We start from the raw sequence: 143299 nt of genomic DNA, 5'->3' as shown, positions 1-143299 counted from the left end.
AGGGAGGCAGGCAGTTAGCCAGGTAGGTCACTGATACTGGAGGTGAGCAGAGCCCAGTGTCAGACAAGCCTGGGTCAGGGGCCGCCTTGTGATTTGCTCAGTGCATGACCTTGGGCAAGTCACTTGACATTTCTGAGCCTCAGTTTCTCCTCTGGACGACGAGAACCATCTTGACCTACCCCAAAAACCCATTTGATGATGACTAAATAAAAACAAAATCCAAGAAAGCAAGTTTCGTGTTCTGAGGACATCCTGTAAGCCAGGGTACCTGCCACTTTACCATCTATATGGAATATGGTGCACTCCATGCTTACGGCTGACTGCTTTGTATTTATTCCTTATCTCCTTTAATCTTCAAGGCGGGGAATCTTACCCCATTTCTCAGGCAAGGAAACGGGGGCTCAGAGCAGCTAAGTATCTTGCCCAAAACCTCACAGTAGAAAGTAGCATCGTTGGGATTCAAACTTCCTGCCTTCGAATCCAGAATCCAAACAGCTTTCTCTTACGTGAGCTGCTTCTCCTGAAATGAGGTGGGAGGGCCCATCCTCCCTATCTTCCTGCCTGCCCTCCCCTAACCCTAGTAATGATTAACATCCAGATACATGCATGCATCATTTCCCTTGCTCCTCACGGCAGCCTCCAAAGCAGGCAGGAGGTACCTCGGAGCAAGAAGACAGGCCTTGCAGGAATGTGTGCACGTTAATGAGGTAATACCCATAAAGAGTCAGCTCTGCCTGGACCATGACAGGCTCTCAAGGACTGGCAGCCCCAGCGCCATAATGATTTGATGATGATGATTTTATACCTCGCACGCACGGTGCCTTCCACACAAGAGCTGCTTGAAAAGGCGTGGTTAGCAGCCGTAGTGAAACCATCCCCACTTTCCAGGTGCAGTAACTGAACTCAGTGTCAGTGAGTCCCCAGGCCATACATCCAGTGATGGGTGGCATCGGGATGTCTTTATTATGGGCTTCAGCCCCAAACCCATGACCAGTCCACTGTGCTCGGGGCGCCCAGGGCTTTGTAAAGGCCACGGCTGATCAGGGCTGACATGGGAGGGAGAGAGGAGAGACCCAAACACGGCGCTGCCTGGATGCTACAGAATGAACTGTGTCCCCCCCTCCCCAAGTCCATATGTGGGAAGCACTGCCCACCACCAACCCCCCCCAGTGGAGGTGGGACCTTCAGGAGGCGACTAGGTCCAGATGAGGTCATGAGGATGGGACCTTCGTGATGGGATTAGTGCCATATAAGAAGAGACACTGAATCCATGGGCACACTGATCTCGGGCTTCCAGCCTCCCGAACCGTGAGGAAGAAATATCTGCTGTTTAAGCCATCCCCCGAATCTGGTATTTTGTTATGCCCACCCGAGCAGACTGAGATGTGGGGCCATCAACAGACAACTCATGCACTCTGGACAGGACACCGGGTCCTCGGCACCAGTGAGGGGTAGGGATGGGACAGAGTGATGACAGTCTTCACCCTCAGGGGCCTTGCAGGGGAGGCTGGAGACCTACAGCCATTGGGCAGCTACAGACCCACAGAGACGGTGGTCACAGGGAAGAGAGAGGGTGGGAGAGGAGGGAGAGGTGGTCTGGGGGGCTACACGCTGGGAGTATCTTCAGAAAAGAAAGAACAAGGAGAGCGGTTGAATTTGCCAGGCCAGATCAAGCTAGCAAGAATTCACGTTCATTTCTTCAACACTATGTGCCGCCAGGTCTTGCTAGGCGCTGGGGCTCAGAGATGAAGGCGCACTGACAAGAGGAATCCACACCAGGGGAGCCGTATTTAAGTAAGGCAGTGAGAGCTTCACCAGAGGTCTGCCTGGCCCTCGAGAAGAGGAGGTAGCTTTTCAGATGCCACTTCAGGGATGTTTAGGGTCCGTAGTGTGCTGGGCAGGGAATTGAGAGATGAGTGGTTTCCTGGGAGCTACTGCACCTGCATTTGACCTCAGTTCATAACTTTACCTGCTGGGATAAATCAACAAGGAGGAAACCAGAGTCCAGAGAGCTCCAGTGACTTGCTCAAGATCACAGGACTTGCTGGGGGCTGAAATGGGACCCAAACCCAGGTCTCTGTATCCTGAGTACAGTGCTTTTCCCACTACACCAAGGCACTTAGGTCGGGGATGCAAAACACAAAGTGCTAGCTAAATAAAATCTGGAGTTAACACCAGGTGCCTGGAAATGGGCACCAGGCTGATCCTACATGGCTGGCCTTCCCACAGTGCCCTGGGGCCCCAAATTTCCAGCAGGCAGGACCTGTGCCCCGCTGCATCTACAGGGTGTCAGGGACACTGGCCCCAAAAGGAAAGGAAGAAGGTGCAGGCAGACCATGTCAAGGTGAGCTGAGTGATTCCTGTAAGGGTAGTAACCTCCAGCTTCTGCCTTCCTGGGAGCTGGTGGGGTCTGCTGAAAGATGATGGTGAGATTCAGGGGACCACCTGCATGAAGTCAAGGCCGAGGTGGGTGGGATGCATCAGGACCCACAGGCCTCCTTACTTGCTTAACCAGCTCAGCCAGCTCCGTCTGCCTTGACAGCAATGGGGCTTCTTAAATGCCAAGAGTGAAATATTGGTGAGTATTTAGAAAAACCCTTACAAAAACAGGAGAAGACTCCTAACCTGAGTCTTCTGATTATGAGATCAACTCTCAGGGAAGGCTGGGTGACTCAATGTCTCCTAACTGGTCCCTGTCTTTCCCACTCTATTCCCTCCATTCTGTTCTATGCTCTGAAACCAGAGTGATCCTAAGGTACAATCTAACCATGTCCCTCCCCTGCTCGAAACCCATCAATGCTTCCTTACTGTCCTGGGGATAAAATCTGCGGGCTTTGCTGACAGATAAGACCCTTCCTCATTTCCTCCTGCAGGCCTTTCCAGGAACCTCCAGTCTTGCATGTTCTACGCTCCTCCCAGACAGTTCGCGCGTGCCAAGCCCCATCCTGTGCCTGCCGTCCCGTATCCTATCATCCCGCCTCCACCACGCATCCATCCCATGTGTGGTAGGTTGCACTCATGGCCACCACTCTGACGAGGTGGAGGACATTATTCCACTAAAGAGGTAGAATACCTTTACCTGCCTCTTGACCTTGGATTAGGACATACGAGTTGCTTTGGCCCATGGAACTTCAGTGGGAAGGTCATAACTAAAGATTGGAAAAGTGCTTCTGTGCTCGAGCTTACCGTCTCATGCTTTTCCTGTCACTGTGAGAGACCATACCTGTTGGCCCTGGGAGCAAGAGAGAAGATTCATGGGGCAGAGCTGCCTAATCAGGCCCAGCCTCCATCAGCAGACCCCCAGGCAACAAGAGGAAAAAGCCCAGATCAGGAGAGCCACCCAGGCAAGCCCCGCTGAGATCAGCCAGCCCTCAGCCAACTCACAGAAACATGGACTAAGTTAAGTAGTAATTGTTACATGCCGCTGAATAGCTAATGGATATATCATTTTAGCCTGAATCATTTCTAGCCATTTATCAGGCCTCAGCTGAGGTCAGGTCATTTCTTCTCAGGAGTCTGACTTGGGTCCCGTCACCACGTCCACAGTTCTGGGTGAGGTGCTCCCTCGCTAGGCTCCCCAAGCACCCCACATTCTGGCTGCACGTGAACACCCTGGGTTCTAACTTCTGTTTCATTCTCCGTCTCCCTCACAGGACTCTGAGTTTCTTCTGGTCAGAGATTGTGTGTTATTCACAACTTGTGACAAAGAGGGATTCAATGACTATTTATTAGAAGAAAAAATGTAAAGCTGACCTTTTCCGAGGGGTGGAAGCAAGGAAGACCCCTCACTTTGCCACCCGAGCCCACAGCCACCATGGAAAATGCCCAGAGTGGGAGGAAGACTTACGTGAGTTCTCTATACCACCTTATGGCCGCTTGCACACACGTGTGACTACTCAAACCCACACATACCCGGGCTGCACGGTCCCACCCGCCTGCTTGCTTGGTGACGAAACGCTTTTTGAACCACTTTGCTCCATCTTTCTGCAATATCCTCCAGCAAATCAAGCATCCCCTTCTTGGGATGTTTTCAATCTGTTTTATGTTGATTTTAATTAAAGAATCCGAAACTGAACAAACAGTTCCTAGCAGGTGGCCATACAAGTGTGAAATAAGCAAACTGTTTTATCTGCCACAAACTCTGCTAGTAAATTTCTTCAAATTAATCCCAGCCTCCGAGAGTCTGCTGATTCCAAGGAGAAAGCTAAGCAATCCCAGCCTCCAAATATTTGCTTTTGTTACAGCTCCTGGAGCCAATGACTGGTAGTGTCCACCTTTGTTCTACCCTCATTTACTTTGTCTCCCAGGCCCATCTCTGGTGCTCTTTTGGCCCAAACCATATGCCCAGAACAAGGCTCATGTGCCCACACCACCTGAGCTCCATGGCCAGAACTCCAACAGGGTGGTCAGATGCTCCGGGGAGAGCCCCCAGCCCTTTCTCTTCAGAGCACCACCACCAACCAGCCATCCGCTCTCTCCCTCTGCCAGTGCTCTCACCTGAGCTTGGTCCATCTCACCAAAGCTCACCCATTCCCAGGGAAGAACAGACCTGGGGGCGAAAGACAAGCCTTGCTTTCCTCTCCACAGTACAGCCCAGAAATGAAAGGAGCCCTGGGAAAATGATACCACCCAGTCCCAGCAAGGGTGTGAATAAACAGGAATCTCCTCCACCACTGACAGAAGTGCGCCTTAGCACAGGCTGTCTGGAGACCAGTTTGTCTACACCTAACCAAAGCTTTAGAATTTCTCTTACTTTTGGATCCAAAAATGTAGGACTCTATCCAAAAAAAATAGTCATTATTGTATTGTAGTAAACATTTATCTCAGAGCCATTTATAACAGCAAACACTGAGAATGCTCAACGGTAAGGGATTGGTTAAATAAGCCATACAAAATATTGCAAAGTAATATTTAATATATAGAAAATAATCTTGTGATTTAAGTGGAAAAAGCAAGTTATAAGGCTATATGCCCAGCATGAATTCATTCCTTTTAGTTTTGGGTTTTTTTTAAAGATTTTATTTATTTATTTGACAGAGAGAGAGAGTGAGAGAGCACAAGCAGGGGGAGCAACAGAGGGAGCGGAGAAGGAGGCCCCCAGCAAGCAGGGAGCCCGAGGCGGGACTCCATCCCAGGATCCTGAGATCATGACCTGAGCCGAAGGCAGACACTTAACGACTGAGCCACCCAGGCGCCCCTCCTTTTAGTTTTTTATATATGTATATAATATACCCCATAAGTAGTATAAATATATTGTATATATATTATTCAAGGTGTGTAATATATGTGGGTGTGCGCACAGAAGAAAGAAAGGCTGGAAGGCTATAAACTAAAAACAATAGTTGTCTAAGTATCAGTAATATAAGTGCTAGCTCTCTTTTGTTTCATTTTTTATAATCAGTATTTTGTCAATTTTCTAATTTTGAGAACCCTGGCTGGACTCTGAAAATCGGGCTGTGACCAGTGTGGTGACACTGACACTAACTTACTATTAGCCGTCTCCTGGCCTAACTTCAAGCCGGCTCTGGAGTCATTAACATCACGCTGTGTAGATTTCCTGATCTGCATACAACATGGAAGAGAAACCGGGCACCCCGATTCCGCCCCACAGGTCTACAGGGAGCCCTGCCCTGCACTTGGGAAGGGAAGACACGGACTCAGCAGAACTGTAGGACGTGTTACCTGCTCTTCCTGGTCACACCAGCCACAGAGCCAGAACTCCCCACGCTGAAGAGACAGTGTCTAGATGCTGGGCACCAGTCTATCATCCACTTACCCCAAAGGCATAGCACTAGAGTAATAGCCTGCATTTCTGCCCCACTGGACCTGCAGGGCCGTCCAGAGAAGACAGTGGTATTTCTGGCCCTCCCCAGGAAGGATGTAACATGAGCTCAAGTACAAAGTCCTGGGTTGGTCAGGGACCGCCAGGTCCCGCCCGGCACCACCCCCTCTGCCAGGCTGGCCATTCCCCCGGGGCCATCACCCGGGGCCTGCACCACTCCCCTCCACCTCCTCTAGGGCCAGCACCTCGCTCAAGCTGTGACATGCCACACCTGCATGGCAGCAGGCCGCAAAGGGGGAAAACAAAATCTCCGCCTTTGTTAAGGTGACTCTAGCTGCGTACAGATAAGCCCCTAGATCTCATTGACTGAACACAATAAAAGTTTATCTCTTGCTCACAGTACAGCCCAGTGGGGAGTCGGCTCCAGGCGGTCATTCATAAACAGAGTCTCCTTTCACCTTGTGGCTCCACCCTCCTCTAGGACCCCAGAGTCCTCTCCGTTCTGTGGTAAAGGGAAGAAGAGGACAACGACTGCACAAGGGAGGTTCTAAAGGGCCATGGCTGGAAGTGCTCATCACTTGTGCTCACAAGTCATTAGCCCGGGAATGAAAGGAGCCACATCTAACCGCAGGGGAGGCCGGGTGGGCCAGCGTGTGTGGCCCCGGGAGGAGCGGCTGAGGACTGGTGAGCAACAGCAGACTCTGCCCCGCCCCTGTCCCCACTTCCTGAGTGACCCTCCTGGGGGCATCCCAGCAGCGCAGCCTCACACCCCAGTGCTGTACGGAGTTTCTCGAGAAGCGGCTCTTTCTCACCGTCCTCTATTTCCCCCCGGGACCCAGATACACATCCTGGTGGCAGTGAGTAGCCAAGAACACAGGGGGCTCTCAAAACCTTGTTGAGGACCAAACAGAATGTACCCCTTAGTCTGTCACAATCCAAATACTTACAAATCCTAGAGGTCTCAAAGACCACAAATTTGCCAGAAACAATGACTTTGCTGCCATCTTTCTCACTTAGCCTTTCTGTAGTATTGGGCTCCACTGGCACCTTCTACAGTTCTCTCTTGGCTGCATCACCTGTGCTCCCCAGGTTGTCTCTCTGCCTCTCCGACTTCACCTCTGCCTGCTGCCAGGACTCATTCCCTTACTTCTCAAAGGATAGTGTTCCCAGGCGGCAACTTCCGCGCCCTCTTCCTTCCTTCTCCTCTTCCCCGGCTCCTTTCCTGGCCCCTTCCCGGCTCCTTCCCCGGCTCCTTTCCTGGCTCCTTTCCAGCTCCTTCCCAACACCCCCTCAGGCACTCCTTTCACAAACCCATGTTTCTGGCCAGACCTCTCTCCTAAAATCTGGACTTGCATTTCTCACTGCCTGCTGGCCACATGTGCCTACATGTCCTGACTTGCCATGTCCAAAGCTGGGCTCACTGTCAATCTTCCTGAAGTGTTGCATCCTCCCTCTCCTGGTTGATAAGCCCACCGTCCACCCTGGCACCCAGGGAAAATCCTGCAAGTCCCCCCAGCGTCCAGCTGTCTGGCCCCACAGCCAGGTGGCAACAGCCCTACCGTGTCTAGCTCCTGGTGCTTCTGGGCACTGTTTTCTTCAGGACCTCGAACTCCACCTCTAGACCACCCAAGAGACTCCTGCCTGGTCTCCCTCCTGCCAGTCTTCCCCCTCCAATCCATCCTCCTCAAAGAAGCCAAAGGGGTCTCTCTAAAAACAAGTTTTACCATGCCACGCCTTCCGAACATGCACGGTGTGGGGCCCTGGGGGTAAGACCAAATTCCTTAGTCCTGCGGAAATGCCCGCCACCATCTGGACACCCTCTGCCCTCTCTACTCCCACTCACCTCCATCTACTCCTCCCCATCCTCCTCGGGCAGCCTCTACCACAGCCTCTCTGCCTGCCACACCCAACACCTTCTCAGGCCCAAGCCCCATGCCTGCATTCACACACCCTTGATGTCTGTGTGTGTCTCCTTTCCACCTGGAAAATTCCACATGTCTTCCCTGAGCAGGATTCCCCCCACACACACCCTAATAAAACAAAGGCAAGTGCTCCCACCCGGGGGTCCCCCAGTCATTTTTCTACCTTGCAGACACTCTCACTACACTGTTGAATACTCCTTTGTTTCTGGTCTAGCTCCCCCACTGGGCGGGGAGCTCCTGAGGGCCAAGCACAGGGGCTGGCACTTGGAAGGGCACGTGAGGTTTCTGGAAGGAATTAAGTCCCTCTCCCTCTCCTCCTCAGGCCAGGGTGCAGCCGGGAGACACGCATGTACTGGAAGGCACTAGAAGGCTAGGTGCCCTCCCAGGCCCACTTCTGCAATGGGGCCTGGAGGAACCTGGCCAACACCTTTCTCCACTCCTCTGCCGAAGCCGCCTTGGCCATAACCTTGAAGGCACAAAACCAGCAAGGACCCTCTCTGCAGCAGCAGGCCCTGCATGCTGATGAGGCAGCTGAGGGGCAGCAGGGGCAGGAGGCCTACACTCCCTTCCTCCTCCTGGGAGGAGACAGTGAGAAGGGGATGGCAACAAACAGAAGAAATCCTTCCCCTTCATCTCCTGATCCGAGCCCTCTCTCAGAACCGCTTATCAGCATCCTGCAATGATGCCCGCGCCACCAGCTTGCAGGAATATCACTCCTGTGTGTGGCGGCAGCCTGAACTTGGAAGCCAGACTCACTGCCCACCGCCGTGTCACCGGGTTGCCTTCCCAGCCCAGGGTGTCCAGGGCCTGCACCCGGCCAGGGGGCTACAGGGCATGCCCCCTTCCTAACCTGGGGCTCAGGGTCCACCAGGGTGAACCCACAAGAGCCACACAGGTACAGAGCATCACCGTCCACCTGGGCCCCAGGTATGGGCACACACCTCCCACAGGTATAGGCGACAAGTACAGGCAGATATGCACCCGTCGTGGAGCAAACGCCATCATCTTCAGCTCACTCTCCTCCTCACCCCCACCATCCAATCAAGAAGCACAGCCTGGGCGCTCGCCACCCTCCTCGCACAGAGCTAGGTCCCCGGGAAACAGAGTGCAGCCCCAGGGCAGGGCAGCAAGGACCACAGGGGAAGAAACTGGGGGAGAGGGGCAGAAAGCCAGTCTGGGTACCCTGGTGCCATTTTCTGAGAAGAGTGAGGAGGTTATTAAGGGGAGAGGAAGTGGGGGGGTGGCTGCTGTGGGAACTACAACAGAGTGGGGACACTCCCTCACCCGGAGCATCCTGCTTCTCAAAGGCAGGGCTGGGTGAGATGCCCTCCGGCCTGGCGTGCCCAGCCTTTGAGCCCAAGCAAGTGGCCTAAGCTCTGTATATTTACTACTTCCGCTGTGGCCTCCCCACCGTCATTTCTGCACATGGCAGCCAGAATGGTCTTCTAGAATCTGATCTTACCGCTCTCTGTACAATGGCTTCCTAGCACGGTCTGGACAAAGTCAGAAGCCCTTAGCACGATCTACAAGTTCCTACGCGACCTGGCCACTGCCCACCTCTTAGCCCTCCTGACACTATAATAGAGATTCATATTCACTTGTGTGTCTCCCCACGTGAAAGCAAGCTCACTGCAGGCCAGGACCCCGCTGCTCCGCGGCTGCATCCACAGTGCAAGAGTAACACCCGCCACGTGGTAGACGCGGGATGCACGTTTCCCGACCGAGGACCTACATGCCTGGACACTTGGCTCAGGGGTTCTTAATCAGAGACCTGTGGATCACTAGGATGGTCCATGAAAGGGTTTCCGGAAGTCCTTGAACTCCTGGAAATTCAATATGAAACAAGTTCATATACATATAAACACTTTTCTGGGGAGAGGATCTGTGCCTGCCATCAGATAGATAGGAGGGTAAGAATCCAAGGAGCTCGAAGGAGAAGGATGGGGACACCCAGGAACATTCTGTGTGGTCCCAGCCCCAGACGTGAGGGTCAAGTGCAGCCCACGGAAACCTGCAAGGCAGGTGCATTAAGCACTCAAGAACATGCACACACAGGCTCAAGACTTGAGTGCAAAGGCCTTCCCAGGGAGGGGAGCAGAGCAGACCCCTGGGGATAAGTGGACAACAGTCCTTCAGTGCAGATTCTCATCCTTCCTGGCCCTAAGGACAGGGAAGGGGGAGAGACTGGGCGGCCGAAGCAGTGGGGAGGTCTCAGAAAACGGGAGAGAGGCCAGATGGCCTATTTTGTAGCCTGACCCTTGCAAACATGTCCAAGGCCAGCAGCACAGGGGAAGGACCTTGCCAGCCTCACACAATACAGCAGCACAGTGAGGAGCAGAAACTTTGAGGGCCCACAGACTTGGACCCATTGCCTGGCTCTGCCACTCATTGCCTGTGTTACCCCAGGCAAGGGACTTAATCTCTTGAGTCACAGTTTTCTCATCCATAACAGGGAGGTAAAATAGAATCCTCTTTACAGGGTTGTTTTGAAAATTAAATGCAATTATATTTTGTAAACACTTCGCCAGTGTCTGGCATGAGTAAGAACCAAAATAAATACAGAGAAACTTCAGTCCAGAGGTGTTAGGTGTGAAGACCCCAGGGCTCTGTTCACACTCTCTCCCATCCACCATTATGGCCACTTTCTCATCTGTGCACCTCAGACCAGATGAAACAACCACAATGACACCCAAGGATACTACAGGAATCTACACAGAGGGTCTGGCAGAGGTGGGGGGTGTGAAAGCTTGCTACACTAGGGATCCCTTAGGTGTGGTAAGGTGCCTAAGTTGGGTTCCTGCTCTCTTAAGATACTTTGAGTCCTCAAGAGGGACACCCCAGCCCCAGCTCAAGGATCAGAGTTGGGCAGGGGGACTAAGAAACGGTTTGAGAACTTTCATTTGTTAAGTATTTATTATGCATTGAATTCAAGGGATATATGATTCTCTCCATTTTTTAGGTAAAGAAACTGAGGATCAGAATGATTAAAAAGAGCCTAGGACATTGTAGTAGGCAGTATAATATCCCCCATACCCGATACATCATCATGTTAATCTCAGAACCTGCCCATATGTTACCTTACATGGCAAAAGCTACTTTACACATTTGATTAAGTTAAGGATCTTGAGATGGGGAGGTCATTCTGGATTATTTGGGTGGACCCAATGCAATCACAAGAATCTTTAAAAGTAGAATAGGCAAGCAGAAGAGGTCGGAATGATGCAATATGAGAAGGATTCAACTTTCCTTTGCTGCCTTTGAAAGTGCAAGAAGGGGCCACAAGCCAAAGAACATGGGTGGCCTCTAGAAGCTTGACAATGCAAGGCAATAGGTCTTATGCAGATCTTACAGAAAGGAACACAACCCTGTGGACTCTTTGATTTTATTTAGCACAGTGAGACTTGTGTCAGAATTCTGACCTACACAACTGTAAGAAAATAAATTTGTGTTATGTGAGCTGCTAAATTAGTAGTAATTTGTTATAGCATCCAGAGTTCCAGAAGTGGTTCACTAGAGCCTTAAACCCCTCTTGGCAGCTTGGACAATGATCACAACATTTTAGAAGCTGAACAGCTGAGAGAGACAAGACAAGTGATGACTGAGTTAGTGGACCCAGGAATGTCGAATCCCTAGCTAGCAATAGGAAAAGCTGAGAATCAACCCAATTTACACTGCAAAAATCCACAAAAGCCTCAGGTACCAACAGCACCAGATACCTCTGGAACTAGAGCAGGGTGGGAAGGATCTAAAATAAGAAAAATTAGACAAAAGCTGTTTTGAGAAGTGCCTAGCCATGAGGCCATGAGCACATTCCCTTAAACCTCACTGAGACAAGTTTCCTCATCCACAAATCTATAAAATGGGGATGGTTGTCTGTCTCACACTGTTGTTTTGAAAAGGAATTAAATCAAATGGAAAGAATTGTCCACACTCATTGACACCACTTCTTCTTCTACCATTCTCTCTAGAACTCACTCCAACCAAGCTTTTGTCCCCACAGCACCAAGAGACATCTCTCATCCAGGTCACCAGTGCTTTTTCATTGCTGGGTCCAATGGCTAGTTCTCTGTCCTCATCTTATTCTTCAGACTCTTTGTTAGAAGTGACCACTCACTCTTCTCTGAAACCTCTTCTTTGCTTGCTTCAGGGATGCCACTCTCTCCTGGTTGTCCTTCACCTTCCTAGGTCACTCCTTCTCAGTCTCCTTTTCTGATTTTTCCCTCCTTAATCCATGCTGCTGGGAAACGGCCCTTCCCCCACCTGGCAGGGGCAAAAGACTGGAGGTTTACTCTCTAGAAAGAGTAGAACAGAGGTCTCTGAACTAGGTGTCAACCAGCACAATTGAGAGGGTACGTACCAGACCATAAACAATGGAAATCACAATTGTATAATACTAAATACGGGATCCTAAGATCATCCACTTGGTTCTAGAAGGCTGGCAATCAGACCTTTATCCTTCAGGCAGGAGTTTGATAGGGACTGTATGAGGAATATGACCAGCCCAAGAGGAAAGACCTAAGACACTGGCATTATTCAATAAACATCCCATAGAAGTTGACATGTGTCACCCTCAGGCTCAAAGTTTCCAATCACCTCTTTCATCTGCTACTCAACTCATTAGCTGAAAGTCAAGGATTCTCAGATATTTGAGGGGGGTAAAGTCTCTAATACAAAAGAGAGAAGCCAAATCAAACAGAGAAAAGGTAACTAGGAGGAAAGAAACTATCCAGAGGAAGAAAACTTTTAAAAGAAAAAGTATCATTAATATTCTCAGGATAAAAGAAGATACTGCATCCACACAATAAGAATAGGATAATATAAGAAAAGAACATTGTAAGAACAAAAATGAAATTTTTGACATCTCTAATAACAAAAATGAAAAACCCAATAGAAAAGGTGGAAGATAAATCTAAGGAAATATCCCAGAAAGTAGAGCAAAATGAATAGAAAATAGGAGAGAGAAAAAAAAAAGAAAATTAGAACACCAGTTTAGGAGATTCAACATCAAATTACAAGAGATCAAGAAAAAAAGAAATCTTTGATAAAATAGTTCATGAAACTTTCCCAAAACCAAAGGGCATGAATTTCCAGATTGAAAGGGTATACCATGTGCCAAAGCACAATTGATGAAAGTAAATGCATGCTAAGACACATCATTGTGAAATTGCAGAACACTAAAACAAGAGAGAAAACTCAAAAAGAAAAAAAAAAAGGAGAGGTCAAAATCAATGTATCAGAAATTGGAATGGTCCTAGACTTCTCAACAGCAATACTAAATTGAAGAAGGCAAGGGAGCATTGTGTTTATCATTCTGAAAAAAAAAACAGTTTACAAATTAGAATTCTGTATCAGTCAGGATGGGTTTGATTATGCTGCAGTAGCAGACAACTCCAAAATCTTAGATGCTACCTGTGCATCTCAGTTCAGCAGGTACCTCAGCTCTTAGATTCTCCACCCATTTCCATGGTAGAAAAGGGAACATGACAAATTAGTGAGCAGCTCTTTAAAAAATTCTATCAGGAAGTGACACACATCACTTCTGCTCACATTTCCTTAGCCATAGTTAGTTACAAGAACTTGCCTAAATTCAAAGAGTGAAAGAAGTACAAACTTACCTTGCACCCAGAGAGACCCAGATATATATAATCACCAATCCATCCTTTAGTCACTAAATATGTGTCTCACTCTCCTCACCACGCAATATACACATCCTCTCCCCAAAGGCAACAATCCAAAAGTTCCACTTCAAAGTTTAATATCCCTGGACGATGTGTCATAATGTCTCCATTATGTCTCCTCTTAATCTGGAGACATATAAAGTAAAAATATGTTTTCTGCTCCACACACTCAATCTACAGTGGTGGAACAGAGATAAGATAACCACAAGAGCCAGTCCCATTCAGAAAGAAAAAGAATGAAAATAGACAAAAGACAATGGTCCATAGCAATTCTGAATGCTTGGAAGACATTTTGAGAGTCTCATTCCCGAAAAGGGATGTTGTTAGATTAGGCTCTCATTATGCTCCCTGGGAGTAGCTCCTTTGCCATTATACTCCATTGATCTTGGCTCTTTTCCCTAGGAAATTCTTTCTTTTCCATTATTCTCCTTGGCCATATCTGAAGTAAATGTAGTGGGATATGCTCTCCTCATTGAGGGCTGAGCCCCTTTATCAGATCACTTGCTACTGATAGATAGGGTCATTTTACGTTCTTGAATAATCTTTCTCAATCCAGACTGATGGTTCTTTTGGCAATACAACTCTCTCAATATCTTATCTCCTTACCTATTTGATTCTGTCAGTAACAGAATCCAGCCCACATTTCTTTTAGAGACATAGTTCCCACAGTTATGTCTGATTTCTCATGTCCATATCTTCTCTCTTCTTCTAAAGATCAGTGTACCTTGGGCCTATCAGGATTATATGAGAGAGCAACAGTCTTGGTTTCTTTTCCTTCCTTTAAACATTTGTCTTATGAAAAGAATAACTAGGTACCACAACCACAAAGGATCTTTATCTGAAGCATCTTCACTTAGTCAGTTTTTAACAGTAGGAGTGAAAGTCATACCCTTATTCTGACCCATGCCACAAGAATAAATTTTAAGTGGCCTTTGTCACTCACTTGTTCTTAATTTTATCTCCTACTATTCGGACTCCAAAATTAAGTGGCTCTTCCAAATATTTCAAGGCTCTGAATTTTGGGAAACTCTCTATTCACTTTTATTTGTGCTTGCATATTGGCCAATTCTTTTGTGAGCATACTCTTTCTTACAATTTTGCCAAACATCATCAATAATAACCAAATATGCTAACATACTGCTTCCCCATATTTTCATCTTAAGTTTAAATTTCTTTAAAAATATGATCTGACTCCCAGACTATTTTATTAAATATTTCCCACTGCATAATGTAAATTGCCATCTTCACAACCACTAATAAAGTTTTCTTACAGCTCACTAAACAGCCCTAGGCCAGGCCCCCTATTACAGCCTTTTTGTTTTACTAGTACTCCATTTCTAGGAATCTATCTTGATCTCAGTCAGGATGAGCTAGATTATGATGTGACAACAAACAACCCCTAAATTTCAATGGCTTAAAACAATAAAAGTTCTATTTCTTGCTCATCTGCCTGGTGGGAAAACATATCTCCTAAGTCATTCTCACTCAGGGACCCAGGCTGAGAGAACCTGCAGTATCTCATATGTGTCAGTCAGAGTAGCAGAGAAAAACCATGGTGAATTACACACTTTCTCTTAGAGTGCTCTGTCCAAGGAATACCTTCTACATCTAATCACATTTTGTTGTCTAAAGCAAATCACATCACAATGCTAACATCCAGAAGATGAAAGTATACAATTCTACCTTGTGCCTAGAAAAGAGAGAACTAGAAATATTGGTGAATGACATTAAAGACCACCATAAATTCTATACCCAGACAAACTATTATCTGGTATGAAGTAGAATAATTAGAATTGTCAATTTTCCAAAGTCTCAAAAGTTTATCTCTGTTCTATATTTTTTCATAAGGCTACTGAGAATGTCTTCCACCAAAATAAGAGAATAAGCAAAGAAAGGGGAAGGCATAGACAGAAGCCAAAGGCATTTCCTGGATGGATGTGAGAAGAGATCCTAGAATGACAATTGTTCACAACACATAGAAAATAATCAGTATAGACTGAAGTACTATGAATTAACAGATAGTAATGTTCTTACCATAGGTTTGCATTTGCACTTTGAATCTGATGAAACTACTTGAAGATGTACTTAATCAAAACAAGGAAGAAAAAGCAAGATAGAAAAAGACACTAGAGAGGTACCTGGGTAGCTCAGTCAGTTAAGTGTCTGCCTTCAGCTCAGGTCATGATCTCGGGGTCCTGGGATCGAGCCCAGCGTTGGGCTTCCTGCTCAGTGGGGAGTCTGCTTCTTCCTCTCCCTCTGCCCCTCCCACCAACTGTTCTCTCTCTTTCTCTCTCAAATAAATAAATAAAATCTTAAAAAAAAAAAAAAGACACAAGATTTAGAAACAAGGAATCCAGCTCAGGAGAGAGGCAAGGGAAACTAAGAATGGCAGCAATGGAAAAACCCAGGATAAAAGGGATGCAGTAATCCTTGAAAGTGATCAGCCCAGGAAGAAAAAAATGTAGGTCTTCAGAAGGGATGTCTCTATTAAAAAAAAAAAAAAACAGATGGAATTAATAGATTGCCTGATGACACTGTGGCTATTAGGAGGTATAGGAAGAGTTGCCAATGAATACACATAAAACTAAGCAAATTAAAAATAAAGACAATTATTAACTTCAGGGGAAATGAGAAGGAAGAAAATAAAGTATACTATATAATATAATATTTAATTATAACGCATGATATTTGTAATATTCAATTATGAATATTTGCATGCATATAACAGTATAACTATTAAATATTGGTATATTTTTAAATGATAATATAGCTACATTGGGCAGTTAAGATAACTAAATCCTTACTTACAATAAATAGAAATCAATGGATGTTCAAAAGTGATGAATTAAAAGATATCTTTCGTATTAGAATTTACTTGTTATTTAGAGTAATGGAGATTTGTATATATACTAGAAGAAAGAGTTAAAACAAAGATAATGCCTCTGGGGAAGGAGACTGGGGAGAATGGAGAGAGCTGAGAAAGGAAACCACTGTGTTTTATTATAAGCTTTTTGGTATTATTTGACTATGTGCATACATTACCTTCAAGAAAATAAAAATTAAAGCAAAAAAAAAAAAGAAAAGAAAAGAAAAGAAACTTCCCAGGTATTCTGATGCTCAGTCAAAGTTAGGAACCACTAAGACAGCACACTGTCCCATCCACTATTGAAAACTCTGCAACAATCTGTGCTAAGTAGTTGTCCAACTCTGACTTGAATATCTCCATGATATAGATAGCTCACCACCTGAAACTGTCCATCATCTTCTTTATAGCCCAAATTCTTATGATATATCAATCATGGATATTGCATGGTAAAAGTACAGAGATATCGTGAGACTGTACTTGCCCAATCCATTTCCAGGGAGGTAAGTAGTTGGAGAGGCAATGAATGTCTCTCAATCCTTCAGCACTGAGTGGCTATCGAAGAGGGAGGCTTTTCACTGTGCTAGAACCCACTGCCCTGGCAATCACTTGGAAGAGATTTGCTGCTCAGAATGGAAGGCAGGGTTTAGAAGCTCTAGGAATTTTACATTTAGGTCTCATCCTCTGGCTTTGATTGATGGCACAGCTTATGCCATCTCGAAGACTCCCAGAAGTTGAGGTGGTGAGATGCCTCAGAAGACAGGAAGCTGGGCAAAAAAAGCCTTATAAATTATACCAGCTTTTGGGTCCAGAAAGTAGCTATTTATCTCAAGATGCAAGACCTATCTTTAAAGCATGATTTCCCGGGGCAGGGCTGGGTGGCTGGGTGGCTCAGTCATTAAGCATCTGCCTTCGGCTCAGGTCATGATCCCAGGACCCTGGGATCAAGCCCCACATCAGGCTCCCTGCTCAGTGGGAAGCCTGCTTCTCCCTCTCCCACTCCCCCTGCTTGTGTTCCCTCACTTGCTGTGTCTCTCTCTATTAAATAAATAAAAAAATCTTTAAAGCATGATTTCCTTTATCTTATACCCAGCAGCTCACTCTATCCGCTGGCTCTCTGTTGGAAGATCCTTGTGAGAGGGAGAGTAGTACAGGAATTAAAAGCACTGGCTTTCAATAGTACAGATAAAATTAATTATATTTTAAAAACTCAATCCAGAAAAAGACAGAAAAGTAGGAACAAATAACAGATATTAAAAACAAAACAAATAGGAAAGAGATAGATTTAAAACCAATCCTGTTGATAATTATATTAAATGTTAATAGTCTATACACCCAAATTAAAAGACAGAGATCATCAAACTAAATTAAAAATCAAGACCCAACACTTAAAGCATAAAAATGCAGCTAGATTAAAAGAAAAATGATGGAAATAGGTATACCATGTAAACTCTATTCAAAAGAAAGCTGAAGATGACTCTATTAATATCAAAGTAGTTTTCAGGGGCGCCTGGGTGGCTCAGATGGTTAAGCGTCTGCCTTCGGCCCAGGTCATGATCCCAGGGTCCTGGGATCAAGCCCCACATCGGGCTCCTGGCTCAGCGGGGAGCTTGCTTCTCCCTCTCCCTCTGCCTTTCTCCCTGCTCATGTTCTCTCTCTGTCTCTCTCTCTCTCTCTCTCTCTCTGTGTGTGTCTCTTTGTCTCAAATGAATAAATAAAATCTTTAAAAAAAAAATACATTTCAAAGTAGTTTTCAGAACAAGGGATATTACCAGAATAAAGAGGGACATTTCATAATGATAAAGAGGTGAATTACCCAGAGAACATAACAATCCTCAATATGTGTGCAGCTAATAACAGAACATCAAAATATATGAAACAGAAACTAATAGATCAATGTAATTCACCATATTAAAAAACTAAAAAAAAAAAAGCAATAGATGATCATCCCAATAGATGCAGAAAAGTCATTTGCCAAAATTTAACACCTATTTGTAATTTTTTTAAACCCTCCATAAATTAGGAATACAAGAAAACTTCCTTAATCCAATAAAGGGCACCTTAAACCCCTGCAGCTAACATCATACTTAGTAGTGAAAGATTGAATGATTTCCCATTAAAATCAGGAACAAAGCAAGGATGTTAGCTCGCAACACTTCTGTTCAACATCACACAGGCAGTCCTAGCCAGTGCAATGAGACAATAAAAAGGAATAAAAGGCACTCAGATTTGAAATGAATGGTAAAACTGTCTTTATCATACAGCAAGATCGTCTCTGTAGAAAAACTTGAAAGAATCTACTAGAACTAATAAATGAGATTAACAAAGACACAATAGAAGGCCAATATATTTTTTAAACAATTGTATTTCTATATTAGCAACAAACAACTGGAAAGTGAAACTGAAAAATAGTATAAAAAACAATCCTCAGAGATAAATTTAACAAAATATGTGTAAGACTTATACACTGAAAACTGTGACATTGCTGAGAGAAATAATGTGAGCCCAAATAAACAGAAAGATGCAAGACTCCATCGATCAGAATATTCAATACTGTTAAGATGTTAATTGTCCCCAAAATGATCTATAGATTCTCAATGCATACCTAACCAAAAGACCAGTAGGCTTTTTTAAGAAACTGCTTATCCAATTCTAACAGAAATGAAAAAGATCTAGAATAGAGAGGGGAAAAAGTTGGAGTACTTATACTACTTGATTTCAAGACCTACTACAAAGTTACAGTAATCAATCATGTCAGTGTGGTATTGAGGTAAGGATTGACATATAGATCAGTGGAACAGAAGAGTCCAGAAATATACCCTACATATGGTCAACTGATTTTGACAAAGGTACCAAGGCAATTCAGTGGGAAAAGGAAAAGTTTTTTTCAATGAATTATGCTAGACAATTGGATATTGAGGTGGGAGGATGGGGAGAAAGGGCAAGAGCAGGGAAGGAGGAAAAAAAAGAAGGAACAAACTAAGGAAGGAAGGACCTCAACATATATCTTATACCATATTAAAAAGCTAATTTGAGGAGCACCTGGGTGGCTCAGTCAGTTAAGCGTCTGCCCTTGGCTGGTCATGATCTCAGGGTCCTGGGATCAAGCCCCACATCGGGGCTCCCTGCTCAGTGGGGAGTCTGCTTGTCCCTCTCCCTCTGCTCCTCCCCCTGCTTGTGCTCTCTCTCTCTCTCAAATAAATAAAATCTTTTTTTAAAAAAAGTTAATTTGAAATGAATCATAGACCTAAATATAGAGCTTTGTAAAATTCTAGAAGAAAACAGAGGAAAAATCATTTCTACCTTGGGTTAGGCAAATAGTTCTTAGGACACAAAATCTATATAGTAGAGCTCAAGGCTAACTTTAAATTTTGAGCAAGGCATGTTTTAGGCAAATTAAAAGAAGTGATCTTTATACAGCTGAGTCCAACTATGTTCAGTCCCTCCATCCTCTCTCCTGGAACACCTTCCCTCTTCCCCGATCCAAATCCTTAGTATAACCAACTCTTAATTGTTGTCCTGTCTCAGCTCACTGCCACTTGCTCCAGGAAGACTTTCCTCACACCCTAAACTGGATCCAGTGCTTCTCCTTTGACTCTCATCACTACCTGGACTTAGCACTTAGCCCTCTCTATTGTAACGGCCTATAACGCCCTCTAGATTGGGAGCCCCATGAGACACTGGGATGATGTGCGAATTGCTCATTCTTATTCCCAGTGCCTGGCAGAGGGTGGATGGCCAGTATATTTTACTGGATGAGCAATTGTGTGAACACATCCTTTTTTTTTTTTTTTTTTTTCAATTTTTTTGTTGTACTTGATCTTAGCCAAAAGGCCAAGAAGTGATTCAATTTTTTTGGTTGTAGTAAAATACTCACAGTACAAAATTTAACCATCTTAACCATTTTTAAGTGTACAGTTCAGTAGTACTAAATACATTCATAATGTTGTTCAACCATAATCACCATCCATCTCCATAACTCTTTTTATCTTGTAAAACTGAAACTCTAATACCCATTAAACACACACGCTCCATTTCTCCAGTTTCCATATGAATTTTATTTCTGCAAAAAAATCATTGGGACTTTGATAGAGGTTGCATTGGATCTGTAGGTCACTTTGGGTAGTATCGACATTTTAACAATATTAATCCATGAACATGGGATGTGTTTCCATTTATCTATACCTTCTTTAATTTTTCAGCAGTGTTTTGTAGTTTTCATTGTACAAGTCTTTCACTTCCTTGGTTAAGTCTCCCTGGCAACCACCATTCTACTGTCTCTATGATTTTGACAACTCTAAGTATTTCATATAAGTGAAATTATAAGGTATTTGACTTTGGGTGACTGGCTTCTGGCAGTCTGGCATAGTGTCTCCAAAGTTCATCCATATTGTAGCACATCACAGAATTTCCTTCCTTTTTAAAGCTGAATAATATTCCATGTGTGTGTATATACCACATTTTGGTAATCCATTCATCTGTTGATGGACACATGGGTTGCTTCCATGTTTTAGCTACTGTAAACAATGCTGCTATGAACACAGGTATACAAAATATCTCTTCCAAAAACTATAATTCAGGGGTCATTTCTACAGTTTGTTACTAGACAAGTTTCTCTGAATGTGTAGAGTACCCAAAACCATGAGGAGGAGGCAGGGAAAAAATCTCTTTCAGACCCTGCTTTCAATTCTTTTGGGTGTATACCCAGAGGTGGAATTGCTGGATCATATGGTAATCCTATTTTTTATTTTTTGAGAAAGTGCTATACTCTTTTCCACAGGCAATGGCTATATAGTTTCACATTCCCACCAACAGTGCATAAGAGCCCCAATTTCTCTGCATCCTGTTATATTGTTTTCTTTTTTTTTTTTTTCTGTTTCTCTTTTTTATTTTTTTATAGTAGCCATCCTAATGGGTGTGAGGTGGTGTCTCATTGTAGTTTTGATTTGATTTTCCCTTGATGATTAGTGCAACTGAGCATCTTTTCATGGGCTTATTGGTCATTTATATATCTTCCCTGGAGAAATGTCTATTCAAGTCCTTCACCTAATTTTGAATCAGGTTCTTTGTTGTTGAGTTTTAGGAATTTTCTAGATATTCTAGATAGTAATCCTTTATCAGATGTATGATTTGCAAAATTTTTCTCCCATTCTGTGGGCTGCCTTTTTACTCTGTTGATGGTGTCTTTTGGTGCACAAATTTTTAATTTTCATGAATTCCAATTGTCTATTTTTCATCACCTGTCCCTTTGGTGTCATATTCAAGACATCATTGCCAAATCCAGAGTCATGAAGCATTTGTCCTATGTTTCCTTCCACCAGTTTTATTGTTTTAGGTCTTATACTTAGGTCTGATGCATTTTGACTTAATTTTTGTATATGGCACTATGTAAACGTTCAACTTCATTATTTTGCCTGTGGATATCTGGCACCATTTGTTGAAAGACTGTCTTTTCCCCCATTGAATGGTCTTGGCACCCTTAACAAAAATCATTTGACCATATATTCAAGAGTTTATTTCTGGGCTCTATTTTAGTCCACTGGTTTATATGTCTATCTTTAGGCCACACTGTTTTGATAATGTAGCTTACACTGTAGCTTTGTAGTAACTTCTGAAATCAGGAAATGTGAGTCCTCCAGTTTTGTTCTTCTTTTTGAATATTCTTTTAACTATTAAGGGTCACTTGAGTTTCCATATGAATTTTATTTCTGCAAAAAAATCATTGGGACTTTGATAGAGGTTGCATTGAATCTGTAGGTCACTTTGGGTAGTATCGACATTTTAACAGTATTAATCCATGAACATGGGATGTGTTTCCATTTATCTATACCTTCTTTAATTTTTCAGCAGTGTTTTAGAGTTTTCATTGTACAAGTCTTTCGCTTCCTTGGTTAAGTATTTTATTCTTTTTGATGCTATTGTAAATGGAATTGTTTTTGTGGTTTCCTTTTCAGTATTGTTCATTGTTAGTGGATAGAAACACAATTTTTTTCTAAGTAGACTCCACGCCCAACATGGGGCTTTAACTCATGACCCTGAGATGAAGAGTTGCATGCTCCACCGAATCAGCTAGCTAGGCACCCCCAGTTTATTTTTGCATGTTGAGTTTGTATTCTGCTACTTTGCTAAATTCATTTATTATTTTTAGCAGTTTTTTTGTGGAATCCTTAGGGTTTTCTGCAAATAAGATCATATAATCTGCAAACAGAAGTAATTTTACTTATTTTCCACTTTGGATGGCATTTATTCTTTTTCTTACCTAATTGCTCTGGTTAGAATTTCCAATACTATGCCGAACAGCAGTATTGAAAGCAGGTATTCTTGTATTGTTTCCAATCATAGAGGAAAGGCTTTTAGTCTTTCACCATTGAGTATAATGCTTACTGTAGTTTTTTCATGTATGGTTTTTATTATGTTGAACTAGTTTCCTTCTATTCCTAGTGTGTTTTAGTGTTTTATCATAAGAGGGTGTTAAATTTTGTCAAATACCTTTTCTGCATCAATTGAAATAATCATGTGGGTTTTTCTCCTTCATTCTGTTAATGTGCTTTATTACATGGATTGATTTTTGTATGTTGAGCCATCCTTGCATTCCAGGAATAAGTCCCACTTGGCCATGATGAATAATCATTTTAATATGCTGCTGAATTTGATTTGTTTGCATTTTATTGAGGATTTTTACATTGACATTCATAAAGGATAACCTGTAGTTTCTGGCTTTCTCTGGCTTTGGTATCAGGATAATGCTGGGCTCATAGAATGAGTTAGAAAGTGTTCCTTCCTCTTCAGTTTTTTAGAAAAGTTTGAGAAGGATTGGTATTAGTTCTTCTTTAAATGTTTGGTAGAATGCACAGGGAAGCCATTGAGTACAAGGCTTTTCTTTGTCAGGAAATTTTTATTACTGCTTCAATCTCCTCACTAGTTATAGGTGTATTTATATTTTCTATTTCTTTGTGATTTAGTCTTGGTAGGCTTTGTGCTTCTAGGACTTTTTCCATTTCATCTAGGTTATCCAATGTTGGTGTGCATCTTTGATAGTACCCTCTGGTAATCCCCACCTTCATTTCTAATTGTAAGAATTTGAGTCTTCTCTCTTTTTTCTTAGTCCACCTAGCTAAAAGTTTGTCAGTTTTGTTGATTTTTTCAAAGAACCAACTTTTGGGTTCATTGATTTTTTCTATTGTTTTTCTCTTCTCTATTTTGTTTACTTCTGCTCTAATTTTTATTATTTCTTTCCTTCTGCACTTTGGATTTAGTTTGTTCTTCTTTTTCTAGCTTCTTAAGTTGTAAAGTTAGGTTGTTGATTTGAGATCTTATTTTTTTAATGTAAGCATTTATAGCTATAAATTTCCCCCTTAGAATTCTTTTTGCTGTGTTCCATAAGTTTGAGTGCATTGCCTTTTTATGCATTCATCACTAGGTATTTTCTAATTTCCCTTTTGATTTTTTCTTTGATTCACTGGATGTTTAAAACTTTATTTAATTTCCACAATTTTATAAAATTTCCAGTTTTTCATCTGTTATTGATTCTAACTTCATCTCATTGTGGTCAGAGAAGATACTTTGTATATCTGTCTTTTAAAATCTTTTGAGACTTAATTTATGGTCTAACAAATCACCTATCCTGGAAAATGTCCCATGTGCACTTGAGAAGAATGTGTATGTTGTCATTGGGTAAAGTACACGGTATTTGTCTATTAAAGATAGGGGTTCATTGCGTTAAGCCCTCTGTTTCCTTACTTATCTTCTGTCTGTTAATGTGAGTAGGGTGTTGAAGTCTCCAATTATTCTTGTGTAACTGTTTCTCACTTCAATTCTGTCAGTTTTCTTCATATACGTTGATGGTCTGTCATTAGGTGAGTAAATGTTTATAATTGTTATATTTTCTTACTGTATTAAAATTTTTATTAATATATAATGTCCTTGTCTCTTGTATCCTCTTTTGATTTAAAGTCCATTTTGTCTGAAAATAGTATAGCCACTCCTGCTCTCTTTTGGTTATTATTTGCATAGAATATCATTTTCCATCCTTTCATTTTCAAGCTATTTGTGTCTTTGGATGTAAAATGAGTCTCTTATAGACAGACAGCATATAATTGGATCATGTGTTTTTATCCATTCTGCAAAAGCCTCTGTCTTTAAGTTGGTGAGTTTAATCAACTCATAGTTAAAGTAACTACTGATATGGAGGGACTTTCTTCTGTCATTTTGCTATTTGTTTTCTATATGCTTTATAGCTTTTTTTTTTTTTTTTTTTTTTTTTGGTCCTTCACTTCCTGTACTACTGTCTTCTTTTGTGTTTAGTTGATTTTTTGTAATGAAATGTTTAAGTTCCTTTCTTATTTCCTTTTGTGTATATTCTATAGCTATTTTCTTTGTGGCTATCCTAGGGATTATATTTAACATCCTAAAGTTGTAACACTCTAATTTGAATTTATACCAGCATAACTTCAATAACAACAAAAACTCTGCTCCTGTGCAGCTCTTTCCCCACCCCTTTCAGTTGCAGGTGTTCTCAGCTGTATCTTTATATATTGTGTGCCCCAAAATACAAACTCATGATTCTTTTAAATACATTAGTCTCTTAAATCAGATAGAAAACAAAAAGTGCAGTTATAAGCCATTGTTAAAATAATACTAGCTTTTATAACTGTCAATGTATTTACATCTATTGAGATTTTTATTTCTCTATATGGCTTTGAGTCACTGGCTACTGTCCTTTCATTTCACCTTGCAAGACTCCCTTGAGCATTTCTTGCAGTGCAGGTCTAGTGGTCATGCACTCCCTCAACTTTTATTCATCTGTAATTTCTTAATTTCTCCCTCAGTTTTGAAGGACAGTTTTATCAGATACAGGGTTCTTGGTTAACAGGTGTTTTTCCTTTAGTACTTTAAATATATCAGCCTACTGCCTCTGGCCTCCAAAATTTCTGATGAGAAATCTGCCTATAATCTGATTAAGGATCCCTTGTATGTAGCAATTTGCTTCTTTCTTGCTGCTTTTAAGATTCTCTCTTTGTCTTTTCAAAGTTTGCTTATAATGTATCTCAGTGTGGGTCTCTCTGAGTTCGTCTTACTTGGAATTCATTGATCTTCTTGGATGTTTATATTCATGCCTTTCATCAAATTTGGAAAGTTCTCAACCATCGTTTCTCGAAATATTTTCTGTGCCCCTTTCTCTCTCTCCTCTCCTGGGATTCCCACAATGCATATGGTGATCTGCTTGATGATGTCCCAAAGATCCCTTAAACTGTTCACTTTTTTTCAATCTTTTTTCTTTCTGTTCCTCAGACTCAATAATATCCATTGTCCTATCTTCAAGTTCACTGATTCTCTCTTCTGCCTGTTCAAATCTGCCTTTCATTCCCTCTGGTGAATTTTTTTCATTTTAATTATGTAATTTTCAGCTCCATAATTTTCTTTTGGTTTCCTTTTAGGTTTTTTATCTCTTTATTGATATTTCCATTTTGTTCATACATCATTTTCTTCACTTGATCCAAATTTCCTTTAGCTCTTTGAGATCTTGAAGACAATTACTTGAAAGTATTTGTTTAGTATATCTGCCATTAAGTCTTTTTTAGGGACAGTTTTTGTTGATTTATTTTTCCCTTTAAGTGGGCCATACTTTCCTGTTTCTTTGTATGCCTTGTGATTTCTTGTTGTTATTGAATACTGGACATTTGAAACAAATAATGTAGCAAATCTGGAAATCAGATTCTTGTCCTTCCCTGAGTTTGCTAGGCTTTTGTTATTGTTTGTTTGTTTGTTTGTTTTAATTGTTGTAGTCTGTCTCTGTGCTGAGGATCAGCCTCAGATGTAAACTTAATGTCTTCTTGGGTCTTTTTTGTGAGTTTGTCTGGCGTTGTATGGTCATTTTCTAATTTTCCCTGTATATGAAGTTGTCCTTGAATGTCATAGTTTATAATGTCTGTCTCCCAAAAAGGGAAAAAAGAAAAAAATGAAGGGTGGAAGGGAAGTGTCCTGGCTCTTTAAATGCCCTCGAAGTCACTTTAGCCATAGTGAGTGTGGCTTGTAACAATTGAAGGTGTAACAACAATAATTGCTGCCTCTTTGTCTGCACCTCTGTGATCAGAAGCAGCAATTAGCAATTAGAACAGAGATCCCTAATATTTGGATAACTGGGTCCCTTTAGCCCACCCCAGCTCCAGCAAGCTGCATGCAAGCTGCTCCAGGAACATATGCACATCTGCCTCCCAAGGGGCTGAAGGGTGGGGGACAGAACAGGGAGCCACTACTGTGTTAAGAGCTGAAATTGACCAAAATTAACCACAATTTACTTCCCAAGTCTTCTCCTGGAAGTTTCCAGCCTTCAGTAGACTCTAGAATTCCAAAGTAGTTAGATCACACAGATTCTGCCAGTGCAATGATTTTCTAAGTAGGGAGACAGATTCCTGATGCTTCCTACTCTGCCATCTTCACAGAATCCTCTCTACATCCATTACTTTTTATTACCATCAGGACCCCCCCTGAGAGGCAAACAGGGCAGAATTACTATTTTCTTTTGCAGATGATGAACCAAGGCCCACAGAGGTTAGGTGATTTTCCCACGGTGACATTGCTGGCAAAGGCTATCCTGACTCTTCATCAGGTGCTCTTTTTCCTGGTACCATGCACTGCTTCTCCACTGTGGCACCCCAAGCTGCCCTCCCCAGTGATATAAGGGTGCTGGGTTAAACACCCACCTTCCATCTCTCACTCTCTCACCTTTCAATCTCCTTGTCTCACTCACTCTGGTATCCTACTCCTTAACCAGGATGCCTGGTGGTGTAATGGGTAAGAAAAGACACAATGGGTTTGAATCAAACTTACTGGCTCTGTGATCTTGAGCAAAGTACTTAACCTCACTGAGCCTCAGGTTCCTCAACCCTCAGGTGGGGATCCCTCAGAGGGTCATTATAAGGACTCAGCACAGTGCCTAGCACCTATCAGTTGGTTATCTGCTTTTACTATTTCTCTAATACGTGGTATCTTCGTGTCTCTCTTCCTCACTGCCTTTCTTTTCCTCCCCTGTTGGTCTGTCTAACTCCCAGACAAGCTGCAGTCCCCTTCAACAAACTGGACCTGGCCTGAGAGGTGCAGATGGGGCTGGGGCTGAGACTTCCATCTGTATTTTGCTCTGGACCAGGAAGAGAACTTGTTCCAGGAGAGGAACCACAATAAACCCAAAGATCCACACATATGAACATCTCCCTCACATGTCCCAGGCAAGGCCTTGGAAGAAAGGCCTGGGATATTGTGTGTGTTGTGAGGGATGGGAGGAGAGGCTGAGGCTGGGAGGTGGGGAGGACCCTGGAAAGGCCTCGGGTGAAGTACACAGGAGGTCCCAGTCCTGGATGAGAAGAAAACAGATGGGATGGGCATGGGCAGCACCCAGGCACCAAAGGGCACCACCCTTAGGGAGCAGTAGAGGGCAAAAGTCAGCCCCTCTGGCCATTGCCCAGTGGTCACTCACCCCATAGCTGGCACTTATAGAAGGACCTGTTGTGCTAGGCTGATACCAGAGTGGAAGGCACAGGGGCTCCCACTTGTGCCTGGCTCTAGGCCTTCTATAGGTGGGCGGATTTGGGGCCCCTGGAGAGGCTGCATTAATGGGAAGGCATCAGGGCCTCAGTATCCTGGGGAGTAGGAGAAACTAAGACTATCTCAGCAGACCTAGGTTTGGGTGAATGCACAGCCACCTACTGGTCACATGACTTAGAAATCATACAACTGCTCCCTCTAATGTAAAACATAATAACAATATATACCCCACTGGGTTGCTGTGGAAATTAAATTTGCAGATAATAGGTAAAAAGGCACTTAGCAAACTATAAGGTGTTCTCGGATGTTCGGTGTTCTTATTGGCACAGGCTGGGCAGCCAAGCTCCCACAGCTACCTCTGGCCTCTACCTCCCTGCCCCCACTGTCGCAGAGGACCCATTATCAGTGGTGACACCAGGAAGACAGGCATACTCCAACACAATCTGGCAACATAGTCCAGCTGAGCCCCTAATCAACTTGCTATGTGATATTATGCTATTTCACCTGTGGGCCTCAGTTGTGGGTTTGTTTGTTTTTATACCAAGGGGGTTGGGCCAAAGTGTTAAATTTTCAGGAGTTTTGTGAACCCAGTGACTTCATGTGGGTAGCTGAAAATCAGCCATGGTGGGAGTATTTACACCACAGAAATCAGCAAACACTACAAATCAGGGTACCACTGTTTGGGCAGACATTCCAGAATCTCCTCCTTCCAGTGGCTGGCCAGGAATGGAGCAGCTGACCCAAACAGATCGCCTGGCATGCTCAGCATCTGGCTGCTTCCCAAGGATTCACCCCTCATAAATATGGATGCACACCTGGCCAGCAGCAGGTCTGCACCCCACACATACACCCCTACCCACTGCCTGGTCAATCCCTGGTCACAGACAGGGGAGGGAGGCAGGAAGGCAACTGGTGTACTTGTCATTTACAGGAACAAGGCCCTGGACCCTGCCTGGCCTGAATATTACATGAGGCCCAGTATTCCTTCTCTTCCCCCTCTGCCTAACTCACGTGAAGGCAGGACGGGAGATTGCCAGGCCTCCAGCATCCCACCTGCTTTGCAACCGAAAGGCACCACCATACAGACCCCTTTCCCCTCTTGTGTCCTCCTGTGAGGACCCCCACCCCGTGCAAGAGCTCTGCTCAGGGAGTGTCACCCACTTAGATTGCAGTGTGCCTGGTGCCCCCTGGAGCTGGGCCACACACACTTTGTCCCCTTCCCTCCGGCCACACCCACACACCCCAGGACCAGGAAGGCAGACCAGTCCCCGGGGAAGGGGGCACAAGGCAGGGATATGTGTGGAGGGCTGCTCAGGGATGGGAGCTAAGCCTGGTCTCTGCCTCCCAACTCTGTCCTCTTCCAGTGTTTTTGGTTTGTTGCTCTTGCTGCTGTTTTGTGACTCAAGCAATCACACTCTCTCACTCCCTGTGATTGACTTGGCATCACCTAAAAATGCTACGTAAAATCCCAGCCCCCAGTACCTTGGAAGATGACGTCTATTTGGAGATAAGGTCTTTACAAAGGTAACTGAGTTAAAGTGAGATCATTAGAGCGAGCCCTAATTCCATGTGTTTGGTGTCCTTGTAAAAGGGGGTAATTTGAACACATGTATTGAGGGAAGATGATGTGAAGGCACAGGGGAAAGATGGCCATCTATAGGCCAAGGAGAGAAGCCTGGGACGGAGACTTCCCGCGCAGGAAGTCCCGCCAACGTCTGGGTCTTGGACTTCAGGCCTCCAGAATCATGAGGCAGTACATTTCTGTCATTTAAGCCCCTCTAGTCTATGGCACTTCGCTATGGCGGCCCTCTCTCTGAAAGAGAAGAAACAAAAAATGCTTGTGGAGCCCCACACTGGGCATAGAGCTTACTTAAAAAAGAAGAAAGGAAGGAAGGAAGGAAGGGAGGGAGGGAGGGAAAGGAACCTGCTTATGGGTATCTGGGTTTCACTCTTTCCAAGCACGTTCACTCTCACCGTGGCCTCTGATCAGATGACCCTTTTGTCACTCATCCCATCTGACAGATGACAAAAATGAGGCCCAGAGGCAGGGGGCTTACCAAAAAGCCCACACAGGGCTAATCATCAGCCAGGACTAGAATCAAGTCCTCCCTGCTAACAACGAGAGGACTTTCCTCCATCGAGCCAAACTTCTCTTCCTAAATCTGTACAGAACTCCGTGAGGCCATGGGGTTGGGGCTAGGGACACCTCCCTTCACCAGAGGAGACCTTTCTGGCGGTGGCCCTCCACTCCGCATGAACTGTGGAATCTCCAGAGCACCTTTTCATCAGCCTGATGCCTGGGCCACGCCCCAGACCAAGTGAACGGGAACCTCTGGGGATGGGGCTCGGGTAAGTAGCCTCTTCAGCAAACTGCTGTGATTTCTGATGCGCAGCTGGGGTGCAGAAGTCTGAGCTAGAGGGTCATGGCGGGTCTGTGCCAGCAACCTGTGATGTGGCAAGGGGGATGGGAGCCTAAGTGCCCCCCCACCACCATCCCAGAGGGGCCCTGGGGCGCCCAGCAGGTAATCACACCTCTGGAAATATGAGGTATAAATGAAGGTGCAAATTGGCGCTCACTCATTCGGAGGAAGGCCTCGGAAATGTCAGGGTTAAGGGGAAGTTTTTCTAGTTCTTTTACTTTATTGCATTGGGGGTGGGAGGGAAGGAGTTCTTTAAAATATTAATGGAAGGAAAAATAGTGTCTTTGCTTTAAATTTGGGCCTATGCTCTCCCACGTAAATCAAATGTAACTGTTTACCATAGGAAAACAGAGCAGCAGCCCTGGAGCACTTACTCTACGCTGGGCAGTGCTTGGCAACCCTCACAGTGTCTATTCTTACAATAACCCCGTGACGGAGGTATTACAGTCCCCATTTTACAGATGGGGTGTTATTCAACCTGTCCGAGGTCACCCAGCAATCAGGTGGTGGGGCCAGGATTCCAACCAAGGAGTCTGCCGCCAAAGCCCGTGACGTTGACCAGCAACTGTGTGGTCTCCTACAAAGACTCTTTAACATTCATAACACTTTTTTTGTAAAAGGCACTAAAATAAGTATCATAGATACTAAAATGTTTACACAAAATGCTTTTTTTCCCACTTCTTCAAAATTTCCAGAGATTCTTCTTCCCTAAGTAGGGAAGAAGAGCTCAGGCACTAGGAGGCGCTAACCCAGAGAGGCAGCAGAACAGGCACCTGCATTCCCAGCACACGGAACCCCAGCCCGACCCAACATTGGCACCCCCACGCCATCTCCCATCCCTGCCTGGGCTCTCTGCTCCAGGAACGAGGGAAACGTGGGCTGGGACTGCCCCCTAGTGGCCGTAAAGTTAACTGCAACCGACGCATCCACACCCACCCAGGCCGGGTGCAGAGCCCTGAGCTCCCAGGGAAGGAGGAACCTCCCCAAGAGGGGCACTCCCACTATGGTTGCACCAGGCCCCTAAGACTTTACTCAGGTACTGACACTGTGACCCCAAAAGGCCAAACCAAGCCAGACTCCCGCTCACCCTTTTCACCCTCTTCTGCCTCCCATCCCTCCCTGGCTGATGGGGCATTAGAAGTCAGGAGGAAGGCTGCCCTGGGGCAGTGACGGAGCCCTGAGTGAAGGTCCACAGCCCTCCCTCCAACCCTGCCCACTCATGCACTCCCTTTGGGAAGCCTTCCCTGAACCCCCCTCCTCTGCAGCCCCCTCAGCCGTGCTCTCCCCCACCTTCACCTGCAGCAGTGAATACCAGGGGTACCTCTCCATGGACCCAGAATACTTTTCAAGACCACCAGTCTGTCCCCTTCCCCAGGCATCCCCCCAGTAGACTGGGAGTCCCCCCCAGGGCCACAGCCTAGGCATGGGAGCCTGCTAAGTTGGCTACCCCAAGTCCACCTGAGCACTCAGCCCAGGGGCATGGGGGGGGCGGTCAGAGCAACACCGCCCTTGGCAAGGCTCCCTCCCTCCCTTCCCACCCTTCTTCACAGTCCAGTGTGCCCTGAAGGGCCAGGCCTTTGGCCCCAGGGGGGAGAAGGGAAGGCTCCCAGGAAGCTGGAGAAGGAGCAGACACTGCAGTCTGTGGGGGAAGGGCTTGCTCTCAAATGAGAGCTGCCATGGTCCCCATTGACCTTCTCTCTGCACTGAAATGGTGGAGGACTGCGCCTCAAAGAGGGGGCGACAGTCCCCTCACCTTCGCCTTCAGCTCTGAGTAGTGGGGGGAAGTCAGAGCCAGCCAGGCCCCCTCAAGCCCATGTCAAGGCAGCAGGAGCCTGCCTCAGAAGCAGGCTGATGCCCAGGGTGGGGGCCTCCCTGGCCAGCCAAGGGCACCTCGGAGTCACACACACACACACACACACACACACCCCGCTCCCACCCACCCCAAGGCCTGAGTGCATTAGCAGCCTTCAGGCTGTCAGGAGCAATTCCAAATGCCCCATTTATATTCCTAAGCAGAGGACTTGTTAATATGGAGCCTGCCTCCGGGGGAATGGGAAGGCGCTGGGTGAAAGATGACAAATCACGCCCGATGGCCAGGCTGAGAGCACTAATATTCACTTACATCTCATTCATCAGGGCCACTGTCTCTCCAGGCCTTGCCAGCCACTGGGTCTCAGCCATCCCAGGGGCCAGAGGGGTCAGCTCTAGAGGCGCTGGGCTCCATGAAGCTCTGGGACTGTTGGGGGGTGGCAGAACAGTCTGTCCTGCCAGCAGGCCCGGAGAGGGCCCAGCAACAAAGGGGAATGGGGAGCACCCCACCCCCAGCCCACAAAGTGGACATGGGTGAGGCCCAAACCAGAACACTCCTTGGGACAAAACTTCTGCCTCTGGTACTGGCGAGAAAACCAAAGGCTCAGGATGCCACCAGGTTCTTCTCAGGCTGCACCCAGCCTCTGCCTGGGGAATGATGGCCAGTCAGGCCATTGGGCCAGAAAGGGGCCAGGATGGCTCCTGCCCAGGATGGGGTGGGAGCTCTCCACACATACTCACACACACACGCACAGACACACATCACAGCAGGGCAAGGCCTGGCCAGATACTGCCGTGGAGCGGGCTCTGCGCCCAGTCCCAGGCAGGTTGGGTGTGCAGTGTGAGTAATGGCGGGCGCGGGATGCACCCGAATCCTGATAAGGGAGAATAATAACTTGTCAAAGATATATATGATATGTGTTTGCTTTCCCGACGGAATATCTATGGGGCTAATTCATCAAGCCAGCAGGCTGGCTGGAGACCCAAGAAGGGAAGAGAAAAGGGGCACGTGACAGGGCAGGCCCCACATCGGCTGGGGTGGGGGGGGGAGCGTAGGCCTCTCGGGCTGGGCCCATGCCAGGGTCCTGGAAAGCCCTGAAACTGGTCCAGTCCACTGGGGTCCCCCAGACCCCTCACACAGATCTCCAGGTGCATTTTTGGGTCTGTCATCCACAGGCGATGTCCCACTTACTTGGGAAGCCCACTGTTCTCTCGTGTGCTCCTTCTCTCTTCCCTTTCTTTCTTTCTTTCTTCCTGCTGGGAAGACTGTGTAAACCTTCTGATTTGAGAAGTTGGAAGATGATCAGAAAATCTCTCCTCTTTTGGAGATGAGAAGATAAACAGAATCTGCTCTCCTGGGAGAACAAAGCGAAGAGCTGAAGCTAAGAGGGTGGGTCCTACCTGGGTCCTGGGTTCTACCCTGCGTTCCTCTCTCCTCCCACCCCCTCTCTGTCCCACACGGCCCGGCCGGCCGAAGGAGGGAAAGGGAAAGAAAACAAAAGGGCCCATTCCCCTTAACCAGGTCATTTCAGGGACGCTGAGGCCACAAAACCCACCTGGAAACCCATGGCACTACCTCAGGGGGCCCCACCTCCTCACCAGGAAAGAAGTCTTTCATCTGTCTATGCCTGCACGATCACCAGGGGATTAGAGCTTCCTTCCTCCTCTCTCTTTGTCAGAGTAATTTAAAAAATTGAATTAGCGTGCATCATCCCAGGCCTTCCCCAGGGGCTCTCTGGAGGCCTGCATGTCCCTCCGCACCTGCATTCTGAGCCAGCCTGGGTGCAGGCAAGGACCAGTCTCCAGAAGGGGAACCCCAAAATTCAAAGTCTTGAAGGAAGGGTCCCTAGTGTTGCCCTCCCCGAGGACGGCTCACACACAGACCCTGCCGCCCTCACGCATCATCTGTCCCTCATGGGGCATCTTCCCTGGCTCACTGTCACCCGGGTCTGCTTTCCACCACTTCCCGCGGATGTCAACTCCCTCAGCTGGTGGTTCCAGGCTGATGTTCACCCTCTACCTCTGCTCATTCATTCAACAAAGGCTAAAGCCTCAACTGTATGCCAGGCTGCTGCTTGGCACTTGGGACACATCAGTGAGCAAAACAGATGACGAGCCCTGCGGAGCTGACTTGGTTAAAATATTGAAATACTCCACTCCAGTTGGTGAACATTTACCAACACCCCAAGCTTCCCTCCCCTACCTCCCCGAGACCCACCAACCAGGAAGTTAACTTCTGGCACAGCGCAGGGGCCCTCAGGTCCCCGGCCAGCTCCCAGCCTGGTGTCCATCCTGCTTAGTGAGAACTGGTGCCACGTTGTTGTTAAATATTACGACTCTCACCTCCGATAGTACATCCGTGGCCCATCCTGTGGACATTCAGTGAGAGCTTCTCTGTGCAAGACGGGGTTCCTCCCTTCCTCCCTCCCTCCCTCCCTCCTTCCTTCCTTCTCTCATTCCTTCCCTCACTCCCTCTCTTCCTCCCCTCACTCCCTCTCTTCCTCCCTGCCTACCTACTTGTTTGAGGCCTAAGGGCTCCCTCCCAGTACCATTACCCTCTCCTGGCCCTCAGCTCTGGGCACAGGTCTGAGAAGCCTCCCACCAGTGCTCACAGCCCCCCTCCCTCCCACCCAGGGCCATCTCGGCAGTGGCTGGCATCTTCTGGATCCTGAGGGCCAAGAAATATGGAGACCAGGCTCCCCCTCCTCCTCCCCATTTCTCCCTAATGGACAGTGATAGCCTATTCCCCTCTCCAATCCTCTGCCCTCCTCCCCAATCTCCCCTACCCTACACTGCCCCGTCCACGGAGGGCAGGCCCGGGGCTTGAGAACACGGTCCTGTCCCCCTCCCAGGGCATATGCAAGGGGAGAAGAAAAGGGGGGCCGTGCCCCCTGCCAAGTGCAACCTGAAGCTGGAGAGCAATTAATTTGGCATTTTCAAACAAGGGCGGAGGGAGTGGGAGCCACAGGACTGAGTCAGCACATCGGAGAGACGGGTGCCAAGCGGCTGGCTCAGCTCGTTAGCAGGACAGGGCTGAGCCAAAGAGAAACAAGGTCAGAGGGGGGGGGGAGCCCCCAGATGGTGATGGGGGGCCCAAGTCAGAAAGATGGCTGCAGGCCCCTCCTCATTCCCTACCTTACAGCCAGCCTGGATATTACCCTGGCTGCCAAGGCCACCAGACCAGCCTTCATGCTCCCATTCCCCCCACCTCCTGGCAGCGCACCAATCAGCAAACATTCTCCACGTTCTGTAAGTGCAACTGGGAGGCAAGGTGACAGACGCTCCCCACCCCAAAGGCCACACCCCCCTACACACAGGTACACACACAGGAGTTGGCCTCCCAGGAAGACACCACCAAGGCCTGGGGCCTAAGCAGCAGCAAGGGGCTGGAAAGGATGGAGGAGCAGGGCTCTGGTGGCCTGGCAGACTTCATGGAGGAGGTGGTCTTTTGAGTAGCTACATTTAAAACAAGGTCTGCCTACTCTGCCTTTTTCCAAAAAAGAAAAAAAATCCACTGAATCCAGCCATCTGCTAAGCACTTTGCCAGGTGCTGGAGGCATTACCCACATCGCCTGGGATCCTTACACCAGCCTGGAAGATTCCTCTCGACTAGGAGGAAGCAGAGGCCCGGGGCTTACAGGACTCACCCTTGCCATACACAGGTACTAACACTGTACCCATTTTAGAAATGAAGAAACTGAGGATCAGAGAGACCCAAAGTCACACAGGTGGTAAATACAAGAGCCAGGACTCAGACCCTGAAGTAGATGTTTCCAATACTCATGCCCTCTGCCTCTAAAAGTAGTGATGGTGAAACTCTGACACCACCAGGCTGGCTACCTCCAAAGATCTTCACCAATTACCAAATTCAAAAATACCAGTGACATTGAATTTGCCCCCCAAAGGCATTCATTCAATGCTGATGACCCTCCTATGTGTTCAGTGGTGGGCATCAGCGCCTTTCCCTCGAGTGGTCATGGGATGGGCACTGCCTTGCCTGGGGTATGTGGCCCCTGAATGGAGCCCTTCCAGGGCTGGATTCCGGGCACCAGACCGTTGGGGGAAACCACTTGCATTTGAACTTGCTGCCCCCCCTAAGGCAGCCTGCAGTTCCTGGCCTGCCCGCAGAACTCATCTGCCCAACAGGTCCTGTGCTCCAAGAACAATCAAGCGCAGGTAACTCTGCTTCCAGGGGGGCTCTCTGATGAGTCATCACCCGGGCGTTCCCCAGGGAGGTGTGTTGATGCCACATGTTTGCACACCAAGACACCTCACACACTTCATCAGTGGGAGACCCCAACTCCACCAAGACAAAGCAGCATGGTTTCCTAAGAAAAATGCCCAGCAGGTGAAGGCCAGAGACGCACCAGTCATTGCACCTGGAAGGAAGGGGCAAATGATTCTACTTGAAAGTCCCTCTGTGATTACCCATCCACCCCTGACTTTAGAAAGAAGGACACCCGAGCCCTGTCAGAGAAGGATGGAGACTTGTCCCACCTCCAAAGAGATGGAGCCAGGATGTGGACTCAGCTTCTCTGGTCCCAAATCCAGGCCTCCTTCCCTTCTGATCATGTGCCCAGAGTTACAGGGAAGAGGTCAGTGGAGATGCTGGAGACAGGATGGGGTGAGGCCAGGCCTCGTGGCCCCTAGGCCCCTGGGGTGCTTCCACACACACCCATTCTGGCAGCTGGCTGGCATGGGGCTTATCGGGATGTGTCTGGGGCCTCAAGGTCTTCATGTGAAGGAAGAGTCCTTCCTCCCAGCCTGGCCAATGTAGAAGCAAGCAGGGAGGCACCCAGACTGTCTCAAAGGGACCCACGGTCTTGAGCATCAGGGTCACCAAATAGTCACCAGCACCCAGGATGGGGGGACTGGCAACAGTACCGGGTATCTTCCCCATCCCTCTCCCCTGCCCGTGCCCCCACCTGGACCTGTGGCCTTCCTCCCCAGCCCACACCGGGCGAGTTTTCCCTTTCAGTGTTGAAAGAAACCTTCCAATAATGAAGCCATACCCTCCTTCAAGTCTTGCGCACTCCAGCCACGTGGGATCGTGCTCTTCCCCAGCTACCTCGCACCCTCGCCAGCACGGAGCCGTCCCTTTCTCCTTCCCTGTCTCAGCCACCTGAAATCCGTCCCACCTTTTAAGACCCAGTTCAAAACTCGCCCCCTCCACTGCCTCCGCTGGGAGTCTCTGCCCACCCCGGAGCCTCTCCCTGTCCATGGCCCCTCCAGGGCACTCACAATGTTTCATCATGTGCTGCAGTGACATCTGTCCGCGATTTCTCTCCCTAGCACAGTACCTGGCACAACGAGAGCCCAAAACTCATTCTTAACTGAAGGAGTAAGTCCAATGTACCCATCACGTTACAGATGAAGCAACTGCACCCAGGAGAAGTTGAGCGGCTTCCTCAAGGTCACACAGCTGGTGAGTACTGGAGGCAGCTCCAGAACCCATAAAAAAGGTGAGCCCCACCCTGTCCTCGTTCCCTGACCCATACTGCCTCTTCCCACCCGAATCAGGCCAGGGGCACAAGCTCGGGAGGGGTGATTCTGTTATCACCATCCAGAGCACTCAGACAGACGAGCACAAGAGATCTACGCAGGGCAAAGAGGGCCAGTCACCTCTCTGAGTCTCCACCACCTGGATTAAGACATACGGTGTTAGTGCCCCGGTCCCCCTCCCCCCACCGCGACCCTCCCCCATTAACCAGGGGAGTTAACCACTCTCCCAACACTTGTATTAATCATCCTCTTGCTTTGCTTTATGGTTGTGCCACTTTTATGCATCTCTGTAATGATGTACTGCCCTTTGCTTACACAGCTAGGTTTGTGCTTGGTACTCAGTTTTTCAAAACTAAATAGGATCTGTGATTTCTTCAATGCTTAACACTGTTATGTTCAAGTTTTCCCAATGCAGTGAACTCTGAGCAGATGCCTATTATAAAACCAGGCCACAAAAGCATGTACAGAGTTCTCCCATCAGATAACACCAGCTCTCTCCTAAAAGCCACTTTATTTTAGGCACTGAATTAATGGTGTACAAATGACATGCACAGTAATGTGGAATTAGCATATGTCTTGATTTTTTTTTTCCCAGGAAAGGATTTTATATGTGTGTGAAAAAGTCAACGGCTCAGGCCCTTGTCTAACGGGGCCGTTTTGATCCCAGCTGTCGGACAGCGGGGACCTGCCCTCGTGTTTACAGGCAGAGAAGAAGCCCCGGGAGGGCGTGAGGAGAAGCAGATTTGGAGGGTTCCCCAGCCCCCTCCTCTCTCCCCTAGGGCCCGCCCTCACCACGGTGGCTTTGGCCCACAGCTGCCCTAGCCCAGGGACCCAGTGGCAGACAGAAACAGACCTACTTTGGTTTCCATGGCAACTGCAGGCATCGGGAGGCCAACCGAGTGAGCAGCAGCCAACGAGGCAGCTGTTTGAAGGGTGTTGATCTCTCTGCGGACCAGCAAGGCAGACCCACCAGGGGCCAGAGGCGGCAAGCAAGCCGGGACGAACCACGGGAGCTGGGCATACAGAGTCGCGGGGAACTGTCCGCCCAGCTTGCACATTTGTGGGTGCGCATACATGCCCCCGCGCTCACCCACGCCCCTCCTCTCCCCACCCACCCAGGCAGAGGCGCGTGCCGAGAAATGCACATCTATGCTCCACTGTGAACACAGAGACCCATGCTCACAAACTCAGACACGTGTTCACATCAAATGCACTCCAGTTTCACATCTCGAACCATTTTCACACTCAAAAATGCACAAATATACAAGATGTACGCCCAGAAGCATCCACATTCACCCCAACACGCATCCTCGACACACACACCGTGTGCGCAAGCACTGCACACACCCTCTCACCTAGATACCCACGCAGACCCACATTTGCAGGGAGACATGCATGCTCATACTCACCTGTGTACTCACGGGGACACCCGGCACGCCTACACACAGACACGGATCGGAACATCCGAAAACTAAAACTCAGACGCTGTGGAGCCCAAGCTTTCCGAGACGACTCAGAAATGGGACGTGAGCACCATGAAATCCCAGAAACAACCCTCCCAGCTTGCTGCCTCATAAACAGCGCCCACCACTGAGAAAGGCCTTTAATATTCTCTGTTTATTTACTCTGAGCAGTTCTTTTTTGTGTCCTCCATAAATGCCCAAAGGACAGAAATCTAACAATCCTGTGTCGTTCAGACTTGAAATAAAAATTTTGATGATAGACTCACAGAGATGCACACTCCTTTAAGACATTTGTACGTGTCCCACTCCATAAGGAGGCTGCCCGTCCCTGGGCATGCTTGGGTACATTCGCTGCCCAGCTGCCCCCAAAAGGCAGAAGAGGCCTGCTGGAGGGACAAATTCACAGAGCATGGAGGAACTTGAGGCATTAGCTCCTGACCTGCTGGGAACACCTGACAACCGCAGCCTCCATCTACCTAGACCCTTGAGAGTCAGAGGACAGTAAAGTCCTGGAGGGCCAGGCGGGCGGGGGCAGGGGGAGGATTTTGTTGAGAATTTCTTGAAACACATTTGAAGATTCATGACATGATTTCAACATTGCCCTATTGATCACTTAATCAATGTGCAGAAATTGGAAGATGTATGTACATGTGTATATTCTTATTCTAATAATAACAGTTAATACTGGGCACAAAAAGGGGGGCGGAGCAAGATGGCGGAGGAGTAGGAGACCTGGATTTCGTCTCCTCTCAGGAATTCAGCTGGATAGGGATCAAACCATTCTGAACACCTACAAACTCAACAGGAGATCGAAGAAAAGAATAGCAACAACTCTCTGAACAGAAAAGCGACCACTTTCTGGAAGGTAGGACGTGCGGAGAAGTGAATCCGAGGCGATATTCGGGAGGATAGACGGCGGGGGAGGGCCTCCATCGGCCGCTTCTGGCAAGTGATAGAGCCCACGAGCACAAAATCGGAACTTTTAGAAGTCGGCTCCGCTGAGGGACGTCACTCTGGTGGCGAAGTGGGGGGTGGAACCCTCGCGGGACAGTGTGGTCTCAGGACCCTCGGGGTCACAGAAAGACCGGGGGTGCCTGAGTGCGGCAGAGCTCCCAGGTATCGGAGCAGGGAAGCCGGCTGCAGAGACGGAGCCCAGGCGCGGGCTCTCAGCTCGGGGTTGCCATAAACCGTGATCCGCGGCACAGTCGGGCCACTGCTCCTCCAGCAGGGACCCAACAAGCGGCAGATCCGGGGAGACTCACCTTCTTCCCCCGGGAGGAGAGGTGTGGGAGCGCACCGCGGGGATCTGCTGGGTTTGGAGACTCCACCCGGGGTCGGGTGCCAGATAGAAAGGCGCGGTCACAGGCCGGGTGAGCGCGGAGTGCGGCCGGAGACCGGGGAGACGGGAGTGACTGACGGCTTTTCTCTGGGGGCTCGCTGAGGAGGGGGACCCCGAGTTCTCGGCTCCGCCAGGGCGGAGACTGGGAGGCCGCCATTTTCACTCTCCGCCTCCAAAGCTGTACGGAAAGCTTGCAGGGAACAAAAGCTCCGGAGAGCAAACCCGAGCAGATTACTTAGCCCGGACCGGCAAGGGCGGGGCAATTTTGCCTCCGGCAGAGACATTTGGGAACCACGGCAACAGGCCCCTCCCCCAGAAGATCAGCGAGAACAGCCAGCCAAGACCAAGTTTACCGATCAGTGAGAACGGCAGAACTCCAGCGCTAGGGGAATACTGCACATAGAATCCATGGCTTTTTTACCATGATTCTTTAGTCTTTCAAAGTTAATTATTTTTTTTAACTGTCTTTTTTTCTTTTTTCTTTTTTCTTTTTTTTTGAATTTTTCTTTTTCCCTTTTTCAACCAACATCTTATCAATCCCTTTTTTAAAAAAAAAAACATTTTTATTTTTCATTTTTAAAGTCATATTCTATCCCTTCATAGTAGTTACCCGTATTTTTGGCATATATATATAAGTTGTTCTCTCTTTAAAATCTTGAGATAGTTTCGGGCGCCTGGGTGGCTCAGTTGGTTAAGCAACTGCCTTCGGCTCAGGTCATGATCCTGGAGTCCCTGGATCGAGTCCCGCATCGGGCTCCCTGCTCGGCAGGGAGTCTGCTTCTCCCTCTGACCCTCCCCCCTCTCATGTGCTTGCTCTCTCTCATTCTCTCTCTCTCAAATAAATAAATAAAAAATCTTTAAAAAAAAATAAAATCTTGAGATAGTTTCTTCTAACAGATCAAAATATACTCTAAATCTCTAGTGTATGGTTTTTTTCTACTCCCCTGCCTGATCACATTCTCTCCCTTTTTTCTTTCTTTTTTTTTTAATCCTCTTCTTTCTTTTTTTCAAACAACTTATCAAATCCTTTTTTAAAATTTTTTATAATTTCCATCTTTACAGTCATATTCCATCCCTTCATCATATCAACCCTTATTTTTGTACATATATAAGTTTTTCTTTCTTTAAAATTTTGGGAGGGACTTTCTTTTAACAGACCAAAATACACCCAAAATCTAGTGTGTGGCACTGATCTATAAACCAGCCTGATCATATTTGATCACATTCTGTTTTTGTTTTGTTTTGTTTTGTTCTGCTTTTGTTTGTTTTTATCTTTATCTTTTTCTTTTTTCTTTTTTTCTTTCTTTTTCTTTTTTCTCTCTTTCCCTTTCTTTTCCCACTGCTTCAGGTCTTTTCTGATTTGTTTAGAATATATTTTCTGGGGACATTGTTACCCTGCTAGCATTTTGTTCTCTCATTAATCTATTCTCCTCTGCACAAAATGACAAGACGGAAAAAATCACCTCAACAAAAAGAACAAGAGGTAGTACCGACTGCCAGGGACCTACTCAATACGGACATTAGTACGATGTCGGATCTAGGGTTCAGAATCATCGCTTTAAAGATACCAGCTGGGCTTGAAAAAAGCATGGAAGTTATTAGAGAAACCCTTTCTGGAGAAGTAAAAGAACTAAAATCTAACCAAGTAGAAATCAAAAAGGCTATTAATGAGGTGCAATCAAATATGGGGGCCCTAACTGCTAGGATAAATGAGGCAGAAGAAAGAATCACTGAGATAGAAGACCAAATGATGGAAAATAAAGAAGCTGAGAAAAAGATAAACAACTACTGGATCACGAGGGCAGAATTCAAGAGATAAACGATACCATAAGACGAAACAACATTAGAATAATTGGGATCCCAGAAGAAGAAGAAAGAGAGAGAGGGGCAGAAGGTATAATGGAGCAAATTATAGCAGAGAACTTCCCTAATTTGGGGAAGGAAACAGGCATCAAAATCCAGGAAGCACAGAGAACCCCTCTCAAAATCAATAAAAATAGGTCAACACCCCGACATCTAATAGTAAAACTTACGAGTCTCAGAGACAAAGAGAAAATCCTGAAAGCAGCTCGGGAGAAGATATGTAACCTACAATGGTAGAAACATTAGATTGGCAACAGACTATCCACAGAGACCTGGCAGGCCAGAAAGGACTGGCAGGATATCTTCAGAGCAATAAATGAAAAAAATATGCAGCCAAGAATACTATATCCAGCTAGGCTGTCATTGAAAATTGAAGGAGAGATAAAAAGCTTCCAGGACAAACAAAAACTAAAGGAATTTGCAAACACGAAACCAGCCCTACAAGAAATATTGAAAGGGGTCCTCTAAGCAAAGAGAGAGCCTAAAAGCAACATAGACCAGAAAGGAACACAAACAATATACAGTAACAGTCACTTTACAGGCAATACAATGGCACTAAATTCCTATCTTTCAACAGTTACCCTGAATGTAAATGGGCTAAATGCCCCAATCAAAAGACACAGGCTATCAGATTGGATTAAAAAACAAGACCCATCGATATGCTGTCTGCAAGAGACTCATTTTAGAACCAAAGAAACCCCCAGATTGAAAGTGAGGGGGTGGAAAACCATTTACCATGCTAATGGACACCAAAAGAAAGCGGGGGTGGCAATCCTTATATCAGACAAATTAGATTTTAAACCAAAGACTGTAATAAGAGATGAGGAAGGACACTATATCATACTTAAAGGGTCTATCCAGCAAGAAGATCTAACAATTGTAAATATCTATGCCCCTAACATGGGAGCAGCCAATTATATAAGGCAATTAATAACAAAAGCAAAGAAACACATTGACAACAATACAATAATAGTGGGGGACTTTAACACCCCCCTCACTGAAATGGACCGATCGTCTAAGCAAAAGATCAACAAGGAAATAAAGACTTTAAATGACACACTGGACCAAATGGACTTCACAGACATATTCAGAACATTCCATCCCAAAGCAACGGAATACACATTCTTCTCTAGTGCCCATGGAACATTCTCCAGAATAGATCACATCCTAGGTCATAAATCAGGTCTCAGCCGGTACCAGAAGACTGGGATCATCCCCTGCATATTTTCAGACCACAATGCTTTGAAACTAGAACTCAATCACAAGAGGAAAGTCGGAAAGAACTCAAATACATGGAGGCTAAAGAGCATCCTACTGAAGAATGAATGGGTCAACCAGGAAATTAAAGAAGAACTAAAAAAATTCATGGAAACCAATGAAAATGAAAACACAACTATTCAAAATCTTTGGGATACAGCAAAGGCAGTCCTAAGAGGAAAGTATATAGCAATACAAGCCTTTCTCAAGAAACAAGAAAGGTCTCAAGTACACAACCTAACCCTACACCTAAAGGAGCTGGAGAAAGAACAGCAAAGAAAGCCTAAACCCAGCAGGAGAAGAGAAGTAATAAAGATCAGAGCAGAAATCAATGAAATAGAAACCAAAAGAACAGTAGAACAGATCAACGAAACTAGGAGCTGGTTCTTTGAAAGAATTAACAAGATTGATAAGCCTCTGGCCAGACTTATCAAAAAGAAAAGAGAAATGACCCAAATCAACAAAATCATGAATGAAAGAGGAGAAATCACAACCAACACCAAAGAAATACAAACAATTATAAGAACATATTATGAGCAACTCTATGCCAGCAAATGAGATAACCTGGAAGTAATGGATGCATTCCTAGAGATGTATCAACTACCAAAACTGAACCAGGAAGAAATAGAAAACCTGAACAGACCTATAACCACTAAGGAAATAGAAGCAGTCATCAAAAATCTCCCAAAACACAAAAGCCCAGGGCCAGATGGCTTCCCAGGGGAATTCTACCAAACATTTCAAGAAGAATTAATACCTATCCTTCTGAAACTGTTCCAAAAAATAGAAATGGAAGGAAAACTTCCAAACTCATTTTATGAGGCCAACATTACCTTGATCCCAAAACCAGACAAAGACCCCATCAAAAAGGAGAATTACAGACCAATATCCCTGATGAACATGGATGCAAAAATTCTCACCAAAATACTAGCCAATAGGATCCAACAGTACATTAAAAGGATTATTCACCACGACCAAGTCGGATTTATCCCTGGGCTGCAAGGTTGGTTCAACATCCGCAAATCAATCAACGTGATACAATACATTAACAAAAGAAATAACAAGAATCATATGATCCTCTCAATAGATGCAGAAAAAGCATTTGACAAAGTACAGCATCCTTTCTTGATCAAAACTCTTCAGAGTATAGGCATAGAGGGTACATACCTCAATATCATAAAAGCCATCTATGAAAAACCTACAGCGAATATCATTCTCAATGGGGAAAAACTGAGAGCTTTCCCCCTAAGGTCAGGAACGCGGCAGGGATGTCCACTATCACCACTGCTATTCAACATAGTATTGGAAGTCCTAGCCACAGCAATCAGACAACAAAAAGAAATCAAAGGCATCCAAATTGGCAAAGAAGAAGTCAAACTCTCACTCTTTGCAGATGATATGATACTTTATGTGGAAAATCCCAAAGACTCCACCCCAAAACTGCTAGAACTCATACAGGAATTCAGTAAAGTGGCAGGATATAAAATCAATGCACAGAAGTCAGTGGCATTCCTATACACCAACAACAAGTCAGAAGAAAGAGAAATTAAGGAGTCAGTCCCATTTACAATTGCACCCAAAACCATAAGATACCTAGGAATAAATCTAACCAAAGAGGCAAAGGATCTGTACTCAGAAAACTATAAAATACTCATGAAAGAAATTGAGGAAGACACAAAGAAATGGAAAAACGTTCCATGCTCATGGATTGGAAGAACAAATATTGTGAAGATGTCAATCCTACCTAGAGCAATCTACACATTCAATGCAATCCCCATCAAAATACCATCCACTTTCTTCAAAGAAATGGAACAAATAATCCTAAAATTTGTATGGAACCAGAAAAGACCCCGCATAGCCAGAGGAATGTTGAAAAAGAAAAGCAAAGCTGGCGGCATCACAATTCCGGACTTCCAGCTCTACTACAAAGCTGTCATCATCAAGACAGTATGGTATTGGCACAAAAACAGACACATAGATCAATGGAACAGAATAGAGAGCCCAGAAATGGACCCTCAACTATATGGTCAACTAATCTTTGACAAAGCAGGAAAGAATGTCCAATGGAAACAAGACAGTCTCTTCAACAAATGGTGTTGGGAAAATTGGACAGCCACATGCAGAAGAAAAACTGGACCATTTCCTTACACCACACACAAAAATAGACTCCAAATGGTTGAAAGACCTCAATGTGAGACAGGATTCCATCAAAATCCTAAAGGAGAACACAGGCAGCAACCTCTTCGACCTCAGCCGCAGCAACTTCTTCCTAGAAACATCGCCAAAGGCAAGGGAAGCAAGGGCAAAAATGAACTATTGGGACTTCATCAAGATAAAAAGCTTTTGCAAAGCAAAGGAAACAGTCAACAAAACCAAAAGACAACTGACAGAATGGGAGAAGATATTTGCAAATGACATATCAGATAAAGGGCTAGTATCCAAAATCTATAAAGAACTCATCAAACTCAACACCAAAAGAACAAAGAATCCAATCAAGAAATGGGCAGAAGACATGAACAGACATTTTTCCAAAGAAGACATCCAAACGGCCAACAGACACATGAAAAAGTATTCAATATCGCTCGGCATCAGGGAAATCCAAATCAAAACCTCAATGAGATACCACCTCACACCAGTCAGAATGGCTAAAATTAACAAGTCAGGAAATGACAGATGTTGGCGGGGATGCGGAGAAAGGGGAACCCTCCTACACTGTTGGTGGGAATGCAAGTTGGTGCAGCCACTCTGGAAAACAGTATGGAGGTTCCTCAAAAAGTTGAAAATAGAGCTACCATATGATCCAGCAATTGCACTCCTGGGTATTTACCCCAAAGATACAAAAGTAGGGACCCGAAAGGGTACGTGCACCCCAATGTTTATAGCAGCAATGTCCACAATAGCCAAACTGTGGAAAGAGCCAAGATGTCCATCAACAGATGAATGGATAAAGAAGATGTGGTATATATACACAATGCAATATTATGCGGCCATCAAAAGGAATGAGATCTTGCCATTTGCAACGACGTGGATGGAACTGGAGGGTATTATGCTGAGCGAAATAAGTCAAACAGAGAAAGACATGTATCATATGACCTCACTGATATGAGGAATTCTTAATCTCAGGAAACAAACTGAGGGTTGCTGGAGTGGGGGGTGGGGTGGGAGGGATGGGGTGACTGGGTGATGGACACTGGGGAGGGTATGTGCTCTGGTAAGTGCTGTGAATTGTGCAAGAATTGAATCTCAGATCTGTACCTCTGAAACAAATAATGCAATATATGTTAAGAAAGAAAAAAAAAAGAAGAAGAAGAATGTAGCAGGAGGGGAAGAATGAAGGGGGGGAAATCGGAGGGGGAGAAGAACCATGAGAGACGATGGACTCTGAAAAACAAACTGAGGGTTCTAGAGGGGAGGGGGGTGGGAGGATGGGTTAGCCTGGTGATGGGTATTGAGGAGGGCACGTTCTGCATGGAGCACTGGGTGTTATGCACAAACAATGAATCATGGAACACTATATCTAAAACTAATGATGTAATGTATGGGGATTAACATAACAATAAAAAAATTTTTAAAAAAAAGACAATACTGGGCACAAAAAGGTCAATAAATGTGAAGGTACTGTTATGATGATTTTAGATTGATAATGAAAATAATCTAGTCCTTAAAAATGGGGAGTTGTTGAGTTGAACTTCCTTACTCCATAGGATTTTAAGATTTTATTTTTTTGACACAGAGAGAGAGAGAGAGCACAAGCAGGGGGAGTGGCAGGCAGAGGGAGAGGGAGAAGCAGGCTTCCCACTGAGCAGGGAGCCTGATGTGGGGTTCGATCCCAGGACTCCGGGATCACGACCCGAGCCGAAGGCAGACGCCCAACAAACTGAGCCACCCAGGCGCCCCGCTCCATAGGATTTTAATTCAATAAGCCCTTCTCAGTGTTAGCAGTGGTGATATGAGCACTGTGCGGTACTTCACAGAACAGTTCTGCATACACCAGCTCATTGTGTTCCTGATCATCTCCTGTGCACCAGGCACCATGCTGGGGACAGTGGGGGCGCTCACAGATTAATAAGACCCAGACCCAAGCCTTGAAGAGCCCAAGATCTAGCCAGGAAGGGGTGGGGGAACAGCCCTGGAAATGTACACTACCTAGTCTCCAGTTCTCACAAAGGCCAATGCAAAGGGCATTCCGCACAGGGAAGGGAGCCATTCGCTGATGGGGAAGAATCGGAAGGGGTGGAGAATCAGAGAAAGCTGCAGGGAGTAAGTCACTTTAAGCTGGGTCTGAATGCACAAGTAGGTTCAGACAAGCCACGCTCTGGAAAGGGGCACTGGATTCCCAGGCTCCACTGCAGAACCGTGTGTGGATGGTCAACCCTTGGAGCTAGAGGGAGGGTCCCGGCAGGAGCAGGGAAGCAGCAGCAGCAAAGGCAGACTGAAGGCACATTCAGAAAGGCCTTGCAGGCCAAGCCGAGGAGCTTGGCCCTAGAGTATCATTAGCCGTGGGAATGGGTCAGCCCTGTGCTGGGGAGAAACACTGCAGGTAGCTGGGTGCCGGTCATGGGAATGCGGCGTGCAGGATGGGGATGTGGCAGCCTCCGGGCCAAACACCACGGTTTAAATTGCACCCTCCAGTGAACAGAGCTGAAGCCCCAGTCGGCACCCCTGCACCTAGCTTGGCGCCTGACCCATACGAGGCCCTCCATAAATGTTTGCTGAACTGCATGGCGCGGCGGGGTCACGAGAGGAAAATGGAATTAAGAGTCGGGTGACCCAGAGAGCTAGTTCAGGCCCACTATTGACTGGCTGCGGGACCCTGGGCCGAAGATTTAACCTCTCCAGTTCTCAATTTCCACGCTGGTAAAACAAATCCGATAAGGCCCTGACCTCCCCGGTGTAGCTGTTCTGAGGCTCACAAGAGGGCACAGGCCGAAGGTGCAGAGCACGGGCCCAACGGGGGACCACACAGGCCCTCACTGCCTGCGCCCAGGGATTGCCTTGCCCCAGGACCATATGCAGGGAAAGCTGGCTCGGCCGTCAGCAATTACCTGCACCCCAAACCCGACACCTGCGCTCCATTTCTGCACAGGCAGATGGTGCAATCTGGCCCCACGCCAGGGCATAGGCCCCGCCCCGGACACTCGTGCCCGCGCCTCGCAGCCGACAGCAGCCCACAGGGACAGATGCGGTGGAGAGAGGTCCCCCCAGGGTGCGGGGGCAGCCACCGAAGAGGACGTGGGCCCAGTGCGATGGCAGCCAGACCTTGACGTACCCGGAGGCGCCCCACCCCTTACTCTCCCAAGGCCAAGGGAGCAGCAAGGCCAACTGCTAAGATTCTCACACCCTCTCTGAAAGGTGAGCAGAGAAGGTATCGGCTCCCTGCTTCCCACGTGGAGAAACTGAGGCTCAGAAAGATTAGGTGACTTTTGGCTGGACACACAGGTATTGAGAGATGGAGCCAGAGGAAATCTAGGTCTCAACTCCAAGTTCACCATTCTTCCGTGGCCTGGTGGTGCTCTGGTTCCACAGACCACTTTGGCCACTACTGGGCGGGGTACAGGAATTCTTCCTTCACCCAAAGCCAGCTGTGCCCCCCTCCAGCCCAGCTACTTTGCCATCCCTCATGCTACCCCACATACCCTAAGGTTAGTGGGGATCCGAGCCAAGTGTAAATCAGTAGATTAAGTCATGAAATACACACAAAAGAATGCCTTTTTAAGAAAAATAGATGACTTGTTCCCAACTGTTCTTGTCCTCCGTGACTGGAAATGATTGCAAGCTGATCCTACTACTATAGAATTTTAGATTCTGCTGCTTAGAAAGAACCTTTAAAGAAATCTGGCCTAAATGCCACCCCTGGACAGGCATATCTCTGGGCACAACATCATCACCAAGTGCTCATCCAGCCTTAACTCACACACCTCCCCAAACCCTGAGCTCATCATTCCCTCTCTGCCCAACTCTGTTGATTATAAAGTTCTTGCTTCCCTTTAGCGGACATCCATCAGTCTCCTTAAGGATCTAAAGGTCTCTGCTGGGGTCACAAGAGCAAATCAAATCTCCCCTTCTTTTCACAACCCAGTTGACATTAGGAGGCCTCCTTCTCTCTTCCTGACTCAGTGGCCCCAGTGCCTTCAACCATCCCTCAAAAAGGCACACTTGTGAGTTCTTCTCTCAGCTTCCGGACACACTCTGGCCGGGTCCTGTCCTTCGGAGCGCAGCACGAACCTGTGCTGTCATCACGGGTCAGACACATGGGCCGTCTCCTTTATTCCTGACAACAAACCCAGGAGGTAGATGCAATGATTATCCCCATTTTGCAGATGAGGAAACGGAAAAGTGAAGGAACATGGCAAGATCTACACAGCAAGAGGCAGGGCAGTCTCTGACCCTCCCTGCTGCCTCGTGGCCCCCCAGTGAGAGCAGTAATCTCCAGCAGCTCCAGCAGAGTGACAAGAGTACTGGACTTGGGGTCCCGAACATCTGGCTTTGCCTCCCGTCTCTCCCACTTATTATTATGCCACCCAGGCAAGCTGTCTCTCTGGGTCACCTGGCCTGTAATAGGAGGATCCACCTGCAAGGCTGATTTAGAGATGTGCCCTGAGGCCTGATACTCCGCATTAGCTCCAGGAGACCCATTGCAACTGGGCTCAGGGGAACTAGAGCCGTGAAGGGATTCATGCCACATCCTATGGCACTGGGGCCTTCTCCAGGAGCGAGCCAGGTTCAAGTCTCCAGGTCCCCCACCCGGCTGGGAGTGACTCTCTAAAATGATCTGTCAAGTGACAAGCAAAAATATATTACCAATTTAAGAGTGTGATTTGCCTGCAACTTTTTAATCCTCAGGCTGTTGTTGAATAGATTAAAGTGTCTGCTTTGATCCATGCATTTAGATGGAAACGTAAATATAGCCATCACTTATTCTCTCAGCCGCCAGGATGGGTGTCACGCTGCATCACGCTGGCTTCCAACCCAGCCAGGGTAACGCAGGAGAAGACCTTTGTGCCATTCCGCTCCCTCTAGTTCTGCTCTGGCCCGGGCCGCAGGGCTGCCTCCTCATCTGACCACAGCCCATGCTGGGAAACAGTCACTCAGGAAAGGGTGGAGCCGTGGACGCCAGTCGCCCAGCGCCGCAAATCTCCCCCAGCTCGGCAGAGCCCTGCAAGACTAAATCTCCGGAGAAATAGATTTTGAAGAGGAATTTGGTACATAGATCTTCTGTCAGCGGAGCAGACTCCGGCTCAGCTGTTTTTCAGGCTCACTGCTTATCCAGAAATACATCTATTTTTACATGGATCTCTGGCGAGATTTCCTCTTCCTTCTCGGGTGGGAGTTGGTGGAGGGAGCCAGAGGGCAGGGAGTGGCCGTGGCCGCGGGGGCACGGGGACGCCGGGCAGGGCAGGCCTCGGGTCTGGCTCGGGGAGGCTGCAGCTTGCGCAGAGGACAACTGTGCCAGTGCTGAGCCCGGGGCTTCTTGGGCCTTCCCCCCTCCCCAGGCATCCTGTCCTGGCCCTCCCCAAGTCTCTGGTCAGCACACTGGCCCCTCTGCGCCCCCCCGTCCACTAGCTTCATGAACCCCCTTCCAGGTGCACAAGTCTGCACAACCGCACAGGGAGACATACACACATGGAGGGCCCCCACCGAGCACCCACCAAGATCGGCTGTGCTCGGCTGTGGAGGCAGCTTTATTCTGGGCCTGCCCATCGATGCCGGGCAGATCAGCAGGCGACATGGCTGGTGGGGCCTGGGGCAGTGTACTCTGTGGCGGGCAATGATGCCTCACACAACGGCCTGTGAAATGTCCAAAGGAGCAGGCGGACCGGGATTCACAAGAGCCTTGGGCATGGGAGGGCCACAGAGCTGACCACGCACGGATGGAGCCAAGGGCCCTGGAAACAGTGGCCTCCTGCTCCCAAAGGACCTTTTGGCAGCAGAGAAACTTTTGTGCCTCCTTTTCCCAAACCTTGAAAACATTAAGCTCCTTTCAGCGCAGGACCTTTGGTGCTGCCAAGCCCCAGGCCCCCCAGGATAAGCAGAGGACAGCAAAGAGGCGCAGGACAGGAACCCCATGGTGGCAACATCTGCCGCCCTGCCTGGTGCTGTCCTCTGCCCCCTCCCACAGGCCAAGCCTCCAGCCCCACAGGCTTCTGTTCTAAGAGGGCCACGGGGCCCTGGCCAGCCAGTCCTATCCAAGTACCAGGCCCTGCCTCTCCCCTCTGCCTTGTATGCAGACCCCCCGCCACACAGCGGGTCCAGTGGGCCCTATGTGAGCTCTGCCCTACCCACACGTGTTTATGTGTCCACCTTTGGCCTCTCCTCCTGAAAGCTTCCAGTTCCATTCTCAAGCTCCTCAGCCCCTGCCACTATAGGGGCCTCGCTCCTGAACCATATTCCTCCCCCTCCTCCCAGCAGTGCCAGTCTCCTCCCCTGCTCTGTTTGCAGTCACCCCTGGCCCTCCCCCTCCCTCTGCAGCCCTCCCCACATGCTGACACACAGGGCCTACGGGCCCTACGGAGCCTGGTGCATGTTCTCACTCTCTCTCCCTCCACGCCACCCAGCCTCTCCTGAGACTCTGCACTTGGAAATGCATGTCCCCGGCACCCACAGCCATCCCATCACCCACTGGCGGCCTCTGTCCTTCCTAGCCCCGCCCACCAGTGCTGCCTGGCCTCACAAATGGGACCTCTCCTAGCTCCCCTCCTTCCTTTCCTTGCCCAGCTATGCCCGCTCTTTTGTTCTCTCTAGCTCTTCTTCCTCCTCCCACCTCTTCTTTGGTCAGCCCCTGAGGTTCTAGCCCAATTTCCCTTCTACCCTGTCTCCCCTGGACAAAACGATCTACCCCCCACCCCTCCCGGTCCCTGCCCCAAGCCTTCAGCCACTGCTTCCCTATGACTAGCGCACAGGTTAGTAGGGCCAGGGCCGACAGTTCTGTTGAGGGTTCCCAACTATTCATAAGTCAGTTTCAGGTTCCTAAGGAATTCTGCCATCATCCCTAAATTGTCTGGCCTGAAACCCATGCCTCATCTGCCCTCCACAACCAGTGCCTCCTCCTAGAGTGACCAGTGAAGTACCATCTTTCCCTCGTTTCCTACACTGGATCCAAGGTTACTCCTCCTTTCCCCTTAACCACTGCTCCCCACCCCGCCAACCCCACTCATGTGTAACCAATCAGCAAGCATCCTCTAGTTGCCTTTGAAATGCCTTGGCACCTGCCCAGCCCTTCCATCGCCATATCCCAGGTCCCAGCCCTCATTTCTACTCACCTGGACTATTGCAGGAACCATCTCATCTGTCTTGTCCTGTGTCATAGGCAGAATAATGCCTCTCCCCCAAAACATCCATGCCCTAATCCCTGGAGCCTGGGAATATGTTGAATATGGGACTACAGATGTTTAAAGTTAAGATTATGGACCTAAAATAGAGAGGCTATCTTGGATTATCTGTGTGAGTCCAATCTAATCATCTGAGCCCTTAGAAGCAGAGAATTTTCTCTGGCTGAGCTCAGAGAGATGCAGAGAAAACACTGGGAGAGGCATAGCAGAAGGGGAAGCCAGAGAGCTTCCAAGCACAAAAAGGATTTCATACACTGTTGCTGGCCTTGAGGCATAGGGGCCCACGTGCAAGAACTGGGGTGCAGCCTCGAGGAGATAAGGGTAGCCCCACTTTACAGCCAGCAGTGGAATGGGGGCCTCAGTCCTACAACCACAAGGAACAGGATTCTGCCAACAACCTGAATGAGACTGGAAGTGGATTCTTCCCACAGCCTCCCCACAGGAGCCCAGCCAGCCAACATCTAGAATTCAGTGTTGTATAAACCCAGAGCAGAGAAAATGAGCAAGCTGACCAACCTGCACTTCTGGCCTACAGAACTCTGAGATCACAAACTTGTGTTATTTAAGCCACTAATTTTGTGGTCATCTGTTACAGTAGCAATGGAAAACTAACACACCCCACCGTGGTCCATTCAGGCAACCACTGCTGTAAGATCACCCTCGCACTCCCACACCTCGCAGGACTCCCACTGCAGTGCATGGATGTCCCAAACCCTCAGCCCAATATCCAAAAGAGTCAAAGAGTCAGCCTCCAGCTTTCCCTTGTAGCTCATCGCCCACAGAAACCCCCACTTAAAATACACTGTCCACCTTCACATCCTCCAAAATTTGCTCTGAGTATTCCCAACTCTGGGTCTTTACTCACACTGTGCCCTCGTATGGAATTCCCTTTCCTGTCCCCTCCTTCTGCTGATCCAAACCTGAGCTCCCCTCCCCCGTGAAGCCTCCCTGAACCTCCAGCCTAAGAAGCCTCACTCTCCTGCTCTCTCTGGCACTCAGTACACACGGCCTTGTGTTAGATTCTGTCCCTCCTCGACAGCCTTCCCAACTGATGGTGAGACCCACATCTGTCATGTCTCTCCTATCCCCCACTGTGCCTAGCACAGTTCTGGGTACAGAGCAGAGATCAACAGAAACCTGTTGAATTACAAACGAAATGAAAATATTTCTAGGCACTGTCCTATTGAGCACTAGATCACAGATGTGAGGACCAGAGAGACCGTCCAGCTGGGACCTAGCTGCCAGGGACAAGGAGAGAAGCCAGGAGGTCCCTGCGTATGTGGTGAGGTGGTAAGAAGGCAGGAACAATCCCAAACCACAGAGAGTCCCGAGAAGGCCCGGGGCCAGGGGGCAGGAGGGGAGGAGTGCCCTCAGCCAGGCCAAACATGATCCTGTCTCAGGAGCAGGTGAGCCAAAAGAGGTCCAGAGGTGGGACCAGAGGGTAGCTGGGCTCAAGAGTCAGGACAGATCAGCCGGGACCTGCAAACCAGCCATGACCTACCTACCTGGCAGTGTGAGGGGCCGCCTGGGCTGTCACCAAGTGCGGGTCAGACACCCATGAAGACTCCGGAGGGCTGAAGAGGGAAAAGAGAAAAGAGAAGATTAAGAGGGCAAGGAGGAGGAGGGCTAGAGAGGGAAGGGGGAGAAAAAACAGGGAAAGGATGTGAGGAGGAGAGAGAGAGGCGGGCATTTCTCTCTCAACGGCCCTTGGAGATATACCACGATCCCCAGAAGATCCCTAGCCTGCTGGGGTGAAGGTGAGGTAAGGAAATGGAAACATCCCACCTCCCCTTGGCCACCACAACTAAGAAATTATGTAGAGTAATTAATCAAAAGCTAATGAGAAATGTGTTTTCTCTCCCGGCCTAGCCCCACATCATATTCTTATTAGCTGAGGTTATTACAATAGTAATCATGCGTGCTCCAGGCGCAAATTGGGTTTTTTGCTCCACTGCCACCAATTTAGAAAACCATTAATGGCAAGATAAAGCCCCCATGGCTCACACCAGGCCAAGCCTAAGGAACCTGCTGCTGGTTCCAGGCTCCCACTGTCCAAAAAGAGGGCTCCCCAGGGATCCAGAGGTCTGACCGCTGGAAGGAGCCACACACTGGGGTGCCGGGCCTGGGGCCGGGGGGGACCTTGGATCACACACACACACACACACACACACACACACACACCCTGCAGTGTAATCACTAGGGCAGGGATGGCCCTCCCGGAATGAAACATAGAGCTGAGTTTGCCTCTGGGATCCCAGCCATCCCCGTTTTCTCTAGAGGCCTCTGCCCCTCAAAACCTATTCTCTAGCAAGGGTTGGCTATGTCTAGGGTTCCCAGACACAGACACACAGTCAGGTCCTGCCTCTTGATGAAGATCCACCAGTAAAAAGAAGGGCAACAGTTTTTCATAAAGCTAAATGGACTCAATTTAATTCTAAAGTTGTCCTTCCTATTTTGTTTGTGGTTTTACATACCTATGTGTGGGTGCACGTGCATACACAGTGTCTATAGAAGCTTACCTGGTACTCAGGACTCTTTCTGTTGCACAGAAGTGTTATTGCACCCCGGGACATGTGCTGGCTCAGGGAACCAGGAAGAGCAGGAGGAAAACCAGAAAGTCAGACACAATGTCAGGTCTCTCTCCCTTTCTCATCTCTCTCTGCACTCGTTTTTCTCTCTTTCTAAATTTGAGCTTCCTCCCTGGGTTGGGTCATAGGAGGAATGAGCTCTGGGTCGGCCGGACCAAAGGCTGCTCTGGGCTTATGTTATCCTTGCTTAGGATCTCAGAGGAAGAGATCTTCATGCTCCCTCTGCACCCACATGTGAAATCCAGGGCAGGGCTCCAACTGTCCCACCTTGGGACATATATATATATATATATATTCATATTCTAAGGCCAATCCCTGTGGCCAGGGATGGCCAGGCCTGAGTCATGGGATTTTACTCCTGAGGACCAGGTAACCGTACTGTCCTGCTACTCCATTAGAACAGGGGAATGACCGATGCCCTAAAGGAAGTAGGGATATAGTGACCGAAAAAAAGGGGCAAGGGGTGCTATACAAACAGGCATCTGCCACAGCCGGTGAGATAAACATAATATGTCAGTCCTCCACCCACATTGCAAAATTGTTTCTGAAAGTCTCAGGAACTACCGAGTCAAATACTGAGCCTCCAGAAAATGTCAAAGGCCAGTTCAGCCATGTCAGTCTCTCAGGATTTACACAGAACAAAGTTCCATTGCTTTAACCACAGTGGTGAGGCGCTAATGGAAGCTCTTAGCAACCTGACTGGTAAAGGGAGCAGTTTCAGAAGACCAGAAAGCCTATCTGTGACATCAGGACATGCTGGCAACTCCTCTAGCCCATTTCAGACATTCTGCACTGAAAACCAAGGTGTAAGTCTAGAAAGTTTTCACAGCCACAGTGTTATGAGTGTAAAACCAGCAGCAATTTCTCTACAGAAGAAACTCCCCAGGGGCCCAAAGATGTCATGGAAACTTAATCAGGTCAGCTTGAACACGGTTCCAGAATGTCTGGCCCCTAAGCAGAATGGCTTTCCCTTAGCCCCCCACACTCAGCACACCTATGGCTTGTCCAATGAATTGATCAGAAGGATGGTCAAGACATACTTCGGTTTGCTTTGGTTATTTTTATCATTTATTATTTAGCTGTTTGAACCCATTGTCTCCAGAAGTCCCTCAAAATAATAAACTGCCCTAAAACAGACCTGACTTTGAAGTAGAGACACTTCTTACTGGCTGTTTGGCTTTGAGCAAAAACTCTTCGGCCTCTCTAATCCCTAATTTCTTCATCTGTAAAATGCACCTTCAGAAATGGTCCTTGAGCCCACCCAGACAGCCAGAGACATTCTAAGACATTTTGGTAAGCTTTGTTGGGCACTCACTCAGTGTTAGGCAACATGTGAGGGGTGGAGGATGAAAACAGGATTTCATTCTGGGTGGGGAGACACATGCCCAACAGGTGTGATTCAAAGGACTGTGCACACATCACAAGACAGGGATGACCCAAGAGCTATGGGCATTTAAGAGGAAGAAGGCACTGCTTCCAGCTGTGGGGGAGGACACATCAGGTGGAGGAGAAGATGTCTCTTCTGGTCTGCAAGGACAGATGACACGCAGTGAGGAAGGCAGAGCATTTCCTGCAGAGGGGATGGTCCAAGCAGAGGTCTAGAAACAAGAATACTAGGAATGGGTAGGCTCCCTCCTCTGAATCTGGAGAAGGCCCAGCTGGAAGGGTCCTCCTTTCTGGACCATCTGCTTCTTCTTCTACCATAGCTCAACCTTCTCCACTGTGCAGTCATGGGTGACAATGCCTAGACACAGCCAAGGGGTGGCATGGGAGAGGGGTCACCTCAGGACCTGTCCCTGGAGAATCTATGACACCCTCAGCAGGACCATCCATGGTCTGCCCCACCCCAGCACTTCCCCTTATCTGCCTCTCCACCTTGGCCAAGGTTCAGTGCTGCTAATCAGCGAAAATTGGCTCAGCTCTCCCAGCCCCACCCCTGAGAGATGCTGAGGCTTCCTTTCCCTCCTGCAGGGAAGGCACAGAAGGTGGCAGAGGCAGGGGGCAAAAGGAAGGAAGAAGCAGCTCTGGGGTTTGACTGAGGTGGATAAAAGGGAGGGAATGGAGGGCTTTGGGAACTAAACATTGAGTCATTAGGCTGGGCAAGCTGAAGGCCTCTCTGCTCCTCCTCGGACTGGGTCTCCTTTGTAGCACACGGCCCTTTCCCACAGTGTCTCATTAGTTTAGTCTCCAAACAACCCTGGGAGACAGGTATTATTATATTTTTTTTCTTTTTTCTTTGGTCCACTCTGAGATCCACAAGGGAAGGGACCATGTCAGCTTCATTATGCCAACATTATGCCCAATGTTGTGCATCCTCAGTGCTACATATAGCAACCAGCATGGAGTTGGCATTCAGTAAATAGTTGCTGGCTGGCTGGATGGATGGATGGCTGGCTGGATGGATGGATGGATCAGTGGATGGATGGTTGGATGGGATAATGAATGGACAGGCACACAGATGAATGGATGGTTGGTTGGATGGATGGATGGATGGATGCATGGATACATGGATGCATAGATGGATGGGATAATGAATGATCAGGCACATGGATGGATGGATGGATGGATGAATTATCCCATTTTATGGACTAACAAACTGAGAAATAGAAGGGGAAAAAAGTGACTTACCCAAGACCAATATGACTGCTAGCAGCAGATCAGCACCAAGCCCCCAGTTCACTGGCCTCCCCAGCCAGCATGCTTCCCAACACCCCAAACTGCTCTCTTCATGGGTTTCTTGAACAGGCTCAGCCAAGAAAGGCCACCCTTCTGAAGCTCTGATTCCAATCATTCCTCTGGCAGTTTGTCAGAAACCAAGCTACCACCAACTCGGCTCCACAAAGAGCAGGATCCCCCAAAGCCCTGTGACCATGGACTAGAGACAGGGTGGTCCACTCTGATTATTGTTCTGGAAAAACCTGACTGAGAAAAGTGGTAGGGGAAAGGTAGACGGTGGCATCCAGAGTGTGAGCCCCCGCAGAGGAACTGAGAACCGACGGTGTAAGGTGCACAGTGCAGGACTTGGAATCACACAGACAGTTGAAATCCCAGCTCCTTCCCTTCTGCAAGCATCTGCTCTGGCTACCCACCAGGCAGCCACCCTCCCCACTGCCATGCCCTTGCTCCTTCTCTCAGTCTCAGTGAACCTGACTCCTAACCTCTCCAAGCCTGTCTCCCAGACAATACCTACCACACACACTGGTCTCTGAAGGTTAAATCACTGATGAGGTGAAGTCCCGGCCTTGTCGCAGTCCCCTGGCCCTACCTAGACTCCCTGCCTCCTCACTCCCCTGGAAACCCCAAGCTCCAGCATCAACACACACTCCTTTCCAGCCCTTCCACATCCCAATCTGGAGGTCTTCTCACTGCGGCCTCCCTTCTCTACCTCAGACCTCACCCACTGTCCTAAGGATCTGGCATTCTTCCTTCACGCCAGCTCCGTTCCTACCTCTGCCCCAAAGTCAAGCAAGGCCCTTTCTCCTTCAGCTCCTGTGCTTCACTTCAGAGCCTGCTTGCCCTCTAGTTCCAGGGTCATTTCCTAGTCTCCAGATAAAACTTCTCCCCACGCTGAGCTCTGTCCCTTCCCAGAAGGCCACCGTCAGACGTCCCACATAGACTCTGGGGAGGCCATCTGGCGCAACCACCATACCTGTCATCCCCTCCTCCCCTCTGGTTTTCTAAAACTCCCAGACCAGACGGGGGTCCTTCACCTCGGGTTCAGGAACCCTAAGAAGACCCTCAGTACACTTTTGGGTCTGTAGGAGCACATACACATTTTATAGGAAAAGGGTCCAGAGCTGGAGAATTCCCTGATGCCAGAAAACTTGAGATTTACCGCCTGGAAGTCCCATTTCCCTTTCCACCCCATGCAAGACAGACAGCTCAGGTTCAATGCTTTCAACCCCGTGTGAATTTTGCCCTTTCAAAGCCCACTTGACAAGATTCCTCCTGCCTGGTCAGACACCTACATGAATTCCAGGGACATAGGGCTTTGCCACTAAAATCACCTCACCACCACAGACTTTTGGCCCCCTCCCCCTGGCCCTGGCCTCAACACAAGGCATTGCTCATTGTGCCACGGCGGGGCTTAGTATGCAAGCCTCGAGCAGCCACCATCCTTCCCCCCCCTCAAAACAGAGCCTTCTGGTGGGAGGCCCACAAGGCCCTGGGGGTCTCCTTGATGAGGACAGGGATGCTCCCTGGGGAAGGGGATACACACAGTGGGTGCTGCATTAGAGGTGAGAGGGTGTTTTGTTACAACAGGTAGAACTAGAACGCTGATGAAAGTAAGGATCCCATAGAATCTTGGAGTAACATCTTAAAGAGATCCCAAGAGACCATTTGATGCAACCAATCATTCAAAAACCTACTTCAGTAGCACCTTCACTGTGCCCAACACTGGAGGCAGATAGACAGACACAGCCCACTAGGATGGTATTCGTGTGAGTCCCACTTCTCAGAAGAGGCAACTGGAGCCAGAGGGCTTCATGGCTTGTCGAAGGTCAAACAGTTGGTAAGTAAAGGAGAGAAACTAGGTAAGACCCAAGCACCCTGTCTTCTTAGGTTGGGTTGAGAGTTCATGACACATGCTCCTGTCCAGTGGCCCCAAATGTGACCAGCTCTAGAAGTGACGAGTGACTGGGAGGGCTACCTGAGAGTGGGCAGACACTGGACTTACCAGGTCTCTGTTTTGCCTGAGGCACACAGAGGAGGGTGGGAGAGAAGCGGGAAGCCATAGCCTGTGCATGCAAATGAGGCAGCTGCTTAATTAATCATCATCAAACAGTTTGATTAAGAGATGGAGCTTTGTGGCTGTTTGTCTTGGGAAAAAAAAAAAAAACACTGAAACAGCAGGAAGGGGATGGGAGAAGTGAGGCTCAGACTGTTCAGGCCCAACTCCGAAACTAATGATTCTGCCCACCAGGGAGAGGCCAAGGGTCTAGGGATGGTGACAAGATCTGTTAGGAGAGGAGGCTGCTAGCTCCAGGATGCCTTTAGTCCCCAAATCTTAGACTCGGGGTCCCTGGTAGTAATCATATCCCTCCCAGACAGGGATGGTGCCCCTCAGCTGTCAGCCCACCAAGAACCACACCAGCCACCTCCCCACAGACCTCTTCCAGAAGCCAAAGTTTGGGGGAGGAAGGTGGGCATCTCCAGGCTGAGCTCAGGGACCCATCCCAGAGCAGCAGAGTGAGATGCTTTCTGGAAATAGATTTCCAGCTTCTGAGCAGGGGATTCCCTGAAGAGGGAGCAGATGTCCTAGACACATGCAGGACTCAAAGCTCAGAGTCTCCAAAATGGTCTCAAAGCAGCATGGGACAGAGAGAAACAACTTGGAGAATCCAAACCTTATTTATCCAACTCTCCACCTAGCCCCTACCTCATGTCCCAACACCTCTTCTGTTATTCTAAAATGGAAAGAGGAAGGCAAGAGAATGGGGAGCTCCTTGTCAAGCCTTTTGGGAGCTAATGCCACAAGGCTGGAGCCTCCCCAGGCAACCAGCTGTGGAGTAAAGCCCCCAGTTGTCCCGGGCCAGGGAGATCACCCCTCAGAAGAAATCCTACCAACTCTTCAAGATCTGGCTCTGCTTTCCAGCCACCTTCTTGTCCCTGCATTCCCCCAGCAGCCATAGCCTCTCACACTCCATGCTGTTCCCTCTGCTGGAATGGCCTTCCTACTCTCTGGGTTACCTGCCTAGAGAACTCCTCCTTATCTATCGATGCTTACCTCAAATGTCCCCTCCTCTGTAAAGGCTTCCCTGACTCCCCTACCCTACCAGGTGAGGTATTTTCTTCCCTGTGCTCTGCATAATTTGTGTTGTAATTATTTGTTTACCTGACAGACTCTGGCCGGGGAAACGATAAGCTCCTTGAGGACAAAGACCGTATCTCTCTTCATCTCTGTTATCACTAAAGCCTGAGCTGCACTTTAAAAGTTTGTCAATTGGGCGCCTGGGTGGCTCAGATGGTTAAGCGTCTGCCTTCGGCTCAGGTCATGATCTCAGGGTCCTGGGATCGAGTCCCGCATCGGGCTCCCTGCTCCTTGGGAGCCTGCTTCTCCCTCTGCTTCTCTCTCTTTGTCTCTAATGAATAAATAAATAAAATCTTTAAAGAAAAAAAAAAAAAAAAAAAGTTTGTCAATTGGATGCATTTTGTGAACCGAGAAAGATCACAGATACTGACCTCATCTAGACACCAGCTCTAGACAATGTTTAATCCATCCAGAACAAGCTTATTTTCTTTCTGAATTTATCCCAAATCCCTGAGATTGGGAAAGGGTGAAGATGGGAGAAGTTGGGTTTCCAGGATCATGAGCCCAAGGATGAGCAACAGTTCCTAACAGGGAGGTACCTCGGGCTGAAGGCCGGGCCACAGTAAAGGCCTACTGTGCTGGGCCAGAGCCCACAGAGCTCTCTTCCTAAGCTGAGCGACACCGTGTGACGGGGGCTGTCGTCTGGGAATGTGGTGGTGCTGAAGGGATGGCAGTCTCGGGGCTCCCATGGCCTCGGGGCCCGTCGCAGAGCCCTCCCTCCACCAGTGAGGAGCTTCTCCTACAGTTCCGTAACCAGGTGTAACCGAACAGCCGCAGCTCTGCTGCCCACCCAGATTCTCTTTCCCTCTCTTCTTCGCGCACCCTGTCCCCTTTCCTCCAAACCTGTTGGCACTTTGTGACTTAAGTCTTCCCTGTGATGGCCAGAAGGGAGAAGATCCATTTTAAATTAACAAGGTTATTAGCAGTTAATTATCTGAGGCATCACTGTAACCGAAAAGAAAAAGAAAGAAAAGAGGCTCATAAATATTCCAGCTGCCCAGTCCCCCCACTATCACTGGGGGCGGGGGAAGGGGTGAGCAGGGTCCTGTCCCCCACGCAGGGTGTGCAGACCGTTGGCCTTCCTCGCTCTCAGCATCCCTCCATACGCTCCCACCTATTTTCACTGGGGTGTCTGGTAAAGGAAACCAGACTCAAGACGAATGGGCTGCCTACCCCACTGATGCCTCAGAGATGCTGAGAGATGCTCAGCCACAGCCCTAAGGATGCAGAGAGATTTATTTTACATTGGGGGTGTGCAAGAAGGAGGCACAAACCTGAGGGCTCAAGTCAATATTTTTAGTGATTTTTATCTCAAATTGTCCTCAGTTATTCTGCAATTAAGCATGGCTGGCATATGTCAGCAGTATTGATTGTGAGTCCCAAATTCACTGCCACCAGAGACACCACTATGTCAGGGATCATCTCCCTTCCCTTCCTCCCCACCTCCACCGGCCCCTGCCAGGCCTGAATGCTTCGTGGAGAGGGAGGGGCATGGAGAGGACACAGAAGGCGAAGCCCCCTCCCTCAGGCTGGCCATGCTAACGCCAGCGCCTCTCACTAGATCATCAGGTGAAGACCCCATACCCCGAAGTTCTTATCAGAGAGGCCATCTCCTGCAGAAAACTCTCCAGAGGCCATCCCATCCCTGACACCTCACAGAAGGAGCCCCAGACCATAAACTCCATGAAGTACCTGCCTATGGGAGACCCAACCATTACAACAGTCTCCTGTCCTCACCAAATTGTTCCCTGTTTAGGGTAAACCAGTAGGAAGAGGCTAACTGGTGAGCCGAAAATCCCTCTACCCTTCCAAAAGATCTCCCCAGGGGCAAACAGCAAGTGCCAAGGGCTTGTACTCCTTGGCCAGGGTGCTGGCAGAGGTACTGAGGGGATTCCCATAAGGAGGCCAGGGTGTGGGTGCTGACAGGGTGGAGGGGTGAGCTCAAGCAGAAAGGTACCCTTCCAACAGCTTCAAGCCTCTGCTGCCCTGGGACAGCCTGCCACACCCCAGACCACCTGCCCTGGACACCCTCTTTTCCCTCAGCAAGGCTCTGGCTCTCCTGCCCTAGACTGAGCCCTCTCCCTTCTGTACCTGACTTTCCCGAGCAGAATCCAGCCCCCTGAGTAGCCAGAGTGGTCAGGAGCAGAGCCCTCACCTCCCACCCAACCTTCTGGAGGCAACAAAAAAGAGCAAAGTGGGGAAGGACAGAGCACGTACAAAACCTATACACAATCACGTATGTGTGCAAGTATGATTATATGAAGTATAACATACATACAGAAAAGTGCATATGTCATTAAATTTTTTTAACTGAGCATGTACTATGTGACAGGTAAGTAACAGTATAAGCCACATTTTATGAATGGAGAAATTGGGGTTCAGAGACCCTAAGTAATATGTTCAAGGTCACATGGCTATTATATGATGGAGAGGGATATGAACCTAGCCAGTCTGTCTCTAAACTGCCTAAACCCTAAACCTTTCATTACATGCTTTTCAAAGATTCCACCAAAGTGGGGGTGGGGTGGGAAGGAGATGGTTGGGAAGTCAAGATATATTTAAACCTTCCTCTCCCCACTCTGCATGGGGAGGCCGCTGCCCAGCACAGGACCAGAGTCATTCCTTCTCTCTTCTGCACCCCCAGCCGGGAGCAGGTGGTCAGAGTCCTTCATGGGATGAAGCCAACCCACCAGCCAGACTCCCTGAACCAGTGCCCTCAACCTCTGGCTCCCTGCCCTCGCTGCCCTCCCATCCGTGCTCCCAAGAGTAGAGGGCCAGAGCTAGGGCAGCAAAGGGAAAGGCCTGGTCTAGTTCTCACTTCCCACCTGCAGGGCTGCTCCCATCCCCCCCTCCCGCTGAGTCTGCACTGTTCAAAGTCACCTTGCAAGTGTCTCCCGTGCCAGGGAAGGCAGCCAGGGGAAGAGAAGCAGATGGGCGGCCGACATGGGCAGCGTGTCTACAGAAGGCACAGAGCGGGGAGGGGGCAGGGGAAGCTGATGCATAACCTGGAACCTGGAGTTGGGGGTGACAGCCAGGTTGAGGGAAGGGCCATGGCTGAGCCCATAATCAGGCTGTCCCTGGAACTGGGTTCATCTGGAAAAGTCTGTGGGTCTGGTGGGCCATGGATGCAGAACCTGATAGCTGAATAGAAGGGTAAAACTGGAGGGGTGGATCTGACACCTGCAGCCACCTGAGAGCCGCCATGTTCCCAGGAACCAGAGCTTCATTCAAAAGAAAGCTTAACCAGTGTAACCCCTGCGAACCGAGAAAACAACTAGAGAGGGAAAGAAGAAGCGCAGAGCCCGCTGCCCGCCCTCTCCCCACCCTGTGCATCCCTGGCCCCTGGGATTTGCCTTCTCTACTTCTCCGCAGGCTCAGGACAGGCAGGGTACAGCGGCACCCCATAGAGCTGCCTTCAGATCACTCCGTGCCACTTAATGACTGGGAAAAATCACTTCACTTCTCTAAATAAATGCCTAAGACAGAGTTGGCACTCAGCAAATGTTCATTGGCACTCCCTTTCCCTTCCCACCACTTCCCACTGGAGAGAAGCCCAGGTGTCCTGCAGAGGCCAGGGGCAAAGAACCTCTCTCCCTTCCTGATGGCAGGTCCCAGGGAGGGGAGGGACAGCCGATCTCCTTCCAGGCACCATTCCTAGCTGACATTGGTGGGGAGGAGGGGCACTTTGGGAATTGATGGACACTACTGGAAATCCTGCAGAACAGTGGGATGTTGACACCATGTGCTGGCGCATTCTTGGGAACACACTGGAACATTCTTGGGGGAACACCAAGTCCTCCTGGGCACACACTAGAAGTCTACTCTTTGGTATTCAGAGCAACCTAAGCACTACCAGGCGCTCACTGGCAGTTACTAGAGTGTTCCTGAGATTTCGTGAGTGCCGGGGCCTTACAGGGATTCCATCAGAAAGACACTGGGGCATGATAAGAAAGCAATGGGAGTTGCTGGGGACATACTGGAAAGTTACTGGGAAACTCTGGGGTATAACGGGGAGCAAAAACACATGTCTGGGCATTCCTAGATGCACTGGGATTTTAGAGGGAATAATGCCAACTGGGGACCTTTGGGGATAAGTAGGCACTCCCTGTGGGGCACTCATGGATTCCACTAAGTGCTATAGTCTAGGCTGCCCTTCTCTTGAACAGGAGCATGGGTGAGTAGGGGTGCAGCCTGCCCCTGGGGAGCCAGAGCAAGATGATGCTGCCCTGGAAGACGGAGTAAGCAAATGACCCTTTGACTGAGCAGCAACCACCAATGTGTGCTTCCCAGGTGTGGTGGCAGCCTCAAGGGAACGTGCAGCCTGGTTTGGAAAATCAGCCCTGAAGAGGGGAGCAGCTTCCTGCCTGGCCTCAGTACCCCCAAACTCGGGCCCCAGGCCCTACATCTACCCCCAAGGTGAAGGGACACCAGGGGCACAGGGGAGGCAGGACTGTTCGGCAGAAAGGGCCCTCTCAGGACTGAGGCAGTAAGACTCAGTGGCGCTAAGCAGGGGCCTCATCGACAGCAAAGCCTCCCAGCATATTTTTGTATCCCAGTCTCAGGAAGAGAAATGCGGGGACACACAGGCTAGACCTCTGACCTGTGAAAACCTCAGCTTCTTAGCTGTGGGTGGCAACAGCTCTTAGGAAATCTGGGCTCCTCGGGGGAAAAGATAAAGCCTTGGATAACTTACTGCCCCTTTCCCCACTTCCTACCCACTTTTCTGAGCCCTCCCCATCCCTCAAAAGCCAGCTCCCCAACCTAGTCCTCCCCAGAAGCCCCAGCTCCTTTGAATGGCAAGAGCTCTTCAGCAGACCTTGACCTCTGACTTGATCTGTGGTCTTCTCTGGACGTGGAAGGCCTTCTCCCTAAGGCCCATGGTGACAAAGGGAGAGCCGTAGGACAGATCAGCCACCTGGCCTTAGGCCTGGCCCCAGCCCCATCTGCATCTGCTAAGGGCTCAGGGCCTGGCAGGAGGCTGCTGTGTTCTAGCTAGCAGGCAGGTTTTGTTAAGGAGAATACATCAGCTGCTGCCCTACTTGGGCGAATGGGCCCCAGGATGGCTGCATGCCCTGGAAAGCACCAGTGGTACTGCTGGGACAGAGGAGCTCAGACACTTCTCCCCCCGCAGCCTAGAGCAACAAAGCCAACCCAAGCCAAAGAAGCTCCTATGCATGCCCTGTCTGGAGGAAGCTTGCACACAAGTTGGACATAGAGAAGGCAAGTCACTCAGCTCAGGGCACTGAATTGGTTCCTCTGTGCCCCCCAGAATCAGGAAAACTTAAACCCAGAGTAACCACGAGGCCCCAGGCAACATCATGGACTTGTCCACCCCTCACTCTCAGCACTGCAGTTACGTTCCCTGTGTCCCCGAGGAATGTGCATGGCTGAACCAGGATATGTGCACCAGTCCCCCACCCGGAGGCCTCCGCACCATCACCCCTGGCCCAGACCTGAGGCAGCAGCTGCTAGAGGCCAGCAGAAAGCAGCAGAGAAGCTTTGCACTGCACCAGGCTCTGCAGGGTGGCTGGCCTGCCTCTCTTCCCTCACAGCTCCTCCTGCTCAGCCAGCTCCGGCCTGGCCGTGGGGCAATGAGGAGGAGGGGAGAGGGACTGAGCCTCAGCATGGCCAGCCGCAGCAGTGGCCACCCACTCCTCCACCCCTGGCAGCACTGAGCCCCATCATCAGGCACTAATTAAATCCCCCTAATGAGGAAATAAGGATGCAGGAGCCGGCTCCACCACGGCCTCCCCGGCCCACCGCCCTCGCCTCTCCATTGGACTTATCGCTCGTCACAGGATGTTTACAATAATTTTTAATTTGTGCAATTATTAATCACTTTTCTATCTGCCTCATTTGCATAATAATTAGTCATCTCACTGTTTGGCATGCCTGTGAATGACAGTGTTTTAAATTGAATTAAGATTTTAATATTCTATTTTCCTGCTTTCTCCCCCCTCACACGCTAATCAAAGTCAGATTTGGCAGCCAGAGGGAGGTGGGGAGGCAGCTGGCAGGCACTGGACTTGGCCTGCTCCGAGCTCCTGAGACTGAGCTGGGAGGGGGGCACCCCAAACCTGGCGCCCGAGGGGTTAACCAGCCTTGCCTCAGGAGCAGAGGGAGGCGGTGAGAGAGGAGTGGGCAAAGGCAGCTGGGCAGAGAGGGCACCAGCCCCGCTCAGTGGCACCAGAAATCAAGAAAAGCACTTTCATTTTTTGTCCAAAAAGGCTGCTTTTTGCAAGGGGAAGTTGGAAAGCACATTACAGGCCAATAATTGATCCCTGGTTACTAGTCTATGTTAACTTTGATGGCTCGGGGTCCCCCAGGTAGAGAAGCGGCTGGAACAGTCCAAAACCCATTGCCATTCTTTGGACAGACTGAGAAAACAAATCTCTGCCGTTGAGTTGGGCTCCCCTCCCCCTCCCAGAGCTACCGGCTCTCCACACACCAGCAGACCCTCTGCCCAGGCTGGGTGCCTCACAGACGCATGCCAGGGAGGATGGGGTTCCGGTTGACAAGCAGCAACGGGCGGGGGCTCGCTGGCCTCTTCAGGGGAGCCGTGGGTTTCTCTCTTTCTTACCCTCAAACCCCCCTCTGACCATCCCAGGAATCCTGCTCCAGCCCCACCTCCCCACAACTAGGCTTGCCTTTCGTGTTGCCATGGCAATCCCTGTGGCTGCCCTGGATACCCATTGCTGCTCCAGAATTCTCTGCTTAGGCAGGGCAGCTCTCCCCGCAGCCTGTTTAGAACACCTCCCCTTTTACCATCACTGAGGACAAAGGGTGAGGAGCTGGGGTATGATCACCAACACATGGTCTGCAAAGTCAGATACTGCCTTTCCCTTAAGGTGAGTAGGGAGAGAAGATGGGGCCACGGGAGCTGGTGTGAGCGAGTAGCCAGGACATGACGGCTGGGGAGGGGGGATCAGACTCCACTCAGCTTTCCCCAGGTTTTCCCCAGGCCAGAATAGAGGAAGGACCCCCCTCCTTCTACAGAAATCCCTTCCTCCCACAAGGAATAAGGTCTCCCAACTCCGCTTGACCCAACTTAGCGGTCAAGAGAGGGAAGTCCCCTAGGTGGGGAAGACAGAAATGGGGTTTTTCTGTCAGAGTTAAGAGCTAGATGAGGAGAGAGGGCTAGAAGTTTCCAGGAGAGCCATTCTCCTTCACAGGACTCCACAGCTGGTCTGCATTCTCCAACCCCAAGTCAGGCAAAGAAGATTCTAGGCATTCCTACAGTCCCCTCTGACACAGAGTGCCCCTGGGCTGACCTATGAGCCCTCTCGCTAACCTACCTAGGCAGATGCCAGCCTCGGGAGCTGGTAGTACCACAAACCCACTTGCCCATTGTCTGAAGGGGCAGGACAAAAATTGCTGGGATTCAGGAGAGGCACAGTCCAATCCAGGAATTACAGGGAGCTTTTGAGAAACCAGCGCCCCCCACAACCCCCCCCCCCCCGTCTCCCCCCTCCCGCCAGGGCTTTGGGCTTTGTCCCCAGCTTGACTGGAAGGAGCACACAGCCTTCTTATCACTTTGTAAATCAGGCCCAGGTGAGCCCAGATTTCACTGCCTGCCACATCGTCAGCAGGGGACGGCAGCCTTTACCACAACCAGCTTCACCCACCACACCCAGCCTCTGCCCCCCGAGCCTTTCCTTCCCACAGCCCCTCAACGGTGAAGGGAGCTCTTCAGGCAGTGAGACCTGCACACAAAGCTGGTGCCGCAGCAGCCTCTGCTGGCCGCCCCCGCCTTCCACACCTTCCCTAGGGATGAGAGCAAGGCCAGCAGACCCTCAGAACTGTGCTCACCATGAATTCCAGTTTGCCTAGGACAGTCCTGGTTTACACCTGTTGTCTCAGCTTAATTATGAATAGCACACGTGTGCTCACACACACACACACATGCACCATTATTAATGGACAATAAATTAAATGGTCTCTCTAATCACAGGCAAGGGGAGGGCCCCAGAGAGCCTGGGGAGAGAGTGGAGAAGCTCTGAGCAGAGAGACAAGCAACCTTCTCTCAGTCCCCAGGCAGAGGTGAAGCTACTCCCTTTCAGTCAGCACCAAGAGGAAATGTTAGAGCCCCTGCCCTGGGCCAGAGCACTGGCATCTCCACAGTCCATCTTGGGGACAGAGGTCCAGGACGCAGGTCCTTCCCAAGGGGGGAGATACCTGACAGAAGGAACAGAAAAAAGGAAGAAAGAAGGAACCAAAAGGTAGAAGTCTGAAGGGAATAAAATGCTATCTTTACGTGTCCGACAAACGGCAACACGGAGCAGGGTGCATCGGCCCATCCACAGTGCAGGAGGGCAGCCCCATCCAGCTGGTTGCCTGGTACTGCTCTGGGCTGTGCCCTCTGCCCCTCCCAAAGGCCCACCTAGATTGCAAAGCCCCTCTCTCCTCCCTACCTTCCTCTTCACCTGCTTTCCCCCAGCCGACTCCTTAGCTTGAATTGCAAAATCAGTGAAGACTGTTCACAAGCCCCCCATCCCCAACCTAAGAGATGAGGAAGAGAAATCAGAGCAGTCAGCCCCAGGGTAGCGGGACTCCTGGATGCCTACCTTTTGTGCTGTTACCTGCTTGATGCAAGGCTCTTAGGGATCCCCTTTTGCTCCACCTATCTGAGTTGGGATTCCTAAGTCAGAGGTATAGGGACCACCACTATGTTTCTTTGTAGGGTGGGAATGGGGTTACAGGTATTGGGGAATGTCTATGTCTTATCACTCAGAGAAGTTCATGTAAATTAGCTGCAAAGGAATATACAAATGCATACTAGCTACATCAGAAACCAATAGTTTGCATTTTGGGGACTCAGGTAGCAACCCCACTCCATAGCCATTCTAACAGGTATGAGGTGACATCTCATTGTGGCTTTAATTTGCATTTCCCTGATCAGTGATATTGAGCTTTTTTTTTTTTTATGAGTCCTTTGGACACCTGTGTATCTTCTTTGGAAAAATGTCTATTCAGATCCTCTGCCCATTTTTTAATTGGATTTTTTTTTTTTTTTTTTTTGCTATTGAGTTGCATGACTTCTTTATATATTTTGAATATTAACCCTTTATCAGATATACGACTTGCAAATATTTGCTCCCCTTCGGGAGGTGGCCTTTTCATTTTGTTGATGGTTTCCTTTGCCATGCAGAAGCTTTTTAGTTTGATGTAGTACCACTTGTTTATTTTTGCTTTTGTTGCCTTTGCTTTTGGAGTCAGATCACAAAATCGTCACCAAGACAGATGTCAAGGAGCTCATCTGTGTTTTCTTCAGGAGATTTATGGTTTTAGGTCTTACATTTAAGTCTTTAATCCCCTTTGTGTTAATTTTTGTGAATGGTATTAGATATAGCCTAGCTTCATTCTTTTGCATGTGGCCATCCAGTTTTCCCAACACCAGTTGTTGAAAAGACTATCTTTTCCCAATTATATATTCTTGCCTCCTTTGTTGTAAATTAACTGGCCGTATGTACGCGAGTTTATTTCTGAGCTCTCTATTCTGTCCCATTGATTTATGTGTCTCTTTTTATGCCGATTCCATACCCTCTTGATTACTATAGCTTTGTGATATAGTTTGAAATCAGGGAGTGTGATGCCTGCACGATCTTCTCTGTCAAGATTGCTTTGGCTAAACAGACACATGAAAAAGTGCTCAGCATCGCTCGGCATCAGGGAAATCCAAATCAAAACCTCAATGAGATATCACCTCACACCAGTCAGAATGGCTAAAATTAACAAGTCAGGAAATGACAGATGTTGGCGAGGATGAGGAGAAAGGGGAACCCTCCTACACTGTTGGTGGGAATGCAAGCTGGTGCAGCCACTCTGGAAAACAGTATGGAGGTTCCTCAAAAAGTTGAAAATAGAGCTGCCCTATGACCCAGCAATTGCACTACTGGGTATTTACCCCAAAGATACAAATGTAGGGATCCGAAGGGGCACGTGCACCCCAATGTTTATAGCAGCAATGTCCACAATAGCCAAACTATGAAAGAGCCTAGATGTCCATCGACAGATGAACGGATAAAGAAGATGTGGTATATATATACAACGGAATATTATGCAGCCATCAAAAAAATGAAATCTTGCCATTTGCAACGACGTGGATAGAACTAGATGGTATTATGCTAAGCGAAATAAGTCAATCAGAGAAAGACAATTATCTTATGATCTCACTGATATGAGGAATTTGAGAAACAAGACAGAGGATCATAGGGGAAGGGAGGGAAAAATGAAACAAAACGAAACCAGAGAGGGAGACAAACCATAAGAGACTCTTAATCTCAGGAAACAAACTGAGGGTTGTTGGAGTGGAGGGGGGTGGGAGGGATAGGGTGGCTGGGTGATGGACATTGGGGAGGGTATGTGCTATGGTGAGCACTGTGAATTGTGTAAGACTGATGAATCACAGAACTGTACACCCGAAACAAATAATACATTATATGTTAATTTAGAGAAAAAAAAAGATTGCTTTGGCTATTTGTAGTCTTTTGTGTTTCCATACAAATTTCATGATAGTTTGTTCTGTTTCTGTGAAAAATGCCCATTGGAATTTTGATAGGGATTGCACTGAATCTGTAGATTGTTTGGGGTAGTATGAACGTTTTGACAATATGAATCCTTCCAATCCATAAGCCCAGAGTATCTTTCCATTTATTTGTGTCTTCTTCAATTTCTTTCATCAATGTCTTAAAATTTTCAGTGTAAAGGTCTTTTACCTCCTTGGTTAAATTTATTCCTAGGTGTTTTATTCTCTCTGGTGCAGTTGTAAGTGGGATTGTTTTCTTAACATCTCTTTCTGCTGGTTTGTTGTTAAAGTATGGAAATGCAACAAATTTTTATATATTGGTTTTGTATCCTGTGACTTTACTGAATTTGTCTATTAGTTCTGACAGTGCTTTTGATGGAGTCTTTTAGGGCTTTATAAAATCATGTCATCCTCAAATCATGACAGTTTTACTTCTTCCTTACCAATTTGGATGACTTTTTTTCTTTTTCTTCCCTAACTGCTTTAGCTAAGACTTCCAGTACTAGTTTAATAAAAATGGTGAGAGTGGACCTCCTGGTCTTGTTCCTCATCTTACAGGAAAAGCTTTTAGCTTTTCACCATTGCGTATGATGTTGGGCTATGGGCTTATCATAATGTGGCCTTTATTATGTCAAGGTACACTGCAACTATACCCACTTTGTTGAGAGTTTTTAATCATGAATGGATGTTGAATTTTGTCAAATGCTTTCTCTATATCTATTAAAATGATCATATGATTTTATCCTTCGTTTTGTTAATGTGGCGCATCATGTTGATTTGTGGATGTCAAACCATCCTTGTAATGATGCCATAAATCCCACTTGATCATGGTATGTAATGTTTTTAATGTATTGTTGAAGTCAGTTTGGTAACATTTTGTTGAGGATGTCTTCATCCATGTTCACCAGAGGTAACGGCCTGTAAGTTTCTTTTCTTGGTGTGTCCTTGTCAGTTTTGGTATCAGAGCAGTGCTAGCCCTTATAAAATGAGTTTGGAGGTGTTCCCTCCTCTTTAACCAATTCATATTTTTCTGTTTAGTCTTGGAACTTTGTATGGTTCTAGGAACTTATCCATTTCTTCTAGGTTGTCCAATTTGTTGGTGTCTAATTGTTCAGAGCAGGCTCTTATGATGCTTTGTATTTGTGGAATCAGTTATAATGTCTCCTTTTCATTTCTGATTTTACTCTTTTTTTTCTTGGTGAGCCTAGCTAAAAGTTTACCAATTTTGTTTATTTTCAAAGAACAGCTCTTAGTTTCACTGATCTTTTATATTATCTTTTTAGTCTCTATTTTATTTATTTCCACTCTGGTCTGTTATTTCCTTCTACTAACTTTGGGCTTCATTTTTTCTTCTTCTAGTTCCTTGAAGTGTAAAGTTAGATTGTTTGAGATTTTTCTTATGTCTTTAGGTAGGCATGTGTCACTATGAACTTTCCTCTTAGAACTGCTTGTGCTGCATCCCAAAAATTTTGGTATGTTGTATTTCCATTTTCATTTGACTTAAGGTATGTTTTTATTTCTTCTTTGACTTCTTTGTTGACCCATTGGCTGTGCAATAGCCTGTTGTTTAACGTCCACATATTTGTGCTTTTTCCAGTTTTCTTCTTGTAATTAATTTCTAGTTTCATACCATAGTGGTCGGAAAAGAGCCTTGATATTATTTCAATCTTCTTAAATTTATTAAGACTTGTTTTCTGGCCCTAACATATGATCTATCCTGGAGGATGTTCCATGTGCCCTTGAGAAAAATGTGTATTCTGCTGCTTTTGGATGAGATGTTCTGTATATATCTATTAAGTCCATCTGCTCTAATGTGTCATTTAAGGCCAATGTTTCCTTATTGATTTTCTGTCTGGATGATCTATCCATTGGTGTAAGTGGGGTATTAAAGTCCCCCTCTATTATTGTATTGCTGTCTATTTCTGCCTTCAGGTCCGTTAATATTTGTTTATAGATTTAGGTGCTCCTATGTTGAGTGTATATTTACAAATGTTACATAAATAGGAAGCATTTAATTCAGCCATTCTGTTCATAGCAAGGAAGCCAGGGAAAACTCCACAAAGGAAATACTTGAGCTGGGCCCTGACGGATGAGTAAGGTTCTGCTAGGGGGAGGAAAAAATGGAACAGCAGAAGCAGCTTGGAAAAGCAAAGAAGTCTGAACCAGTGGTGTTTGATCAGGGAAGTGAAGTCCAGAGAGTCCAGGGAAGGGGTTGATAGGTCAGGCCACAAAGGACCTAGAATGCTGAGGAGACCGGACACATCCTGTAGATAAAGGCCTCCTCCTCAGCCACCTCCCACGCGACCCTGGAGACATTCCTATCCTCAGTCTCCCCATCAATACTGGGATAATCATGTTTCCCCTACCCTGTCCCCATGAAAGCTACAAACTCCCTGTCACTAGGACTGGGTTGGCTGGCAAGCCACTCCATGAATATCTGACAAGAGGTCCATGTGTTAATTAAGCATTCATCTAATGTTGTATACATGCAATCAGTTATGAGCCCTGCTAATTAGAGACCTCCGCTAAGAAGCTGTGGGGAGCATCCTGAAGGCAATGAACCAACTTTGGCCTACTCACCCAGAGTAACCACCTCAAGACTCATTCATTCATTCATTCATTCATGTGGACAGAGTGCATAGGCTTTGGTAGCTCTGTGGTCTTCAGCCTCAGTTTCCTTGTCTACAAAATGGAAATATTAGCATCAAATTTGTTGAGCTTTTATTAAATTACTGTATAGAGAGTGCCTGGCTCACAGTGGCACTAAATAAATGACAGCTGTTAGTTCTGAGGTATAATACCTTAGGCTAGGAGCTGGGGATTTGAATGAGTAAAAGGCCTAAGAAAATAAGACTATAAATAAGAAAATGACTAAATCCTGGCCACAGGACTTCATGATCCACAAAACAGCATGATGAGTGTTGAGTACAAAGTGCCATGAAAACTCAGAGAAAAGCTGTTTTGGTAAGCTGAGCCTGCACTTAAAGCAGTAGCATTAATTTGCAATGTAAGTTCCCAAGGAAAATTGAGCAGACAGGGAAGTCTCCCAGCACCTGGAGTGGTTGCTTGAGTTTGTCTTTGTCAAAAGTTTCTCTAAAGTCCATACTGAAAGACTTTCCAATTTGTAACTCAGAAGTTAAGTCCTTTCCAGCATGAGACCATATCGGCTGGGCTAATCTGAGCCTTAGGAGAAGGAATGGGCCCAGATAACCCTCATTCTAGCTTCCTCCTCTCCTGCACCAAGAAAAACCAGAACAAGGCCCACCATCCCATTCCCTTACATGTTGAGAAAGTGTCAAAGAGGAAGAAAGTGGGATTTCTAGATGCTGAAGGTAACTATACTGGAACAAAATGCCAACTGCACAAATAGGCAATGGGGGTAATAACATGGCTCCATCTCTTCCCTCACAATATGTATAAAGGAGCAGTGGGAAGGCTTGACAATAGTTTTCTCAGTGGGTATCAATGGTGGGATGTGGTCACCATGGAAGCTAATTCAACCTCAAATACATTGATTACAATATAATATCTAGAGGCAGGGAAGTAACAGTCCTATTGTACTCTGATCAGAACACCCTGGGCCTTAGGACTCAAGCCAGGTGCTGTACTTTAAAAGGGGCAAACTGGAAGACTTCAGAGAAGATAGTATGAGACTCAAAATCATGGTTGAAGAAACTAGAAAAAAATAAGATGGGCCCAGCAGCTTTCTTATAACGTCAACATAACTGTGACATCATAAAGGAGGTGCCATAATGAAGGGGGGAAATGTCTTACTATCAGGTACTCAAGCACAATGAATCCCAGAGATTATTCCCTCAGTCCCTGCACTTTAGGTTCATGTGATATTCCCCTACCCACACAGCACCTGCAGGATGGCAGTGTTCAAGAATAGTTCCTCTAGTCCATTTAGTCTGTCCCTGAGCGTTATTTATGACTCTAGGACCCACCTGGAGGCCACCCTCAAAGGTTCACTGTGAGCATGTGTCCAGACCCTCTGCACTGACGACCTTGGTCCTCTCCTATGGTCCTTCATCCTTTTCCTCCCACTTCTTCCTCTTGTGTCAGCCTCCAGCTAGGTTGTCATACTTGGTTCTGCTGCTAGATTGGGGATGGAGGGGAGGGAAGAGGACTTAGGTGAAGTGTCCGTAGACACAATTAGATCCTCTATGTATAAAGATTAATTTTCTATTGCTTTTTATGTAAAAATTATCTGCTTCCTTTCTGGTGTAAGTTCCAATACAAAACTCTCCTCCTATTATCTTAATCTTGTGACTCCAGGAAGAGAAAGAAAAATTTATTCCAACACATCTATGTTGTCAGATAGAAGAGGGGTTATTAGTCTGTTTTCATGAGCCCCAAGATGGATAATTCAGACAAATGATGAAGCCACAGGGGAACATAACTGCAAATAGCTAGAGCTGCCCAAGAACGAACTACATATGTCCCAGGAGGTGGTGACAGGGCAGAAAGTGTTCAAACATGGGTGGGAGTGGCACTTCTAGAAATGTGATTTGCCAGGGGATTCCAGCATGGAGTGGATGTAAGAATCAGATCTCTTTAAGACCCTAACGTTGATTCTAGGATTCATACAATTAGCAGCGTATTTCCATGGGACCAAAGGTTGGGAAAGCAGCTGAACTAGTAAACTGATGGAAAATACTTCTAAATTAATTGGTGTGGAGAAAGTGTCACGAAAAGAAGTCCTTTATGGTATCATCCACCTCTGAGATTCCTATTTTGTGATTCCAGGTTCTGAAAGAGTGTCAGCTACGGGCCAGATCTATCCAGCTGACAAGATGCAGGCCAACCTTCTGCCTCAGGACGACAACTGGTGTGTATGTGTGTGTATGTGTATGTGCACGTGTGTGTCTCCGGACAACAACTGCTGTGTGTGGGGGTGGGGGTCTCTTGCATGGGCACATACACACATACACGTGCCCACGCACACACGTCTCCCACACACGGTGGCCATCCAGAGTTGGACTTGAGGCTGGTGGCAGCCTGACCAATCACACAATCGCCTCCCCTCCCCTAGCTGCTGGTCCAGGGAGTCTGTTGTTAGGGAAACAGCGGCTTCCACCTCCTCTCCCAAAGCCAGTAGGGTGCCTTTCGTATTCAATGAGGAGGACCAAGGCAACCTAAGACACCAAACCTCAGAACCAATGCGGATCAGCCAGAGTACAAGCACTCCCTCAGGAGCTGGGGACAGAGGGCAGGGCTGAGCAAGGACGCTCCTGTGATCACAACCCAGAAAGCCAGAGGGCTACAGCGTCTGCCTTCAGCCATGTCTGTGGGCTCTGTGACTATGGCTGAGTGTCCTCCAGTCACCCTCTCCGCGGCATCCCCCTTCTCACTCCCCTCCTGCTGTCTGCTTCTGTTCCTCTAATGCAGGGTTGACAGGCAGAAGACCCAGGATGCTTCCTGTCCTGGGTACTGCTCTCGCTTGTTCAGGGCATGCTTGGACCTCAATGGTTCAAGGGCTGACCTCCCCATAGAGCTCTTTTCACCTGCTCCCCACTACAACTGCCGCCTCCCAACATCAACTGTAGGTAAAATGGCCCTTTGGCAGGTCCTTTTTCCATCCTGCAGGACACCACACGCCCCACCCTGCCACCTCCACTGTACATTGGCCAGCAAAAAACGTTCCTTCTTCACCAGCCAAAAAGCTGCTTCCAAAAGGGCAGCAGCCCCTTCTCTCCCAATCAATCTCCCACCCTTTAACATAAAATGCTGAGTCTCAGTGTGGCCAGTGTAGAGGGCCACCCTTCCTCCCTCTCCCTGAAAGAGTGTCAGCTACTGGCAAATCTCCGTGAAGGGGCTTCCACAGGTCCCCTGAGGGTACACCCTTGCAGCTTCCAAAGTAGCAGGCGAACAAACCCCTGACTCAGCTCTAACCCTCTTGTGTTCCTAGAGACTCCTTTTTCCTCTGCCTCTTAGGAAACACAGACACCGCAACGGCATCAATCCCTGGGATCAGACAACCCCCTATCCAGAATTCGGCCCATCAATCGGTGAGTCCACCACTAACCGATGTCATTGTAAGCCACCCCTCTCGCAACCAGCATTACTTTCAAGGCCAAAAAATAAATAAGTAAAGACCTGAAATGCTCATTAAAAATAACTGCTTTTGAAATGCCATATGCCCTTAAATGCAGAGAAAGCATCCCCCCTCCCAACCAACACCCCCACCCCCCGGCCCGTGTCTTCCTGCCCAGTTCTTACTGCTCAGGCCTCAAATAAACTCAGTGTGGGTCCTGTCTGAGCACCACGGCCACCAGCTCTCTGGGGAGAGTGGGGGTAATGGGTAAGGGAAGGAGGCCAGGAGGTAAAAAGGGAAGCCTCACTCCTCTTCCCCCTGCTCTAGACACCCCCTCTCCAGGGCACAGAAGACTCTGCCCACTTGCCCACCCTTCTTCAAATAGCACAGCCCTCAATCCCACCCAGCAAGACACACCAGCTCTCCAAACCCAGCCAGGAAACAGCCATCCTGGTGTTGAGGTAAGGTGGGGAGGGAGAGGGGAGCCAACAGGGACACGAGCCATCGATACAGCAGAAACACTCTGCAAATATCTTACTGTTAACATTTTAAGAGAAGATACTATTTATGAAGCACCTCCTGCATGCCACACACTATGCTACTTTATTTCAGATCCTCTCAATAACCCAGGAAATGAGTTTACAAATAAGCAAACTGTGGCTCAGAGAAGTGAAGTAACTTGCTAGAAAGTAGCACCTGCCTGGTCTTTGATGACCTCTTACTCTAGGAGACTGATCCCCCACTGACTTCCCCTATGCATGATGGAGAGATAAGAAGGACCCCTGTGAACAAAGAGGCAAAAGTTAACTTCCCACTGTGGGGAAGCAGCAGCAGGGGGCTTGCTTTGCAGGAGTCAGAAGTCCAGGAGGAAATAGCCCCAGGAGATATTAAATACCGCCTGGAGCCCCTTGCCAAGGTTCCACCCCAGCCGCAGACCCCAATCTACTTCAGCCAGTACTGCAAGCCTCAGTGGCTGCCCTTCAGTACAACCTATGGAGAATGTTACAAGCCCTGGAGGAAGGAGCCAGTGACTTACCATGGGAAGAAGTCCTCCCATTCAGGTGAGTCTTAGCCTGAGGGCAAAAAGGGTAACAGGGGATAGAGGAGTGGCATCCTGTATAAAACCCTCTGTTCCCAGCCCACCCACTTCACCCTACCCAGGGGCACCCCTGTCCCCCAGGCAGATCCCAGGGGTGGGAACCACCAGCCCCACAGAATGCAGAAAGCAGCAAGGGCCCCAGCCCTCTCTCTTCAAGAGCCCTTCAGGCAATATCTGCCGACAAGGTCAGCTGGAACCACTCTGGGAGTGTACCACACCAATAACCCCAATCTGGCCTAGCCTCCTTCCTGTTTAGGCTGGACCAATGGGCAGCCCTGTCATCCAGGCTTTCAAAGCTCAGGTGGTCCAAAAAGGGGTAGGAGGATAATCTGGATTCCACACTAAGAATTCTTTAGTTCTGGTCTTGGGGAGACAACCCTGAAGGTCAGAGTGGTGGGAGAGGCAATGCTCTTGTATTTGCGTCTATTATTCCCATTATAAACAGTTTAGTTAAATAGAACCAGCTGTGCAGGAGCCAAGGCTGGGGTCCAGGTCCCCACCTTTACTCTCAAGACTTTCCCACACAGAGGAGGCCCTCTGCACACTTTCTTGCTCCCCTCAGGTGACTACCACATGACCACTACTCATCAGATTTCCTTCCAGAACCCTCTTCTTGGCGAGTCGATGTTCCCAGTTCACATTCAGGGTAGAAAAATAGCACCAAAAATGCGTCCAGGCTACATGGAGTATATCAGCCAATGCCAGAGTAACTTCCAAGCCTCAGGGTGGAATCAAGTCCTCAAAACTGACCCAAACAAAAGCAGCCAGGGGATCGAGTGAGTAACCAAAACTCTTGGCAAGCTGCAGGGTTGCTGTGGGGGAAGAGGCCAGAGGAGGGCTCTATTGCCCAAGAGAAAGATACAGACTGTCCCCAACTTATGATGGTCTGACTTAAAATTTTTCGACTTTATGATGGTGCCAAAGTGATACGCGTTCAGAAGAAACCGTACTTCAAGTTTTTAATCTGGATCTTTTCCCCAGGCTAGCGCTACACAGTAAGTACAACACCCTCTGGTGATGCTGAGCCGTGGCAGCGAACCACAGCTCCCAGTCAGCCCCTCAGTCATGATGGTCAACAGCCAGCACCCTGACAACCTTTCTGCACGCATGCAACCATTCTGGTTTTCACTTTCAGTACAGTATTCAAAAAGCTACATGAGCTATCCAATACTTGATTATAAAGTAGGCTTTGTGTTAGATGATGTTGCCCAACTACAGGCTAATAACAAGTGTGCTGAGCACATCTCAGGTAGGCTAGGCTAAGCTATGACGTTCAGTAGTTTAGCTGCATTAAATGCATTTTCCACTTCTGATATTTTCAACCTACAAATAGGTTTAGGGAGATGTAACCTCACCATAAGTCAAGGAAGATCTGTAATAATTCAGAACTCAGTCTTCTGTCCAATTCAGAGACATAGCTATAGAAGGGCAACAAAGCAAAGGACTAACTGTTTCAGAATCTTGGATCGCCAACTAGTTCAGATTTACTCCATCTTCACTTCACCCAAGTTTTGGGCCAGGACAAACTGCATGCTGTTCATAACTGGGGGTCAGTCTCTTCCCCTCCTGATCTCTGGGAGACATGAGCTCTAATTGCATGCCAGGAGGTAGAGGAGGCAGGCTTATCCAGTCCTCAGGAAACTACAGAGAATCAGGCACTCCACTTGCCCAGCCTTGACCTGGCTTCTTGCCTATTAAAGCCTGCTTCCCTTGGGGGCTCAGAATGGCCCTCTACCTCCCTCTGACTCATCCCTGCAAGGTTAGAAGGCCCCGCTCCGATGCAAAGCCAGGAATATGCACATGGTGCCACACAAATGTTACAGAAATGGAGTCCTATTCCAAAGTGGTGGAGGAAAGGAGAGCCTTCACTGGGAAGGGAGCAGGGATGCCAACCTAGCAAATGAGAGAGGTTTTCACCCCCTACCCCAACACAAACACTTCCAAGCTCGTTTCCCAAGACCACATTCTCTCAGCCATAGCCTCTAGCTGCCTACCAGAACGCTTTAGAAAGGCTCTCCTTTGGCTGCAGGTGTTGCATCCTCTCTGCTGGGTCTTAGCACGATAACTGGGGAGTGTGAAAAGAAGCAGAGCTAAAATAAATTAAAATTTTATTTTCAGGGAAGAAATAAATTTGTATTCGAAATTACCTGAAAATACTCTGTATAGTTTAAGCAGACACACAAATGAAAAGCAAAAAAAGCATGTAGATGGCACAGTGCCCCTCTATTTGGCATGCCTGGATTGATTCATAGGTATAGGCCCCGACTTGTAGAAATGTTTTCACCTCATGCAGCAAATATATCCAGGCTGTGCAGAAAGACACTGCCCCTGGCTGGCAGCCCTACTATGCATCAGCATCAGAGGCCAGGATGGCTGAAGCAGGAGATGACCCTCCTGGGTAGGAAGAACACTGCCAAGTTTGATGGAGACACAGTGACCAGGGTAAAGTGCCCAAGCTCTCTGTCAAGAGGTAATCAGCATGAGGGTCTCAACTACTCCCTCAACCCAAGAAGGGGGATGGGGGTACACAGCGAACAAGGGAGAAAGTTTACCCTGTCAGAACACCCCAACCCCACTTTTCTTGGGAAATCCAAAAATTTTACTTTCCTGAATCTGCAGCCACTTACGCACTCTGATATTTGCCCCTGACCACAGAGGTGAAGTATGTATGCACTTAATGTATGTTTGACACATGGTAAGTACTTAACAAAAGATAGCAATTAAAATCATTATTATTATTATTTCCCCAGACAAGCATTCCTCTCTTCCCAGATGCCTTATCTACCTCCTCCCAAATCCTTGGTAAAAAGAGTCAAGGGTAAGTGCCTCTCTAGCACACTCAGGGCCTTCAAAGACAAGTTACAAACTGAAACTGCCAGCAAGCAATTCTCCCAAGTACACTATGGAGACCCTCATCACAGAGGCCATGAGAAGCTGCCGGTAAGAACTTGTCTTCCCCTGGATCCCCCCTTCACCTCCCACCTTGCTACAAGCCTGAGGGTGGGTGGGGGCTGAACTGTTCGGAGAGGAGTCTGATGTTTAAATCCTGGATCTTTCCCAACCTAGAGCAATTCTGAGCAAGTTAATCTCTCTGCACAAATGTTTTTTCCTCTGCCAAAAGAAAAAGAAAACAAACCTTGCTTACTAAGCACCAGACATTGCATTTTTCTCTGGGACTCATTGTAACTCCTTAGCTGACAGAGGGTGCTGAGCATAATATGCAGGGAGGGGAAGATTTGCTCCTTTTCCTTTTCCAACTGCTCTCTGTCCCCTCGAAAGGGCGTGGGTTCACCGGCACCAACTGAGGATCACATGACCACCAGGACCTCCTACATGCCCTTGTTTTCTGAAAGGTTGAACCTGTGTAAGCCCAAAGTCAACAGCATCAAATGGGAGCCAAACACAACTTCTCTACTGAACAAAGGAAAACATACAGGTACAAAGGGAAAGACTGAGTCTTCCCAGATACTATATGCAGTTGTCTGCATATGGCAAAAAAAAAAAAAAAAAAAAAAGCCTGCTTTATGGGGGAGACACAACTCAGCTCCACCCTGGCTCTAATCCCTCTGCCTATTTTTACAGGCCAGTCCAGCTGCCTGAAAGCCAGCTCCAGAAGTACTTACGACAACAGGACTCAAAATTCCCAAATGTAATAATCATGGGGGAAAGAAACTGCCCAAATAACCTATGCAAAAATGCACAGTTCAGGACACATGTCTCCTAACCAACTCCAACTAAAAACCGAGGTCCCATGAAAAGCACCTCACAGCTAGATTCAGCTTTCCCATTGGGATTTCCCAGCCACACCCTAACCCTAATCCAGGTCTTTGAAACTACCTGAGCCAAGGGTGAGTAACCTGGTTAGAAAGGAACAATGCACTGTGTCCTAGAAGGTCCGAGGTCAGGTGTTTCCCTCTAACTAACGAATGAATGGCAAAGCATTGCGACTTTTCTCAAGTCAGTACCATCAATGAACTACATTCTATTGAGCTATGGTGTGGGCTCACTGCTGCTTTTTTTCCCTTTACATTCTTTGAGATTATAATTCACATACCATAAAATTCACCCTTTTAAGGTGTATAATTCGGTGGTTTTTAGTTTTGCTCACTGCCGCTGGGGTCTAAATTTCAGAGCAGAGAAAGTGGCACAGGAAAGGAAGGAGAACAAGAGGGTCTGAATTTGATTCAAGCAAACAAACAAAATCTGCCACGTGGAGAAAGTACCCCAAAGCCTAAGGGAGATTGTGATCAAAATCTAAATACCAGGTCTCTCTCTTAAAAATACGGTATTGAAAACAGGATTATGTTTCTGGTTTTAAGGTAGGGATAAGAAGTGGAAGAGGCAACCGAATGTAGCCACCCATATCCTTGAGAGATGCTAAGGCTTATTACTTAGAACAACGTGCTTCAGACCCAGGGCCCTCCTTTCCCCCAGTCAGGAAAAGGCATATCACACTGCCCTCTAGTAGCCAGCCCAGGAAATGACAGCCAGCCACGCGCCGGACAGGCTTGAAGGTCCTCTGCCTGGGAGGATGTGCTGTGCTCACGCATACGAAGGCAGAGAAATCGGAGGGAGAAGGAATTTTTTAAGTTTTCACCAATGCCTACCAAACACAGAGCTCACCTACAGAAGAATCTATCTGCTTCCCTTCCACCTCAGTCTCTGCTTGAAAACAGACAGATTTCTTTGTTAAGGAAAAAAATAAATCTGGTTTAAGGTTTCCAAAAAAATTGGAGCCTGTCTTAATTAGGCTGCTATACTTCCGGTTGCTATACCAAAAATACCATAGACTAGGGGGGCTTAAACAACATATATTTATTTCTCACAGGTCTGGAGGCTGGGTGGAGGGGCCAAGATCAAGACACTAGCAGCTTGATTTGGTGTCTGGCAAGGGCTGGCTCCCTGATTCAGAGACCAGCTTCTCTCTGTGTCCTCACATGGTAGAAAGAACAAGGGAGCTCTCTGGGGTCTCTTTTACAAGGTCATTAATCTCATTCATGAGGCTCCACCCTCAGGACCTAATCGCCTCCCAAAGTTCCTACCTCAGCTTACTATCACCTTGGGGCTAGGATTTCAACATGGGAATGTGGGGGGGTTTGCCATTCAGTCCATAAATAGCCTCCTAAATTAAGTCGTTCCTAAGAAAGTGTGGGGCCCAACTAAAATGAAGTTAAAACCTGAACTCATACGGAAATAAAACCCAGCTGTGTACAAGAGTTGTGACAAAGGGCTAGGAGTTGAAATGTATTCACTGCCACTTCTGGCTAAGGAAAGGGGATGGCTTACAAAACAGCTTGCAAAGTATAAACTCCAAAGTAGTAGTAACTTAAGAGTAGGTCCAGGGCCCAGAGCCTATATTCACTGGGGCCTTTTTGTAAAATAAGCTTGTTATTTGGAAAAAAATTTAAACGTACAAGTTGTAAAGATACAGAGAGTTTTGTTTTGTTACTCTTTACCCAAAGTTCTTGACTGTTAACAAACTGCTTACATAACTATGGTACGTTTGCCAAAATTAAGAGATTAACAATGGCATATTTCTAGGAACTAAACTCAAGACTTTATTTGGATTTCACCAGTTTCGCCACTAATGTTCTAACCTTGGGCCTTTTTACATAATGTTTACAGCAAGGAGCCAAAGGACCAGAAAGGCAGTAGGACACTAGGTTCTAGTCCCAGCTCTGTTTCATGCTAACTGTAGAACCTTCGAGTTTGTTTTCTGAGCTTGTCTCCTCTCTGACATACCTCCAACTCACAAAGGCTGATTCTAGACGCCATTCCAGCTTACCCTTCATCTCTCTGCCTAAGCACTTCTCTGACAGCTACTAGCTAGAGTGAAGGAAGAGACATCTCCAACTTAGCAGTGACTCCAGCTGAGACTCTCCAGTTAGAGAACAGAGTCCCTTTGGGAATTTCCAGATTTCAAAATTGCTTCAAAATCCACATATGTCTCAGATGGCTGGAGGATGGACAGTTAGGGGTCTGAGAAGTACACACTGCAGCAGAGACCAGAGCTGTCCATAAACATCCACTTTTCCCTTCTTCCTGGGTGTGCATTACATTTCTGAGGCTCTCTTGAATTAGGGGGACCATGCAACTAAGTTCTAGCCAACAGAGTGTGACTGGAAGTTTGCACCACTTCTAGAGCTGGCCTGTTATATCTGCTAAGCAATCCCCCAAGCTCTGCTCGACTCACTAAAATGACACCACCCAAAGCAGCCTCGGAGGCTGTGTTAGCACTGGCATCAGCCTGGGCCCTAAAAGACTGCCCCTGCCACTACCCCAATCTCAAACTACCCTGGACCTTACATGAGTGAAGAAGGAGAAAAAAAATCTTCTATTGTGATGTTAGTCCATTTGGTGGCTGTCATGACAGTTTAGCCTAACACAGTGCAAAATGTCAATTCCATTAGAGCAAGACCTTGCTTCTGGATCTGTGTTCGGGGCCTCAGGTGCACGGAACTGAGATGACCACACGCCACATGCATCCACGCAAGGCCTCTCTTCTGTTTTCCCTTCCCTCCATCGTTCCCCCTTCCAGTCCCATTCTGCCCCCTCCCATAGACCCTACTCCAGTGAGTTAAGGTATATATATACTCCTTAAAAAATGTTGCTTAGGGTGTTTAATTTACTTAGCTGGTTTTTGCTGTAAATTGAATTCTTCTTTATTTTCCTCACCTGGAGTCTATCATGTCACAGCAGTTCCTAACAGCCTGCATCTGACTGCTTTTATAATATTCTATCATATGCATATGCCACATTTTATTTATCAATTCCCTTAGGGACAGACACCTAAGTTGCTTCCAGCTTCTTGCTACCCAAACTATACGTAAACATCCTTTCATGTAACTCCTTGTGGATCTGTGCAAGTTTCTCTGAAGGCTACAGCCAGGAGTGGAACTGCTTTGATGTAGAGTATATACATACTGAATGCATTAGTTACTACTGCTATATAACAAATTACCTCAAAACCCAGCAGCTTAAAACAATAACACCCACAGAATGAGAGAAAATGTTGGTAAATCATGTATCTGAAGAGAGACTTGGAACCAGAACATATAAAGAACTCTACATAAGAGTGTGTCTGTGTGTGTATGTGTGTATGTGCACATGTATGTATGACAATCCAACTGAAAAATGGGCAAAGGATTTGAATAAACATCTCTCCAAAGAAGATATATAAAAATGCTAAACAACATGAGGCATTAGGAAAGTGTGACCACTTCACACCCACAGGCACGGCTGTCATTAAGTCAGAGAGTAATAGGTGTTGGCAAAGGTGTGGAGAAACTGGAACTCTCATACGCTGCTTTGGAAGTTTGGCAGTTCCTCAAAAAGTTAAACAGGGGGTTTACCTTATGACCTAGCAATTCGATTCCAAGAGAAATGAAAACACATGCCCATACAAAAACTTGTACATAAATGTTCACGGCAGCATCATTCACAACAGGCCGAAAGTAGAAACAACTCAAATGTCCATCAACTAATAAATGAATAAAATGTATGCTATCCACACAAGGGAATATTATTCAACCAAATGGAGGAATGAAGGACTTGATATGTACTACAACACAGATGAAACTCAAAAACATGCTCAGTGAAAAGAGACACAAAAGGCCACATACTGTATGACAGCCCCATTCACATACTACATGCAATGTCTCTAATAGGCAAATCTAGAGACAGAGATTAGATCAGTAGTTGCCAGGGGACGGGGGAGATGGGGACAAGTAGGGAGTGATGGATGCTAATGGATACAAAGTTCTTATATTCACAGAGTGATCCAAATGTTTTAAAATTAATTGTGGTGATAGGTGCACAACCCTGTGATATCTAAAAACCACTGAACTATACTTCATGGGAAATGAGTAAACTGTGTGGTGTGTGAGTTATATCCCAATAAAGCTTTTTAAAAAATGAACACCTAGGGGCACCTGGGTGGCTCAGTCAGTTAAGCATCTGCCTTTGGCTCAGGTCATGATCCTGGGGTCCTGGGATCAAGACCCGCATCAGGCTCCCTGCTCAGTGGGGAGCCTGCTTCTCCCTCTCCCTCTGCCTGCCACTCCCCGTTTGTGCTCTCTCACTCTCAAAAAATAAAAGCTTTTTTAAAAAATGAACACTATTATCTCACTCTTTCTTTGGGTCAAGAATTTAGAGCTAAGTGATTCTGGCTCAGGATGTCTCATGAGGTTGCAGTCATATGTCAACTGGGGCCACATTCATCTAAAGGTTTGAATGGAGGGAGAATATCCACTTCAAAGGTGGGTCACTCACACTGATGGGTAACTCAGTGCCGTCTACTGGTGAGAGGCCTTAGTTCCTTTCCACATAGACCTCTCCAGATGGCTGCTTGAGTGTTCTCATGACATGGCAGCCAGCTTCTTCCAGAGCAAGGGATCCAAGAAAGTGCAAGACAGATTCAGTGTCTTTTATGACCTAGCCTCAGAAGTCACACGCTTCCAGTACATCCTACTGGTTACACAGGACAGCCCTATTCATTATGGGAGCAGACTACACAGGACTTGCATACCAGGAGTCAGGAATCATCAGGGGCCATCCTGGAAGCTGGCTATCAATACTTGATGAATAGGAAGACAAAAATAGTAACAGCCAACAATTTTGTGACACATACTATGTGCAAGCACTGTTCTAAGCTCACAATAAACCTATGATGAGGTAGTACGATTATCTTCATTTCACAGATGGAGAAACTAAGGCACAAAGAAGTTAAGTAGCTTACCAAGATCACACAGTTAGTAAAAGACATAGCTGGGATTCAAACTCAGCACAGCTCCAGAGCCACACCCTTATACGTAATACTGCATCCAGATATTACTTAATTCCAATTAAGTGTTGCCCATTTGTTCTCCGGAGCGGATGCACCAGTTGAAACTCCCCGTAAGTTCTCATCCCCCATGAGAGCTCAGTCTCTTACTTTTGCCAAACCAATAGATATAAAGTAGAAACATATTAACATTTTATTTTGTGTTTCTCTAATTACCTATGAGGTAATATACTTATTAGTCATTCTGGTTTTCCCTTTAGATTTTACCTATTTATATTCTTTGCCCATTTTTATTTTGTGTGTTGTTTTTTTTTTTCTTAAAGATTTTATTTATTTATTTGACAGAGAGAGACACAGTGAGAGAGGGAACACAAGCAGGGGGAGTGGGAGAGGGAGAAGCAGGCTTCCCGCTGAGCAGGGAGCCCGATGCGGGGCTCGATCCCAGGACCCTGGGATCATGACCTGAGCCGAAGGCAGACGCTTAACGACTGAGCCACCCAGGGGCCCCTTTTGTGTTTTTTTTTTAAGATTTTATTTATTTATTTGAGAGAGAGCGAGCGAGCACAGAGGGAGAAGGAGAGGGAGAAGCAGACTCCTTGCTGAGCAGAGAGCCCGATGCGGGGCTCGATCCCAGGACCCTAAGATCATGACCTGAGCTGAAGGCAGATGCTTAACTGACTGAGCCACCCAGGCACCCCTTATTTTGTGTTTTGTTTTTCTTTCTGATTTACAGTAGTTCCTTCTATATTAGTCTTTTATGTATGCAATCCCTTGTCAGTTTTAAACTTTGCAAATATTTTCTCCTAATCTATACACATCTTTAGCTTTGACTATGAGATGCTTTGTTAACCAGAAATCTTTAATTATGAGGTAGTCGAAGGTATCAAATCTTATGGATTGTGCCTTGGGGATCTTACTTAACAAATCTATCCTCACCCCAAGGTCACAATGACATTCTCTAATTTTTCCTACTGGCTTTAACATTTTGCCTTTCATTTAGATCTTTAATCGCTTTGGAATGTCTTTGTTTTATATGGTTTGAGGTAGGGATCCAACTTTATTTTTATCCATACATAAGCTAATTTTCTAAGCACCATTACCTATTTCTTCCTCGCTAATTTGTGACATTACCTTTATCATACACCATGTCTCCAAATAGCTATGTCTATTCCTAAGTTTAGTTTAGCACTAATTCGTATTTTCTAAGAGGAAGGACCCATCGCTGAAGTTTTTACTTACACTGCTTTCTAGATTAATGAAAAATCCAACCACCACCCTCCAAGATCCATGAGGGTTCATCATTAGCTTGTATTCTTCCCCAAAACAGAATACCCAGTTAAGAACATGATTTTGAAAAAATAAATGCATGTTTATTAAAAAAGAAAAACCCTAACCAAGAACAAACCCTGGGACAATGAAAAATCAATGCCTCCTCTGAAGGCCAGCAATAGCCAGTGTTGGCACACCTAAGAAGTCCAGGTGCCTCAGTCCAAACATCAGGTCTCAAAATATTCTTCCGTAGTCAAAACTGGCATTCAAGTTGCTGGTCTGTGTGGACCCTGATTATTAGCATAGACAACTGTTACAGCTGGATGTCTGGCTGCCCTATGTCCACTACCACAACCCACAGCCACCCCACAGCCTCAGAAAAGTTACATATCCTCAACACTCCACTTGTAGGCAAGTTCCTCCACCGCCTTCTTGCTGGCAAGCCTGGCAAAGCGCTTCTGTTCAAATCCATTGGATCTGCAATCAAGAGACACTGATCAGCCAGAATCCTGAACTGGACATTTATTTTTGAAAAAAGAGAAGAGTTCACAACCTAATGAATAAGGAGGAAAGTAAGGCAATCATGTGAAAATATTTAAGGCATACGCAATAGAATCAAAAAGCGAAAATACATAATTCATCCTTTTGTTAGTTCTTGTTCAGACCCTTCAGCACTCTTTTGACAACTGTTTCAAACATTTACCATTCTACAGGCCCAACTCACTCTCAGCTGATGTCTACATCTTGTTTTATCCATTCATTACACAAGCATTTAGTGAATTCTCATTACAGGCATATCTCACTTAACTGCACTTCACTTCATTGCACACTTCACAGAATGAGTTTTTTACAAACTGAAGGTTTGTGGCAACCCCGCATCACAGCAAGTCTATCGGCGCCATTTTTCCAACAGCATTTGCTCACTTGGTGCCTGTGTCACATTCTGGTAACTCTTGCAGTATTTCAAACTGTCTCATTATTTGCTATGGTGATCTTCAATCAGTGATCTTTGATGTAACTACTGTAAATTGTTTGGGGGTGCCACCAATTTTGCCCCTATAAAATGGCAAACTTAGTCAATAAAACGTTACGTGTTCTGACTGCTCCACTGACCGGCCATTTCCCCATCTCTCTCCCTCTCCTCTAGCATCCCTAGTCCCTGAGACACAGCAATACTGAAATTAGGCCAATTAATGACCCTACAGTGGCCTTTAAGTGTTCAAGTAAAAGGAAGAGTCATACATCTCACTTTAAATCAAAAGCTAGAAAAATGATTAAGCTTAGTGAGGAAAGCATGTCAAAAGCCAAGACAGGCCGAAAGCTATACCTCTCACGCCAATTAGTCAGGTTGTAAATGCAAACGAAAAGCTACTGAAGAAAATTAAAAGTGCTACTCCAAGGAACATACAAATGATAAGGAAGCAAAACAGCCTTACTGCTGATAATGGAGAAAGTTTTAGTGGTCTGGATAGAAGATCAAAGCAGCTATAACATTCCTTTAAGCCAAAGCCTAATCCAGAGCAAGGCCCTAACGCTTTTCAAATCTGTGAACGCTGAGAGAGGTGAGGAAGCTGCAGAAGAAAAGTTTGAAGCTGGAGCGGTTGGTTCATGAGGTTTAAGGAAAGAAGCTGTCTCTGTAACACAGAAGCGGAAGGAAAAGCAGCAGGTGCTGATGTAGAAGCTGCAGCCAGTTCTCCACTAAGACAGTCAGTGAAGGTGGCTCCACTAAACAAATTTTCAATGTAGATGAAACAGTGTTCTATTGGAAGAAGATGCCTCTAGGACTTTCATAGCAAGAGAGGGGAAGTCAATGCCTGGCTTCAAAGCTTCAAAGGACAGGCAGACTCTTGCTAAAGGGTTAATGCAGCTGGTGACTTTAAGTTGAAGCCACTGCTCATTTACTACTCCAAAAATCCTGGGGCTCTTAAGAATTATGCTAAATCTACTCTGCCTGAGCTCTGTAAATAAAAAAACAAAGCCTGGATGACAGCACAGCTGTTTACAACATGGTTTCCCAAATATTTTAAGCCCACTATTCAGACCTACTGCTCATTAAAAAAGATTCCTTTCAAAATATTACCTCTCACTGACAATGCACCTGGTCACCCAAGAGCTCTGACGGAGATGGACAATGAGAAGAATGTTGTTTTTGTGCCTGCTAGCACAATATCCATTCTGCAGCCCATGGATCAAGGAGTCATTTTGACTTTCAAGTCTTATTATTTTGTAAGGTTATTGCTGCCACAGACAGTGATTCCTCTGATGGATGGGGGCAAAGCAAATTGAAAGGATTCACCATTCTCGATGCCATTAAGAACATTTGTGATTCAAAGGAAGAGGTCAATATACCAACATTAACAGGAGTCGGGAAGAATCTGATTGTAACCCTCATGTAGACTTTGAGGGGTTCAAGACTTTAGTGGAGAAAGTACCTGCAGATGTGGTGGAACCAGCAAGAGAACTAGAATCAAAAGTGGAGCCTGAAGATGGGACTGCACTGCTGCAATCTCATGATAAAACATGAATGGACAAGGAGTTGCTTCTTACAGATGAGCAAAGAAAGTAGTTTTGTTTTGTTTTTTAAGATTTTATTTATTCATTTGAGACACAGAGATACAGAGAGAGAGAGAGAGCATAAGCAGGGGGAGAGGCAGAGGGAGAGGGAGAAGCAGGCTCCCCGCTGAGCCAGAAGCCCGATGTGGGGCTCGATCCCAGAACCCTGGGATCATGACCCGAGCCAAAGGCAGACGCTTAACCATCTGAGCCACCCAGGTGCCCCAAGAAAGTAGTTTCTTGAAATGGAATCTACTCCTGGTGAAGACACTATGAAGACCACTGAAGTGACAACAAAGAATTTAGAATGTTACATAAATGTAGCTAATAAAGCTGTGGCGAGATAGGGGAGGATGGATTCCAATTCTGAAAGTTCTACTGTGGGTAAAATGCTATCAAACAGCATTGCATGCTACAAAGAAATCATTCATGAAAGGAAGAGTCATATGATGTAGCAAACCTCACTGTTGTCTTATTTTAAGAACTTGCCACAGCCACCCCAGCCTTCAGCAACCTCCACCCTACTCAGCCAACCACATCAAGGCAGGACCCTCCACCAGCAAAAAGATTATGACTCATGAAAGCTCAAATGATGGTTATCATTTTTTAGCAATTAAGTATTTTTAATTAAGTGTATACATTGGGGTGTTTTTTTTAGACATAATGCTATTGCATACTTAGTAAACTATGGTACAGTATACATATACTTTTATACACATTGGGAAACCAAAAAATTCATCTGCCATATTCACTTAATTATGGTGGTCTGAAACCAGACCCCCAATTATCTCTGAGATGTGCTTGTATATACTAGGCACTGTTTCATGAAAATGAGTATGACATAGCATCTGTTCTGATGAACTCCGACTAGTGGAGGAGACTGACATTTATACCAATAATTAAAATAAAAAGCGACAAACTGTGGTGGAGATATGCACTGGGTATCTTAGAAACAGAATGGGGATCTTACTCAACTTGGGAAAGGGATGAACAGGAATGATCAGGAAAGGCTTTGTGGAGGTAGCCCCTAAGCTAAGTCTGAAAAGATAGAGCTAACCACAGGGTTGGAGGTAGGGAAGGCCAGAAAGGTCAGGAAGCATTTCAGGACAGAGCACACCATGACTAACAAGAACAAAGGTGCAAAAATAAGAAATAGCCTGCTACATGGAGGGAACCAGAGGCAAACTGGTATAGCTAGAGCCTACTGGTATGACGAAGGGAATAGCACGAGACAGAGTTAAAAAGCTCAGATTTCATCCAGTAGGGATAGATTTAAAACAGGAGCAGAAACCGTATTTCAAAGAGATCACTCTGGAGGAGACTGGAGGCAGGAAAGTTACTAGAGGATATAGGCAACAGATGATGAAAGCAATGATAAAGGAGACTTAGTGACAGATTAGCTATGTAAGAGCAAAGGAGGAGGAGGTAAGTTTAACTTGCAGGTTAATAATTTTAATGACCAGATGAATGAGGCTGCACTAAGCAGGACAGAACATAAGAGGAAGAGCAGGTTAGGGAAGCTGAGGCTGATGAGCTCAGTTTTGAAAACCTCGCATTTAAGGTGCCTCGGATACACAGCAAAAGAGAAATCCAATGCACAGCTACATACACCAGACTGAACCGCAAACACCGATTTGGGGATCACATACATACAGGTGGTAATTGAAGGTGTGACTAAATAAGATTCAGCCAGAAAGAGCACATGGAGTAAGAACAGCTAAGGTTAGAGATGGAGCCCCGAGCAACATTAAAGGGATACAAAGAGGAAGACAGCTCATAAAGGTGGCCAACCAGAAGAGAAAAGAACCAGGAGTAGAGTGTCATGAGAGTTTCAAGAGTGGACCTCAACTACCTTCAATACTATGAATTCTGTCTTCTTACATAAACTTTTTGAAAGAGCCTGTATTCACTGTCCACACTTCCTCACTTTTCATTCACTCCTTAACACATTAAACCCTGGCTTTTATCTGACCATGCCCCAGAGTTAGCTCTCTTTCAGGTCACCAGTGACCTTCCTTATTGCCAAATCCAGTGATTTCTCCCTTTCCCCAAGTCAGTTGCCAGTCCTGCCACCTTCTCCCCTGAATACTTGCCCACCTCCTCTTCTCTCCATTGCACTCGACCGCCACAGTTCAGACCTCCATCTCCTTTACCCTGACCTACTGCAACAGCCTTGTACCTTGTCTCTCCACTTCCAGACCTGTGCCTTTCACATGCTTCATATTACTGCCATAATGATACGTCTATCTAAAATGCAGAGCTGCTGTTAATCCTTCAGTGGCTCTCCTCTGCCTTTACAGTGAACACCACACTCTTCAGAAAAGCTTCCAAAGCCTACTGTGACCAAGTCCCTGCTTACCTTTCCAATCCAACTCATACACTACACTTCATGCTATCCAACAACAGCAAACTGCTTATGACAGCCCCTCCGTAACACTATGATGTTCCATATCCTTATGACTTCACACATACAGGATCCTCTTCCTTAAACCTCCCCCCTTTCCTTCTGTTGGCTGGTGACTGACATCCCTTAAGACTAAGCTCATGTATGTTCCAGGAAGCCTTCCCTGACCACACTCTCCCAAGGCTGAATTTACTCTTCCTTTGTGCTCCCAAAGCACCTTGGAAATCCTCTATAATACTACTTAGCAAATACCATTGAAATTATTTACTTGTCTTTCTCCTCTAGATAGAAAGTGAGTTCCTAGGCTCAGGGACTGTCTCTCACTAATTGTGAGAACTTGGCACCTAGTACATAGCTGCTTAAAGCAATCACATCTCTGCTAAGTGTTACTAAACTGACTGAGGTAACAGGCTTCCCTCTTTCCTCAAGCCTTCTGTAAGGGATGAGTAGGGTTAAGTAATGGAATGTTTTAGGAAGAAGGGAAGCTTATTACAAATGGCTCCATCTCTAACCTTAGAAGCATGCAGGATATTCTAGAACACCAAGGAAACCACTGTTTTTTGCCTTGGGGAATAAATACTTAAGAGAACCAACACTAATATGATCATACAGATGAAGAACATAAGGAAAACAAACCAAACCCTACAGAATCAAAAAAACAAACTGCAAGAGCACTACAATGGAAAAGTCTTGGACTAGAGAATCTAGAGCCCAGGATTCTAATTCCAGCTTTCTCAGGTGAGCTAAATAACTCCAGGTAAGTCGTTCAATTTATCTGAGCCTCAGTTTGTCTTTTAAATAATAATGGGATTAGATTAGTGGACCTTATGGGTTTTTCCAACTACAGATCTGTTCCAGAAATGTTTACTTGCCATGGGTCAAAACCAGACAAAACTAGAAAAGGTAACAAAAGAATGAATAATCAGAAAGAAAGCAAAGATGAGAAAGAGAACTAAAAGGCAAGATCTAGGGAAAAAATACGAAGTGGAAGAACACTACTGGGAGAGCTGGAGAAAGATCAGATGCCAGGAAAATACTAGGTCAGGGAGAGTTCTGAGTTTGGCTCCAGAAATATTTTTTTTTAAATAGAAAAAAAGGGGGGGGGCGTTGACTCAATGTAGCAGGGAAAATCTTTAGGATGTGGCTATAAGATCTACTTCTGACTACAAATTAGCATTCTGAAAGATATTCCCACTACCAAAGGGCCTGTATCTGGCAAGCTGCAAACCAAGAAGTAGTAAGTGAGCCTGAAACCACAGCCACCGTTTGGATACCTGCCAATACCAGGAACTAGAGTCCTGGATTTCAATGGCAGTTTGAGGGACAGAAGAACAATGCCTCAGGCCCATAAGAGGTGAGGCAATGGATTTCAGTCACAGCACAGGAACTTGAGTGGACTGATCTACGCTTGGATAGCATTATAAAATCTGGACAAAGTATCAAATTGCAAGTATTTGAAATTATTTGAAGGCCTGGGAAAGTGACCAAAAAGGCAGGCAGGATCTGGATGGGAATCTATGTGCGAAAAGAGATTTCTGCTTTCTGCCAGAGGGCACTTTCCCATGTGCACAGATCAAGGAGGCAAAAAGCCACAGGCTTACTGGCTGGAGATGTCCATGCAAAGAGGGGAGAGCAGCTGGAGAATCAGGGAGGAAGCTCTGAAAGGGGGGAGCTACAAAACACAGGAACCCCAGAATCTACACACAAACTGCACCCAAATCCTTGGCCAATTGCTAAACGGTGCTTGTGCAAGGAAAACCACATTGGGCCAGATGAAAAAGCAGCAGCTAGAAACTGAAAAACTGGGCAGAAAGTGTAGCTGCTGCCCACTGTGAAGGAGACAGTGCCTGGAGTTCAAATACACCCACGTTAACTGTCCGCTAGAATAAAAATCAACATACTTCAGAAAAATGTAACAGAATTCAATGTCCCTATCATGTACCATTTCATGTCCAGCATGTTAAAAAATGACCAGAAATGTATAGAATAATAAAATGTGATCAAACTCAAGAAAAAGCTATTAATAGAAACCAATCCTGAGGTGACCCAAATGTTGCAATTAGCACACAGGACTTCAAAGCACTAATTATAAATATTCTCAAGGAAGAGGGAAATGTCTCATAATGAATGAACAGATGGAAAATCTCAGCAAAGAAATACAAACTATCAAATGGAAATTCTAGAGTTGAAAAAAATCAGTAAAAAAAATCCATTGCATGGACTTAATAGATTGGAGATGCAGAAAATCAATGAACTTGAAATAAGATCAACAAAAACTATCTGATCTTAAAGAGAGAAAAATGGTGATAGAAAAATGAACAGACATTCAGAGCTCTGTAGAATGATATCAAGTGGTGAAAATCAGTGTAACTGGAGAAGAAAGAGGAATTCAGAAGAAATAATTAACAAAAATAGCCAAATACTTCCCAAAAGTGAATAACATGAACTTATAGATCCAAGAGCACAGCAAACCCAAAGCAGGATAAATCAAAGAAAACCACACCGAGGTACATTACAGTCAAACTATTGAAAACCTAACAGGAGAAGGAAATCTGCCAGACAAAAACAACATACTATAATGTGTGTGTGTGTGTGGCGGTGGGGGGAGTAACAATGAAACAAATGAAGACTGACTTTTTTTTTTTAAGAATTTTTATTTATTTATTTGACAGAGAGAGAGAGAGAGAGAGCACGCGCACAAGCAGGCTGAACAAGGAGCCTGATGTGGGACCCTGGGATCATGACCTCAGCCGAAGCTTAACCGACAGAGCCACTCAGGCGTCCCATGAGGACTGACTTCTAATTCTAATGGAGGCCAGAAAATGAGCCAACACCCTCAAAGCATTGGCAGAATTGTCATGCAACTCTGGTACTATCAATCCAGAGTTCCATGTGTTGGTTCACAACCTCATGAGCTCCCCAGGTGAAGTCTGAAGTTGGCCCTGGTACGTGGAGGGCAAGGAGAGATAGAAGAAAGAGGCAGGCCACTCCAGATTGATAGGGGGCAGGTTCAATAAGCAAGGGAACTTACATATGAAGCCTGTCTTAGGTATCCACCCACCAGAATCTTAGAAGCTTATAGAGAGGCCTTAACTGGGTTCAGGGATATATTCGGCCCAAGTGGTCTCAACACCTTACTCTCTCAAGGCTGCATCCTTGAAACAGCTGCTAGTATGGGAAAAATAGGCAGGACACACATTCCAAGGACAAGAGAGGCAGTAAGAGGCCTCTGACTGCCTGGGTCCAGCTTGTGGTGCAACCAGTGGTCATGTCCTCTTTTTTTTTAAAAGATTTTAATTATTTATTTGACAGAGAGACAGCACAAGTAGGCAGAGCGGCAGGCAGAGGGAGTGGGAGAAGCAGGTTCTCCACCGAGCAGGGAGCCCGACGTGGGGCTCGATCCCAGGACCCTGGGACTATGACCAGAACTGAAGGCAGCCACTTAACCGAATGAGCCACCCAGGCACCCCTGGTCATGTCCTCTTGATGACCTCCTCCAACACTATGTCAGTAAAACTGTCCTTCAGAAATGAAGGTAAGAAGAAGGACTCTAATTTAATAGAATTGTGCCAATGTCAATTTCCTTATTTTGGTAATGTACTATGGTTATATAAGATTATCAATGGGGGAAGCTGGGTCAAGGGTATGCTGTAACACACTGTACTATTTTTTCAAGTTCTTGTCTAAAATTATTTCAAAATTAGGGGCGCCTGGGTGGCTCAGTCGTTAAGCGTCTGCCTTCAGCTCAGGTCACGATCCCAGGGTCCTGGGATCAAGCCCCGCATTGGGTTCCCTGCTCAGCAGGAAGCCTGCTTCTCCCTCTCCCATTCCCCCTGCTTGTGTTCCCTCTTCACTGTGTCTCTCTCTGTCAAATAAATAAATAAAATCCAGAAAAATAAAATAAAATTATGTCAAAATTAAAGTTTTGAAAAAATAAAGGTGAAATAAAGACATTTTCATATCAACAAAAACTGAGAAAATTTGTTGCCAATAAACCTGCATTAAAGCAATATTAAAAGTTGTTTAGAGGAAAAGAAAAAAGAGCACCAGAAATGGTAAGTATGTGAGTCAAATATTAACACCTATACATTTTGTTGTTTTCTTAGTTTTTTTTAAATAACTGTAAATTTTAGAACACTGTATTGTGGGATCTACACCATTTATGTTTTATATATGACAACAGTAGCACATAGAACAACAGGGTAAGTGGAACTACAGTGTTACAAGGTTCTTGTATTTTATGTGAAATAATACAGTTATAACTCTCAGTAGGCCATGATAAGTTAAAGATACATACTGTAATCCTTAGAGCAAACACTAAAAAAAACTGCAGAGAGGCTTAGCTAAAATAACAGAGCAATTAAAATTCAATACTAAATGTGCACACCTAAAATCCAAAACACTGACAATACCAAAGGCAGGCAAGGATATGGAGCGACAGGAATCCTCATTCTTTGGTGTAACATAAAATGGTATAGCCAATTGGAAGACAACTGGCCATTTCTTATAAAGTTCAACATAGTCTCACCATATACCAGCAATCAGTGGGTATTTAACAAGTAAGCTGAAAACTATGTCCATATAAAACTCTATACACAAATGTTTATTGTGGCTTTATTCACAGTTGCTAAAAACTGGGAGCAACAAAGATGCCTTTCAACTGCGGAATAAACAAACCAGTACATCCATACAATGGGATATTCATGCAAGAAAATGGATGAATCTTAAGTGCATTTTGCTAAGTGCAAGAAGTCAGACTCAAGAGGCTACATATTGTATGATTCCATTCATGTGCCACTCCGAAAAAGGCAAAATTATAGGAAGAGAAAACAGAGCACTAATCACAAGGGTTTGGTGGAGAGGGTACTGACTAAAAGAGGACTTAAAGGGAAATTTTAGGATGATGGGACTTTCTATATAGTACTAGGGTGGTGAATAAATGACTATGCATTTGTCAAACCTCACAGAACCATACATCATAAAAAGTAAACACTAACATAAGCAAACTCTAAAAAGGAAAAATCACCCAGGATGTCAGGAAATCCAGGACAGACTGCAGACTATGACAAATGAATCTAACTATATTATAAATGACATAATAGTATGGGGGTGGGGAGGCAGGGAGTTGACCCTTTAAGTTATGTTAGAAAATGGTACTCTCACTAGAAATTATGAGGGTAAGAACAAAAGCAACTACACGTAAATACTATAGTTGGAAATCTGTTTTCTCATTTCATTTCTCAATTCTGAAACTGTTTTACATGTATACTGAGGTAAGCAAAACGGATGGTAGCTGGTGGGTGCCAGGTTTCTCAATGTTGGAGGAGAAAGTTATAGATAAGCAAGAAGAAAAGGTCATACTGCATTAAAGTAGGTTACACCAATATGAACTCATATCTATGTATCTGTCTATATAAGCACGTATGCATACAGACATATACATAAACAGGTACAGAAATAATGACAAATATGTATGTATACATGGATTACTAGACATGTACTACCTAGCTCTGTCTGCTAACAGGGCCTAGAAACAATAACACCCAAGTAACAAGTTCTTCTACAAGTCAGATCTTCGTTTCTAAATACCATTATCCATTAAAAGCAGCCAGGGATCCTTGGAGAAATGGCCTATTCTAAAGTCGGGACAGGGAAAATACAAGATGAGTCTGGAGCATCTTATCAGAAAGTCAGAGAGTGCTCAAAAAATAAAAGGATAGGGGACACCTTAAAGAATTCCCAGTGGATAAAGAACAATTTGAGCAACAAAATAAATAACATGTTACTGGATTACAACAGTATAAAATATACATGACTTATTACCGATAAAAAATATGACTAAATGGGGTGATGAAACAAATCCTTATAGAAAAGGTCCAAGTATTATATGTAGATATCCCACCCATAGGTCACCTTTTGAGTGCAAGCTGAACTTAGTGACTCACTTCTAGAAAGCAGAGTACAGAAGGGGAAAAAGAGTAACTTTAAAGTGGAGAAATTGGCAAATACTGACCACCTTAACCAAGTGATTAAGGTTAGCGTCACTAGTGATGTCCTGTGGTTACCATGTACTGGTTAAAATGATTTGATGAGAAGGGCACTCCACCACTGTAGTATTCTTTCCAAACACCCATAACCTCAGTCTAACCATGAGAAAAACATCAAATGAACCCAATTTGAGGGACATTCTACAAAATAACTGACCATATTCCAAAAAACTGACAGGGCCACAAAGAGCAAAGACTGAGAAACTGTCACATATCAGAGAAGACTACAGAGAATGACAGTTATGTGCAATGTGGGATCCTGAATTGGATCCTTGAACAGAAAAAGGACTTTAGTGGAAAAACTGGTGAAATCCAAGTAAAATTGGGTACATTAATAATAACATGAATATTGGGTCTGATAAATTGTACCATGGTAATGTAATGAGTGGTAATAAAACTGGATGAGGGGTATACAGGAATTCTTCATACTATCTGCATATTTTCTATAAATCTACAATTATTAAAAAACAAAATGTTTATTTTTAAAAAAATAATTTTCAAAACAGTTCCCCCACAACTACAGAATACATATTTTCCTCAAATGCAAATAGATTATTCACAAAGGTAAACTATATACTGGCCATAAAACGCAGCTTAATAAATTTCAAAAGATCAAAATATTATGGAGTATATTCTCTAACCTCAAGAGAATTAAATTGGAAATCAATAACAGTGAGATATCTAGAAAAGTCTAAATGTTTGGAATTAAACAATGCATTCCTAAAGTAACTCATGGATCAAAGAATGAACCAAAATCCAACATACATTCCTGAAAAAAACTCTCAGCAAACTAGGAACAGAAAGGAACCTTCTCAACTCAGTAAAGGGAATCTACAAAAAAAACTATAGCTTACAACATATTAATGGCAAAAGACTGATGTTCTTCTAAGATTAGGAAGACAGAGATGTCTGTTCTTACTACTTCTATTCAACATTTACACTGGAAGTTCTAGTTAGTGCAATAAGGTAAGATAAAGAACAAAGGACATTTGGATTGGAAAGGAAGAAGTAAACTGTCTATATTCGCAGATGACCTGATCCTCTAGGTACAAAATCCGAATGGAGTCTATAAAAAAGCTATTGTACAAAGTGAGCTTCACTACAATAACAACTGATATTTGTCACCAATGAAAAATTCAAGCTTTTAAGCATAAATTAGAATTTCAAAAAAATGTGTATCCGCCACCATGAACCCTAGCTTCCCATTAAAAATTTTGGTGATGAGATCAGAGGTAATAATAACAAATACAAGATTAGGTGACGTTGTGTAGCGAAAAATGTCAGCATTTGGCAGGTCTGAAAAACTCAGCAAACCAGTATTTTCCAAATGACCAGTACATGATGTTATAAGATCATGCACCAGGAAAAGATCCATCCAAAGCAGGGGGAAAAAAAATGGATTTTAATGTAACAGTATGGAAAGTTTTTTGATATGGTTTCAGACTCCATATTACAAATCACCTTTAAGAAACTATCACTTGCTGAGTTTTTCTGTAGTATCAAAACATACAATACGCCTTCCTCTCCTAACTACCTATGTATAAGGCTGAATTTTCTAAGGCTAAATTTTCTTCCTGTACTTCAACTAAACATGGTGCAAAAGACTCAATGCAGAATCCTGCTATCTACTATTAAGCCAAATATGAGTGAGATTTGCAAAAATGCTTATCAATGCCATTCTTCTATTTTCTTTGTTTGGAAAATAGTTATTTTTCTTTAAAAATATGGCAATTATGTTAACATAATGGCTTTATTATGTTTTTAATGAACTAATAAACACTTTTTAAACATCTCAGTTTAGTTTCTAATATAGTAAATATTAAAAGATATATTCCACATAAACAGAAGTTTTTTTGGGGTTCTCAGTAATTTTTAGGAGTATAAAAGGGTCTTGAGAGCAAAGTTTTGAGAATCACCATGCTAAATGCTAGAACTACATGCTTTAGTTGGCAAGAGGAGATGGGCTCTAACATGTAAGTAGAGGGACAGACTTTGGATAGAAGCACATTTAGGTAATCGTGCTAATAGACAGGAAATTAGAGTATATGGGTAGATGCTGGTCGTGTGGGTCAGTGAGACACTGTAAGTAGCTCACTCTTAAGGCAGTGAAGAGAAGGTTCAAGAACTACATTTTAAAGACATAACACACAAAAGACTCCAGACTCCCACCCATACTCATCCCCTCTAAACCTCAGAAAATATCACTAGAAGTGACCAATGTCAAAAACAAAGGGTATCCTACCGGCAGCACCAGAGTTATTTGTCCAGAGCTTTAAAAAGCTTTGAAACGGAAAAAAAAAAGGAGGAGAAGGAGTATTCTAAGCATGGGAAACAGGATCTGGGGACCTTAGAAACAGAAGGAAGCAAACTGAGTGTTATTAACTTTGTGCTTAGAGCAGAGAGTAAGGGGGAGTGATTTAAGAACGGTTAGGGAAGGTTAAGGTCAGATGGAAGAGAAAACAAAACCATAGGAAACACTGAGGCTTACCTGTCCACTCCATCCCAGCGATATCCAGGCCAGATATTGAATCTGTTGGGAGGAGGTGCAGGACCACTGTAGCGAGGTCTCACTAGTGAGAGGAGAGAAAGAGAAAAGAAGTTAGTTACCTATGTAACTCAATTCAGAGCTGGGTAGCAGTGGTAACAAAAAATTTTATACAGAAATCTCTACTGAGCTGAACCCAAATTCCCAAACACAAGGAACCTAAGACTGTATGGGAAAGCCCATACATGTGCGCAGCTAAAGACCCTCTCTCCTTCCATAAGTCACCTCCATCTCTGGTGAGTCCCAGAAGGCTCACCTTTCTTATTCTTGTTCTCCTTGGCTTTATTCTTCTTGATAAAGTTGGCCATGGGGTCCCCCTCTCTTTCCTGTTCTCTCAGCATCCGATCCAGATCTTCATCATCAATATAACGGGCCAGAGGCTTCTGCATTTCCTTCATTGCATCCTCCACGTTTTGTTGCTGCTGCCGGCTCTGGGCTAGCCTGGGCAAAAAGAACCAAGAGCGTCTGCTATCCTGTGTAACATTTCCCCTCTTACACTGAGATAGACCATATGACTACATTTGGAGAACCTCATTTTTCTGGCACCTTAGGCCAAATATTGAAAAGAGTAAAATTCCTAGAATACATACAGGGTCTTTTCAACTGAAAGTGTGGACTCCATCCGTATCTTAGAAAGGAGATTGAGCACACTGAATTTTCCATTCCTGAAACAGCTCTGAAGGCAAAGCAATGAACTAGCTGGTCAGAAAAGTAAAGAATGAACTTCTCCAGTCCTAGCGTAGTCATGGTCTTCATTTCGGTGATTCTCTTACCCTTTGCCCCACTGAGCATACAGCTCATCTCTCTCCAAGTCCTTCTCTGCTTTTCTCCTTTGCTCTAAACGTTCCAGTTTCAAATTCCTCTTACGACCAGATTTATCTCGAAATACGGTTTCAGCATACTGGAATTCAGCTGCAAAGGAAAATTCTACTTTTAAAGATAAACACCAGGTATCAAAATCAGAAATAATTCTAACAGTTGAAATCAACCACTTGGGATTCTGATGCTGGATAAAAACTTTGGCAGCCAGACTACAAATAGTTCCTACCAATATCTAACCTTTTTCAAGAAGGAAAAGAATCACTTGGGCCCACTAAGAAGTTAAAATAATGCGTAAAACCAGAGCTTTTGAAACTTAATATCAATTAAAAGTTTAAAATATCAGGTACAATAAACTACATTTAAAAAATAATAAAATCTACATGAGCCTCGAATGGTCTCTGCACTTTCACATTTTTACCTTCAAACGCCAGGGCTTCTTGGTCCCGTTTCTTGAGCTCCTGCTGTTCTCGCTGTATGTCAGTTAACACCAACCCAGTTTTAGCCCCAGAATACATGTGTGCAGCCTATGCAATGGAAAAGGGAGCATCCAACATTAATGAGACAATGTAGCAGCAGGCTCCAGGGTATACACAGTTAAATGCACTTTTGCCTGATGATTAGCAATAACCAAACCAAAAACTCTAGCCTTGTATTCTCATTACCAACCACAAGATTCACAAAATAAAAAAGAAGAAATAAAATTGAATTTGATGGCAAATTAATAGTACTATCAAGTTTTAAGAATAAACAGAAACACAAACCAAGAAAATATTAAAGAAAAGGCACAGCATCTATATTTCTGACTTTTCAGTATATAAACTGCACACATGAAGCTGCACTCTCAGGTCACCTGATCAGAAACCTGTATCAAGCTCTAAGCCCTCCAGGAGAGACCCACACTGATAAAATATTCCATTTCAACTACAAACTCAAGCAAACTAAGGTCCTTCAGTTGTGGATATATTTTAGGATCATGACAAGTTACGACCCAATCAAACCTTTTTATTAAACTCCATTTCCTATCAAGATAAACAACCGACCCACAAATGGAGTATATAGCGTATCATGTGCAATGTGCTCAATTTGATTACTAGGAAACTGTCCATGAAGTAAACAGACGCATAAAATGTCAAGGCGTCCAGTTGCAACACAAACCTCACTTTCTTCCCCAAAAAAGAAGAACCCCACTTCCTGAGTCAGGGACAGACTACAAGGACCATGTGGGCGACAGAGGAGACCTACCTGAAAAGTCTGGGTTGGAGGGAAACGAGCACACTGCAGGCTCTATTCCTGTTTCTTAACCAACTCACTGGAATAAGATTCTGTCCCTAGCACTGGCGTGCTTCACAAAACAATTGCTCAGAGTTCATGTGGATGTTCTGGGCAAGTCATGCTTCATCACAGATTTAAAATAAAACAAAACACTGACTTCCCAGGTGGTATAATTTCCAGAAGTTGTTTTATATTTTAAATGCCTCTCTTTAAGCTCTGGATACAGAGACCCGCAGTCCAATTTATAATAATAAATTGCTTACACTAATGTCTCACTTTGTCCTGGGCACTGTGCTAAGAGTTTTATTTACCCTGACTCATTTAACTCTCACAATAACCTCATGAAGTACATACTACTATTATCCATGTTTTACAGATGAAGAAGCTGGGGCTTAGAGATATTCCATAACTTAGTCAAATTTCACAAACAGCAGTTGAAGAAGTAGAATTCGAATATGTGATCTGATTAACGCAAGGTTTGTACTCGGAACTCTACTCTATAAACTATAGTTCTCAGTTCACTCCTAAGACAATAGGAAGTTTTTCCAGACCTATTAAAAAATGAGATTTGTGGAATAAAGAGGCTAGAAAGGCAGAAGATACTTAGGAAACCTTGTGTTTGCTAGTTCGTCTGGGCTGGGTTATAGGCAGTCCTGCCCTCAGAGAGAAGCAAAGAGCTCTAGAGGGAACTCTGCACTAGATTTACTATGCTACCAGGAGCTACCTCCTCCCTCTCTGGTTTGTGTATCTGAGACATGTATAGAGATAGAAAACAAGTCACTCTAAGGAAAGGACAGGACTCCTGAAAATTCCTACCTTCTTTCCTAAAGGCTGACTCCTTCGAGGTGGAGACAGATCAGAATCAGAAGATTTGACCCTCTGTTTCCTCCTTGGTGGAGATAGGTCAGAATCAGAGCTCCGATGTGTACGTCTATTCCGTGGAGGTGAAAGATCTGAATCAGAATCCTTGTGCCCTGAACTTTGCTTATGTCGGGGAGGAGAAAGATCTGAATCTGAGGCTTTCCAACTACCACTTGGGTAGAAGGAAGAGTCCAACACGTGACTCTGATGTCTCCTAGATGAAGAGCTTGTGTGAAACTTCCTATGGCTGGGGGAAGAGTCTAGAAATTAAAAAATAAAGTCTTTAATCCCCTTGGCAGAATCTTAAAAACAGAAATTACCACGCTAATATTCAATATTCATTCAGTCTTCCTCTAAAGAGCTATCACTACTCAAATACAAGTACAGATGACACGGGAGAAGAGCAGAGTCAGGGACAACTCTTAAAACCAACAGGCAGGATATGGGGTTCTATTCCCAAGTTACTACTAGTGACTGTGACTAGCATGTGAGACCTCAACATACTCACCTATGTCATATTTATCTGAGCATAGAATGGGCAAAACAACTTGCGCTCAGATCTCAGTGTTGTGGCAAAAGTTAAAAAATTACCTAGAATATACCTGGGTGGCTCAGTCGGTTAAACATCTGCCTTCGGCTCACTAAGGCTCCCTGCTCAGCCCCGTGTCAGGAGAAGTCTGCTTCTCCCTCTCCCTCTGCCCCTCCCCCCATTCATGCTCTGGGTTCTCTCTCTCTCTCAGATAAATAAAATCCTTAAAAAAAAATGAAAATAGTACGTAGGGACAAAGACTGAGTAAACAAATCTCACTGCATAGGCCTGAGTTATAGACAGAAACATCACAAATCAACTCTCAAAAAGGCAATCTGCAATGGGTATCAACAGTCTTAAAAATATACATCCCTCTTACCCAATAAGTCAATTTCTACTTAGTTTCCTAGGAAACATATCTAGATGTACTTAAATTACCAGGAAATCTATCTAAAAGTAGATAAGGAAATAATCCAGAATGGGGCAACAATTTATGTACATGGCTTATTTTAAAATTATAAAAGCAAAAATTTATAAATAACCTAAAATATGCAGTATTAGGGAAATGGTTAAGCACATTTATGTAACGGAACATTAATAAAGATCATATAGACAAAGAGATGTTTTTATGACACAGGGAAGATAACGGTAAGTGAAAAAACCAGGCAAGATTATACATACAACATGTATACACTACATAGTAAGAGCTTAACTACATAAAAAGTGAACAGAAAAAAGCCTAAAAGACCACTAGCCACAACACTAAGAGTGAATGGCTCTGAATGACAGAATTTTGTATAACCTTTCTTCTACTTCTTTATGCATCTCTATACACTCTGAAATTTCTACATCAGACATGTAGTATTTTCATATGGGGTGGGGAGAAAAAACAAAAATATGTAAAAATGTCCTCCTTGCCATGGTAAATTTTAACTCTCCTCAGCCCAACCTCTCCCCATTTCCCTACAGTGTTTAAAACTTCTCCAAAAAATACCATTCTCATTTCTAAAGACCACAAGTAAAAGGTCCAAAAGAAAGCACCTAGGGGGTAAGTCCCTCTCATGGGCAATCAAATGCTTACCTTTAGAATCATGCTTACGGGATTTTGCTTGCTTTTTTCGTGGAGGAGAGAGGTCGGAGGCATACTCATACTTGCTGTTCTTTGGGAGTGATGCATGAGATGGTCCCGGCCCCTTCCAGTGTGGAGAAATTTTGCTAGAGGCTCTTTCTGGGGCTTTACTGCTTTTGGTTCTGGGCAGTGAATGAGGGACATTAGCAGCCAAATCAGGGGAGTCATGACGGGCCCTCCTGAGCTGTGATGTGTCCAAGGAGTCAAGAGTCCTTCTAGGTCGAGATGTGTCAGGGGAGCTATTTCGGGCCCTTCTGGGAACAGAGCTATCTGAGGAATTGTGATGGGCCCTCCTAGGAAGAGATGGATCTGGTGTGTTGTGATGGGCTTTCCTAGAAGACACACCTGAAGAGTGACGATGAGGCTTCCTGAGGGGAGAAGGATCCAGAGAAGTATGACAGGCCCTCCTGGGAGGAGATGGGTCTGGGGTGTCATGACGGACCCTCCTTGGGGGAGAGGAATCTGGGGTATCATGACGGACCCTCCTGCGAGGAGATGAATCCGGGGTGTCATGACGGACCCTCCTGGGGGGGGATGAATCTGGGGTGTCATGACGGACTCTCCTTGGGGGAGAGGAATCCGGGGTGTCGTGACGGACCCTCCTGGGGGGAGATGAATCCGGGGTGTCGTGACGGACCCTCCTGGGGGGCGATGAATCCGGGGTGTCGTGACGGACCCTCCTGGGGGGAGATGAATCTGGGGTGTCGTGACGGACCCTCCTGGGGGGAGATGAATCCGGGGTGTCGTGACGGACCCTCCTGGGGGGCGACGAATCTGGGGTGTCGTGACGGACCCTCCTGGGGGGAGATGAATCCGGGGAGTCATGACGGAAGTGTCTGTGTGAGGGCAGATCTTCACTGTGGCCTAAACACAAAGGGCAAAGAGTTACATCCCCACAGGTGCTCTATTCACCCCTGGTACTCAAAGTTTCAAAAGATGCCCTGGCAACATACATGTCAAAACTACTCAGAAATCCCATCTGCACAGCTCTTCTGCTTAGGGGCAGTAAACCAGCACTCTTGAATACCTTAAAGATAACCTCTTGTATCTGCCTAACAAGCCATTTAAATGTATTTTTCATATTATACCTTGGGCTGGTATAATATGGTACTGTATTATACCAGCTGGGCAGGTATCCTTGTTTCACAGACACAAAAATAGAGGCTCCAAGATGAGTGATTTCTTTTTTTTTTTTTTAAATTTTACAGTTCTTTTTTTATTTTTATTTATTTTTTATTTATTTATTTGAGAGAGAGAGAGAGCGCACATGAGAGGGGGGAGGGTCAGAGGGAGAAGCAGACTCCCTGCTGAGCAGGGAGCCCGATGCGGGACTCGATCCCGGGACTCCAGGATCATGACCTGAGCCGAAGGCAGTCGCTTAACCAACTGAGCCACCCAGGCGCCCAAGATGAGTGATTTCTTAACGAAAGTCACAGCCACTAAGATAAAGAGATAAGCTAACACCCTGATCCTCTAGCTGTCAATCCGATGCTATTCCTAAAACCATGTCTGTGCAGAACTCCCAGAGGCTCCTACTGATATTCAGACTAGATAACACACAGTTCATATTCACTCTTCTTTGAAAAGGCAAAGTGACTAAGCCTGTGCCACATCAAAGTGAAATACTGTGAACTATTTAATCCACATCCCTGTACTCCTTACTGGGGGGAGATCACCAGATAAAAAGAGGGATCAGCATTTCCTAATCACCTACTACAAGCCAGTGGTTTATATAGATTCCCACACTTAATTCTCACAACAAGCCTGAAAGACAAATATTGTTATCTCCATTTTATAGATGAAGAAGTTGATACTGAGAAAGATTAAGTCATACTGCTAATATGTGGTGGAGTAGTGGGGGATCCAGTCCAGATCCATCGGACTCCAGAGTCCATGTGCGATCTTTTAAAATAGGTAATTGAGGAAAGAGTTTGAAACTTCTAGTTTTCAAAGGTCTAAGAGAATGAAATGTTTACAGCAACTCAGGACATTTCCAAAATCCAGTTTCTCCTCTCCCTCTGTTTCTTGTCATTGAGCTCCATGGCCCCAATACAAATAAATGCTGGGTAGGGCCCAATGAGTAATTGCTAAGTGGATGAATTAAACCAAGTCAACTCCTTTACTTTGGAGAACAGTCCTATCTGACTGGAATCACCACTCACAGAAGAGTACTGATATCTGTGGGAGACCTGACAGCAAATCTAATCCATGCCATTGATAAATTACATGATATTTATAAAAAGGAAGTAAGGATCAAAGACCAGTGAGGATATTTCCAGTGACAAATGGGGATGGAGCAGTGAAAGTGAAGAAAAAGAATTACCTGGGGGGAGGGGGGCAAGGGGGTGTGGGCAGTTTGGTATCACTTCCTAGACCTATAATATGGAGACCAGAAGATTCTCTCTGAAAAAAGGACTATGGAAAAGACTGGAAACACAACCACAGATAAGGCAGAAAATAGTAAGAGTAAACAAGATTCTGATAAAAGAGTACATACTGATAATAAACTTTTTATTCATAAAATATAACAATAACGTACTGAAAAGTTAACTGAGGCAATAGTGATCACTAACCTATAGCCAACTGTCACTTTGGTTATGCATTTTTTTCTTATCAGAATTGTAGGGTAATTAACGTAAGCAAAAGTGTAACACAGAAAGAACAAACCTGTTTAGGAGTTAATTCTTCTACCTTTCATGTATGAAAAAGGAACATGTGTCAAGAGTAAACTGGAGTTAAATGGCTATCCAGAAGATCTCTGTTTATGCCAGGCAGGGGAAAAACCAAGACAAATAAGAATATGGCTTGTCTAGAGGTGCCTGGGTGGCTCAGTCATTAAGTGTCTGCCTTTGGCTCAGGTCGTGATCCCTGGGTCCTGGGATCAAGTCCCACGTTGGGCTCTCTGCTCAGTGGGAAGCCTGCTTCTCCCTCTCCCACTCCCCCTGCTTTTGTTCCCTCTCGCGCTGTGTCATTTTATTTATTTGACAGAGAGAGAAGCAGGGGCAGAGGGAGAGGGAGAAGCAGGCTTCCCGCTGAGCAGGGAGCCCGATGCAGGGCTCAATCCCAGAACCCAGGAATCACGACCCAAGCCGAAGGCAGACACTTAATGACTGAGCCACCCAGGCACCCCTAAATAAATAAAATCTTAAAAAAAAAAAAAAAAAAAAAGAACAGGGCTTATCTCTGCTCAAACGTGACAAACAAATGCCCTTTATCCAATCCTCAAAAACAAAAAATTTTTAAAAAGGGAGTTAAATTATTAGCCTAGGGAGAGGGTATAGAGTGGGCAAGTGGAGGATAATGCACTGCAAAATACCAATATTTAAAGGAAGAACAAAGAAAGATTTACTCCTCCAAAGCCCTGTCTATGTATTAAGTGCCCCTCTATTTGGGCCTGAGGGGAGTGGTTACTGCAAGGTCCCCAAATAAGTCACTTCCTGACTTCAGTAACCCTAAGAGAAAATGGGATACTTGGTCTCTCAGTTCCCATGTCTTGCTACCTCTGAAGAAGTTCTGAATTCTTTTTCACACTGTATTTTTCAGGATCAAGGACACGCTAAAACAAACTATGCATTTCTCTAAAAGAAAAGTATAGAGAAGAAAAAAAGGCCTCCCCTATATATGGGAAATTTAGATTTATCCATTGTTGAAACTAACCTCCCAGGAGCTTCCATTTGGCACTGGAACGAAAGGCTTCCATCTGCTTTACCTCTTCCGGCCGCTCATCCACGAATTCAGCCACCTGTCGGAGTAAGGACACTTGTGTTGAGAAAATCCACAGGATCCGGGCAAGGAACACTGTTTTTTCAAGAACCTAAAGCTATGACCATTCCCATTCCTAATGTACATGGCACACGTAAGTCCAAAATAGCCATGAAGAAGCATGCAGAAACATGTAGTGGTCCTCAGTTCTGTTTGCCCCATGAGATGTTTATCTGATTGTCCCTGGATAGTTTAATTATAGATCTTTCTCTGACTAATCAATTTTCCTCCAAAGGTGAATTTCTTCATTACAAACCTTCTTTATCAACCCGCCAGGTACACAACTGCCACGGATAAGCTAAAAGCTAAATTCCTTTTACCTTTTTACTTTTACATTCAGAGTGAAAATACAGGCAGGCTCCCTGTCATGCCTATCACTCCTCAAGGGCTTCAGGCTCATTATGAAACCTCTGTTGTTATAGGTAATCACAATGATAGGTTTTCTTAAATCCAACCAAAAGAAGTCATTAAGAAGTACGCAGAATCACAGAATCTTTAAGGGATAAAAACACATTTCATATCATCCAAATTCCCAAACAAATCTGGAATCGTCTTGTATCCTTGATAAATTATCACTCACCCAGTCCCTCCCTGACAGGGAACCAATTTACTGGCAGTGAACTCATTATGTTACAAGACAGTCCACTGTATTTGGGGGCAGTGCTAGAAAGTCTTTAGTTTTATTGGACCTGTACCTACCTTCCTATAGCTTCTTTCCATTAACTCTAGTTCTGACTCCAACGCAATTGATCCTCTTTCCACATAACAGACTTTCAAAAACAATTGGCATAATAAATTCTAGTTACAGAGTAGCAACCACATGCCAGGCACTGTGTTTGGGCTTTATTTACATTATCTCACTCAATCCTCAAAACAGCCCTCCAAACAAAGGTTCAACACTAATAAAGAACAAACTATGACTCAGAGAAGTTAAATAGATTTCTCAATGTCACAAGCTAGCAAGTGGCAGAACCGTAATCCAAACCCAGGTCATAATTCACCTCTATTTTTCTGTTCCCAAGAGCCTACTATCATTCCTCAAGGAACCTAGTTTTGAGATAGGAAAGCACAGGCTTGAATTCAAGCAAGATAAACTGAGATCTAAATCACCAGCTCTGCCACTTAATACTTGTGTAGCCTTTAGCAAATTATTTTCTCTAAACCTCAATTTCCTCATTTGTGGAAGGAGGACTCAAGGTTCTATGAGGATTCAACGAGATAAATCATGTAAGCTAAGCAGCTTGGTACATGGTAATGCTCAATAAATTATACCCATTATTCCTGTGCTGCCACTGGTATTGTGCTGTTCTAATTATTTTGCCATTATTACTGGTGGTGGTGGTGGTCTTGCAGTTACATTTGAATTCAATAATCAAGATCTGCTTTAACCAGTGTAGAGAGCAGTGGGGCTAACACCTCCCTTGTTCAGGTTTTGAGGCAATCATAAGAGCAGAAGACAGTATTATAAAGGAAAATTAATAAACTTGATTATATAAAAATTAAAATTTTTAAATGTCAAAAACTTAAAAATGAAAAGGCAAATAATAAAAAAATACCTATGACAGTAAAACAAGTAATATATTCTTATTTGCATAAATATCAAATAAATCAATAAAAAAATTAAAAAGTCCCAATTTTCTAAACAATGGAAAAAATGCCAAAAAAAATCATAAAATACAAATGCCCAATAAACATATGAAAAAAACCTATTCACTATTTTTCAAAGAAACTGGATACCACTGTTCACCTGCCAAACCGACCCAGGTTTGAACCTATTGCTTTTGTTGTTGTAAATAATTCTCTAGTATTAATGAAGAAATGGGAAAAATGGCATTCTCAAACAACTCTAGGGAGAGTATAAATTGGTACCATGTTTTGGAAAGCAATATGGCAATACAGCTCAAAAGGACCGTACTTTCTAACCTATTAATTTCATTTGATAGGAATAAAGAAATAAACAGATTTCCACAATGATTTCTCTACAAGATGTTTTTCAAAGCATTATATTTTAAAACAGAAAACCACCCATACATACAGTAAAAGGACAGGTTAAATTAATATATATAATGAATTACCACTGCAACCATTAAAAGTCATGTCCTCAAAGAGTATTTTAAAATCTTACTAAAGTAGTCACAACATATTATTAAATGAAAGAGCAGGTTCCAGAACCATATGTTCAGTATGATCCGATTATATTTAAAAAATAAATAAAATACAAGTATGTATAATCTACAAATTAAAGACATATGCCTCCAAATGTTAGCAGTTATTACCTCTGGACAGTCACAGGGTAAGTGATTATTATATTTTTTTCAAAATTTTAAACCTTGTAATTCCAAGTATTCTACAATAAATATGTATTGCTTTTATAACATAAAAAAAACAAATGTTGTAAACATTAATTAGGTTAAGTAACTGGATCTGACTCAAATTAATTGGCCCCTTAGGATCACTATTTCCCTTCTTCCTTTTTTTTTTTTTTTTAAGATTTTATTTATTTGGGAGAGAGCAAGAGAGACAGCACACAAGCAGGGGCAGAGGGAGAGGAAGAGAGAGAAGCAGACTCCCTTGCTGAGCAGGGAGCCCTATGCAGGGCTAGAACCCAGGACCCTGGGGTCATGACCTGAGCTAAAAGCAGATGCTTAACTGACTGAGCCACCCAGGTGCCCCCCCGCCCTTTTTTTAACGTAATCTCTAAACCCAATGTGGGGCTCAAACCCAACCCCGAGATCAAGAGCCTCATGCTCCACCGACTTAGCCAGCCAGGCGCCCCACTATTTCCCTTCTAATTACTAATAAACTTTCTCTTAAAAGATGTACCATAGGGGCACCTGAGTGGTTCAGTCGGTTAAGCAGCTGCCTTCGGCTCAGGTCATGATCCCAAGGTCCTGGGATCGAGCCCCACGTCCAGATCCCTGCACGGCGGGGAGTCTGCTTCTCCCTCTCCCTCTGCCTGCTGCTCTGCCTACTTGTGCTCTCTCTCTCTCTGTGTCAAATAAATAAATAAAATCTTAAAAAAAAAAAAAGATGTACTACAGAATATCCTGGGGACTAACATTGAATATACTCATCTGGAATTCATTTTTACCACCTTTTAGTGCAATACAGCCTATCAACAGCTCTCCTTTTCACCATATTTCTCAGCAAGGTTTCCATGACAGAACCAATGCAAGATTATTTGCCTATGCTTTTGCCCACTTGGTTCTTACTGGTCCTTCAAAACTCAGTTCGGGTATTTACATCCTTAATAGAATTTCCCAGTGGGGGGCACCTGGGTGGCTCAGTGGGCTCAGGTCATGATGCCATGGTCCTGGGTTGGGTCCTGTCGTAGAGCTCCCTGCTCAGCTGGGAGTCTGTTCTCCCTCTTCCTCTGCCCTCACCCCTGCCCCGACTTATGTGTGTGTGTTCTCTCTCTCTCAAATAAATAAATAAAATCTTAAAAAAAAAATTTCCCAGTGGAATAAAAAAACGTGCTACCTCCCCAGTGCTCTAATAGTACTTGGTACATGTGTGAAATGTCTCTCCACCATTTATCACAGTGTTGAAATTTGAAATTCAGTCTCCCATTTAGAGTATGGTCTCTAAAGTACAGACACCAGGTTTTATTAACCTACATATCTACAGTACTTAAACAAAAGTATACAATTTTAAACCGGTTGAATCAATGAATAAAAGGAACAAATAAAAAGTTTCCTTTAATTGAAGCTGAACACTGTTTTTAAGGTACATATCAATAAATTGAACCATGGCTAATTGTAAACATTACAATTAGAAGTCCTGTCTCTCTGGGATTAGTTCCCATTTCTAGGCTAATGAGGCCCTCCATAAACGAAGAAAACAGTCTATAGGCATCATCAAAGAAGACTACTTTAAAACAGCTCTTTGAAAAGTGTCACTGCCCTCAACATATATGTATAAATCTACCCTGTACTGGGAATCAAGATTGAGAAGTCCTCACAGCCTCAAAAGATACATACCACAGGCAAATCTCCATCATCATCTTCTTCCTCCTTTTCCGGTTTAGTGGTGGAAATAGATGTCCAGCTCACATCATCATCCACAATCCGCATTCTAAATGTGAAAAATAGATAGATAAAAAAGGAAGAACCATTCCTGGATAACAGACTACAAACACTTTATCTATGGATTTTAGGATAAAGCTCAAAATCCTACAAGATTCTACAAGGTCCAGTCTTTGCCTAGAAGGCGACCTTCACCTTGTACCACCGCCTCCACCGTTCACTACCTTGCTGGCCATCTTTTGGTGTCTGGAATGAGCAAATTCCTTACCACATCTGTTTTCACATATTCAGTTCCTTCCCTCTGCCTGACCTACTCTTCTTTCTTTAATGGGAAACTCTTAAGATTCTTAAGAGTCCTAGCTTATATTTAACTTCCTTGAGCTTCTCCCCTTACCTCCCTCAACCCCTCTTATGCATGCATGGGATACTTTCATTGTATTATTCACAAAGAAAATAAATCAATTGGTTGTGTAATTAGATGTGTAAAGCCTGTATGCCCATTTAACTACAAGGTCCACCAGAATAGGGACTATGCCTTCTCATTCACAGTGATATCCTCAACACCCTGAAGTAACTGGCATAAGAAGTACGTATTCAATAAATGTTTGTTACATAAACTATGGATGAGTCCAAACAATTAACAATGACTGCCCTGATGTGAATAGTTGAAAAACCATTATCACTTTATACATCTCTAATCATAAGCATAAAGTGATATCATTATTACTCTCATTTTAAAGATGTGGCAACAGTCTTAGATGAAATATCTTGCCCAAGGCCACAGAGCCCACAAAGTGGCACAGCTAAGACTCAAACTCTGACCAGCATTACTCCAAAGCTCAAGCTATTTTCACTACATGGCACTGTCTCCAAAGAATCTACACAGGTTGAAGGGCAGGAAGACAGAAAGCAAGAATGGGCAAGAACCAAACCAGGAAAGGAAATGGCCTTGTTCTTTGAAACTGGGGGTATAGTTCCCCAGCGCTGCCTAACAAAGTACCACAAACTGCGGGGCTTACAACAGAAACATATTCTCTCACAGTTCTAGAGGCTTCAAGTCTGAAATCCAGGCGTCTGCAAGGCAAGGCCCGCTGGGAAGGCTCTAGGAGAGGATATTTCCTTGACTCTTCCAATTTCTGGTAGCCCCAGGCATACTCTGGCTAGTGGCAGCGGAAATCCAGTCCAGTCTCAGCCTCCGTCTTCACATGGTGGTTCTTCCCCAATGTCTGTTTGTGTCCAAATTTCCCTCCTCTTAAAAGGACACCAGTCATATTGGATTTAGCGCCCATCCTAATCCACTGTGACCGCATCTTAACTAATTATATCTGCAAAGGCACTATTTCCAAAGAAAGTCACATTCTGAGGTTCTGGGTGGACATGAATGGTGAGAGGGGCACTATTCAACCCAGTACACTGGGCTACAAAGTTTTCTCATTCGAAAAACGGGGATAACACCACCACCAACTTCGTGGTAGTATTATGAAGCTTAAAATCATACACGTCTGAAGTACTTAGAACGGCATCTGATGCATGACAAGAACCACAAATGTTGGTTATTATTGTTAACAGCATCACTATTAAGAGTGACGGGAAGTAAGCATAGGTCTCTGACTCAGGACCAGAGTCCCTAGGATTGCTGAACCCCACAGACAGGTTCTGGGCCCTAAATATCCAAACACGGAGGCTTTGGGTGAGCTCCCATTATTCTCAGGGCACGACAGTCATTCTCTACGGGAGAGGACGGAACGCTACAAAGGCGGGAAAAGAGTAATGAAAGTTAGAGCCGGCTTGAGAAGGCGAAGATACGGCCCAGCGGCGCGGGGCGCCTGAGCCGGGCTCCAGACGAGCCCCGTGAGGAGCCGGGCGGGCGGCGCGGAGAGCGGAAGCGCCGGCCGAGGGCGGAGCTGGGGAGGAGAGGGGCGGTGAGCCGCCGCAGGCCCCGCCCCGCCAGAACCAACTCACCCCTTCCCGCCGGCCCCGCCGGGCTTCGGCCGCTTTCTGCGACGCTTGCGACCGGAGTCAGGGCCCCCGTCGACGCCGGCACCTGCCCCAGACAAGTAACGCTTCAGATACTCGGCCTTGGAGAGCGGCGGAGCTGCCGCCATGGCAGCGGTGAAGGCGGGGAGACGGCTCGGCGCTGGGGACAAAATTCTTGAACGCGAAACGCACGGCGGGGACCCGAAGAGGCGGGGCCGGGACCGGAAGTGGCGAAGAGCGGTGGGAACTGCCCCGGGCCGACAGGAGCGCGCTTTTGCAGGCTCGCGAGGAGTGCGCGTACGTCCTGCGCCCACTGCGCGTCCCTCTGCCGGCCCAAACACGTTTTGTTTGTCCATCTATCTACCCCTCCAGCTTATGATGCAGCTCCAGAAGCACCAATGTCCTCAAGAACGTGGGTTCTGGAGTGACAGTGTATCTAAGCTTGAGTCCGGGCTCGAAAGTTCCTACCTGTAGGACCTTGGGCAAGTTATTTAACAAACTGTGGAGTATAATGGTACCTAACTCAATGCTTGCGAGGAATGATACTTTTACTGCGTGAAGTGCTTAGAACAGCGTCTGGCGCACAGTATATACCAGTTATTTGTATTCGTATGTGTTTAGGTTGGGGGGTAGAAACTGCTCTAATAGGCTAAGTACCATTCAAGAGAGGAAATCAGGAATTGCAAACCCAATGTAATTACTATGAAAAAATATGGTTTCTAACCTGTGAACTTTCCCACGTTTGATGGAATAGGTAGCCCCTAGCTACCTTTTGCCTAGGATCTTTCCAATGAAAAGGACCTGGCTCTATTTTCAAAAAACAGGGAAGCAAGAGAGGTTGAATTCTAATTCTCAAGTTTTGGAGGGCGGGGAGGCGGAGGGCAGAGACACTACTTTTCTTCTTGTGAACATGAAGAGTTTTACGTGAATTACCTCATTTAACTATTAAAATTCTCAAGTGGTTTTATTATCGTGTTTTACAGATGAGAAAACCAAAGCTTGGAGAGGTGAAGGAAGTCACCCAACTTCACACAGCCAAAACGGGACCCTTGGAAGCAGCAGCTAGCAAAGTGAAGTTCAAGAGGTAAAAACGAAGTTTGTGAAATAAAATATGAGATCGAATATGTCCCGTATCTCAACATGTTACATTTTTGCCACTGTTTGAAAGCATATTAGTCAAGAAGGCTTGTTATACTTTATAAATGCTCAGAATTTAATACGTGCTCAAAAAATATTTATATAGCACTGGGTGTTATATGGCAAACAATGAATCATGAACACTACATCAAAAACTAATGATGTAATGTATGGTGATTAACATAATTAAAAAAAGAACAAAAAAAATTTATATATATTAAAACAGGTGAGGATGTTACAGCCCTGACCCATGAACTTTCAACCTCTGGGTTATCCTGACTGGTCGAGCTCAGGCCCAGGAAGGAAAGCAGACTGGGTTGGGTCTCTGAGGGCTTGTGGGGACACTGGACTGATACAGGGCTTCACTAGCTGGAGGGCCCCAGAGGTCCTCCAGACACAACCCTGTGTTGGTTTCCAGTCCACTTTGGTGGGTCTCAAACTGAACTCCAAAGCCCTGCCTCTACTACCCTGCTGTCAGCAGGCATTTGAAAACCTCATCTTTCTGCTCCAATGAACATTACCAGTACCCTCTCAGCCCCATCAACCCATCTCCTGCCCATTTGTCTTGAGTTCCACCACTCCCCTTTCAAAGCAACACCCAACCTTGGCCTGACAAGACCCACGCTCAGGGGGTGCCTGGGTGGCTCAGTCGGTTAAGCGGCTGCCTTCGGCTCAGGTCATGATCCTGGGGTCCTGGGATCAAGTCCCACATCCCGCTCCCTGCTCAGCGGAGAGCCTGCTTCTCCCTCTCCCTCTGCCTGCCACTCTGCCTACTTGTGCTCGCTCTGTCAAATAAACAAAATCTTAAAAAAAAAAAAAAGACCCACGCTCAGATCCCAACCCTGTGTACCTCATAGGGTGGCACTGAGCTTTGCCCTCTACTTGTTAGCTGCATCTAATAAAGCAAGTGCAGGAACTATGGATTTGACCTCAAAAGTTCACTTTAAATTCCATGAACAAGGGCTTTATTTTGTTCAGTTCTGTGGTGTACCTGGCACAAAGTAAGCACTCAAATATCTACTGAAGGAATGAATGAAATGCCAGCTCCGATCCCCAAATTGACTACATTGGGGAAAATTTATTCAGGAGGTTGAATTCTACTAGCATGGTATCAAATAAGGAAAGAGTGAATTCAGAGGCCAGTCCTGATGGAAAGCCATCACTTTAATGAGAGCTGCTTCTCCTGTGCTGGACTCCCTCCCTCAGAAGACTCTTTTCCTGTTGAAAGCCAGTATTTTATATTCCCCAGCCAACTCCCAAACTCCAGATGTAGCTGTCTTCCATCTTCAGAGTTCCAACCCCAGAGAGAGCATTATGTGGAGGGAGGGTAAAGAGGTGATAGGAAAAAAAGAGATAATGACATGCCCCATGGTTCATTTCTGGGTTTCTTCCCAGGCCAATTCAAAACCTCCAAAATACAGTCAAGTAAACAGGCTTGCACTTCCATCACAAACCGTTCACAAAACTGCCCACATCTCTCAGACCACATGGGGGCTGAGGATACCCCCAGCCTTTCCCGACAGTAATAACCCTTCAGTCTAAGCAGCACTGGAGGCTGGCTCGGGAACTACCCGTCACTACCGCTGTGGGGCCAGGCCTGTCTCATAGCCCTCTGTCTTCATGTCATTGAGCCCTAGCTCCTCGTTTTGGTCAAATGTGCGCTTATAATGCTCCACCTTCATCTGAGGATCATCTTCAGGTGCATACAAATTCTGCAAGGCCAAGGACAGACAATCAGTGCCTGTGCCACCCAGCTACCTGCCCCCTCCCCCACCACCACCACCAGGAGGTGGCTTCCAACTCCCACTTTCTCAAAAACTTAATGTTTTTTATTCTAAAGGCCTCCAATTCCCCATAGCTAGGCTCAACTGGAAAGCAGAAATAGAGCCCAACAGAGTCCCAGGAATGGGACCGTCCAGCCCTAGGCAGAATTAGGGAACAGTCTGCCTAAAAAACTTCCTAATTGCACCTTATGATAGTCTTAATCACAGAGAGACCTTAAACAGTTTTGCCTGACCAATAATAACTGCCCAATAAATGTTAAAGTTATTATAAATCACCAGAATATCTCCCCAGTCAGCTGAAAGCCTCTCCAGTTTCCTATTTCAGCCTCTGGACAAGGCACCATTTCTCCTCACTCCACAATTAGATTTTCAAAATGACAACTCCATTGCTGGGGACAAGAGCTGGACTAGAGAGAGGAAGAGTCTAGGAGTAACTTTTTTCCCCTCTCGACACACTTATAATCCCTCCCACCTCCCTCTATACTTCCTTATGTTTCAAATTCTAAAGTTTCTTCATAAAGAGCAGTTCATTCAGAATCAAGTCTCCAGTTTCTGGAGAAATAACACATATTCAAAGGTCAGAAAATATATCTCCGTGCACTATCAGGAAAGGTCTTCTGTACCTGAAGGTAGCTGTTTCCTGCTGGATCATTCATAATAAAGTGGGCCTTCATGTCACCCTGAAGGATCTAAAGGAGGGAGAACACAGCACATAAATTTTACATAGCTCATGGTAGGAAGGGGCTGTGTCTGCCAGACAAGGACCAACCCAATTTACATGGCAGAAACCCCAAAAGTTTCAAAAACTGTTGAAATGAGGTACCTCTCAAAGTTGAGTGAAGAAGACCTAAAATAAGGACCATATGAAACCTACTTAAGAAGCAACCTGACATCCCCACCCCCTCTCCATTGCACACAGGCCAACAAATGCCCTTTCCCCACCCCAGCAGAAAACTGCAGGAATCCGTGGAGAGGCCCCCACCACTGCTGGCTAAGGCCTAGGGGGCGCCCGCCCAGTTGAGGGTGGAGGGAAAGGCAGCAAGGACAGGAGGTTAAGTGAACGTGTTGTTATTGTAAACAGACATACACAGCCAGCTCTTTTCCCACACACAGCTCTCAGAACACCAGCAGCCAAGTCCTCCTCCTCAGGCCAGGAAACAGAACACCCGCTGATGGGAATCTGAGCAGCCCAAGAGGAAAAACCTAAGGACTCTGGCACTGGGGTTACCTCCACAAAATGGCTAAGCTAAATCCCCCTACAATGAGCCCGACGTAAGATTCAGCTCCACTCCCGTGTTTCAGTCCTCTACTTTTAAATTGACAATCCATGACTATCAAGACATGTGAGCAAAGCCCCAACCCTGAAAGACAGAAAGTTAAATGGAAAAACAAAAACAAGCAAAAAAAACCAAAACAACCGAAGCAAACAAAAAAACAACTTAAAAGGAAATGGAAACTATGCAAGGAAAATAAAACATCAAAAAAAAGAAAAACCAACATTAACATTCTCAAGAGAAAAAAAAATACCACATCCTTAAAACAACAGGATGCTATTTAGCAAAGGAAGGAGGGAGAGTACTCAAAGACCAAAAAAAAAGCTCTTGGAAAAGAAGTCAGTGGAAATGAAAAACCCAACTGAAACTACTAGAGAAGAGACTCCCACAACATAAGGGAGAAAACCAAGAAAGAGGACATGGGATATCAGAAACCAGGGGAATCCCCAATGTTGGTTAGATGTTCAGAAGGTGGCAGGACAGGGCAGGTGGCCTCTTGCCCACTGGCACCCCAGGACCACAAGTACTGAAGGGCCAGAATCATCTCACCTGGTCTAACTTCCGGCTAAACTCCTGCAGTTTCTCCATCTGGCCAGGATTGGAACTGTCACCCAGTGTGAAAGGGTTCTTGGTCACCTGCAATAAACGGCATCCAAATTGCTAAAATACTGGCTGTTTCTTAGGTTTGACCATAAAGCTGGTGGGAAATGGCAGGAGGGTGCCCAGCCAGGGAAGCTCAGTCTCCACACCACCTTTCTGACCTAGGTGACCACTGCTAAGAGCACAGAGATTAATCTGCCAAGATGACAACTGGCAATATAAAACAAAAACTATAAAAATGTCCTTCCGGGGGAACTCTAGTTCTCATTTGAAGAAGAAATGCAAAGTAAAGTGTAATTTACAAAGGACAAAATGCCTGACAACTGGGAATCAATTAAGTGAAATTATTCAAGAAAACAAATATATGGGCTAAGTCAACACACAAATATATATGCTGGGGAGTTTCAGGGGCTGGAACGACCCCCCTCCCCTCATTTTACAGTGAAATAAGTGGCTTACCCAAAAACCACAAAGTATCTACATTGTCCCAGAGGCAGGACTGGAGTTTCCATTCAGAATTTCCCATAAACTTATCTTCACAATCCAAAATACTATTTAAATCTTTCAAATCAGCTTTAAGGCAAAGAAATACCCAGTTAACAGCTCCAAACACTAGGCCCTGTGAGGCCTTCTAGCCCCTTCCCCACAGCCACATTGCTGAAGCAGCCGTGCACTACACTCAAGCCACTCACCAGTTCCTGGATGTCTTTCAGTAGCCCCTCCAGTGTTGTGAACTTGCCCCCGAGGATGGCCATTCCCAGTTCAAATTCCAGCTCTGGGATTTCCACACTACACGTCTCAGACTGGGAGATGAGAGATCAAATTAAGCTTTAGATCAGGAGTCTCTTCGAGAAAGCTAACCCGAATTCTCATGCCAAATTAATACCACTGCTGACAGTTTGGGGAAAAAGTCAGCTGCCCCAGTCTTCTCGGACTCTCCAGCTAAAGCTACGCTCATTCCTATCCATGTGAACCACAGAAATGGAATCAACCTAATAAAGGGACATTCTGAGTCATGGCTCCAAGCTGCCAGATATCCTGTCATTAGAGGCCAGAGACAAGGGCCCTTACAGACACTGGAGGCAAAAGCTGCCAAGTCATCAGAGAGTTTTTGGGTCACCTTCTGAATGTGTACTTCCTATCATGGATTAACTCTGCTATCCTGAAACCCAGGGAAGTAAGGAGGTACCCCACAACTCCAGAATATAATTTTAAAAAGACAATTTCCCCTACATAGAGACAGCCCATGTGAGGAAGACAGACACTTTTCCAAGCATGGTGTTACCTTGAGCACATCTCTGGTCAGATCTAAAGGATCTGTGATATGGAAGGTGATCTTGGTACCCAAGGGCTCTATTGCTCCTCCAGATTTCACCTGCACAGACAACAGTAGTCAGGAACAGCAGCAGAGAAGATTCTGATCCTCACCTGGTGTCAGGGAGACCTCAGAGGATGGGCTTACACCTCCAATCAGGCCCCCTTACAGCTACCAAAGACAGAGCCTTCTAAACCAACAGTGGCAGCAGGTCACCCAAACCAGAAACGAAGAGCTGGCCAAGAGCCTGCCAAAACTTTTCCCAAATTGCCAACAAACTCTGAATTTACCTTTTTTAAAAAACTGACTCTTGTGGTTGAAAGGGACTTCCAACTGCATCCGACACATAGATGCACCTTATAATATTCTGGGTTCAGAATTTAAACAGTGTATGCTTGAATACACTCGGGGAAAGGTAATTTACAACCCTCCAAGGCAACCCGTTCTATTTACAGAGAGATCCAGAAAGTTTTTTATTAGAGTCAAAATCCGCATCCCCACACTTCCAATCCTCTGACAGGTAAATCAAACAGAGAGTCTCAAAAAAAAGGGGGGGGGGGGCACCTCCCTCTTCCATATACCAATCTTTAATGTCTTAAATGAGTTATGGTATCTCTAATTTTACTTCACTAATTCCCAGTTCCTTCAAGGGCTCCTCACCCTGCACTACATCCAAGAGAAAGACCCAGCTTCCTCCCACCTCATCCCAAAGCAGATTTAGGAAGGATCAAAGTTAAACAGGGGTTACCCTCACCTTAGTCATCTTCCCAAACAATGGAGCCCACCCACCTCATTGGTCCGATGGCCGCAGTTCTCGCAGTTGGTAGCCATGATGATAACCTCCTTAAAGTGGGGGATTTCTGGAAGACGGAGGTAAGGAAATTTGCTTCCAGGAGAGCAAGACCACCTTCTGGGGAAGAACAAACCCAAACCCTGAAAGTACAGTTGCTAGTCCTAGGATTATAGGAAAGAAATCACAAGAAGCAGCCTAACTCAGATAGTTCTCCAGAAGAGGGCAAGGTTGCAACCCATGGCAATCCTTGTTCACAAATATTGGAAGACATGACTCAAGCCAAACACAGGACCCTAGAAACCAGAGCCTAATTCTCCCTTTGAACCCAAAAGCCAATGTACACAGTCTCATCAAAGGCAACACCTTCCTCATCACTGCGCTTTCCTTGAAGGGAGTACTCCGCAGCCTGCATACAATCTTCATGCCCGAGTCAGATGAAGAGCAACCCAACTGCCTGAGAAAAGATACGAACTAGCTTCATGTTGGTCTGAGCCGGAGCACTGCATTCTGGACAGTTTGTGTTGAACTGCAGCACCTGGAACACAACACGGGGACGCAGGGTGAGACCTGCTCAGGCTCCAGACATTCAGCTGGTATGCTGGTGGTTGCCTGTGCTGATGGTGAGGAAGAGAGACTGAGCAGCGTCAGTCTCTGCCCACAGCTGTTCCTTCCTCCACAGCAGCCAACAGACTCACTTGGTTTCTGAGATCCTCCTCTTCTGGCTTCTCTTCTGGTGGTGCCTCAGCCTAGCATCGCAGAAATACAAGTCATACGTTGGCACATATACCTCAGCCTCCCCAAAAGCCTGCCTTGGAGTGAGAGAAGACTCTGGTTTGCTTGTATCAGGTGCCACCTCATGGGTTTAACAGAGATAGTAGGAAGCAAAGCCCGAATCCAAGAAGACCAGAGCTTAAGATAGGATCACAGCCACTGCCAACTTTTATTGTAAAGTTTATCTTAAGTCCTGGGGCACCTGGGTGGCTCAGTCATTAAGCGTCTGCCTTTGGCTCAGGTCATGATCCCAGGGTTCTGGGATCAAGCCCCGCATTGGGCTCCCTGCTCAGCGGAAAGCCTGCTTCTCCCTCTCCCACTCCCCCTGCTTGTGTTCCCTCTCTCGCTGTGTCTCTCTCTGTCCAATAAATAAATAAAATCTTTAAAAAAAAAAAAAGTTTATCCTAAGTCTTGATAGGAGCTAGAGGAGATGCACAAACATGCAGAGATAGGGTACACAGGGTGGCAACAACAAAATAAGATTCCACTGATTCCAAGCAATCCAGAAAGCAAGATAATGCCAGAGCAGTCTTCTGGCTTCTTCGGTCTACTTACCTGGAGCCCCAGCATCTCTTCCTGCTGTAGAGTCCGATTATAGTGTGTGATCACGAGGGCATGATCTTTCTGGGGAGCATGGGGGTTTTCCACAAAGCTGTTCCCTGAGGGATCATCAATGATCTGACAGATGGGCGAAGAAGGAGTAATTACAACAAGAAATCACATATGATCCTCCGCCTACCATCAGACCTCTTGGGCACCACAGTGGAAAAATCCCAGTCTTAAGGGTCTCTCCGCCCCTAAATCTAGCACCTAGAGTTCCTCAATACTCACCAGAGTGAAAGGAGAGGCCACTCGCTTTAGCTCTTTCAGTTTGACAATAAACTCATCAATTCTTTCAGCTATGGCTTCTTCATTTGCCTGATAGGAAAAGATAGTAAAAAGATAGTCATGGGGCTCCCCAGCCCTGGTGATAGACTTTATGCCCCTACTACCTGTCATGTCCACGTCACTTCCACCAGAAAGTCACCACCTGTCTCAGTCTAAGTAGGAACAGAGAGACTCAGACTTCACAATAAATATAGTAAATAAGTTTGAAGTTCATGGGTTGTGCCAAATGAGCTTCATTTTCTCACCATTCAACCATTTCGGCCAGGCTCTCATGCCAGGTTAGAGACACAACAGTAAATAAACCAGAGTCCTCTCATGGGGCTCCCCAGCCAGTTAGGAAGACAAATGACTAAATATGTAATTATATTACTTCTGTCATAATAAATATATGGTACAATGGAACACTCAGGAAGTATAGATAAATCCAAGGGCATTAGGAAAGGCTCTTCAGAGATAATGTTATACTGCCTGTCTGACAGAAGGTCTGAACATACACTGGGGAAAGGGAAGTGGAAAGGATGGGAGACAGAACATGGGCAACATCCTGGCAGCGACAGCATCACCGTGTGTCCCTCAAAAGTTCTCCAACATTCAGAGACGGCTCAGCTACACAAGAGGCTGAACACTCTCTTCAGACATAGATTGGTCGTTATGCCTTGAGCTGCTGCAATCAGAAAATCCCAACTCACCCTTCGTGCGGGCTGATCCTGCTCCAGGCCAGAGACAGCACGGCTGATCAGTCCTTCAACAGTGGTCAGAGCTAGTGAATAGGAACAAAAGACACGTGAGTCTTGACTATGCTATCAAGTGCCTGTATGACTCTGAGCAATTCACTTGGAGCTCCCTGGGCTTTGATTTCAACTATAAAATGAGGAGGCCTGGAACAAGGCTCCATTCAACTCTAATAACAGTGACGCTAAGACTCTCTAATAAACACATTACAGCCTTACTGACACAATCTACTGTCTCAAGCTGTTTTATCTAAGCTTTCTGTTTACGTTGAACCAAGGAAGGTCACAGTGATAACATGGCCAAACCCATACACTAGCCACCAGACCTGGCACCCAGGTTTTTGCAAGAAAGTAAGATTGCAGCCAGGCATGAACAGCCCAAATACCCTGACCTTACACCTACCTCCCTTCTGACTGAAAGCAGGAATTTCAAAATCCAGCTCCGGGATCCTTGTGGTGGCAGAGTCCGTTTTCACCACTTCTCTGTTCATGTCCTGGGCAGAAAGAAAAACTTTCAGTCCAGAGAGGTCAGCAGTACAGCTTCTCAGGAAATACCAGACCCCAGCCTAGCAGTTTCTCTCTCTCTCCATTCCAGGGGGTACAGACTACTCCTGCCGAACAGGACACCTCTGAAGCCAGCTGCCCAAACAGCGAGAGGACTACTGAAAACAAGTACTGCTCATCCGATTCCCTCTGATAAAATGTAATTACAAAGCACTTTCACAAGCCTTATCTCACCTGAGCATCTGACAGCATCAACCCCACTTTAGGAAGGAGGAAACTGAGGCTTGGGCACATAGGAGTATTTATTCGAGGTCGCACGAGAGCTCTGACTCCGGTCCCCAAGCCTTCTAGAGGACGCTAGACTGCTCTGGGGTCCTCTCACCTCCTGGGCCCTGACGGTCAAAGTGTAGCGCACTCCCTGATCCTGGATCCTGCCGGCCGACTGGATCTCCGTGTTGCTCCAGCCACAATGCTCACAGGAAAAGGAGCTCACAATTATTTCTCTGAAGAAAGGGATCTTGGTGAGCAGGAGGCGCGTCGTGCCCTGTGGAAGCAGAAAGCAGCTAGGAAGCCCCAGTTCCCCGTCTACTGACCCCGGGGCGTGCGTCGCCTCCGGGTCCCCAACTGGGCCCACCTGGACGGGTCGCCCACCCCACTTCGGCCCAACCTCCCGCCGCCCCGGGCCGGGGCCCGCCTTACATTGCAGTAACAGTTCATACACAGCGACTCGATCTCGGTGGGCTGCTGCTCTTCGTCCTCGGCGCTGAAAGGCCGGAACAAGTGCTCGGGGGCTGGATCCCGGGCCGCGGCGGGCGAGGGGGCGGCAGCAGCCGCCGGGGGCCCTGGCTCCACAGGCCCGCTGACCGCCATGGTCAACACGCGCAGAGCATGCCTCCACTTCCGGCTTCCGCTCCTCTCGTGGCCCCACCCCTTCCTCCGGCACTTCCACCAGCTGCCGCCCCGCCCTTTCTTAAAGAGGCCGCAGACTCTGGGCCCTGGAGAACTGTGTCTGACAAGGTTTCCGCATTGCTGGGATTCTGTGGTCCAGACTTCGAAAGCCAGCCTGATTCAAGCTTTGCCTGCACCTCAGTTCAGGCGTTACTTCCCCCAGAACGTCCTCTCAGACCCAGGGCACTGTTTCGCTTCTTCACAATAGCTCCATTCTACAGGGTTCTAACCATTGGTCCATAAATCTGACTACAAGACACTTGATGGCAAGGGGCTTGGCTTGTCCCTCGTACCCCTGAGGAGGTCCGCTCCGACCCCGGTTCAGGTTCCCATCCACTGTTGGGCCAGACATTGCTTCGGCTGTTGATCCCCCTCCCTCAGTCCCTCAAGCATTCTCTCCCTTTCTGTTCTCACTCTTTATTTCTGCCCTCATAAGCAAGTGCCCAAATTCCAGCCTCAAATACACAGCCCTCATTTTTACTCCCACCCCCACATCCCCAGCACATCAAACCCCAGCTGACTCACCCCTCACAGTTTCCTAACAACAACAAAAACACCTCTTTTTGTGGTAAACTTTCCTTTCCAGTATCTCCTCTCCCTGGGCACCTCTCACCCAGTTCAGTTGCTAAATCTAGGGTGTCAGGGAAGAGATCCAGCCTGCAGGCATGATTAGGCCAGATTCATATGGGGTGCTGAGAACCCTGTGTGGAGCAGGCTGCGAGCGGAGGAAAGGGTGCTGGACAGGACCTTCCAAAGGTGCTGGACAGGGTGTATTTACCCTTTCCTCTCCCTCCCCCCAACTTCACCCATCCCCAATTTCACAGTTCCTAGGGGGATCTATGAAGACCTCTGTCGCCCCCAAGTGAGTCTGTATATGGGGAATTGTGGAGTTTAAGATTTGGAGTTCTCAAGAAGAGGGTCAATCATGAGGAGGCCATTCAAAATCTGGAACCGCAGGAACAAAGGAGACAGGCCACCTCAGGAGTCTGCACTTCAGGCACACTGCCCTGTGATAAGGTTGATGAGCAATGCAGGTGCAGAGGAAGGGTCTCTAAGCCAGGCCCACACCCAGGCATGACAGACAGCTGTCATCTAAGGCAGAGTCTAGCCAGAGCCAGGACCCTCTGGCAGACCTGGATTGGGAGAGGGTCCCTGAGACAGAGCGTTGAGGGACTGGAATGAGTGATGGGTGTGCTTTGGGGATAGCGGTGAGGCCACTGCTTTCAGACATGGCTCCAATAAGGGTCACACCAGGCAAATAATCTTCCACCATATGCCTCTATTTTATGAGTCAGAAGTCTAGGCTTCAGCCAGGGAGTCAGAAGTGAGGGGTCCCAGATGGACAGTACATACAGTATGCTTCCCCCGAGGCTTTAAGAAGCCCCCACAGTTTGGAGGGCTTGGTCAGCTGTTTAGATGTAGAGCGATGTAAGGAAATGCAGGCTCTGCTCCTTCCCATCCCAACCCCCACCATTTGCACCCACCAGCATCAGAGCCAGCAGAGATATATGCACACGCCTTCACACGCTCTTATCATATTTTCTTCCCTTCTCCCTTCTCTTCCCCCAACAGAAGCTGTCATGGCGGCCCTGGGGAGAAAAGAGCTCCTCTCCCATAGAGCAGCTGTAGCAGTGGCCACCAGGCGGCCAGAAGTGATCAGAGTCAAGCCCCGGGGGAAAAAGAGGCACAGGCTTCCAGCACCATGGCAACAGGCTTGCACTGCACATAATTACCTGCACATAAAGTGCCTCTCTCCCTCCCCACTCCCACCATCCCGGAATGGAGCAACTCATGAGGATTCCCAAATGAACACGGGAAGCTGGGTTTGCAAAGCCTGGTGAGTGTAATGCATCCGGATGGGGGAATCGCAGGAGGCTGGATATGCCAGGGACAACAGTCCCTTTGGTGGCCTCGCCTATCCTGTGCAGGGCCCTCCACCCTCTGCCCAACAGGCCACTGTCAAGGACTGAGCCACGCCAGGGGCTCAGATCCTGGGCTCAGCCAAGGAGCCGAGAAGTGAGCCTGGATCAGTAGACCCTCAGGGCTCTTCTAGATGGCTGAGACCACCGTCATGGAGGCTGTCGTTGATGTCTTCCCACAGGTCTTCCAGACGGGCCTGCAGCTTGCTCCGGGCCTCGCTGCTGTCAGCTTGGAGAAACTCTGGGGCGAAGGCACTGTGACCTGGCGGGGGCGGCGCCAGCTGCAGCTGGACCTCCTCGGTCTCCTGGTCAATGGCACGGGTGAAGTCGGCGATCTGCAGGAAGGTGTCGTGGCGGAAAGCCTGGAGTCGCTGGCGCACCTCCTGGGACAGCATCTGGGGGTCGGGGTTGGCCCCTTCCTCCGCGCCGCCAGCGCCGGCGCCGGCAAAAGCGCTGAGCTCTTCCCGCAGCTGGTCCAGGTTCTGCTGGATGCGCGCGTGCAGAGCCTCGGCCTTGAGCGTGAGCTTGCGCGAGAGCGTCTGCACGCAGCGGCTGAGGCGCGCGGAGCTGGCGGCGGCGTGCGGGGCCACGCTGCGGTGCAGCTCCTGCACGTGGCGCCCGATGCCGGTCACCAGGCGCTGGGCGTAGGGGTGGAAGAGCTCCCGGACGCGGCCGGTGTGCTGCACCACGCGGGTCTGCAGCTCCTGCAGCAGGCCCCGCGCCTCGTCCACGCCGCCCAGCAGCTGGGCCTTGGTGCCCTCGCCGACCACGCGCAGCTGCTCCTGCAGCTCCTGAACGCGCCGCGCCACCTGCTCCATCAGCTCCACGGTGTAGGGCTTCAGCTGCCGCCGCAGGCCCTCCAGATTCCAGCCCACTTGCTGGTGCGCCTCGGCCATGTAGGGCTCCAGGCGCGCCCTCACCTCCGCCAGTTCGTCCTGCAGCTGCTGCCGCATGCCCTCGGGGTCGTGTGCGAGCCCGGGAGGCTCCCTCCCCTGCCCACTGAGAGGGCCCAGCTTTTCCAGGAACTTGTCCATATTGCTGAGGTCTTGCTCAAGGCTGTCTTTCAGGCTCCTGGGGAAGGGACAGACATCCAGACCATCGTACTGCTGGCCCCACCATCACCAGAGACATCACTCACTGATCTGGGGGAAACCAAGGATGCAGGGCGGTGGCTCTAGTCCAGGGCTCTAGTCCTAGCTGCGGGCCAACCACACAACTCCTCACACACAAGTACAAACACATGGCACGTGCAAATCCAGACCAACACTGCCCAAGGAAACACAGATGCATCTGGACTCTCACAGTGTCCTTTCATTCTGGGGGCACGGTGGGGGTCCCCTCCACGGCTCCCAGGTCCCACACCTCAGTGCGCAGGGGGGCAGCAGATCAGGGTGGAGGTGGGGGTGCTGCTGTGAGCAGAGGGGGCTGCACAGCCCAGGAAGGCCAGGCATGAGGCAAAACTAGCACAACTCTGTTCCTCTGTCCCAGTGAGGACTATGGAGGTTGAGGAATCAGAGGCCGCACACCACCCCACTGCTCTGCTCGGCTGTCTCCTCCCTGCACCCACACCCCTTGTCCTAGCCACTCACGTGGTTTCCCATGTCAGCTTCTGCTGCTGGACCCGTGCCACCTTGCTTTTGTCCCCGCTGCTCTGGCTGAAGTAGTCCCAGAAGCCTTTCTGTGTCTGGGCAGTTGCAAATGCTGTGGAGAGGGATGGGGTGGTTAGAGGCTGGGTCTCCCCCCCTCAGTCCAGCCTCCACCCACACCTCCGCATTGAAGTCAGGGCTGGAGACCCACCTGAGAGCAGAGCCAGAGCCCAGGTCAGAACTGCAACCATGCTTGCTGTTGTCTACTCAGGAAGAAGGCGAACCGAGGCCCGGTTAAGGTGAAGAAGCAAAGGAAGGACATCTCCCAGTTTTGCCCCAGGGGGCCCTGCTCCAGGGCCAACCTGCCCAAAATCTGTTAACCTTTCCCTGAGATATGCGGAGCACAGGGCTGCCGGGCTGATGAGGACTGATCTAGGTGAGCATGGCTGGGAGGGACAGGGTGTTTTGGGGAGAGGGGGGCTTTTTCACCTGGATCACACATATGGAGTGTGGAGCTCAAACTGCTTTGTAGAGTTTCCCCCACCACCCTCCCGAGACCCCATGACCAGCTCCTTTGGCCGCTTCTGCCATCACTCCCTTGCTCACCTCTCTTCCTGCCTCCCACTCAGCAACTGGGAAAGCTGAGGGATCCCAAGGGAGAAGAAGCAACTCTGCCAAAGTGCTCCAAGAGGATGTCCTTAGTTCTTAGTTCCCACCCCAAGAAGCCCAAGAGCTCTCTGCTGAGACCCCTGCAATCCCCTCCCTGAGGAATCTGACCCGCACCCCTCTACCCAGCACCCGCTCACCTGCTCAGTTCTGGGCACAAAGAGCAGACATTCGGCTTTATACTCCAGGGGCCTGGGCCTCTGGCAACAATTGCCCTGAGTAAATACCACGTGGAGGTTCAAAGAAGGCTGACCTCAGCTGCCTCCCCAAGGCTCACCTCCTGCCCTTCCCTGGCACCCAGAGGGTTAATGAGCGCCCTGGTATCAGGGGGCTGCTTCAGCAGAAAGGTCCTGCCTGGAAAGATTATCAAGGAGTAATCTAAACTCCTTACCCAGTTCCCCCCAAGCCCCTTGAGCTTCACCCTTCCCACTTAGCAGCTGGCTGGCCCACCAACAGAGGAAAGCCTATCTGCTGAGGGCCCTGCTCTTAGCCCAGAGGCACCGTGCCCTCGCCAGACAGGGACAGGGTCCAGGGGCCAGCCTGAACCTGAGCAGCTCTTGACAGCTTCACTACAGGCCCCTCAGGCAGCCTGGGAAGAGCCAGCATTTATAGGGTTAAGGGTGCTCCCATCTTCCACTTTATGAAATAATCCAGGAACTCAGGGAAGTCAGATGTGACAGGGTGAAGGCCGTGAGAGGCATCAGGGCCAGGGACTCTGGGCCCAAAGAATTGGAGCAAGAGGAGGATTCTTCCCACGGGAAAAGCTGAACTGCACCCCCAGGGCCTCTGAGGAGGGGAAGCCCAAGAGCCCGGACCCTTGATGACACGCCCACTCCATGTACTTAAACATACATTCAGGAAATCCTGATTTTTACTCCTGAATGTATCCTGAATCAGTCCCCTGTCTTCCATTTCCACTACCAGTCACATCACAGCTGTGTTTGTTTCCCATCTTGATCACGTGCATAGCCTCGGACGGGTGTCTCTGCCAAAGTCCAGCCTACTCCGTGCGTCCTCTGCCGTGGCTCTGCCGTAGCTCGTCCCAGCCCACTCCGGTCTCATCTCCTCCCACCCAACACCCTTGGCATTCCCTGAGCATGCCATCTCTTTCAGGACCCTGAGCCTCCCTACATGCTGCTCCCTCAGCCCGAAATAGCCTATCCCTTGGGGAACTTATATTCTTTTTTTTCTTTTTTTTTTTTTTCAGACTTGGTTTGAATTAGTTAGAATTGCCATACGATCCAGCGATTCCACTTCTGGGTAGATAACCAAAGGAATTGAAAGCAGGAATTGGAACAGATATCTCTACTTCCCTGTTCCCAGCAGCACTATTCACAATAGTCAAAAGGGGAAACGGCCCCAAGTGCCCATCGGCAGATGAGTGGATAAGCAAAATGTGGGATATGTACACAATGGAATATTATTTAGCCTTAAAAGGGAAGGAAATTCTGACACACGTTATAACATGGATGGATCTTGATGGCATTATGCTGGGTGAAATAAATAAGCCAGAACAGAAGAACAAATCTCGTATGAGTCCACTTAAATGAAGTACTTAAAATAGTCAAAGGCAAAGGCAGAAAGTAGATTAGAGGTTACCAGGGGCTGGGAGAGGCAGGAAAAAGAGATACATTATGTTTAATGGCACAGAGTGGGTGGTTTCTCCATCTCATGCGGGTGGTTTCTGCATCTCATGGTCATGAGATCAGGCCCTGCATTGGGCTCAGTGCAGAGTCTGCTTGAGATTCTCTCTCCCTTTCCCTCTGCCCCTCCCACTCATACTCTCTCTCTCTAAAATCAATCAATCAATCAATCAATCATTTTTTAAAATGGCACAGAGCTTCTGTTTGGGAAGATGCAAAAGTTATGGAGGTGATGAGTGGTACTAGTTGCACAACAGTGTGAATGTACTTAATGCCACTGAACAGTTGTTGCACTTAAAACTGATAATTTCTACGTTATGCATATTTTACCGTATTTTTTTAAAAAGCATTTTTGGTATTCTAATAGTTTTTGCAGAGGTTATGGTATAAAATATAGCTGCACTGTAGTGTCTGTAAATTGGTATCATCACCACCCCTTCTTTTTTTAAAAAGATTATTTATTTGAGAGAGAGAGTGTGTGTGCAGGGGGAGGGGCAGAAGGAGAGGGAGAGAGAAAATCTTAGGCAGACTCCCTGCTGAGTGCAGTGCCTGATGCTGCGGGGCTCCATGCGGGGCTCGATCCCATGACCCTGAAACCCTGAGACCAAGACCTGAGCCAAAGTCAAGAGTCAGACCCTCAACCAACTGAGCCACCCAGGCGACCCTCATCACGACACCTTCTCAGGTCTTGTCGGTAATGCAGAAGAGACACCTGGAACCATATTTCCCAGAATCCCCTTCCCTCTCTGGGCCTAGGTTAGAGTCAGTCAGTATGACAGGCAAGAGGAGAGACGGTTATTTTCCTTGGTTGTTGCAGGCAGATGCATAGGCAGACAGACTTGGGGTTTAAGGCAGCTTCTGGATGACCTTCTTAAGAATCACATTCATTGGTTTTGTAGCCTAAGACAATTAGGTGAGTTTCTCATTTTTAGCTACTAACAGGTGAACTTTTGAGCATCTCTCCTTCAAGTGCAAGCTGAGATGATCACTCCTCCATCACGTCCAAGAGTTTTATAAACCTTGAATTCTCTATATTAAAGCCTTTCACACTTGAAATACACACAGTGGCTTCTGCTTTTCTGACCGAACCTACATTAATACAAGAGGTAGATGCAAGACACACTCCTGCTTCTCTATTTGATGCCATCTTATTGTTTTAGTTTCTAAACTGTTTGGGTTGGTTGGAGGTATTTGTGCTTGCGTATGTGTTATGTGCTTTGTGTGTGACAGCATACATCTAAGAATAAGGACAATTCTACATAAACATGATACCATTATGACACCATGAAATTGACATAATTCTTTAATATCACCTAAGATATATTAAATACTCAAATTTTCCCAATTCTCCCAAAATACCATTTGCAGCTACTTTTTCTTTCTTTCTTTTTTTCTTCTTAAATTCAGGATCCAACACATCTTATCAGGTTGTCATGCCTCTATGGTCTTTTTTCATTTAGAACAGTACTCCCCAACCCTTGACATTTGCTCCTTTTGAAGAGTCCAGGGGAGATGTCTTGTAAAATGTTCTGGATTTGACTGACTGTTTCCTCATCATTAGATTCAGGTTAAATATTTTTGGTTCCAATCTTTGAATGTGAACACAAGCTTTCTAAAAGCTCTTGCTTACAGAAGAAATCAGCTACTACATGTAAATGGAATGATATAATCTTTTTTAAAAACTACTATTTTGAGCCCTCAGATAATATTTGATTCAAGCAAGGATTATCAATGAATGCTAAAACCATAAGGTGAAAAACTGTTGAGGAAAGGGATGCTCACATGCCTTCAAAGTATCACCCCACAGATAGATGACCTATTAATTATTAAGTCTATTTTTTACAATGAAGAAACCTGGTGGATCATTTTAACCAAGTGATCAAACTTAGCATCACCAAATAGCAAGACAACATAACATTTTGTATCTCCAGATGTGGTGCAGTAAGAAGGGTCAGATATGAAGTATTTTGAACCAGATTATTTCCACATGAAGCTGTTTGCACTTCCTTTTTCTTCATGTTTCTTTGTTGCTTAGTATCTGATACTCTCAGCTGAATTTTAGAAGAGAATTACCCATTTGGATTTTTTTTTTTTAAATCCAGGAATTACCAACATAATCTGGACGTAGAGTAAAAATAATTTGAAAATGTATTTGTAAAGATTAAAAGGTACCTTATTCTTTAAGGTTCTGTAGGAGCAGTTTTGCTATAAACACATGAAATACACAAGTATATGGATTTCAAATAAAATGTCAACATGCACCAAATGAGATTTCTTAGGCAGTCTTCCTCTTTTGACCTATTCTTTAAGGGATCATTAGTGACGCCTCATTCTAAATACAGAACTCCTTCAACTTATGATAGAGTTCCATCCCAATAAACCCATCCCAAATTGGAAATATTGTAAGTTGAAAATACATATCATACGTTGAAAATATTGAGCTTTGCTGGCTCAGTTAGTGGAGCGGGCAACTCTTGATCTCGGGATTGAGTTCAAGCCCCCACTTTGAGAGTAGAGATTACTTAAAACTAAAATCTCAAAAAAAAAAAAGAAAGAAAAGAAAATACATTTCATACACCTAACCTAACAATATTGAATGATTGAATAGTGTGCTGAAAGTGATAAAACAGAAGGTTGCACGGGGGCAGAATGGTTGTCAGTGTATCGGATGTTGACCCCTGTGATCGCAGGGCTGACTGGGAGCCACCACTCTCTACGACTGCCCAGCATCAAGGGAGGGGATCGTGCTGTGAATCTCTAGCCTGGGAGAAGATCCAGATTCAAAATTTGAAGTTTGGTTTTTACTGATTGCAGATCTCTTTTGCACCATCCTAGACTCGAAAATTGGTAAGTTGAAATTTGTAAGTTGGGGACCATCTGTGGTTAGTCAAACTTGTTGCAGATTGTTCTCCTTCCATCTTATCTGCCAATAACTCAGGTGTAAACTGGGGTGGATTAGTCTTTACTCAGTGTGGCAGCATCCCAGGGTCCATCCCAGAACATACCAGAAACATAGGTAGAATAGAGTAACCATTCATTATGGATACATTGTACATTGTTCTACTTCTCTCACCAGGCGTAAATGCAAGTCCACTTCAACAACAACATATATACCTCAAATGCACCCAAAAAAGGGGGGGTATTTAACACAGCACTGAAATAGCCAAGCATGTTTAGTAGTGACCTGTGTAATCACTATTTTGTCTTGAAAGATGATCTATTTGCATGATTTGTCAAAAAGAAAAGCAATTAGATAGGCCATCTAGAAGTGGAAAATATAGTCATTAAAATGAAAAAAAAAAAATCATTTGGCTACAGTTGGAGAAAGAATTAGTAAACTAGAAGGGCAATCTGAGAAAATCGCCCAGAAAGAATCATAGAGAGAAGAAAGTTATGAAATGGAAGATAAGAGACATGGGGGGGCAGAATGGGAGGATCCAACATATACCTACTGGGATTTCTACAAAGAGAATAGAAAGAGAAACGTGTATGTATTTAAACATACATATACTTAAGCCATGTAAAACCAGTTCTTTGCCACTAAAAATTGGTCAAATATTGGCAATTTCATATAGTCCAACTTAACAAAAAATACCTTTAAATGTAGCTCATCTCATTAGCTGCTGTTTCCAGTAATTAGAAAACTACTTGTCACATGGTAGGCGGCTTCAATAAATATATACTGATGAAGGGACTACTTTGGAGGAAGTGTTATAAACAAGGAGGACCTAAAATATTAGGCCAAAGTAGCGTGGAAAACGAGAAAGCAGAGATCAAAGTTAAAGCATTCTGCAGTCTTTGCATTATTCAGTAAGAAGATAGGGATATTGATTATCTTTTAGACTTTGTGAGGTCAAGCAGGAATATTAAAATTTTAAGGATAACCCATTAAAAGAAACGAAGAATGTATAACTTTCAAACTAGTACATGGGATTGAGACTAAAGAACACCAGATTGACTTTTAGTAAAGGGTGGTGGATTGATTGTATGCATCAGCCTGTACCTATTCTGAAATCCCAATAAAGCAGCATAAAAGGGCACTGTGAAAAAAAGAAATGCATAAATGCACAAAGAGAATAGGAGACAAGATATTTTGGAAGTTGGAAAACTTCCAAATGGTCAAATGGTAATAACTACACACACCTGAGAAGATGAATTTTGCAGCAGTGTTGGAGAAAGCCAAGAAACCCCCTGATCTGTACTATTGAATGCCCTGGAAGCTCAGACATTAGCAGCGATAGATTCTTCTAGAAGCACGGGTGACAGTGGAGCTCAAGATGTGGCAACTGGTTGCAAGTCTGTTTGAGAAGCAGACGTCCTCCCCAACACCACTCAGCTGGGTTACGGCCTTCCCCCAAAGCAGCGGGAAACCAGAGGTGTATTCCCCGGAGAGGTTAAAGGGGCGGCAGTCTCTGGCCTGGAGAAAACATGGTGTTATTGACACCAGGGTTCTTCTACACAAAAAAAGAACATTTAAGTAAAATTTTCTATATTGAATTATGGGATGCATCCCTCTACACCATCTTTTCCTTTGGTCAAAATGTTGGCCAATTGGACTTTACCCTCCAGGAAGGAGACTGGAATATTCTCCTGAGAAATTTGGCTAACCCAAGAAAATAGGCCAAAAGAAACAATTTCGGGGGTTCTTTGTGGTTGAGAGTGAGTCATGGACTCAAGGCTTCATATCAGCTTCATTTTTTTTTCTAATTTACTATGAAAATTTTCACACATACAGAAAAGTTGAAAGTACAGTGATCATCCTTTTACTCACCACCTGGGTTCAGTAATTGTATATTAATAATATAGTAATTAATATTTTGCCATGTTTGCTTCCTCTCTCTATATGTGTATTTCATATGTATGCTTGATTTCTGCTCCCTAACCTGCTTCCCTCTACATTTCAGATTTATGCAAACTGGGCAAAAATCTGGGGGTAAATCATTGAAACATATAGGAAACCAAATTAACAACCACAAAAGACAATTATTAACTGCAAGTAGAAAAAAAAAGTACTGGAAAAATTACCATAGTAAACCACATATGAATACCATGTACATAATCATGATAATATGAATACTGGCTATGATATCATAGTTTAAATAAGACCTATGACATAATAAATTGGAAAGTGTGTGTGCGTAAGGTGTGTATATATGAAAGAAAGCCCCATTTTTATTTTTATTTTTTTATTTATTTTTACACTTAATCCCCAGGTGCCAGTTGGCCTCCTATGTCATGTCTGGGGAACTGGAAAATCAGAGAATAATAACAGAATTTTCTAAGAGCCAAAAGGTGTTTATGCAGAGGGGAAAATGGGGATGAGTTTAAGGGACGTTTACTTTTTTTATCCTAACTTGTAGTATTGTTTGATTCTCTAAACCGTGAAGTTTGATAAAATAAAAACTTTAAAAATTTAAAAGTACATAAAATCATTTTTTAAAGGAACATAATAAAACCAATAGAAGGGCGAGCAAGAAGACAAAAGAAGCAAAAAAATACCGTGGTAAATAGAAGATACAAAAGAATATGAGAAATCAATCAGTAATCCCAACAGAGGGGAATAGATTAAACCAGGCCATAGAGCACCAACTCTGGAGCGAGACAGTGTGGGTTACAATGCTGACATGGATTAGCTCTGTGGCCTCGGGGCAAGTTACTTAACTTCTCTGTGCTTGTTTCCTTATTAGTAAACTGGGAATAATTATAATACCTCCCTCATAGGTTCTGTGGGAAATGAACGTTTTAATGTATTAATACATGAAATAAAAAACGCTCAGAGCACTCCTGGGCACATAGTAAGTGCTGCATAAGGGTTTTCTATTGTCATTAGTGACAATTTGCTTTATAAAAATTAGATTTTATAAAAATTCCAGTCATTCACGACTTAAAGGGACATACTGAAAATATAACATCAGAGAAAAGCTAGAAAGTATAGCAGGGGCGAGGGACTTTAAAAACCCATACCAGACAAAATTTAATGAAAAGAAAGCAGGTATAACAATATAATATCAGAGCACATAAGCTTTGGGGCAAAAAGGATTAACAGAAAGAAAAAATTTACCAGGAAAAAAAAACAGGGAAAAACATTTACCAGGTAAATGAAATCTAACATCATAGCCTCAAAAGAGATAAACTGAAAAGCTGCTGAGTCTCAAAGAGAACTTGACACATTTGCTCAGAGAGTTTAGTACCATTTTCTCAAAATGGATAGAATCACAGAAAAATAAAAGATGTGAACAATAGGCCACAAACTCGATCTATATAAGAACCTGTACCTCAGGAAATACAGAATCCTTACCATAATTTAGTACATACTAGGCCTCAAGGGAAATCCAAGTATTATTTGTAATAGCAAAATAATAATAATAAAATAAATTGAAAAAACAAAAAAACGGAAAACACCCTAAATGTCCATCAATAGATGGATGAGTAAATTCTGGTACATTCACAGAATGAAGTACTACATTCGCTGGTAACAATGAACACATTATAGAGAGAGATGGATATATCCCCAAAGCGTAATGTAAAGTGAAAGAAAGCAAATAGCAAGAGGATACAAATAATTTTATACTGTTTACATGAATTTTTACAGCATGTGAAACAGCACTGCTCATGAATTTGGTTCCAAAAATACATATAATAGAATAAACCTGTGGGTGGAAAGCAGACTCACCATCTTCGGGCTCATGATGGCCTTGGGGAGGGAAAGCAAATAGATGGGGTGGGCAGGGAGAACAGCAAGGACTTGGGCTCTGTCTACCACATTTTGTTTCTTCGAGGAAAGATTCTAAGACAGGGCGCCTGGGTGGCTCAGTCGGTTCAGCGTCTTGCCTTCGGTTCAGGTCATGATCCCAGGGTCCTGGGAATGAGCCCGGCATCGAGCTCTCTGCTCAGTGGGGAGCCTGCTTCTCCTTCTCCCTCTGCTGCTTCCCCTGCTTGTGCTCTCTCTCTTTCTCTGGCAAATAAATAAAATATCAAAAAAAAAAAAAATTCTAAGACATAAGCATCAGTATTTGTCAAATCTTGGTAAGGGGTGCCTGGGTATTAGCCATACTATCCTATGTACTTATATGTATGCTTGAAACAGTCCATTATAAGATTTTAAAAAGAAGAAGCAAGAGGTCCTCTGGGGTTTTGTATGTGAGAGGCTCCCGTGAGCCCCACAGAAGCGAGGCAGTGGGCCGGCGGATGCAGAAGCCGGGCCATGGAGGGACGCCTAGGTGGCTCAGTCGGTTAAGCGCCTGCCTTCAGCTCAGGTCATGATCCCAGGGTCCTGGGATCAAGCCCCGCATCGGGCTCCCTGCTCGGCGGGGAGCCTGCTTCTCCCTCTCCCTCTGCCGCTCCCCCTGCTTGTGCTCACGCTCTCTCTCTCTGGCAAATAAATAAATAAAATCTTAAAAAAAGAAAACCTGGGCTGTGGAGCCCTGAGCAGAAGTGAAGAAAGGAAGGGGACTGAGTGGCCCTGGGGTAGCTGCTTTGGGGAACGGGAGAGAGAATTGAGCGGGAACTCCCAGAAGGCTGACCGGACTCTAGCCACGGGCCCACCGAAAGCCGGAGGCCTTGAATTCACAGCAGCATAAATCAGAGCAGGATTTTCTCTAACCGGGCTCCACAAGGTGAACTGGAAAAGCAGAAGTCTGCTTTATTCTGAATGAGGTTTTACCAGAGGAACGAAAAAGACAAGGGGGTCCGGGGGCCCAGGGAATGTCAGGAGACTTGAGGCACTGGGCAGGATGGAGGGTGAGGCCAGAGCCCAAGAGGGCGGCGAGGGAAGCAGTGAGAAAACAGAGCCCCATGTGCATGGTGCACAGCCCCGGGGAATGTTTGAGAGAAACATGCCAGAGGCAGAATTGCTCCAGGTCCCCCAGCGCACACGTGTCTGGTCACCTGAAATGAGTCGGAGGAAAAGGATAGAGAAATTGAGGTCAATCCGTTGAGAGGGGAGGTGTTTGGTCACGTGTTCCACATGGATTTTTTTTTTTGATGTCTCCAGGACGAAGGCGAGCTCCCCGGAGAAGAGATAGATGCTCCACTAGGAACCAGGCGGCCAAGGCTCAGTGAATGTGGAAATCAGCAACCAGGGTGAGTTAGGAACAGAGCCAGACAGAACCAGCCTCAAAGATTTAGTGATCTGGAAACAGCAACCAGGCCTGAGGATCATCAGCCCCCATCAAGGAGGGCCACAGGGGAACCAGGTGTCCTGAGCAAAGACCAGGTGCCAGCAAAGGCCAGGGAGTGGAGGGCATGCCCTAGGTGAGGCTGAAGACACAGAGGGGTTTGTTCCAGAGGGTGAGGAAGTGAAGAAGCGGCAGGCATGCCAGGGGTAAAGGCGTGGAGGCAGGAAGCTATGCAATTGTAGTTGGGGGGTAGAAAACAGTGAAGGATTCGGTCTGGCCAGCTCTCAGCAGCAGAGAAGCCTGGAAAAGTAGCCTGGGCATACCTGCAAGTCTCTCTGCCCTCAGAGTCGGGCCCAGTAGGATTTGAAAAACGTGATCACAATGACCCCTCTATTGAACACCTGCCATGTGCCCGGTATTAACCTTTATCACCTGTAATGCTCCGAGGTAGATACTGTTATCCTCATTTTACTTACAGAGAAACTGAGGCTCAGAAAGATTCAGTAACTTGCTCAGGGTCTTGCCCTGCGCGAATCCCAGGTCTGTCTGTCTCTGGAGTCCACGCTCAATACACCATCTCCATCACCATGTATCTCCAATACGTCAGCCATGCTCAGGATGAGAGAACCCTGCTCTGGGGACCGGAACCACAACAGAGCCTCTACCCTCCTTACTGGGAGAAGCCAGGAACCCACCGTGCTCAGAAGAAAGCCAGGTCCTGCCCCCTCACCCCAAGGGGTTTATGGTTTGGGAGAAAGAGGGCTGTTGAAATACAGGGAAGCCAGGGTCCATGTGTAAGTTGATATGGACACAGGAACAGTAGCTCAGAGCCAGCCAGGGGAAGGACAGCCAAGTCCAGGAATAGCTCTCAAGTTACCATGGGGAGTGGAGTCCACCTCTCCCTCTTCGTCCCATCTCACACTTAACAGGCCCCCTCAGTCCCCCTCCTCTCCTGTCCCTGCAGAGATAGAACCAGCTCTAGCTACGGCCAGAGCAACAGGTCCTTAGGTCTTTAGCCTTGTCACGATGGCCTGTTTACCCTCTGCAGTCCATGACCCATCACGACTGAGAGATGCCCCACAGTGAGATGTTTGTGTCAGAAACAACTGCTGATGGCGTAACAGCCAGGTGGGGCCAGTGATGTGGACTCTAACGCCACAAAATGTCCCGGGCACACTCTGAGTCAGCACAGTGATGGCATGCCAACAGAGATAAGAGTTTTGGTTATTTATTTGTTTGGGTTTTGTTTACATATATCCTTTTTCATCGCCAAAGATTTGAGGCTACTGGCAGTGAAAATTTAGATGATGATCATGATGATGGAAGGAGGAGACCCTTAGAACCAGTGAAAATAAAAATAATAGCAGAAAATCTGAGAACCTGACAAAGCACAAGACCTAAAAGACACAACCACAGAGGCCATAACAGATGACAAAGTTGTAATCGTTCACTTTCACATTGGTTTTGGGTTTTGTGGAAACCTATGAAGAGGGAAATTCAGTAAGTGACATAATTGTCATCATCAGAAGAAGGAAGCACACCAGACTCAGAGGGAAAATAAAGCTTTTCCAAACACTGAGTAGCTAATTGAATATCTCTATGGGACTTTATATACAGGGCCCTTAGAGCTGTATCCAAAAGTCCCTGACCAATGGCAATTTTGCATCAGATCAAGGTGAGGTAGCCCAAATATCTAAGCTTCTGGTGGTCTGACCAGATCTATGGCTGGGATCAAGAATGTCTGACATGTTTGAGTAGGAAGTCCTGTCTATTAAAATATTAACTTACATCAGGAGCTTTTTATTTTGTTAATATTT

General features: G+C 46.1%; 3 protein-coding genes, 2 long non-coding RNA genes and 1 pseudogene across 9 annotated transcripts; 3 read left to right on the top strand and 3 right to left on the bottom strand.

Moving 5' to 3' along the window:
• The first annotated feature begins 20810 nt into the window (after positions 1-20810).
• LOC118549868 (small nucleolar RNA U3) lies at positions 20811-20978 on the top strand (annotated as a pseudogene).
• Positions 20979-77603: 56625 nt separating this feature from the next.
• Positions 77604-84117, top strand: LOC118529163 (uncharacterized). Of its 2 annotated transcripts, none has more exons than XR_004914001.2 (4): positions 77604-77704; positions 81580-81769; positions 82109-82265; positions 82412-84117. It is a non-coding gene; the product is annotated as an uncharacterized LOC118529163 (long non-coding RNA). The 2 variants fall into 2 exon arrangements; XR_013442710.1 differs by having other exon boundaries at positions 77630-77704; positions 81602-81769.
• Positions 84118-88959: 4842 nt separating this feature from the next.
• On the bottom strand, positions 88960-117795 carry BUD13 (BUD13 spliceosome associated protein). 2 transcript variants are annotated; one of them, XM_036081928.1, is made up of 10 exons: positions 116792-117795; positions 114785-114878; positions 110700-110784; positions 106995-107906; positions 105340-105644; positions 103670-103775; positions 103203-103341; positions 102686-102870; positions 102373-102454; positions 88960-89357 (listed from the first exon to the last, which is right to left on the bottom strand). In XM_036081928.1, exons 1-10 carry the CDS (start codon positions 117160-117162, stop codon positions 89264-89266), a joined length of 2373 nt encoding a protein of 790 aa, XP_035937821.1. In that variant the 5' UTR covers positions 117163-117795; the 3' UTR covers positions 88960-89263. The 2 variants fall into 2 exon arrangements, with proteins under 2 accessions (XP_035937821.1, XP_035937823.1); XM_036081930.2 differs by lacking the exon at positions 116792-117795 and adding an exon at positions 115870-116768.
• LOC118529168 (uncharacterized) lies at positions 116971-118023 on the top strand. Of its 2 annotated transcripts, none has more exons than XR_013442605.1 (2): positions 116971-117103; positions 117790-117906. It is a non-coding gene; the product is annotated as an uncharacterized LOC118529168 (long non-coding RNA). The 2 variants fall into 2 exon arrangements; XR_013442604.1 differs by lacking the exon at positions 116971-117103 and adding an exon at positions 117152-117288 and having other exon boundaries at positions 117790-118023.
• A 1058-nt stretch (positions 118024-119081) lies between these two features.
• ZPR1 (ZPR1 zinc finger) lies at positions 119082-127521 on the bottom strand. Its single transcript, XM_036081931.2, has 14 exons — positions 127303-127521; positions 126986-127147; positions 126503-126593; positions 126058-126128; positions 125312-125398; positions 125036-125158; positions 124405-124455; positions 124178-124244; positions 123706-123776; positions 122887-122976; positions 122294-122404; positions 121551-121637; positions 120351-120416; positions 119082-119655 (listed from the first exon to the last, which is right to left on the bottom strand). Exons 1-14 carry the CDS (start codon positions 127471-127473, stop codon positions 119521-119523), a joined length of 1383 nt encoding a protein of 460 aa, XP_035937824.1. The 5' UTR covers positions 127474-127521; the 3' UTR covers positions 119082-119520.
• A 1289-nt stretch (positions 127522-128810) lies between these two features.
• Positions 128811-131948, bottom strand: APOA5 (apolipoprotein A5). Of its 2 annotated transcripts, none has more exons than XM_036081935.2 (4): positions 131863-131948; positions 131268-131319; positions 131060-131171; positions 128811-130541 (listed from the first exon to the last, which is right to left on the bottom strand). In XM_036081935.2, the coding sequence occupies exons 2-4, from the start codon at positions 131305-131307 to the stop codon at positions 129590-129592; spliced, it is 1104 nt and encodes a 367-aa protein (XP_035937828.1). In that variant the 5' UTR covers positions 131308-131319; positions 131863-131948; the 3' UTR covers positions 128811-129589. The 2 variants fall into 2 exon arrangements, with proteins under 2 accessions (XP_035937828.1, XP_035937826.1); XM_036081933.2 differs by lacking the exon at positions 131863-131948 and adding an exon at positions 131663-131799.
• Positions 131949-143299: the final 11351 nt, after the last annotated feature.

The sequence above is a fragment of the Halichoerus grypus genome, chromosome 11 (assembly GCF_964656455.1).
Source record: "Halichoerus grypus chromosome 11, mHalGry1.hap1.1, whole genome shotgun sequence".
NCBI classification, from domain to species: Eukaryota; Metazoa; Chordata; class Mammalia; order Carnivora; family Phocidae; genus Halichoerus; species Halichoerus grypus.
The sequence above is the reverse complement of the archived record's forward strand: the minus strand, read 5'-3'. Positions and strand labels throughout refer to the sequence as shown.

Bases quoted from the DNA above. Each gene is read 5' to 3' on its own strand.
- APOA5 (XM_036081935.2), bottom strand. From the start codon at position 131,307: ATGGTTGCAGTTCTGACCTGGGCTCTGGCTCTGCTCTCAG. The intron at 131,172-131,267 runs GTGGGTCTCCAG...CCCTCTCCACAG, and splicing joins GGCTCTGGCTCTGCTCTCAG to CATTTGCAACTGCCCAGACA. The intron at 130,542-131,059 runs GTGAGTGGCTAG...TCCCTTCCCCAG, and splicing joins AAGCTGACATGGGAAACCAC to GAGCCTGAAAGACAGCCTTG.
- BUD13 (XM_036081928.1), bottom strand. From the start codon at position 117,162: ATGGACAAACAAAACGTGTTTGGGCCGGCAGAGGGACGCGCAGTGGGC. The intron at 105,645-106,994 runs GTAAGCATTTGA...TTTAATTTCTAG, and splicing joins CCGTAAGCATGATTCTAAAG to ACTCTTCCCCCAGCCATAGG. The intron at 102,871-103,202 runs GTAAGAGAATCA...CTTTTTGCCCAG, and splicing joins TATGCTCAGTGGGGCAAAGG to GCTAGCCCAGAGCCGGCAGC.
- ZPR1 (XM_036081931.2), bottom strand. From the start codon at position 127,473: ATGGCGGTCAGCGGGCCTGTGGAGCCAGGGCCCCCGGCGGCTGCTGCC. The intron at 126,129-126,502 runs GTAGGTGTAAGG...CCTATTCACTAG, and splicing joins TGCTTTCAGTCAGAAGGGAG to CTCTGACCACTGTTGAAGGA. The intron at 123,777-124,177 runs GTATCTTTTCTC...TCCGTCTTCCAG, and splicing joins GACCAACATGAAGCTAGTTC to AAATCCCCCACTTTAAGGAG.